Here is a 114,837-nt window from a genome sequence, read left to right as displayed (position 1 = left end):
AAGGGGAGAAAGAGCTTTAAAATACCGGGTGGTATTTTTGCCAGCAGAATCTGAGCACGCTACGGTAAACTGATATGGGGTTACAAATATTTCATAGACTGGAATCATACACTGAAAAAATCCTTACAGGTTTCTTCAAGTACTTGTTTCTTCAAGTACACCCCCACACACCAGGGGTGGGTTCTACTTACCTTTACTACTGGTTCGCAACAGGATCGTGCGCGCGCCGAGCTTCTGCGCATGCGCAGAAGTTCTGAGCATGCGCAGATCGCCTATGATGACATCCGGAGCGGTAGGCAGAGCCTCCCGCCAGTTTTACTACCGGTTCTTGTGAACCGGTCCGAACCGGGGGCAACCCACCACTGCCACACACCCAAGTTTATTTACCAGCAGTTTAAAATTCATGTTTGCAATTTACAGTGTCAGGGTCAGACCATGTTTACAACTGTGGGCGGTTCTGGGAATTTCAAGAACATTTTCTAGGTTGATAACAAGTCAATTTTAAAGGGAGAAAGAGTGGAATTTGCAAATCTTTCCCAAGAGTTGATGCGTTCCCCTCTCTATTGTCAATATTGATGAGGTAAGCGTGTGCATGATTCAGGGAGTAAAAAGGTGATGCAAATGCTGAGCCAACAGGGCTAGCAGTCTGCTTGGAAACCTGCCCAATATTATTTACCTTTGTCAGCCTGTGTTAAGGATATTGTTGTGTTAACCAACCAGCAGAGTAAGTGCACAGAGAAATGGTACTGAGAGCAATGAATACAATACATACAAACTGGTTTAACAAAGCTTTTACTTTGTAGTGAAAAACAGTTGCATAGTCTTTTTAATCAATCCAAGTCTTTAGCCATTCAAATCAGTCTGAAGTTACAGATATCTTCTTACCAGACAAACAGCAGTAGGTAATAAACAGCAATTCAACGCTGGTAACAAATCACGATGGTAGCATATCCATCCATGTCTTCACACATGACAGTAACAGTTCCAACCAACAAGTCAAGCAGCAAGTCAAGCAATGATGAGAGCAGGTCCAACAATGACTATAGCTCGGCTTCCTTCTTATATACAGTTTATACTAGTAATTATCCACTTAAGATAAGTGAAATCAGCAGTGCAATGACTCAACAGTACAATTATGATAATTGCAGTCAGCATTCAGTCAGCAGTCATTAGTTATTACAATGACTCAGCAGTACAATTACTCAGCATTACATTTAAAGTTACAGAATACATTTAAAGTTATAGAACACATATATTGCCTGGACAACTTGTTAGACTTACACCATATCCTAACAGCCTGGAAAAAGCAGTTTTCCAGAGCCACACAGAACATCCTTCGCTTAGCACTTTTGTAGGACAGACATATTAAAATCTGACCGACAGAATAAATTCGTCCTGTAGATCCAAGGATTGAAAACGGTTCTCAAAGTGCTATTATATTTGGAATAGATATACCTAGATCAGGAGTGGGGAACAATGGCCCCCTTTATGACTTGTGGACTTCAAATCCCAGAATTCCTGAGCCAGGAATTCTGGGAGTTGAAGTCCACAAGTCATAAAGGGAGCCATCGTTCTCCACCCCTGACTTAGATGTTGAATTTACAGTAGGGGAAAAAAAAACAATTTAATGCTGAGTAAGATGCAAATGGATGAATTTTTAGATTGTTTATTTTTTACAAGGCTAAGCATAATCATGTGTAAACTGCAGTTGAGGCCTACTCTATATTCCATTTTGTATTCAGGCCTATCAAGGGTGAAATGCTCCCGGATTGTACCGAATCGCCCGGTCTGGTAGCGATCTTGGCTGTTGGTTCAGCAATCCGGTAGCAACGGTGGAGTGAAGCTCCGCCCACCCGCCCGGGTGTCATTACTTCCTGGTTTTAACCAGGAAGTAATGTGTTTTTACCTTCTGCGCATGTGCAGAATGTTTTGTACATGCGCAGAAGGTCTGCGCACGTATGTGACGCACACAGGCGGTGCATGCACTTTTGAACCGATAAGCAAGGTAAGTAGATTTCACCCCTGAGGCCTATGTGCAATTATCTGAGAAATCATTGTTTTATAATTTTATGAGCAATGGCCCATGATGTTGTCGGTTGTCTCGGTTTGCGTTAAAATCACCCCTTGTGTTTTGTTTTTTTAATTTGATTTATATGCCGCCCTTCTCCGGAGATTCAGGATGGCTTACAATGCGTTAAGCAATAGCCTTCATACTTTTGTATATTTTTACAAAGTCAGCTTATTGCCCCCACAAACTGGGTCCTCAATTTACCTACCTTAGAAAGGATGGAAGGCTGAGTCAACCTTGAGCCTGGCGAGATTCGAACTTACTAATTGCAGACAACTGGAGTTAAATTACAATGCATTAGTCTGCTGAGCTATCCAGGCTCAGCATAAATTTATTAATTTCAAATCAATAACAGAAAGACAAGATCAAGATAGATTGCATTTAAGCATTACAGGAACAGTTGTCACTTCTTTCTGAATGACATACAGGTACAGATCGTTTTCGCTCACTTATTGTCAGGCGCAAAAACAGGAACACTCACTGAGTTCAAAGCACAGAAAAATGTATTATAATTTCCTCCACACAAGAATCTAATCAACTAATGGTGAAAGTTAAATTGGCGCTAGATAAGGGTCCACGGAATTCATGGGGGTGGTGGTGGACATAGGTCTTTTGTGGCTGTGCAATGATTCCAAACTTATGACGTGTTTAATCCCATCTTCCAGCTCAGCCTGCTCATCTTTCACATCTATAGCTCCTATCAGGACTTGTGCTATTGATTTCAAAGTCCTTCTGCCAATTTTGAAAACCCTTAAAATACATTTGCAGGCTACTCATTAAACAATAAGCTAACCAAGTCAGTTGTACCTGCATAATATGCTACTCAAGGCTGACACTAATTCAATATCTAATGCATATGCCACTGAGTAAATGTGTTATGGAAATACGGTCTCTGTTGACCATTTTTACTGATAGAATAGAATAGAATAGAATAGAATAGAATAGAATAGAATAGAATAGAATAGAATAGAATAGAATTCTTTATTGGCCAAGTGTGATTGGACACACAAGGAATTTGTCTTGGTGCATAGGCTCTCAGTGTACATAAAAAGAAAAGATACATTCGTCAAGAATTATAAGGTAACAACACTTAACGATAGTCATAGGATACAAATAAGCAATCCGGAAACAATCAATATCAATATAAATCGTAAGGATACAAGCAACAAAGTTTACAGTCACGCAGTCATAGTGGAAGGAGATGGGTGATAGGAACGGTGAGAAGAGTAATAGTAATACTAATGTAGCCTTAGCAAATAATTTGATAGTGTTGAGGGAGGACTTATTTTAGCACATGCACTCAAAAGCCTGATTGGGCTTATTATCCAGGGAGGTCTTATTTTCGGGGAAACAGGGTATGTTTTTCAAATGATTTCCAGACCATGCATCACTCTAAGATTATATATAAACTATGCTCTCCATATAAGAATATTTATACAATATTCTTGGTTACAATTTATGGGGAACTTAAACTAAAATCAACACATAAATGCAGATATTAATTATTTTTTCCATGAAAAGCTTTTTAACGTGCTTTTTAATGTGCTGATGGTGTAGGAAACAAAGACAAAAAGCTTGGCAAGAGGTCATATTTGGGCTTCCCTGGGCATGACTTTGATCCTGAGGAAACCTCCGGGAAATGTTGTATTATGAGTTTTCCATGTCTTCCTTGGTCAGGCAAGGGATGGTCACGAAAGTTGGCACCAGGAGCTTGGAGGACATCGTGCTCACTCAGAATCGGAACGCGATGGACAAAGTCCACCCTGCTACGATGGAAAGAATGATGGGTGGTGAATGAATCTTGGTCTTCTGAGGATCCGCTTTCTTCCCTTTTACACGCAGTGTCATTAGACCTGTGATGATGGTGGCGGCAGCGACGATCAAATTTAGGAAACCTCCTATGGGGCCGTCGGTGGTAATCATCTGGTCTATGAGGAAAAGGTCCGGGAAATGGAGGCCAAGGAGGCGGTTGTGGATATTTACTAGGAGGAAAATGATGGGGACCCCCAGGAGGAGGAGAAGGGTACTGAGGTCCTGGAGGAGGGGGAATGCCAGGATGTTCCTCTTGGGTCTGTTCAGACTTATGGTTGCCCCTGGGACTTGCAGGACTTACTTGATAATGGCCAAGAATTTGTGTGTCTCTATATTCGTGGGGGTGTCCATGATGGTGAGAATGATTGTGGTGATGATGATGATGACGATGAGGGCGATGATGATGGTGGTGGTGGGAATGAGGATGTTTATGATGTCTGCATTCCTGCCCGGTGACATTGCAATGATGACGGCCTTCTCCTGAATCATGGTGGAAGTGGTGATGGGGATGGTGGTGATGATGATGGAAGCGGCTGAGATTCTTTGCAAAGGAAGTTAAAAGGACAAGTCACCATTTATGAATGTATGGAACACAGATGAGAAAGAAGAAACCAAGTTAGTTTAGAACTCTTATTTGCTGTGTATTTGTGAAGGTATGTAACACGTATTGCAAGGAAAATGCAAAATATATAAATAAAAATACTATATAAATAAAAAAACCCTCCAATTTTAGTACCCTGTAATCCCTTAATTCAGGGTAGAGTCTGGGCAACTGATTAGAGCTGAACGTTTACTAGCTGGATGCCCTTCCTGATGCCTAAATGGAGTTCGCAGCATTATATTTAATAATACACATAAATATAAGTCTATGTGTTTTTTCTCCTAGCAGTTAAATCATTTGCACTCTTACCTGAGTATCATAGATTGCACAGGAGTCTACTACAACCACATCTGGGGCTCCTGACTCTTTAACTATTCGTCCTACGCAAAATCCCAGATTCTACAGAGAAAAAGGAAATGATAACAGTTGAGATGAATTTTGTAAATTTGACATCTCTCTCTCTTTCTCTCTCCCTATCTCTCTGCTTCCCTCAGTCGTCCTCCTTGACTTATGACCACAACTGAGTCCAGCATTTCTGTTGTTAAGCAAGATGGTTGTTAAGCGAGTCATGACCAATTTTATAACCATTTTTTTTACAATAGAACGCATTGCAGTTGTTAATTGCATCATGTGGTCTTTAAACAAATCCAGCTTTCCCCATTGACTTTGCTTCTCAGAAGCTGGCTAAGAAGGTCATAAATGATGATCACGTGATTCAGGGATGCTATAACCATTGGACATACATGCCAGATACCAAGCAACCAAATGTGGGGATGCTGTGTTGGTTGTAAGTGTGAGGACTGGTTGTAAGTCACATTTTTCAGTGCTGTTGTAACTTTGAATGGTCACTAAATGAATGGTTGTAAGTTGAGGACTCTCTCTCTCTCTCTCTCTCTCTCTTTGTCTGTCTATTCATCCATCCATCCATCCATCCATTCATCTCTCTACTCATCCATCCATCCACCACCCATCCATCTCTCCATCCATCCATCCATCCATCCATCCATCATCCATCCATCCATCTCTCTACTCATCCATCCATCCACCACCCATCCATCTCTCCATCCATCCATCCATCCATCCATCCATCCATCCATCTCTCCATCTCTCCATCCATCTCTCCATCCATTTCTCCATCCATCCATCCATCTATCTCTCCATCCATCTCTCCATTCATTCATCTCTTCATCCATCCATCTATCTCTCCATCCATCTCTCCATCCATTCATCTCTCCATCCATCCCTCCATCCCTCCATCTCTCCATCCCTCCATCCCTCCATTCATCCCTCCCTCCCTCTCTCCCTCCAGATCTCCATCCATCTATCCACACACGTGTACAAACACACACGTTACAGTTTTATAATGTTTAAATCTGTTACACCATGAAGAAATAAAAAATGTCAACAGTTTAATAATAAAATTAGGCATTTCCTCTCCTTCCTCTCTGTGCAACTGATGTCTTCCTAGTCTTTCCTCTCTCCTCCCTTCCCCTTTCCTTCTTCCCCAAGGACCCACCTTCCCACCCCAATCTTTTCCTACAAACAAGAGAAACTTAATCTGAGGAAGGAATAAGCATGGGAATTTATAAGATTCCTTTCAAGAGTATTTAATTACACCTTGTAACTTATCACACCATATTGTATATGTTATATCTTCTTATACGTAGAACACTGTTTCTCAATCTTAGCCTTTTCAAGATTTGATCGGGGAATTTTGGGAGTTGAAGTCCACGCATTTTAACATTGCTAAGGTTTTTGAGAATCACTGCTGCAGGAAATGCTGTGCTACCTTTCAGTTTAGCTCACAATTTAAAACTGAGATAACAAAACTGTGATGGAATAAAAAGGTCAATGGGGCCAGAACAAAAGTGTAATCTAATGTCACTGATAAAAAAAATATGCATTGAATTAATTAAATAAATACAGTTAAGATGATAGAAAAGGGAAAGTCACCCTCAAGTTAAGGTTGATCCCTGGGGACTAAACAAACATAACCCTGCAGTTTTCTTGACAACATGACAATAGTGGGTGTGACATTTTCTTCTACTAGATTATTTTTCAGTTTCCCAATTCAGCTTGGGAATTAAGGTCTCCCATCACAATACTAACCAGATTTGATTACGCTTAGCTTCTGAGCCTGAGAAAGCTAGGCAATATTTTTCCTTTATGCTGGTAAAAAAATCTGATAAAATGGCAATTTTTCTAGGCGTTTTGGAAACCACACACACACAAAGCCTCTTGGTATGCCCAAGATTGTGCAGGAATGGGGAAATTGCAGTTCTCCTCAAATTGCTGAATTACAATTCCCATCACACCAGCCTTTTTTCGTTTATAAAACGTATTTATAAGGCTTGACTGCAACAATTTTAACGGGTGAACAACAATAAAAACATGGGGCTCCTTATTAAATCAGTATCTAGATCTGCTATTCTTCCCTTTAGCAGCTATAGTTTAAGTAAAGTTTAAAGGCTTTTCTCTCCAAGGCATACGTATCAATCCACTGATCCTTGTTACTGAGATACATTTGAGGATCTATAATAGATCCTGAAAACCTCTATATCGCAACTGCCTATTTACTTCCTACAATTTGTTAGCCAAACTACTTTTGCATATATTATCTCCACTCACAGCTTTTCCATCAGGCAGGAATTCACATTGGGAAACACTTGTTGTGTCGGTGTTTCTTGGGCATCTTGTCTCTTTTATGGTGAATTCAACAATGAATCCCGTACGGTCGGCCACCTGCATAAAATAAACAAAACAGGGATCAAATTATATCCAACTTTTCCAATATTGTAGTTCACTTTGGCGTTCGCATCTAAGGATGACTGCAGGACAGATGTAATTTTTTTGATTAAAATTTTCACCTAGGAAAGTTTTAGAAAAATCAGGCTATTCCACCGGGGTCTGTTCAGAATTAAATCAGAATAATCCTAGGCATAAGATAATGGAGGAGGAAAGAGGACTAAAGATGCCCATTCTCGACACTGCTAGTACAATAATGATGTCCGCTTTGGAAGCCATATTAGGCCGGAAGCTTCCATGCTGCCACCTTCTCATGTGTGGGAAAGTAGGAGGGGGGATTTAGTAGAGGGGTTGTCTGTAAACATAATAGCATTCTTCCTGTCAGTCAAGGTCAGGGAGATCCTGCATCTGGAGAAGGAGTGGTCAGAGCGATGTCTCAAGATAGGACGGCGGTTGATTGGAGCATGTGATTGACTGAGGACTGAGGGGATGGTTTGGAGTTTTTTGATTTACTGAGGAAAAACCTGGACCTCTCAGATTCGGGTTTTCCCAGATGTGCCAGTTTACCTATTCTAGTAAATAGAACTTTGAAAATGCTTGCTTCAGAGTCTTTACTTGGAGCTGGGTTTTTTTCTGGAGCGCTGACAAATGACACTACGAAAGGGCTTTAATACAGTTAAAGGTAAAGGTTCCCCTCGCACATATGTGCTAGTCGTTTCTGACTCTAGGGGGCGGTGCTCATCTCCGTTTCAAAGCCAAAGAGCCAGCGCTGTCTGAAGACGTCTCCGTGGCTGGCATGACTCAACGCCAAAGGCGCATGGAACGCTGCTACCTTCCCACCAAAGGTGGTCCCTATTTTTCTACTTGCATTTTTTACGTGCTTTAGAATTGCTAGGCTGGCAGAAGCCGGGACAAGTAACGAGAGCTCACCCCATTACGCGGCACTAGGGATTCGAACCGCTGAACTGCTGACCTTTCGATCGACAAGATCAACGTCTTAGCCACTGAGCCACCGCATCCCCTTTAATACAGTTAAGAGATGGGTTAAATTTGATATGCGTTCCATTCATAAAAATAGCAATTATAAGAATAACACTTTAAGAAGGAAGGAAGGAAGGAAGGAAGGAAGGAAGGAAGGAAGGAAGGAAGGAAGGAAGGAAGGAAGGAAAGAGAATAGTGAAAGGTGCTTAAGTAGAATGGATTTAAACCATTTTCCACTGCTGGTCCTTTCCTTCCTGATATCTTGGGAAATAATTTTTTACATAAGCCTACAGATCCAAGAGGAGAACACGGATACATACTGCGCTGAAAACCTTCTGGACTTTCTCCACCTTGAAATAATTTGACTCATTGCTCTCCAGCCTGTATTTCTCTAAAATCTTGTTGGCTTCTTCGGTGTGCTTCTCAGTGTCCTCTAGAACTGTTACTCTTACAGGGCAACGCTTGCATTCATATATTTTTGGTGGAACTGTAAAAAAAAAAAAAAGCACTGTTATCAACACTGCATTGATCTGAGTTGACTTCACACATTAAAGCTGGAGCAAATTAGTAAAAAGTAATCTTCCCATGTAATCTTTAAATGCTAAAGTTCTCAAAAAATTTCCCTGTTAAATTTTTGATGTCAGCTAAGTGATAATATCTATTACCACACTGTTCCTGCCACCAAAAATTAAAAATTCAAAAGTCTCATGTTCGGCAGCCAAAACATTTTCCTCCTCTACGATAAGATGGGATATTAAGTTTTCTAGTAGAATTTCTATTTATTTATTTTATTTAAGTATTTATAACATTTATTGGCCGCCAATCTTACTATAGGGTATCTCTGGACGGTTTATAGATGTATAAAATCTAAAACATAAAAACACTAAAAGACAAAACGTTAAAACCAAAGGCACATGAGGAGGGCAGGAGGGGAGCTGGGACCTATTAGTACTCAATCAACCACCTCTAATGCGCTGTTCCCCCATTGCAGTGGTGGGTTTCAAAATTTTTTACTACCGGTTCTGTGGGTGTGGCTTGGTTGGCGTGGCATGGCTTGGTGGGAGTGCCTTGGTGGGTGTGGCAGAGGACGGATACTGTAAAATCTCCATTCCCACCCCACTCCAGGGGAAGGATACTGTAAAATCTCCATTCCCACCCTACTTCAGGGGAAGGATACTGCAAAATCCCCATTTCCTCCCGATCAGCTGGGACTCTGGAGGCAGAGAATAGATGGGGCTGGGGCCAGTCAGAATTTTTACTACCGGTTCTCTGAACTATCCAAAATTTCCGCTACCGGTTCTCCAGAACTGGTCAGAACCTGCTGAAACCCACCTCTGCCCCACTGGGACCCCCAAGCTGACTGGCAAAGCCATGTCTTTAGGCCCTTACAAAAAGATAGGAGGGTTGGGTCCAACCTCACATTGGGGGTGGGGGTGGGGGACACAAGATGTTCCAGAGGGCAGGAACCATAGCAGAAAAGGCCCTTCTCCTAGACCCATGATGGCGAACCTATGGCACACGTGCCACAGGTGGCATGTGGAGCCATATCGGAGGGCACGCCAGCGTTGTCCTAGCTGAGCTCCAGCACGCATGTGTGCCGGTTAGCTAATTTTCAGGCCTTCCAGGCCCACTGGAAGTCAGGAAACAGGCTATTTCCGGCGTCCGGAGGGCCTCCAGGGGTGTGTGGAAGGCTGTTTTCACTCTCCCCAGGCTCCAAGAAAGCCTCTGGAGCCTGGGGAGGGCGAAAAACGGGCCTACCGGGCCCACCGTGCCATCACGTGCCAAAAGCGTGGGGGCATGGGGGGGGCTGTAGTGCATTGAATTATGGGTGTGGGCATGCGGATGTGCGACCCCCCCATGCTCCCCATGCTTTTGGCACATGACGGCAAAAAGGTTAGCCATTGCTGTCCTAGACCCTGCCAGCTGGAATACTTGGGCTGACGGGACCCGCAGCATGCCTCCTCTGCCAGCATGAGTGGGACGGGTTAGTCCCAGTGGGTGAAACGGTCCCTCAAGTAACCTGGATTATCTATTAGTTAATATGACTGCAATTTCTGAGGTTGTGCAGATGAACTGGTGAAGTATTGAGAGAAGCACATAAAAGCTGTCCTCCATGTTTATCTGTGTCCAGGGGTATCCATGGAAAAGGGTCTGATAAATATGACTATAAAAAAAATATGGTTTTGAACAGGCAGTTTCAGCCACCATCTTGATTTTTTTGAACCTCCTGTTACCTCTTTCTATAACCTCAAATCCTGACTCACTCTTATCTCTGCCTTTCCCCAAACTGCAGTTGGATGCCTTGCCTTGTTTCATGCATCTATACATTTAGACGATAATTCCTGTCTGTCTGCCTAGCTCTTCCTTCCTTCCTTCCTTCCTTCCTTCCTTCCTTCCTTCCTTCCTTCCTTCCTTTTCTCTCTCTCCCTCCCCCTCCCTCCCTCTTCCTTCCTTCCTTCCTTTTTTCTCTCTCTCTCCCCCTTCCTTTCTTCCCTTGCTGCCTCCCTCCCTCCCTCCCTCCCTCCCTTTCTTTCTTTCTTTCTTTCTTTCTTTCTTTCTTTCCTCTATCTATCTATCTATCTATCTATCTATCTATCTATCTATCTATCAATCTAATTTAAAATTGAAAAAAAAGTTTAAGGGCAGTGGCATTTGTTATGGACGTGCAGACTTATCATCATCCTCTGCAAAATCGGAAGCACCAGACTTTTACCCCAAACTTTTTCTAGCAGACAAGATTGTACATTTTCCAAAAGTGCATAGCCTACATAGCTATCTAGGTCACTGAGATGCTTCTTTATCTGATTCCGACTTGTAATTTAGAAGAACGTGAATACCTGGACTGACAGTGCAGTTGTACGCATACAGCAGTTTTCTTTGAGAAAGTTCATTTATATACAGAACAGCCTTACATTGTCCCAAATCCTGGAAAAAGACACAAGAAAAGGCATCAGTTCCAAGTTGTATTTTAGGGAAAGTCAAAAGGTCTTGAGTAGAAGTTGACTCCTAGCAATGTCTTGGCCACGACCCTGGAAAGTTCTTGTCTGAAAGAAACATGAAGAAAATAGGAAGTGTGCACCTCATGAGCCAAGGCAACACAATGCCAATTCATTAGCTTCCAAATGATTAGATAATGTAATTGAGACACTGAGCAGGGAGGCCTGGTGTGCTGTGGTCTATAGGGCCATGAAGAGTTGTACTTGATTTAGCGACTGAACAACAAACAATAAAAAATACTTCTAAAACATGCAGATGATATTAGAATTAGAATTTTTTTTATTGGCCAAGTGTGATTGGACACACAAGGAATTTGTCTTTGGTGCATAGGCTCTCAGTGTACATAAAAGAAAAGATACATTCATCAAGAATCATAAAGTACAACACATAATGATAGTCATAGGTACAAATAAGCAATCCGGAAACAATATCAATGTAAATCATAAGAATACAAGCAAACAAAATTACAGTCATACAGTCATCAGTGAGAGGAGATGGGTTGTAGGAACGACAAGAAGATTAATAGTAGTGCAGACTTAGTGAATAGTTTGACAGTGTTGAGGGAATTATTTGTTTAGCAGAGTGATGGCGTTCGGGGAAAAACTGTCCTTGTGTCTAGTTGTTCTGGTGTGCAGTGTTCTATAGCGTCGTTTTGAGGGTAGGAGTTGAAACAGTTTATGTCCAGGATGTGAGGGGTCTCCGCTGGGGAGTATAAATGTGGAGCACTTTGGGGCCTCACCCAAGAAAATCCCTTTTCTAAACCTTAGTATTTGTGGGTGGGATTATGTGGCAGTACAAATAATGTGCTAACGTCACATTTCTGTTGGTTTGTGGTTACACAAGCAGGACTTTTCACAGAAGTATACCTCAAATAGTTAATGTTTAGAAAGAATAGAGATGGACATTACTTGCCGTTATACTTAAGAATGGTCGCTGCTCACAGGATGACCAATGTTGTCTGGATATTACAGGACATGGCGTTTCCAAGACATCCAAAGTTAGGTATGCTATGGATGTGTTTTCCTGAAGTGGGGAAAAAAAAGAGCAAGATGGAAGAAAAATCAGGCATGTTCTGCTGAAGATGTTCATTAAAAAAAAAGAGAGATAAATTTTCATTTTCAAAAACTGGCTCACCATCTACACACCATCTACACATTATAATGTGGATCTTGAACCACAGCAGTGAAAATCAGTATTGCTCATTTCCAGCAATAAACCAGATAAATCTAAGTGCTAAGAGCAATAGCACTTAGATTTATATACCACTTCATATTGGTTTACATCTCTCTCTAAGTGGCTTACAGAATCAGCATATTTCCCCCAACCATCTGGGTCCTCATTTTACGGATCTCAGAAGCAGAGGTGGTATTCAGCCGGTTTGTACCAGTTCGGACGAACTGGTAGCGGCGAATGCGGGTGGGGTGGGCCCGCCCCCGCCCGCCGACCTGGACTTAATGCCGTCCTATTTAGCCATGTTTTCGAGGCCGGGTGCATGCGTGGAAGGCATGCATGCATGCAAAGCACATGCGTGAAAGGCTGGGTGCATGTGTGGATGGTGCAGGCAGCGAACCGGTGGTAAGAATATTGGAAACCCACTGCTGCTCGGAAGGATGGAAGGCTGAGTGAAACCTGAGACATTCAGAATCGAACTTCTGAAGTGAGCAGTAAGTTAGTAAATTGCCTGGCCTGTCGGACCTGTAAACATAGTGATTGGACCATGGTCCATTGCCCAAAGACAATGCCCAATTAAGTCCCACCGGACACGAGAAACTCCTTGAGCAAAATCCCTTTATTGATGCACAACAACAGGGTCGCCTCCAAGCAAAGAAGAGGAGCCCCCAACAGCGTCATACATAGCTTTTTTTCATTTTTCACAGGAAACGAGCAAAGTGTTGCAATTGGTTACTTGCTAATGCGCAGGCGGACTTGAGTAATGACATCCCACAATGTTTGTGGTGTGTATTTTAGGATGCTAATGAGACTTTCTGGGGCAAAAGGGCTGCTCTTGAGGCTTTCCCCGAATCTTGCAGAACTTGACACCTGATGCTGCTTTGGCTATTTCGAGTTAACACCTTACTGTGTTCCTTCGTTTTGGGACCTCATCTTCCTGAAATGGTGACCATAGTGGCTGGGACAACATCAGTGGTGGGATTCTACCGGTTCAGACCGGTTTGGCCGAACCAGTAGTTCCCACTTCCTGCCGAGAACAAACCGGTTCTCTGTTGCTGTAAAAGTGGTCCCTCCTGCCCGACCCGGGTTATATCGACCTTTATTTCTGCTTTGAAGCGCAGCTGATCAGGGGCGGCAGATTGAATTTTATTTATTTATTTATTTATTTATTAGATTTTTATACCGCCCCCTCTCCCGAAGGACTCGGGGTGGTGAATTGGCCCTCCTCAGCTGTTTTCCTTGCTCCTTTCCTTGTTTGCAATGTGGAAGCTCAATTTTATGGAAACTGTGCACGCACGCGCTCAGGGAACCGGTTGTTCAACCGGTAGGATCCCACCCCTGGACAACATCCTCTTGAAACTGCAACCAAACTTGCTCTTAATTTTCTCTTCCTTCAGGCCGATGCAATGCAAAGCTCAGCTTTCCAACAGAGGCTGTCTCATGGCAACCAGGTGCTATTCTGTAAGCAGGGACTCTTTTCGCGATCCTGTAAGTGGCACTCTGGTTTTTAAGGAAGTGCCACAGACTCCACGAACTGATGGAGCAGGCCGAGTCCTGCAAATCTTTGGGCTGGCTGAGCGGGAAGCAGGCCTCGGCCTACCACCTGCAACAGCCCCCAATGGACCAATAGCTTCTCATGCCCGGCTTTGGTTTCCCTTGGGTGGCTGAGTGGCTGGATTGGGAGCAGGTGAAGGCACGCAGGGACTCAGAAGACTGGATGGGGGAGATGGGGCGGGTATCGCTGCAGTGTACCTGTGGTTGGTTGTAAAGGTAAACAACTGCAGAGGCACTGCAGAGGCCTTAACTTTGAAACCTGGTTATAAGTAGATTTTGTGAGGGGGGGGAGGGTTGTAACTTTGATGTAACTTTGACCGGCCGCTAAGCAACCGGTCGTAAGTCAAAGACTACCTGTATTGTAGTGTAACTGTGATTTTAAATGTGAAAAATGTTAAATAAAAATTATTTAAAAAACAACAACAAAGACTACCTGTATTGTTTGTCCCCCCCCCCAATAGATGGATGGAAAATAAGAGATTCTAGGTTCCTCCGCATTCACTGTGGCATATGTTTATATTTGTACTTCAAAATGAAGCACATTTTAAAATTAAGCCCAAGTAAGTTTATGAGTGCCACCAGTTTTTTTAAAAAAAACATTTAAAAAAAAGTTTTTTAAAAGTGCCATTTCAAAAAAACAAAAACAAAGCCCATAACAACTCCTAAGTGACACAAAGAAGTACTTCCAAAATGATCACACGATGCAGTCAAATAATGATTCACCTGTTTGCGTTAAATCAGAGAATTATGACAGGCATGGACTCCACGCTGGAACAACTAGTGCAGTGGTGGGTTCTAACTGGCTTTACTACCAGTTCTCTTTGTGCATGCGCTTCGCGTGTGATTGCCATTGGGAATCTGCCCAGCTGAGGTGCGGCAATCCACTCAGCTGCCGCACCTATCAGCTGGGCTAAAAAAGAAGAAATAAAAGGTAAGAATAATGCACGGGCGGGCAGGAGGGCCCAGCTCCCGGACAAAGAGAACTGGTTCAGTGATGTCATATCATCACCGCTACCGGCTTGGCCGAACCAGGCCGAACCGGAAGGAACCCACCACTGAACCAGTGAGGAGCCACCCACAGCTGCGGTACTTACCAAGTGTTGGTAATGAGCATCAGCAACCCGGAACAGGGCAAAAACGTAGCCTTCTTTGCGATATTGATTGATTAAATTCAGGGCCACCTCTGCATCATTCTCTATTCTTGTATCATTGCAGTCTTCAGGGACTATCAGGGCACGGCAGGATGTGGTCCATGCCACAATAAATAGAGCACAGGCTAGCAATTTCATTTGGGCTGTGAGATGGATTGATCCGCTTAAGCCACCGGACTGGAGCTCTTTTGAGCTGATATTAAAAATTCAATTCCATAAACGCGAAGGGATGTTTATTTTTTGGTAGATCTGGTCTCAAGGTTCTTGAACCAGTTGCCTTGATCCCTGGCTAAGCAAAATAAATAGAAAATGAATGATTGATGGAGTAAATAAGGAGGGAAAGGGGATCCAAAATGAGGAAGTAATATTTGAAGCAATGGATAAAATAATGTGAAATTCTGACATTGCATAGGGCCGTGATGGCGAAGCTATGGTATGCGTGCCACACGTAGCATGCAACGGCCACTCTGTGGGCACGTGAGCCGTTGCCCAAGTTCAGCTCCACCACGCATGCGTGTGCCTCTCGCCGGCCAGCTAGTTGTCGGGCAGTGGTGAAATCCACTGAAATATTTTTTACTACTGGTTCTGTGGGCATGGCTTGGTGGGCATGGCAGGGGAAGGATACTGCATCTCCATTCCCACCTCACTCTGGGGGCAGCCAGAGGTGGTATTTGCCGGTTCTCTGAACTGCTCAAAATTTCCGCTACTGATTCCCCAGAACCTGTCAGAACCTGCTGGATTTTACCCCTGTTGTCAGGTCTCTTCCGCGCATGCACGGGGGTGGGGTGCATGTGTGGGGGCACGTGTGCATGCGCAGAGGCGGGGCGTGTGCAGGGGCACATGGGTACACATGGTACACATGAACAGGGTGCATGTGCATTGCATTTTGGGGGTTCAGGCACACACGCATGCATTTGTGCATGCATGTGCACACTTTGGACAAGGTTAGCCATCACTGGCATAGGGCAATGATTGTGGGCTACAGGAAGTTAGAGGTAGCTTGCATTGATTCGAAGCTCTCAGTACAGGTAGGCCTCAACATGCAACCACAATTGAGCCCAAAATGTAGGTCGTTAAGTGAGAAATTCATTGAGTGAGTTTTGCCCCATTTTACAACTTTTTTTCCACATTTGTGAACATAAGTGAACCACTGCAGTTGTTAAATTAGTAACACGGTTATTAAGTGAATCTGGCTCCCCCGTTGACTTTGATTGTCAGAAGGCCATAAAAGGGGATCACATGACCCTGGGACACTGCAACCGTCATAAGTGTGAGTCAGTTGTCAAGCATCCGATTGCAAATCATGTGACCAGGGGGATGCTACAACTGTCATAAGTGTGAAACTTTAATTTAATTTAATTAATTCAATTTATATGCCGCCCCTCTCCGAAGACTCAGGGCGGCCATAAAAACGGTCATAAGTTGCTTTTTTCAGTGCTGTTATAACTTTGAATGGTCACTAAGTGAACTGTAAGTCCAGGACTACCTGTATACAGAATTCTGTGCTAGTTGAACAAACAATGAGACAGTCCAAAGTATGAACTATGGTACTTTTATGCGACTGTTTTTTTCCATGTAAAATTGAAGTTGTCTTGCCAATAATTGACAAAGTCACCACCTTCTCTTAGAATTAAAGACTCACAATTGAGCTTGATGGTGGGACATTAGAGCAGAGGTGTCAAACTCGATTTCATTGAGGGCCGCATCAGGGTTGTGCTTGACCTTGGGGTTCCAGGGTGGGCGTGGTCAGGGTGGGTGTGGCCAGCTCGACGTCACTCGTGTCACGGGTGCCTGTGGTGGCCCAAGCGCTCTGCCAGCGAAAACGGGCTCCCGAACTCCATTTTTAATGGCAGAAGCACTGGGGGCCGATCCTTCGCTGTTTCCAAGGTAGCCTCGTGGGCCAGATCTAAGCACCCCATGGACTGGATCTGGCCTGCGGGCCTTGAGTTTGACACCCCTGCATTAGAGGCAGAATCTGTACAATGAGTTGCGCCGTAACAATATTTCTTAGTCTTTAACTACTTGGGTTTTTGAGCCATGATTTATGAAGTAGCCTGCTGTGTGCATGCAGCCAATTGCTTATTCAGTACCTCATGATTAAATAATCGATCACTTCCCACAGTATATGAATCCAGACAGTATTTTATTGATGAAAATTCTAACAACAATCTGCAATTCTCCTCATGTATGGATCTAGACTAACTATGTGCAACTGTTTATCGCTATGTTATATGGTCACCGGTGTGAGAGAAATGAGGTTGGCTGCAGAAACATAATGTACATTGAGTTTCCTTAAAAAAAAATTATGTTCCAATGCATTTTTAAAATTTATTTCATTTTTGCATGTCATAGATGTCGTCCATTGATTAACCCAGGGGTGAAATCCAAAATTTTTCTCTACTGGTTCTGTGGGCGTGGTTTAGTGGGCATGGCAGGGGAAGGATACTGCAAAATCTCCTTTCCCACCCAACTCCAGGGGAAGGATACTGCAAAATCCCCATTCCCTCCCCACCCTGTAACCAGCCAGAGGTGGTATTTGCCGGTTCTCCTAACTGCTCAAATTTTCCGCTACCAATTCTCCAGATCCTGTTAGAACCTGCTGGATTTCGCCCCTGGATTAACCCATTTCACATGATGTAGCTCATATATCCATTTGAGTTTGAAATCTCCGATACACAAAGTAGAGAAAAGAAAAAGAATATTTTTTATCTGTATCCAACCTTTATTATTTTTTTACAAATAACTCAAGGCGATGAACCTATCCTAGTTTTCCCCAACAACAATCTTGTGGGAAGATTGTTGGGCTGAGAGAGAGAGAGAGAAAGAGAAAGAGAGAGAGAAGAGAGAGAGAGAGAGAGAGAGAGAGAATGACTGACTGACTCAAAGTTGCCCAGCTGGCTTTCATGGCTAAGGTAGAACTAGAATTCACAATTTCCTGGAATGAGACAAATATTTGGGAATAATAACTAGTGTAAAATAAGGGAAGGAGTGGGAGGGAGGTTACTTAGTGCAGGGGTCTCCAACCTTGGCAACTTTAAGACTTGTGGACTTCAACTCCCAGAATTCCTCAGCCAGCTGGCTGAGGAATTCTGGGAGTTGAAGTCCACAAGTCTTAAAGTTGCCAAGGTTGGAGACCCCTGACTTAGTGGAAAGATCTATGCAATTAAGTCAAAACTCCTTTGTATTTTCAAGTTAATTAAAACTTTTTGTTAGTATGTTACGAAACATTGCAAACATGGAAACCAAGAAGGTCCTGCCTGTATGGGAAGATTTGATGAGTTCCTACTCGGTTTCAGTATTGTACAGTACATCATTCAGTTTTAGTGAAGTTTTGGCCTATGAAGGTGAAGGCAGTTGAAGGCCATAGATCTCTATTGCAAGGTCTCCTGGGCACGATGGTGATTCTGAAAACTTACTGGGGAAGGGAGGAATGGCTGGCTTGGTTGACTGTATTGACCGAGGACTGGCCTCCAGTTCTGAAGAAGTCAAACTGGATTTAGAGGTTGGTTTGGGCTCCTGGACTTCTGGTAAGGAATGTAGCGAGACATGCTTGCTTGAAGGAGGATAAATGACCACCCGCCCGAATATTTCCTTCTGGCCTGGTAGTATCTTAGTGATGTTAGCTGAGCGGTGAGGGTAGCGTGGCTCCTGATCTTCATGCTTATGTCCATGATGTTTATGGTGGTGGGGATGGGAGTGGCGATGATGGTGTCTGCCCTCTTCGTGGTGATTTCTGTGTCTTTTTCCGTCATCTTCATGATGTTCCTCCTGCCCAGGTTTAGAACCAGACTGTGGAGTTTGTTCATCTGTAACTGGTGGCTAATAAGACAAAAGATACAGAAAGTGGCTTAGGGAGATGTACTGCTAACTAGAGCATACGAAACATTTGCTAGACCAATTCTCGAATACAGCTCATCAGTCTGGAACCTGCACTGCATATTGGACATTAATACAATTGAGAGAGTCCAGAGATTTTTTATGAGAAGAGTCCTCCACTCCTCTGCACACAACAGAATACCTTATGCCACCAGACTTGAAATTTTGGCCTTAGACAACTTAGAACTACGCCGCATTTGGTCAGACCTAAGTGTAGTACATAAAATTATCTGCTACAATGTCCTACCTGTCAATGTCCTACTTCAGCTTCAATCACAACAATACACAAGCACACAATAGATACAAACTTAAAGTAAATCCCTCCAAACTTGATTGCAGAAAATACGACTTCAGCAACAGAGTGATCAATGCCTGGAATACACTACCTGACTCTGTGGTTTCTTCCCCAAACCCCCAAAACTTTAACCATATCTGGGCCTATACATTGTGCTTACTTATTTTGTGAAATATTCAAGACAGTTGGTATTAGTAACTTCTCGGGACTCAGCAAAGGTGAGATCTTTCCAATTGTATGCTCTCGTGGTACCCTTAATTACCTATGAACTTATTGATGCATTTTTTTAAAAAAAAAATGGGGGATGGTGTTCAGTTGTATCTATTTATATTTGTTCATTTCATTTCATTATTTTATTATTGTATCTCATTTGAGGAGTTATGAAACTACCTCACTTCAGAGGCTTTAGGTAGGAATCCAAAATTGAACTATAATGAAAAGCATTACAATAAAAACAACTAATAGTAAAGTTGTTACGCAGATCTTTTTCTGTCTGCTTAATCAAGCGAGGTCTTAACTAATGATTTTTAAAGCTATTATTTAACTGAGAAATCGATTGGGTAAAGTGTTGGGTAAAGTTCAGTCAATGATTTAAAAAAGTAAATCATGTTTGACAAACTGAGAGAGGGAATATTTTCTGCAGATGATAGCTGTCTGAGCAGGGGTGAAATCCAGCAGGTTCTGACAGGTTCTGAAGAACCGTTAGAGGAAAATTTGAGCAGTTCAGAGAACTGGCAGCGGAAATTTTGAGTAGTTCGGAGAACCGGCAAATACCACCTCTGGCTGGCCCTAGAGTGGGGTGGGAATGGGGATTTTGCAGTATCCTTCCCTGGAGTAGGGAGGGTATGGGGATTTTGCAGTATCCTTCCCCTGGAGTGGGGAGGGAATGGAGATTTTACAGTATCTTTCCCCTGCGAAGCCCACCAAGCCATGCCATGCCATGCCACGCCCACCAAGCCATGCCCACAGAACCGATAGTAAAGAAATTTGGATTTCACCATGTGTCTGAGGAACTTACCAGGTGTGGGAAGAAATGGCATTTTACAGTGACAAATTTCCGATTTTCAATCCTACTATTCACCACAGAGCCTTTGCATAGGCCTGCCTCCTAGAGCAAAAGAGAAATTTTTCATCAAAAAACGAACAAACCCAAAAGGTTTAAGTTGGCCAGATGTTTTGAATATGCAGTGGGACAGCAATACATATTGTTCTTCAGATGTTCTGTATCGAAGGGCCTTCTCTGTTGGCATGCCATTTCTCCTCCTCAAAATAACTGTTTCTGTGCTCCAGGATGGACCTCGCATGGCAAACCCGAATTTTGTGTGCTATGCTTGTTAGAAACAGAAATTCTTTCTTTTTCTCATTTCTTTGGCCTGTAGAACCTGAGCTACATGTGGAATAAAACTGATTCTTAAATGTGAAGTGAAGATACATTTTGTTGGTACTCTTGTACTGCAGGTTATTCCAATGTACATTTCCTGTTCTGTGAGGCTATTCATCGGTTCCTCTCTATTTGTGAACATAACACAATATTTTGGGAATGCCAAAGAATTCTGTTTCCTTTCAAACTGCACTGATCCAACGGTTCTAGGAGTAGCTGAATAGTTTTCTGGAAGACGGAAATATTTTCAGGTGTTACAGAAGTGAAATCATTTTTTTAAATTACTGTATTCCTATTGATATGTAATTTTGGTTCTTGAAGAATTGCCCTGGTAAATTATAATGAACGTTATGATTTATACATTGGCTTAAAGAATACCAAATGATACTGTATAGATTGAACAGCCTGCTTCCTTGAGTTATGGGTGCTGCATCTCTAGAGGTTATCAAGCAAAGCTTGGACAGACAGTTTTCTAGGGATGGAATGGAACAATCCGTGCGGTCAACTCGTCGTGGCAATCTTGCCATGGTCATCTTTCCGGGACCAGCTCAGCACAGTCATTTCATTACAGCCAACCCCCTATGGCCATCTTGTCATGTGACAACTCACCACGGTCAACTTACTACGAGACAACTCGCGGTGGACAACTCCGTGCGGGATAACTCAACGGGATAAATATCAATGGAAATAATGCCAAAGAAACAGTGGCGGATAACTGGTATCATATTGAGCTATCCCATGTGGAATTGTCTGCGGAGCGTTGTCTTGCAGTGAGTTGGCCATGTGAGTTGGCCACAGCGAGTTGTTCTAGATCAGGGCTGTCAAACTCCTGCCCCATGGGCTGGATGCATGATGTGCTGGCCACGTCAACACCCGGTTTAGCAAAAGGGAAAAAAATCCTGATACATCACATGACACTGCCATGACGACGTGAGTTTGACACCCCTGTTCTAGACCCTTGAAGGGACGATATGAGAATTCCTGTGCAATATATACATATTTTTTTCTAATGAAAATAATAAAAGTAAGACATTTTAATTACATTTGAGGTTGCTCTTCTACCCTCTCTTTTCCTTCTTTTCACAACAAACCTTCTTCTCCTTCTTCTTTGTTTCCCCTCCTCTCCTCTTCTACTTTCTTCCTCCTTCTCTCCTCTCCTCCCCTACTTCCCCTTTCTCTCCCCCCACTCCTCCCCTCTTTCCCCCCTTTCTCACCTTCTCTCCTGCTCTTGTCCCCTATCCTTTCTTCCTCTCCTTCCCCTTTCTTCCATTCCTCTCTCTCCCTCTCCTCCTTTCTCCCTCTCCTCCTCTCCTTTCTTTCTCCTTTATGATCAATTATGGATAAGAGAATGTACATTTACAATATGTGTATAAGAAATAAAAATAAAAAAAACTTTTTTAATTAAAAAAAAGAGAGAATTCCTGCGGAAGAGGTTCTAACATTATCATTGTCTGGTTCCTGTCCGTCTCTACAAAATCTAACTTTAGATTTAACTTCTTCTGCTTATTCGTTGTGGAATTATTACCGTTTCTTCCATTTCTTTTCAAATAAATTTATTACAGTTATATTAATATCTACCTAACAGTTGTCCTTCATGTAGAATGGTTGGGTTCATACAACATGTTAAATCCTAAACCTAGGCTAACTAAAACTGATTCCTTACTCACACAAGAGGTTATTTCAAATTAATATACTTTAGCATGGCATAAGATGATTACTTGGCTCATGCAACCTATAAGATTAGAGGTGGCTTCCCCCCCCCCCATTATTCAATTCCATTTTTTGTTAGATCTGGAAAAAAAATTGTACTGACAATTTTTTTAAAAAAAATTGATTTATATGCCGCCCTTCTCCGGAGACTCAGGGCGGCTTACAATGCGTTAAGCAAATTTTGTGCAAGATGTCTGAATACTCACTGCAGTATTGGGTGGGAGCAGAGGACACTTAGTGACGACCGACACCGGCTGGCTTTTGGGACAAGAGGTCTCATGGATGGTGTACTCCACAAAGTTGGAAGGACCAATAACCCACTGTGAAAAAGTCACAGACATAAGTTAGAACAGGTTCCACGAGAGTTATGGAAATCAAAGTCTAAGAATTATGGGAATGAAAGTCCTACTGATCCATAGAGCATCAAATTGCAGAATGTCGTGCTCCAAAAAACCAAGAAAGACATGCTAAATAATTTTGAAGATGTTTCCTTTATCATTCCTCACCTAGAGACAGAAATGTTGCCAAACTAAAGCAATTAAGGGTCTGAAGCAGGGGTGAAATGCTCCCGGTTTGGACCGGATCGCCTGATCTGGTAGCGATGGCGGTGGGTGGTTCGGAGAACTGGTAGCAAAAATCCCTGCTCCGCCCCCCATGCCCAGCTGAGCCGCATGCCTAGCTGAGCCTCACGATCATCAGAGGCTTTTTTTTTTAACTTTTAAAAGCATTTTTTCTACAACCTCTTCGGCTGAAAAAATGCTTTTAAAAGTTAAAAAAAAAGCTTCTGATGATCGTGCGGCTCAGCCTGGATCATCAGAGGCTTTTCAAAGCATTTTTTTTCTGCAACCTCTTCGGACGAAGAGGTGGTAAAAAAAATACTTTTAAAAGCCTCTGACGATCCCAGCTGAATTGACTGATCGTCACAGGCTTTTCAAAGCATTTTTTTTACCACCTCTTCAGCTGAAGAGGTTGCAGAAAAAAATGCTTTGAAAAGGTAAAAAAAAAAAAAAAGTTGGCCACGCCCACCCAGTCACATTACCCCCCCACCCCCACCAAGCCATGCTCACAGAACCGGTAGTAACAAATTTTTCATTTCACCTCTGGTCTGAAGACCTGTTTGGCCTAAGGACTCAATAGGGGAATACAGGTAATCCTTGATGTATGACAATTGAGTCCAGCAAGTGAGGCAATTGTTAAGCGAATTCTGCCTCTTTTTATGACTTTTTTTTTGCCACAGTTGTTAAGTGAATCACTGCCAGCGTTAAGTTAGAAACACGGTTCTTCAGTGAATCTGGCTTGCCCATAGAGTTTGCTTTTCAGAAGGTCACAAAAGGGGAATCACATGACCTTGGGACCAGTGGTGGGTTGCTACTGGTTCGCCCCGGTTCTGGCGAACTGGTAGCGGCAGCGGGCGGGAGACTCTGCCCACCTGCCCAGACATCATCAAATACACTCTGTGGATGTGCAGAAGCTTCTGTACATGCACAGAAGTGGCGTGTGCACGAGTGAACTAGTAGCAAAGGTAAGTAAAATCCACCCATACTGCAACAATCATAAATATGAGTCAGTTGCCAAGTGTCTGATTTTGATCATCTGACCATGGGGATGTTGCAATGGTCATAAGTGTGAAAAATGGTCCTAAGTCACTTTTTTTCAGTGCTGTCGTAACTTTGAACGGTCACTAAATGAACTGTTGAAAGTTGAGGACTACCTGTGCCACAGAGTAAGGGGCTACTTGACTAATCAGCTGACCCCATCTCCTCCCTGTGTTCCTGCTCTCCCTACCCATCTTTTAATTCATATTATTGCCCATTCCGTGTTTATTTTTATTGTTTCATTGCTAGGCTATTGTTATGTTTACAATTTTTATTATTTTTTCTGTTTGACTGTTGTAACTTGGTCAGAGTAGCCTCACAGCAAGATGGGTGGCAAATAAATTTAACAAACAAACAAGAAAATAAATGATTTACATCACTAAATATATTTTTTGAGAAGTCAGAACTCTTTTAACAGTCTCCCATCCAAATATCAACCCAGCCTAACCCTTCTTAGCTAGGTCGGTAGTTTCCTGACCAATAAATAGCATTGAAGAATACTTGTCCTTAGAACTGGGAATTATGATTGGTGGCTAGACAAACTTGTTTACCAATAAAGCAACTTTTCCTAATTTGATTTTCTACGAAGTTTAGGAACTGTTATTTCCACAATTCTTTGAGTTTTATCCCCAACACATCTGAAGGATGCCAGATTGTGAATTGCTAGGAGAATTAATCTGTTCCATCCAAACCAAGGATACAGCATTGAAGTTTCGGTGTTACCTGTGATCTAGCTTTGGTGACATTGAGGATAGTGAAATAATGAACATGGTTGCTTTCAGCATTGAATTTGGCCAGGCTCTCGGCTGCTGTTTCCCAAAATGTGGCTTCAGAAGGATCTCCAGGAGTTGGACAATCAGGGCAGATTTTTGCCATAGCCGCTGAAGAAACTATAGAGAACGATATAGCAAATATTTAGAATAGTGTTTCTCAACCTTGACAACTTTAAAGAGGGTGGATTTCGACTCCCACTCAGCACTGATGTCTAGGAAATTGTGAGAGTTGAAGTTCACCTATCTGAAAGTTGCCAAGGTTTAGAAACCCTGAATTAGAAGATTAGTCTAATATAGAATTGGATTTCAGCTCATATATTTAAATGAAAGCACAAACTGAAGTGCAGAGAACTTGGATTTGATTGAAAATTGAGCATCTTTGTCTCTTGACCATGTTACCGTATGAGTTTATTGTCTAAATCAGAGGTGGGGAGTGATGGCTTCTTTATGACTTGTGGACTTCAATTCCCAGAATTCCTGAACTGGCTGGCTCAGGAATTCTGGGAGTTGAAGTCCACAAGTCATTAAAGGAAGGGCCATAGTTCCCCAATCCTGGTCTAAATGGATGATCCAGTCTACAGGTGCTTATCAATTATTTCTTATGTTTTTGAAATCTGTGCTTCTTCCTCAAACTTAGGTACATATAATTGAAAAAAAATAAATAATGCAAAGCCATCTTGAGGAAGTTATAATATGATATAAGAGCCACGGTGGCGCAGTGGTTAGAGTGCAGTACTGCAGGCTACTTCTGCTGACTGCCGGCTGCCTGCAATTTGGCAGATCGAATCTCACCAGGCTCAAGGTTGACTCAGCCTTCCATCCTTCAGAGGTGGGTAAAATGAAGACCCAGATTGTTGGGGGCAATATGCTGACTCTGTAAACTGCTTAGAGAGGACTGTAAAAGCACTGTGAAGCTGTATATAAGTTTAAGTGCTATTGCTATATGTGAAAGCAGGATAATGAACTACATGTTATAGTCAATCTGACTCTGTTTGATTATACACAATAGGCCTTACTGGGCTTCCAAGTCACACAGTGCTTCTTGAATTGAACCTAAAATGTAATTTTGGCTCGAATAGAAGATTTTTAAAAATCTGAATTCCATTCTTGGATTAATTACAAATATTTGTTTCATTGTTTGAATTTGAGGGAGATTTTCAGTTGCTATTCCCCCCTCGTAGTTTAATTCAGGCATTAGAATTAGATGCAAAGAGACAACACATTTGTTCTGTCAGGATTTTTTTCTGTACATGTACAACAAATTTGCACTTTCTAAAATTACTTCAATACCACAACAACATGCAGATCATCACATTTTTGAGACTGATGGTCAATTTTTCAAACCCAAAATTCTGTACAGAAATATATCTGTATCTAAGTGCAAAGTGTACAAAATAAAAATGGACAATAATTCATTAGAATAATAAAAAAAAAGTTGTGAGAAACTACACATGCAAAATGCATGCGAGCCACTTGAAAATTTATAGAAAATGAAATTGAGCCAAATAGCACCTTTGGTTGAGAAATAGAGCAAATGGAAATTCCAGATGTAGCTAAGATATCCTGAAGACAGAAACAAAGTCTTAAAAAATTAATGTCGGGGGGCCTTTGCATCTACTTTTTAAATTTCTGTGGGGAAATCTGTAAAACCGCAATTGGCAAGTTATATGTGCTTGGATAGATTTTTCTTGCAAAAGTATTGTAGGAAAATATGAAAAATACATACGTGGGCGTAAAACACAGTCATAACTGTACAATCGTGAATGATTTGAATTCTCGTTGAAATGAATTATTACTTTGCATTGGCCATAGACCTGGAACAAAAGAAGATAGTCTGGGTTAGTGCCACCCATGTTTTTTTACCAACGATTCCATGACACATGATCAAAAACTTATCTTTTTCACACATTAGACTCCAGTTTACATTCCTTCCAAAATGAGGAGAGTCAATTCTTCTATCTTTCTTGTTCTCCACATCTTTACAGTCCCTACATTTCTTCCTGCAATTTTGTACAACCCAGGGGTGGGTTCTACCTACCTTTACAACTGGTTCGCATTGTATCCGCACGCCCTCTTCTGCGCATGTGCAGAAGCTTCTGCATATGCGCAGATCACTTCTGATGATATCCGGGTTAGTGGGCGGAGCCTCCTGCTGGTTTTACTACCGGTTCTTGCAAACTGGTCTGAACTGGGGGCAACCGACCACTGGTACAACCCCATTTATACTATGGATCAGAAGTGGCAGCTCACTGCAAGGAATGATCGTGTATGTGCACACATGCTAAGGGGAACCAATGGAAAGAGCAGAGAAGTGGTGAAGGATATTCCAAAGAGACATGTTTGTTGTGATACGACAAGTGGGTAGAGTGACAGCCTCAACCTCCTTTGCAAACCAGTTCAAAACCCAGATCTGACTTCCTTCCAATCCCAGTTGGTAGTTTTTTTAAAAACTTAAGTAGATCTGTTACTTACTGTCTCATGTGCATCTCTAATTTTGCATTCTTTCCATAATTTTCTGCTCTGGACATGGCATTCAGTTTCTAATACATCCAAGGTGATGTAGAAAAGCGAACCACCCATCCACTATGGACAAACAAAAGGAAAACTTTTGAAAAGGCAAAGCAATGTGTCAATCACCATAAGTACATTAAGTAAAAGTAAAGGTTCCCCTCGCACATATGTGCTAGTCGTTCCCGACTCTAGGGGGCTGTGCTCATCTCCGTTTCAAAGCCAAAGAGCCAGCGCTGTCCAAAGACGTCTCCGTGATCATGTGGCTGGCATGACTAAACACCAAAGGTGCATGGAACGCTGGTACCTTCCCACCAAAAGTGGTCTCTATTTTTCTACTTGCATTTTTTAAGTGCTTTCTAACTGCTAGGTTGGCAGAAGCTGGGACAAGTAACGGGAGCTCATCCCATTACGCGGCACTAGGGATTCAAACCGCTGAAATGCTGACCTTTTGACCAACAAGCTCAGCATCTTAGCCACTGAGTCACCATGTCCCTTATAAGTATGACTGTAACTTTGTTGCTTGTATCCTTACGATTTATATTGATATTGTTTCCTGATTGCTTATTTGTACCCTATGACTATCATTAAGTATTGTACCTTGTGATTCTTGATGAACGTATCTTTTTTTATGTACACCGAGAGCAGAGCATATGCACCAAGACAAATTCCTTGTGTATCCAATCACACTTGGCCAATAAAAAATTCTATTCTATTTTATTCTATAAGTACATTACATGGAATTAAATTAATCTTCAAAACCTCATTTAGAAAAAGATGAGAATTCAGCTCACTTTCACTCAGTGTCAGGAAACCAACTACTCTTCTGTTGGAACCCAGCAATGTCTGGTTAGAAGATGAGCAAGGATGGTCCATGGGATATGGAGTCACTCATCTGGATCTGATTGTAATGGAGATTGATTTTTTTCTTCTTCTTTAACTCCCATGTGGAAGAGATGGGATCATAAACTAAGTTCCTGAAGGGAAAATTTTAATCCTGTACAACCTGCACACGATCATCCAAGTCCAAAATATACATTATGTAACACCAAAAGAGTTGGTTGGATGCCACAGAAATGCCATTACCTTACTGGATGACTAGCAGATAAAGCAAAGAATTGGGTGGCAATGAATAGCTGTCTGTTTTTTTTCTTTTTTTACCAGTCCAGATAGACCTAGTTTAACAGGACATCTTTAAAGATGGATGCTATCAAATTGAAGGATAGAAAAAAGTCAATAGAAGAGGGAGATCTTACCTGGAGTATTTCATGGACATCAAAAATCCGCTGGAGGCCAAGAACGTAGCCTTCTTTCCGATGTGCATTGAGTTTGTTTAGAGCCACTTCTGTAGCCACCTTTACCTCCGAAGAATTGCATGTTGGGGGAAGAAAGTGAAAAGGTGGAGAAGTAACTACCAAGTGAAGCATCTGAATGCCGATGAAGAAGGAAATCAGAAGAGACATTTTGGAAACGTTTGAAGAATCAGAGAAGACAGCAATTGGAGCCAAGCTGGGAGGACAAGGCTAAGAAAGATCTTCACCTTTCTTTATATACTTTAAATCAATAGCTAATATTTGTTTTTTCTATCTCACAGTGACCATCAACTTTGAACCTCAACATATACATTATAAACACTGAGTCAATGATTAGAAGTCTATAAGTTTGCAGAGTGGCTCTCACTAAGCAACAGCCAAGTGGTTGGATTTAAATCACTGCATCGAAAAACTATGTCTGCCTTCAATTAAAAATGAGATGTAGGACCCAGTAAAGTTGACTCACCACTAGAATAAAAATACAGGTAGTCCTCAACATACGTCCACCATTGAGCCTAAAATTCCTGTTGCTAAGCGAGACAGTGGTTAAATGAGTTTTGCCCCATTTTTATGACTTTTCTTGTCACAGTTGTTCAGTGAATTACTGCAGTTGTTAAGTTAGTAAGACAGTTGTTAAATGAATCTGGTTTCCCCATTGTCTTTGCTTGCCAGAAGGTCACAAAAGGTGATCACATGACTCTGGGACACTGCAACTGTCATAAATATGAGTCAGTGGCCAAGCATCTGAATTTTGTTCACATGTCCACAAGGATGCTACAATGGTCCTAACTCTGAAAAATGGTCATAAGTCACCTTTTTCAGCGCTGGTGTAATTTCGAACTGCCACTACATGAACTGTTGTATGGCGAGGACTACCTGTAGTCTTTCTGGTTATCATAATTTATTTTTATTTTATATTTATATATCCAACATCTTAACCATAAGGTGACCAATCGTCCTCCTTTAAGGGAGGACAGTCCTTCTTTTCTAAATTCTGTCCTCTCTCGAAAAGTGTCCTCCTACATGTCCTCCTTTTTGATATTTGAAGACTAATCTGTAAATCTCCATATTCGATCGATGCTGAGCCGATCTGTTGCGTGTAATGTGACATATTTGTATTTGACATGACGATTCGTCAAGGCTCGGTACAGTGCAGCGAGACGCAATTATGAGACGTATGCGCTCCGCACAGGATAATTGTTTTGAGAGAATGCGCTGTGCGCAACAGTGCGCCGCACTCTTTGTTTACTTCTGAATGTATTTTTAAATTCTGAAAAATTAATACAATGGGAAAATAAACACATTGAAATTGATAAAAGATGGGTGGAAATATTCAGCCTTTTCAAAAATGAGCGTATTCCATTTGAAAATTTATTTGTTCTTGTTCAATTTACGTTGTGCTGTCCTGGAACTAATGTAGCAGTTGAAAGGGTTTTTTCAATTGCTAATGATTTTTGGAAAAGTGAGAAATCGAGATTGGATGTTGAAGAGCCTTGGTGGCGCAGCAGACTAAAGTGCTATTAAGTAGCACCAACTGCCTGCAATTACTGCAAGTTCAAATCTCACCAGGCTCAAGGTTGACTCAGCCTTCCATCCTTTTGAGGTAAGTAAAATGAGGACCTGGATTGTGGAGTCAATAAGCTGACTTTGTATAAAAAAGAACACTGCTTGGAGGGGGTGGGGGTGAAAGCCCTACTAAGCAGGTATATACAAAAGTATGAAGGCTATTGCTTAACGCATTATAAACCACCCTGAGTCTCCAGAGAAGGGCGGCATATAAATCGAACCAATAAATAAATAAATAAATAAATACTCTAGCTCAGCACTTGCCGTAAAATTCAATATGAAGGATATTTCTTGTTCAGATATTTCCAATATATTGTTAGAAGATGATACATTGACAAAAAATATTCATTCAATGGAAAAGTATTCACTTAAATAATAACTAATAGGCATGTAAGCATAATTATAATACAAAATGTTATTGTTAGAAATGTTTTTTATTATGCATTTATCATATTATAGTGTATTCTGTATTATTGTTGCAATGAATAAAATGTTTCTTTTATTTATGATATTTTTTTCTTCAATTTATTTGTGTCCTTCTTCTCATTGTAAAAAAGTTGGTCACCTTATTAACCACCCATTTCCTTCATAGAGGAAAATCATGTTAGAACTGTGATCTTTCCCAGAGTCCAGGTGATTTAAAAAGAAATGAAGGTTTCTCATCGCTGCTGCAAATAGGCAGAGACCAGACTAAATTCCACTCAGTTGCAGAGGAGTGGCCCATTGCATTTCTCCCGACTGCTTTGATTGAGGTGGGAGAACATTCTCGGTAGGACAGGTGGACTGAAGTCCAGAGACCTTGTTTTTCGGTCATTGGGATAGCCCTACAAAATGGCCTCCCACGAGAAGTTCAGTGGGTTCAAAATGGCTTCCTAGGACAAGTTCATTGAGTTCAGCGGAGGAGTGTACAGGATACTGTTTTGGATTGCAAGTATATTTTTCTTTTCTTATATATTCTTACATCATTATTCTCTGAGATCCTGAGAATGTCATATATTCAATGAATGATTGGTGCAGAAGCTTCCAAATATCCAGAATTAACCCTTCATGAAGGGCGCTTGTGACAATATTAGGTAACCAATGGTCAAGAGAGATCATGGGTCTTCTTCACTGCATATATTCAAGAAAAATGTAGAGGATTTTTTTTCCTGGGATGCCGTAAATGGGATTCTTGCACTAAGCCATGAGTTGGACCAGTGGTCTCAATCAGTGTGTTTTTCAACCTTAGTTGGATGTGTGGACTTCAATGCCTTGATAGTACAGTGGTTTAGTGCACCCTGTTATTAACACAGCTGCCTGCAATTTCTGCTGGTTCGAATCTCTCCAAGGCTCAAGGTTGACTCAGCCTTCCATCCTTTCTAAGGTAGGTGAAATGAGGACCCAGTTTGTGGGGGCAATAAGCTGACTTTGTATAAAATATATAAAAGAATGAAGGCTATTGCTTAACGCATTGTAAGCCGTCCTGAGTCTCCGGAGAAGGGCGGCATATAAATCAAATTAAAAAAAAAATGCTCAGAATTCCCCAGCCAACATGCAAACCCTGTGATCTGTCCCCGTACCCACACACACACCAACACAGCCAGTCGAGGGTTAAGGAAACACTTTGGAACGCACCCAGGTCTTATCTCCCACTTGGCAGCGATAGACACACCGTCTGCCAAGTGACTTTATTTTCAAAGTAAAACAGAAAGATAAATACTCAAGAGTCCAAATGTCCGACACTTTAAATCTTTCTCTCAGCAGTTCCGGACGAGGCTTTAGTGACTATCTAAGGTTTGCTTTGTTCGTCACAAGGATCCTTGACCACCACCCTCTATTATATAGTCTCTGGGGTGTGGTCCAGTGACTCAGTTCTAATCCCTAGCACGCCTCCTAAGCTGCTGCAAACTTTTATCACGCCTTCGGAGGCGTGCGTCCAGGAATGATGTTTCTTCATCACTCTGATCCGAACCAGCTGTCTCCTCTCCCTCGGCCGGCACTTGAGACAATGCCAGAGGGGAGGGGCCTGGAGAGGGAGGCCTGGCTGACTCCTCTTCCTCATGCTCGGAGCTTTCTTCCTCCGATGGGACAGGCTCAGAGGGCGGGGCCACAATACCCTGGTCTCCTCTTAACACTTTGTAATATTGTCTACTTTGCTGTATTTTAGGCATCTTATGAGAAGTATCTCCATTCTCCATTCTTTTCGCCGTGCCCTTAAAACTTTTTTATTTCATCCAGCTGGGCTGGCTTGAACCCCCCCCCCCTTAGACATTTTTAATTATTAATTGATTTTAGTTGGGTGTTTTAAATTTTATATTGGGCCAAAACTTGTTTAATTCTTTTAAAATTAATCTTAAATTTTGTATGTGATGTTTTTATTCTTGGCTGTTCACCGTCCTGAGTCCAGTAGGAGAAGGGCGGTATAAAAATCTAATAAAATTAAATAAATAAATAAGTAAAGAAATGTTTTGGATTTCTATACATCAAATAACTTCTACTAGCCAAATTCAAAAAGCATTTACTCCGAGCTCTGAAACATCCACGGAAAAATCAGGTGTCCATAACTACTATAAATATATTTATGAGAATGTTGAAAACTACTAGTGATCTTAATTTTTCTGCTCCTTGTAACAGGAAAAATGCCTGGCATTCTCCCAGGGTCTTCTGCATAGGAAGTGTTATTTGTTTCAAAAGAATAAATGAAAAAAATAATCTGAGTTTTGAAATAATCACTACCAAGTCTTGTAGCATGGTTTCTTTTATTGAATGTTTTTAATATTTCCTTGAACAGAGAAGCAGTTGCTATTCTTGTGATAGGAAGGGAGGGGGGGGAAGGAGGACAGATTCCTGAATAAAGTTTTCAGTGCTGTACATCACTCTCTGTTGGGGAAATTTCAGCGTGTAGTGGTGAAGGTAGTTGAAGACCAGGGATCTCTATTGCAACCTCACCTGGGCATGAAGCTGATTGTGACAACCTTTTGGGGAAGGGAGGAATGGTTGACTTGGTTTCCTCTGGTAGAAAAGTGGAGCTAACTTCTGGAACATAGGTGCTCCAAGGATAATCAGTCACTTCTGTCAATGGTGGTTCTTCTGTGGCATTAACATGAAGATGGTGTAGCTCTTGGTGTTCAGACCCAGACCCAGACTGTGATTAGACAAAAGATACCAAAAAGTGGTTCAGGCAATTGACCATTATCAACATTATAGATTTTGTTAACTTATTTTGTGAAATGTTCAAGACAGTTGAGGTTCATAAATTCTGTTCTCTAGCTGCAGCAAAGGGAGACCTTTCCAGCTGTACTTCCTCACAGGTAGACCTTAATTATTGTCAGTCTTTGCTAGGAGGATGGACAAGAAACACACCCAGATGAGCCAATTCTGCTTTGTTGTGTGGATACATTAAGAAAATCTTGCAAATCTGAAGGTACAATAGCCCCACCTCCTTTACACCCCAAGAAACTAGTGAGGGTACCTTCTGAGCTTCTTTCTCCATCCATTATGGAGCTGCTGGCTATCTGTCCTAGTGGCGCAGGTTAAAGTGCAGAATTGCAGGCAAATTCTGCCCACAGTCTGGAGTTTGATGCTGGCAGGGCTCAAGGTTGATTCAGCCTTCAATCTTTCAGAAGTCGGTTCATCTGATATGCCAATTGCGCCCCTTTCTAGATCGGGACTCCCTACGCACAGTCACTTAGGCACTCGTCACTTCCCGCCTGGACTACTGCAACGCTCTCTACATGGGGCTCCCCCTGGGGTGCACCCAGAGGCTCCAGCTAGTCCAGAATGTGACCGCGCGGGGGATTATGGGGGCGACGAGGCGCTCCCATGTGACACCTCTCCTGCGCGAGCTGCACTGGCTCCCGGTGGTCTTCCGGGTGCGCTTCAAGGTGTTGGTGACCACCTTTAAAGCGCTCCATGGCTTAGGGCCGGGGTACTTACGAGACCGCCTTCTGCCACCAATAGCCTCCCACCAGCCAGTACGCTCGCACAGAGTGGGCCTCCTCAGGGTGCCGTCCGCCAGACAATGTCGGCTGGCGACCCCCAGGGGGAGAGCCTTCTCTGTGGCAGCACCTGCCCTCTGGAACAACCTCCCCCCAGAGATACGTACAATAACAGACCTCTGGATTTTTCGTCGGGCCCTGAAAACCTATTTATTTCAACTAGCTGGGCTGGCTTGAGTTAAATTTTAAATTGATTTTAAATTGGGTTGTTTTAATTTACGGCCAAAATATTTAATTATTTTAAACTGTTTTTAAATTTGGTATGTTCTGTTTTTTACTTTGGCTGTTCACCGCCCTGAGTCCTGTTTGGAGAAGGGCGGTATAGAAATGGAAACAAATAAAATAAATAAATAAATAAATAAATAAATAAATAAATAAATAAATAAATAAATAAAATGAGATTGTTGGGGGCAATATGCAAATAATGTTTACATTATAAACCGCTAAGAGAGTGCTGTAAAGAACTATGGGACGATATATAAGCCTAAATGCTATTGCTATTGCTCTCTTTGTACCACATACATTTACAATTACCTATGTACTTCTTTCTCTACTTATTTAATTGTGAGAGGGATGTCATCCGACTGTTGCTAATCATTTCATTGCATTACTGTATTTTAGGTGTTATAAACTTCCTCACTCCAGAGGCTTTAGGCAGAATTTAAGATCGAAATATAATAAAGATCATTATTAAAATAATGGCATCACACAAAAATCTTATTAAGCAGATTTTCATCTGCCCGCTTAATCAAGTCAGGTCTTAAGAAGTGATTTATTGAGTTATTATTTAACTGAGAAATCTGTTGGTTTGCTGGGTTGAAGTCCAGTCAATGTGTTTTAAAAAATAAATGATGCTTAACAACCCAGGAATAAATATTTTCTTCAGATGATAGCTGTCCGAGGAACTTACCGGATGTGGAAATAATTCGCAAGTTGCAGTGACAATTTTGGGAGTTTCATCCCTTCTGCCTATCACAGAGCCTTTGCACAGGCCTCTCTCCTAGAACAAAGGAGAAAGTTTCCATCAACAAAATTCAAGAAATTTAATCTGCCACGATTTGTAATATACAGTGAGATAGCACTGGATATGGTTGATCAGATGTTCTGTATCAAAGGGCTTTCTCCATTTCTCCCTGTGGTTGACATGCCATTTCTCATCAGAATGACCATTTCTGTTGTCCCAATAGAGGAGATGGAGCCTCCATGGGAAAACTGAATTCTTCTGCTATGCTTTTTAGAATTTTAAAATCTTTCTTAGCATGGTCATCAAGCCATTCTATGGATTTCTTGAAGTCGGTTTTCCAGAATAAGAAATGCGTTTTGGTGTTCCGGATATTAATTTTGCTTTTTTAATAATTATATTGCTATAATTATCCCTAGTCCCTAGTCCCCTGCGAGTCCTTTGGACTGCAAGGTGATCAAACCGGTCAATCCTAGAGGAGATCAACCCTGACTGCTCTTTAGAAGGCCAGACCCTGAAGATGAAACTCAAATATTTTGGCCACCTAATGAGAACGAAGGACTCACTGGAGAAGAGCCTAATGCTTGGAAAGATGGAGGGCAAAAGAAGAAGGGGACGACAGAGAATGAGGTGGCTGGATGGAGTCACTGAAGCAGTAGGTGTGAGCTTAAATGGACTATGGGGGATGGTAGAAGACAGGAAGGCCTGGAGGAACATTGTCTATGGCGTCACGATGAGTCGAACATGACTTCACAACTAACAACAACAATAATTATATACTCTTTGATCGTTGTAGAATTCTCCTACAAAATTTTACAAATTGATAACTAACTTTATGGTTCATGGGTTGGCTTGGAAAATAATGAATTACTATGTCTGAATTCAGATGCAAACTAACTGGAACAGACCTCTTCCTTCATTTGTTAAAGGCTTATTTAAGGTTGGAAAGCCAATTTTTTGGGGGATGATAAAATTATTCCAGCTAGGAATAGAGTTTGTTTGGACCAGAATACCACCAATGTCCATTCCAACATGACTCTAATTCCTGCTCACCATTTCTAGAAAGGGGACATGTAGAATATGTCCTTAGGTTGAATGGTGAAAGCAATGGTCTGAGAGTAGGTTTAGATATTAGCCTCTTCTGATGCTTCAATGTGGTTCATTATTTACTTGTTTATTAAATTTATATGCTGCTCATCTCAGTGTCCTGAGTGACTGTGGTGGCTTACAATAGAATAAAAACATAGGAATAAACACATTAAAATCAAGATCAGTGACAATGAAATAAGAGTTAAAACCAAGAGCACCAATGGTACAGGGGTGGACTTTTGTCTCTCATTCAATCAACCTCCATTGTCCCCACATTTATTCTTTGTATGTTTAGATAGATTTATTATAGCTAATATGAGCGTCTGCCTCCCAGTTGTTCTTCATTTGCTAACCTGCTAAACACATTGATGAATAAAAGAACTAAAGAAGAAATTGCTCAAGGAGAGAAGCAACCTAGAACGAAGGAGAAATTCCCTGACAATTAGAACAATTAATCAGTAGAACCACTTTTCCCAGAAATTATGGGTGCTCCACCACAGGAGGTTTTTAAGAAGAGACTGGACAACCATTTGTCTGAAATGGTATAGGGTTTTCTCCCTGAGCAATGGATTGGATTAGAAGGCATCTTCAAACTCTGTTGTTCTGTTCTGTTCTGTTCTGAGTAGTGTAAAATTTGGTTCTTTAGAAGGCATGTTTTGAATCGTGATGCCAAGCTAGGTTTTATGCAAGATTGTGAATACTTACTGCAGTTTCAGTTGAGAGGAGAGAGCATTGAGTGATGTCAGACACTGGTGTACTTTTATGACAGGAAGTCTCGTGGATGGTGAATTCTATAGCGTCCAAAATACCATGAACCACCTATAGAAAGTCATAAACATTTAGAGTATAGGTCACATTGTCTGCAGGAAATGTTCCTCATAATCTTGGGTGCCCTATCAATCTTTATTAACCTGAAGCCTTACAGAGACCCCCCCCCCATAATTCTTGGCACTAGGACAGGGATCAGGAACCCGCAGCTCTGGAGCCGCATGTGGCTCTTTTATCCCTCTGCTGCGGCTCCCTGTCGCCGGTCAGCTCCACAATTGATAGGGCTTTTGGTTAGGACAGGTAGAGGAAAAAGGACGCCATGCTAGGAGGAGACTCTATGGTGGGGGAACCGGACTTCCGGTCAGTTCCAGAATTGATGGGGGGCTTCCGGTTAGGACCTTTGTGGCTCTTTGAGTGTTTAAGGTTGCCGACCCTTGCACTAGGAGAACTGGTAGGATGTCAAATGTTGTTATCAAGAAGAGGACACAGACACATTCAGTAATCAAGTGGAACATTGTAGAAAGATCAGAGTCCCATCCACGTGGGAAATCGGACGTTCCTGGGAAGGCCTCTGGCAGATTAGCATTTTCTTTAAGTCAGATTTCTGCAGACTTTGCGAATCTGTCTATTCACTTCCTTTGGCAATAATGTAGAAGTCCACTGCCCTCTGCTGGAATTATTTCTATTATTTTTCATTCCTACATTTCGCAGAAACCCTGGGTTCTGTAGCAGTCTCTATACAAATCAAGGATACAGCATCAACTTTCTTGCTCAAAAATATTCCACCTCAACTTTACCTGTGAAGTTGCTTTGGTGACTTTAACAATGGCAAAATAACGATCGTGGCCATTTTCAGCATTGAATTTGGCCAGGCTTTTTCTTGCTATTTCCAGATATATGTCTTCAGAAGGATTTTGGCGAATTGGACAGCCAGGGCAAGCAGGAGACGAATCTTTAGGGGGGGGAAAGTATCATTTAAAAAATTGAGACAAGGCATTTGAAATATGAGCTTGTATGTTTAAATGACCTGAAATCTGAAAGTTTCTATCAGCTTGAAAATTAAACATCTCTCTCCATGCTGCATTTAGTCAGGGCCATAGAACTGCAGAAAAAACAATTGCTACCAACCTGCCTTCCATTGAGGACCTGTATACTGCATGAGTCAAAAAGAGGGCTGTGAAAATATTTACAGACCCGTCGCATGCTGGACATAAACTGTTTCAACTCCTACCCTCAAAATGACCCTATAGACCACTGCACAACAGAACAATTAGACACAAGGACAGTTTTTCCCCGAACGCCATCACTCTGCTAAACAAATAATTCCCTCAACACTGTCAAACTATTCACTAAGTCTGCACTACTATTACTATTAATCTTCTCATCGTTCCGATCACCCATCACCTCCCACTCATGACTGCATGACTGTAACTTTGTTGCTTGTATCCTTACGATTTATATTGATCGTTTCCTAGTATGATTTGGCTGCTTATCTGTACCCTATGACTATCATTAAGTGTTGTACCTTATGATTCTTGATGAATGTATCTTGTCTTTTTATGTACGCTGAGAGCATATGCACCAAAGACAAATTCCTTGTGTGTCCAATCACACTCGGCCAATAAAGAATTCTAATCTAATCTAATCTAATCTAATCTAATCTAATCTAATCTAATCTAATCTAATCTAATCTAATCTAGTTGTTTTGCAACCTGACACAACGGTACAGAATCAGTGAGGCCTGTCTTTGGGAAGGGTACAATTCTGAAGGCAGGAACCAACAGAAGAGAATATCTGTAGCTCAGGATTGGACTGTGGAGTTCTTGGTGCTCTCTCAACTTGGTGGCTTTGCTTGTAAATGGTTTGTTACCTAAGACCATCTCTGCCTCCTTGTGCCAATCAGCATCTGACCGGAACCTCCAAAAGCAAACTCAGTTCAGATTTCCCCCCCTTCTGTTTAATTGTGTCTGATTCTGGAGACTTCCTGGATAGGACCCTACAATTTTCTTGTCAAAGGTTTTTCAGAAGTGGCTTCCCATTATCTCCTTCCTACAGCTGAGAGAAAATGACTAATCCAAGGCCACTGCTGGCTTCATGGGCAAGGTGGGACTAGAATTCCCATTCTCCCAGTTTCTAGCTGGATGCCATAACCACTACAGTAAACTGGCCGTCAATCTGGAATACTTTTTTCTCTTATGATATAATGAGATTCTAGAACCGTGATGGCGAACCTATGGCACGCGTGCCACAGGTGGCACGCAGAGCCATATCACCTGGCACGCCAGCTCAGCTCCAGCATGTGCCTTCTGGGCCCATCAGAAATAGGGAAACAGGCTGTTTCTTGCCTCCGGAGGGCCTGGGGGGTGGGGTGGGGAAGGCCCGTTTTTCTTTCTCACTTGGCTCCAGATCCTCTCTATGCATCTGGGAGGGCGAAAACAGCCTTCCCCATCCCCTTGGAGGCTTGAAACGGTCCATTTTCCAACTTTCGGTTGGACAGGAAGTGACTTTTTTGCTGTTCCCAGCCTCCAGAGAGTCCTAGAGCAGCTCTGGAGGCTGGGGACAGCAAAAAAGTCACTTTCTGTCCAACTGAAAGTTGGAAAACAAGCCGTTTCTGGCCTCTGGAGGGCCTCTGAGGGGGCGGGGAAGGCTGTTTTTGCCCTCCCCAGATGCATAGAGAGGATCTGGAGCCAGGTGTTCTGTCCCCGTCCCCACACACACACAAACAGCCAGCCAGGGGTTAAAGAAATACTTGGCACACACAAGATTCGTTATCAGGAACTTGGCAGCAATACGATAACCGTCTGCCAAGTGCTTTACTACAAGAAGAGGGAGTGTTCTTCCACCAGATAACACCAACGAATACACACCGTTTTCAAAACAGTCCAGCTCAAACATGAAACCTTCAGCAGATTTGGCGTTGTACAAAGTGACTAGCCAGAAGTTAGCTTTGTCCATCACAGAGTCTAAATGGCCACCACACTCTCTTATATAGCCTGTGGGGTGTGGTCCAGTGACTCAGCTTAATCCCTGGCACGCCTCCTCATCTGCTGCAAACGTTTATCTCGCCTTGTTGGCGTGGATCCAGGAACGACTTATCACCCTCATCGCTGTCATCGGAGACACCTGGCTCTGGTCAATCTCCTCTCCCTCAGCAGACACCTGAGGCATTGCCAGAGAGGAGGGGCCTGGAGAGGGAGGCCTGGCCGGCTCCTCTCCTTCATGTTCGGAGCCTTCTTCCTCCGATAAGATAGGCTTGGAGGACGGAGCCACAACACTAGGTGAGAAAGAAAAATGGGCGTACTGGGCCATCACCTGCCAGGAGCGGGGGGGAGAGGAAGGGGGGTCACTCGCGCATGCATGGGGTGGGGCGCATAGAATTATGGGTGTGGGCACGAGCGCACACGAACCTCCCCCGCCCCCCTTCCTGGCACGTAACGGCAAAAAGGTTAGCCATCACTGTTCTAGAAGATAATACCATTTGATAATGAATATGCCAAAACTGAAGTAACTGTTATTCCATGATCAATTAACACCTGATGAAGGAGATGCCTCTTTATCTAAAATTCAGAAATCATTTGCAACAACTTCTAGTTCACACAATTCACTTTCTTGCTGACAAAGCCATGTTGGTAAAACTTGAATCATGCATTAATTGCCAAGGTTCAATCTCATGTATTGAATTGTGTATGAATCAAAGCAGGTTGTTTTGCAAAACAGACTGAGACATAATCAAGTAAAAGAGCCTTGATAGTACAGTGGTTTTAAAAACCTAAGTAAGAAACAAGAGTATATAGTAGTTGCTTAGCAATTTTTGCTCATTTCTCAAAGTTCACGCTTCTTCTAAACATTTGTACTCATAAATTTATTATGAAAGGTCAGCTTTGGAAAGTTACAATATGACACAATAAGTAAAATAATCTATAGTGAGAAATAACTTGTCAAAGTTAATATACCTTTCAACAACAGCCCTTGTTAGAAAATAATATCTTATACTAAGAAAAAAATGCTGGTAGAAAGTGCACACAGAAAAAAGTGTGTGAAAAATGCATAATTTTGCAATAAAAATACAAAAGGAAATTGGGCCAAACTCTATCTGTGGTTCAGAAATGGAATAAAATGAAATTACAGATTTAGCCTAAGATACCCGCATGAATGAAACTCTAAAATTTAATTTTGGGGCTTCTGAATCTACTTTTTAAACTTAGTTAAAAAGGGGATATTTGTAAAATTGCAATTGCAAGATATATATGCTTGGATAGATATTTTTGGCAAATTTACATGCAGCAAACATGGAAAATACATACGAGGGCGTAAAATGCAGTCATTTTTGTACAGGAACGAATCATTTGTATTCCTGTTGAATTTAATTATTGCGTTGCATTGGCCAAAGACCTAAAACAAGAGAAAGTAGTTTGCATTAGTGCCACCCTTTTCTTTTACCAATGATTCCATTTACACGTAATCAAAAGTTGTATCATATCCACATCTTAGATTTGGAATGTCATTATCCTTCCATAATGTTTTCTACACCTCTACAGCACCTACATTTCTTCCTGTGATTTTGTACAACCTCACTGTCTGTTTTATTGCACTGCAGAATGTATTTGGGGTTACAAGGAAACGCTCATTCGTGCAGCACCGATGATCAATCCAGCAGACATGTTCTCAATACCACCTGATCTACTTCCTGCTTTAGACCAAACTTGAAAGGCCAAAGGCTAAAAGTATTCTCTCTGAAAATTCGTATACTTTTAGGGGGATTCAGAGAGATGGCAAAGTGTCAGAAAAGGAGAAGAAAAATGCCCAACCTTAAACGTGATGTGAATGCTTTGTTTGACAAAGGACTGGGAGGGGAAGCGGGGAGAAGATGGGGCCACCTGTGGTACCAAAAAGGGGGTCATTAAGAAGTAGTCCAAAAACTGCTTCCTCTCCTTTCAGGGTGCAGACATGGAAGAACCAGTTTAAGTTGCAGAATAAAGTATTCGGAGAACCTTTCTCAAGTGTAAGAACTGTGGGACAGCAGGACTGGCCTGCCAAGAGAAATTATGAGCTACCTGTATTTTTCGGAGTATAAGATGCACTCCCCCCATAAAAGAGGATGAAAATTTGGGTGCGTCTTATACTCTGAATGTAGCTTTTTTGAAGTATTTTTTCCAGCCCTAATGAGGCGCTAGCGAGGGAAGCGATCTTCTGGGCTTTGTCTGCTTTTCTCATTGTTTCTCTCTCCGAAGATCAGCTGTGCTTTAGAAGCTGTTTTTTTATCCTTAACGAGGTGCTAGTGAGTGAAGTGATCTTCCGTGCTTCACCTGCTTTTCTCATTGCTTCTCTCTCTGAAGATCAGCTGTGCTTTAGAAGCTGTTTTTTATCCCCAACCCAGTGTGCGCGTGCTGAAAACCAGCAAACTAATGTGCTAAAGCTGACCAGACTAAGGACGCTAGCCAGATGAATATCTGGTAGGCAGATTCTCCCCCCCCACCCTATTTTCCTCCCCAAAAACTAAGGTGCATCTTATACTCCAGTGTCTTATACTCCAAAAAATATGGTATTTTTTGAGTTCCTGTAGTGAGTTGAGGTTGGACCCAGTGGTGAAATCCAAATTTTTTTACTACTGGTTCTGTGGGAGTGGATTTGTGGGCATGGCAGGGGAAGGATACTGCAAAATCTCCATTCCCACCCCACTCCAGGGGAAGGATACTGTAAAATCTTCATTCCCACCCCACTCCAGGGGAAGGATACTGCAAAATCTCCATTCCCTCCCCACTCTGGGACCAGCCAGAGGTGGTATTTGCCAGTTCTCCGAACTGCTCAAAATTTTCACTACCAGTTCTCCAGAACCTGCCAGAACCTGCTGAATTTCACCCCGGTTGGACCCTTCATCTCCCTCTCTTCCAATGCTGTTATTCTCAAGTACAATGCCATTGATTTAAAATGGCAACTAAGTGCAGGGAACTATCATGTACACAAAGATGCCAAGAGAGAAGTAGTGAAAGTGTTCTGAAAAGAGAACTTGGTTACCGCATGGCAAGTGGGTGGAGTGACTCCTTCAGCCTTCTTTGCAAACAAGTTTCAAAACCCAGATTTTACTTCTTTCCAAACCTTGCTGATAGTTCTTTAAAGAAGGAGATTGATTACTTACTGTCTCGTATGGATGTCTAAACTCGCACTCTTTCCACAATTTCTTACTCAAGACATGGCATTTGGTTTCTAGCACATCCAACTTGAGGTATAAAATAGGATCACCATCCTTCTATGGAGAAAAGAAACTCTTGAAAAGGCAAGGCTTAAAGTTAATCTCTTTCAGCACATTAGATGAAAATAAAGTAACCTTCAAATAAAGACAGGAGTTCCTTACTCCAGATGGTTTGTTATGTGCGGCAAAACATTTAATTTTAATCCTAGCAAGGGTGAATATCTATTATCATGAAACCTGATCTCAAATGATTTTCTTAGAATGTTTTGGACCAATATTACGCTGTCCCATTTAAAAAAAGGGGATGGGAATGATCAGTGATAACAAGATCTGCCATTAAATAGGTTACTTTTACTTTTAATTACTTTTAAAGGTAAAGGTAAAAGTTCCCCTTGCACATATGTGCTAGTCATTCCCGGCTCTAGGGGCTCATCTCCGTTTCAAAGCCGAAGAGCCAGCACTCTCCAAAGATGTCTCCGTGATCATGTGGCCAGCATGACTAAACGGCAAAGGCGCACGGAACACTGTTACCTTCCCACCAAAGGTGGTCCCTATTTTTCTTCTTGCATTTTTTACATGCTTTCGAACTCTAGGTTGGCAAAAGCTGGGACAAGTAACGGGAGCTCACCCCATTACACGGCACTAGGGATTCGAATTGCTGAACTGCCGACCTTTCAATCGACAAGCTCAGCATCTTAGCCACTGAAACACCGTGTCCCCGTGCCACTAAATACATACAGGTATTAGTTGTTTGACTTAGTCTAATGGTAAAGCTGGACCTACTTTGAGTATGTCTTTTAATTAGGGCTACCAAGTCTAGACTATGTCTCTTGGGTGCCATCAAGTGATTTTGTAGATTTTGTTCCCTGCTCAAATATATTAATGACTGGACACCAGAATGGCTGGTGTTAAATGCAAGGAAAGAAAAAAGGCAATAGAAGGAGGAGATCTTACCTCAGTTATTTGGTGGGCATCAAAAATGCGTTGCAGGCCAAGAACGTAACCTTCTGTCTGATATTTATTGTGGTTGTTGAGGGCCAGTTCTGCAGCAGTCTTTATGTCCGAAGAGTTGCAAGATAGGTGATGAAAATGAGGATGTGGAACGGAAGCCACTGCGTGAAACAGCTGTATCCCAATTAAGAATGAAATTAAAAGGGCCATTTTAGAAATTTTTGCAGAATCAGAGAAGACAGCAATACAGCTACACTTAGAGAGCAAGGCTCTGACAGAGCTTTGTCTTTCTATATATACTTTGAAATCAATAGCTAATATTTGTTCTTCTACTTGCATGGTGTCTCTCACTTTTAAACTTCAACCTGTGAGGCAATGATTGCATAATATATAGCTTGGCAGGGGAATGTTCATCTAAGTTTCATCTAGGTTTTGGATTTATATAAGTTTCACTGCAGAAAATGACCTCCCTCTCGCCCTCGGTTCTTCCCTCCCTTCCTTCTATAAAAGTAGACATTATACTTAAATGGATGCACTTTGATTTAATCAATATATTTTTTTCATTTAAATGTATTGGCTGCCTTACTCAAGTGGTCTCTGGATGATGTTCCTAGGCTGACCATAGATATTAGCAAAACATTGAAAGAGCTGAAGTATGCTTACTTGACCGTATGACCAGAACATATTTTTTGATACTGTGCATATTATTAGCAATAAAATGACACTGTGGTTGTGATTTAGGGATGAAATCCAGCAGGTTCTGACAGAATCTGGAGAACTGGTAGCGGAAATTTTGAGTAGTTCGGAGAACTGGCAAATACCACCTCTGGCTGGCCCCAGAGTGGGGTGGGAATAGGGATTTTGCCATATCCTTCCCCTGCAGTGGGGTGGGAATGGAGATTTTGCAGTCTCCTTCCCCTGCCACGCCCACCAAGCCACGCCCACCAAGCCATACCATGCCTACCAAGCCACGCCCACAGAACCGATAGTAAAAAAAAATTGGATTTCACCACTGTTGTGACTGATCAGAAAATGGTTGATATGTTCATTGCAAAAGCATTTTTTCTACAACCTCTTCAGCCAAAGAGGTTGTAGAAAAAATGCTTTTAAAAGTTTTTTAAAAAAGCCTTTGATGATCGCGTGGCTCAGCTGGGCATGGGGGCGGGGGGGCAGGGATTTTTGCTACCGGTTCTCCGAACCACCCCCTGCCCTCACTACTGGATCAGGCGATCCAGTCCGAACCGGGAGCATTTCACCCCTGCTAGGTAGTATTCAGAGTGGCTTCTGGGTTTTTTTTTTTTTTTTTTTTTTTGCACTTTAAAATTATGATAAGCACATTTCAAAACAAATTATCTCAGGTATTGTTATGAGCTTGCTAAATTAATTAGTAAAATTTTGAAAATATTATTAATTTTGAAAATGATTTTTACCCTAAAACGTACGTTTCAAAAAAACCAAAACAGCTCACCAATGATGCAAACAGATACATCCAAAATGATCACACAATATAGTCAAATACTAACTAAATTCCAGTATTTGAGGGGCTGCCACAAAGAAGAGGGGGGTCAAATTATTCTTCAAAGTACCAGAGGGCAGGACAAGAAACAATGGATGGAAACAAATCAAGGAGAGAAGCAACCTGGAATTAAGGAGAAGCTTCTTAACAGTGAGGACAATTAACCAGTGGAACAGCTGGCCTCAGGAATTATGGGTGTCCATCACTGAAGGTTTTTAAGAAGTGTCTAGAGTCAGTCGCTTATTTAAAATGGTATAAATTCTCCTGCTTGAGCAAGGGAATGGACTAGAAGACTTCCAACTCATTCTATTCTAAACTATCTGGGGATTGCATTAAATCAGAGTACAGGTAGTCCTCGACTTACGACCACAACTGAGGCCAAACTTTTTGTTGAGACATTTGTTAAGTGAGTTTTGCCTCATTTTACGACCTTTATTGCCACACTGGTTAAGTGAACTATGGCAGTTCTTAAGTTAGGAACATGGTTGTTGAGTGAATCTGGCTCCTCCGTTGACTTTGCTCATGAGAAGGTCACAAAAGGTGATCACAGGACCCCAGCACACTGCCACCGTCATTAATATGAGTCGGTGGCCAAGCATCTGAGTTTTGATTACGTGACCATGGGGATGCTGCAATAATCTTGTGAAAAACGGTCATAAGTCACTTTTTTCCCCCAGTGCCGTTGTAAGTTTGAACAGTCACTAAACGAACAGCGGTTGCACCTGAGAATCAGCAACACGAAACATGGCAAAACATAGCATCCTTTGCAAAGTTTATTGATTAGATTGAGTGCCACCCCCTTATCCTCCTCTCTTCCAATTTTCAGGGACTATCATACCTTGGCTTGGTCCATGCTACAATAAACAGAGTGCTGACATGGCCTGTGCAACAGTTTCTCTGAGATTAGAAAGTAAAGATATTACGTAGTTAGCTGCAGAGTGCGCACATGCACACATGCATACTCTCTCACACACGCCTCTTTCCATTTCTCTATTTTCCTACTTTATTAGCACATCTTCAGTCAGTATAGTGCAGTTAGTGGTGCTGGATCTGAACTGGAGAGAGTCACTGGATGAATTTGGACCTGACATCCTTTCTTAACACAGCCTCCATCGCAAGGCAGTGGTCGTGAGAAAATGCTTTGGACTTGGCACTGGGTGAGCTGCAGAGTGCATTTTGCCCAACCACTTTGCTTGAGATGGGAGAACATTCTCAGGAGGAGAGATGGACTGAAACCTGGAGGCTATGTTTTTCAGTCATTGGGCTGGCCCTATTCTTTTCCCCAGGCATCTGGCTCTACTGAGAACAGGCAGATAAACTCTAGCAAACAGGTTTTCATGCAGATTATATTTATTTCGGGTATCCTCAAACATAGACTTACAATCATGGTGAGTCAAGGTGAGATTCATCCAAGTATTTCATAATCTATCCCATTTCCTAGTATAATTTCCTAGTTCCGTCCCCCTGTTCAGAAAGCATGCTTCTCTCTTCTGTGGTAGTTCATAATGGCCAGGTCTTTGTTCTGCACCTAGGCAGAGAGCCTCAGTGGCCAATCTGACACAAAGATGTGGTCACATGTCATGGACTACATTTCCCATAATGCAATCTCTCTCTTCATCTCCCACAATGCAATCTCTTAAGGAGACAGCTCTTAATTCTTAAGGTAATTAATTCACTATAACTCACTATCTGAAACAGCACAGGCCCTGAAAAACGGCCTCCCACAGGAAGTTCAGTGGATTCAAAATGACCTCCTATCAGAGGTGGGTTGTACTTACCTTTACTACCGGTTCGCAATGGGGCCACATGTGCGCGCTTCTGCGCATGGGCAGAAGCTTCCTGATGACGTTGGGATCGGTGGGCGGAGCCTCCCGCTGGTTTTACTACCGGTTCTTGCGAACCGTTCCAAACCGGGGAAAACCCACCACTGCCTCCTATGACAAGTTCATTGGGTTCAGTGGAGGTGTATATAGGATACTGTTTGGGATTACAGGTATGTTTTTATTTTTATTTTATTTTCTGAGGTCCTGAGAATGTCTTTGGTGGAGGGATATATATTCAATGAATTAATGTATTAATGACATTGCCTTGATGCATAAGATTCCAAGGTTCAAAGTTGCAAATTAACCCTTTATGGAGTATGCTTGTGGTTGCATAGTTAGGGAACCAATGGTCCTGCAAGATCTTGGGGTCTCCTTCAATACATATATTCAAGAAGAATTTAGAGGATTTTTTTTTTTCCTGGAATGCCTTAAAATGGGATTCCTGCACCAAGCCATGACATGGACCAGTGGTCTCAGTCAATGTTTTTCAACCTTAGCTGGATGTGTGGACTTCAATGCTCAGAATTCCCCAGCCAATGTGCAAACCCTGGTCTAAATATCCTCTTAACATTTTGTAGTATTGTTTACTTTGCTGGTTTTATTAGGCATCTTATGAGAAGTAAAGGAATGTTTGGATTTCTAGACATCAAATAACTTCTACTACTACCCAATTTCAAAGAGCCTTTTCTCCAAGCTCTGAAACATCCAGGGAAAAATCAGGTGCTGCTCCTTACAAGAGGGAAAATACCTGGCATTCTCAAGGGTCCTCTGCGAAGCCTGTGCGTTTGTTTCAAAAGAATAAATGGGTTTTTTTTTTTTTTGAAATAACCACTACAAAAACTGTCATGGTACATGGGTTCTTTTATTGAATGTTTTTAATATTTCTTTTTTTTTTTAATATACTTTATTAAATTTTTCCATTACAAAAAAAAATATAAAATCTTTTTTTTATTGAAAAGTTTTAAAAAGTTTACATATATATCCCCCCCTTCCCTCCACCCTCCCCAACCCTCCCCCTCCCACCCACCCCCCTCCCTACTTCCCAGAGCAAAATACAGGGTATAACATTCAACAATCATAATCTAACATAGTCTAATTAATTATAACCTCTTACATCTCTCTAATACTTTAACTCCCCATTTACCAAACTAAAAATGAATACATAATAACATCTCTCTATCTATTCGTAAGCTATTTGAAATTTTTTAGTCCGGTATTTATTTTGAATATAATCTATCCATCTTCTCCATTCTATCATATATTTCTCATTTGAATAGTCCTTCAAATACGCTGAGATCTTTGCCATCTCTGCTAAATTTGCTACTTTTAATATCCATTCTTGAGTAGTAGGCAAATCTTCCTTCTTCCAATACTGCACCACCAACAATCTTGCTGCAGTTATTAAATTCAGGATCAAATTAGTCTCTATAACCGTACAATCCATGATTATGCCCAACAAAAATAACTGTGGAGTAAACTTTATCCTCTTTTAAAGAATATTTTGAATAATCCACCAAATTTTTATCCAGAATGCTTTAACCTTTTTACAAGTCCACCATAAATGAAAATAAGTAGCGTCATCACAATCACATCTCCAACATTTAGATTGTAAATTCGGATACATACAAGCTAACTTTTTGGGATCTAAATGCCATCTATAAAACATTTTGTAAAAGTTTTCTCTCCAATTTTGCGCTTGTGTAAATTTTACATTTCTTACCCATATCTTTTCCCATGTTTCCATCATTATTGGTTGTTCAAAGTTTTGTGCCCATTTTATCATACAATCCTTAACTAACTCTGTTTCCGAGTCTGTTTCTATCAATATATTATACAAACTTTTTATATGCATTTGACTCTGGTCTCTAATTTGTTTTACCAAATTTTCTTCACTTTGTATGATACCAATATTTAATATTTCCTTGAGCGGAAAAATAGTTGCTGTTCTTGTGATAAGTAAGCGAGTGAGTGAATGAGTGAGTGAGTGAGTGAGTGAATGACAGAAGAAGGGAGGGAGGCTTCCTCTGAATTAATCTTTCAGTGTTGTACATCACTCTTTGTTTGGGAAGTTTCAGCCTGTTGCCGTGAAGGCAGATGAAGGCCAAATATCTCGTTTAAAACCTTTCCTGGGCATTCAGCTGATTCGGAAAGCCCTTTAGGATAAGGAGGAACTTCTGGCACGTCATGGTTGCTCGAAAGATGATACTCGATCACCTGTACCACTGCTTCCTTCTGTTGTGGTGGCGTTTCTGTGACAGTAACATGAGGGTGGTGTAGCTCCTGTGTTTCAGACTGTGTTTGTGAAGTCTGTCCATCTTTAACTGATTGCTAATAAGAGAAAAGATAGATAAAGCGACTTAGAGAATTGTCCATATGTGGCAGGGGTGAAATCTACTTATCTTTCTTACCGATTCGGAAGTGCATGCATCACATGTGCGCACAGAACCTCTGCGCATGCGCAGAGGATAAAAAACACATTACTTCCTGGTTAAAACCAGGAAGTAACGACACTCTGGCGGGTGGGCGGAGCCTCGCGCTGCCATCGCTACTGGTTCTCCAAACCATCTGCCACAATCGCTACCAGATTGCCTGATCCGGTCCGAACCGGGAAGATTTTACCCCTGATACGTGGCCTATCAATTGTGCTTAGTTATTTTGGGAATAGTTCAAGACAGTTGATGTTCATACATTCTGCTCTCTGGATGCAACAAGGAGAGATCTTTCCAACTGTACATCCTCAGGGGTCGATCTTAATCACTGTCAGTCTTGCTAAATGGATGGACTGGAAGCATGTCCAGATGAGAGAATTTTAATTTCTTTATGGATACTTTAAGAGAATCTTGCAAATCTGAAGGTACAATAGCCCCACTCCTTTACATCCCCAAAACTAGGGAGGGTCTCTTCTGAGCCTCTTTCTCCATCCATTATGCAGCTAAGAAGTAGCTCTTCTTCCCTAAGAAGCCATCCTGGTAGCACAGTGGTTAAAGTGCAGAATTGTAAGCAAATTCTGCCCCCATCCTGAAGATCGACCCTGACGGGGTTCAAGGTTGACTCATCCTTTCTCTACTTATTTAATTGTGGGAGGGATGTCATTCGATGGTTGCTAATCCTTTCACTACATTACTGTATTTTAAAAGTTACAAAGTGCCTTACTCCAAAGACTTTAGGCAGAATTTAAAATTGAAATTTAATAAAGATCATTCTTAAAGTAATATTAACTCATAAAAACATTATTAAGCAGATCTTCATCTGCCTGCTTAATCAAGCCAAGTCTTAACTTGTGATAATTATTGAATTATTATTTAACAGAAAAATTTGTTGGTTTGCTGGGTGAAATACAGTCAATGTGTTTTAAAAAGTAAATTAAACTGAACAACCCAGAAATAAATATTTTCTGCAGTTGATAGCTGTCTGAGAAACTTACCGGATGTGGGAAGAAATCGCATTGTACAGTGACAGTTTTTTCAAATTTTATTGGTTTGTTGATTACGGAGCCTTTGCATAGACCTGCCTCCTAGAGCAAAAGAGAAAGGTTGATTAAACCAAAAAGTTTAATCTGCTCAGAATTTTGAATATGGAGGGGGATAGCAGTGGATGTGGTTGATCAGAAGTTCTATATCAAAGGGCCTTCTTCATTGCTCCACTGAATGACAGTTTCTGTGGTCCCATTAAAGATGATGGAGCCTCCATCGGAAAGCTGAATTCTTGTGCTGTGCTTCTTAGAATTTTTAATTCTTCCTTTTCACAGTCATCCAAACAGTGGTGAAATGTAAAATTTGTTACTACCGGTTCTGTGGGCGTGGCTTGGTGGTGGTAGGGTAATGTGACTGGGTGGGCGTGGCCAACTTTTTTTTTTTTTACTTTTAAAAGCATTTTTTCTACAACCTCTTTGCCTGAAGAGGTTGTTAAAAAAATGCTTTTAAAAGCTTCTGACGATCCCAGCTGAGTTGCCTGATTGTCAGAGGCTTTTGTTTTCTTTTAAAAGCATTTTTTTTTGCTTTTAAAAGAAAAAAAAAGCCTCTGACGATCAGGCAACTCAGCTGGGATTGTCAGAGCCTTTTAAAAGCATTTTTTTCTACAACCTCTTCCACCCAAAAAATGCTTTTAAAAGTAAAAAAAAAAAGCCTCTGATTATCGCGCGGCTCAGCTGGGCATGGGGGGAGGGCGCAGGGATTTTTGCTACCGGTTCTCCAAACCACCCACCGTCATTGCTACCGGATCGGGCGATCCGGTCCGAACCGGGAGCATTTCATCCCTGCATCCAACCAGTCTATGGATTTCTTGAAGCAAATTTTCCAAATTAGGAAATGTGTTTTGGTGTTCCAGGTATTATTTTTGGTATCTTAATGACTATATTCCTATAATTATATACTATAGTTATATACATATAATTTATGAAACAAACTAAGAGAAGGTCTGGATTCCCACAGATTTTAGGCCAGGCTAAATGTTCTATAAATGCAGCCATTGAGTCTGGCAGACGTAGATGAATAAAGAACACGATATGAGCAGTGAAAAATTTGATTCTTCAGAAGAAATGAGCTAGGTTTTAGGCAACGTTGTATTGAGCCATGATGTCGGATTAGGTTTTATGTAATGTTGTGAATACTTACTGCAGTTTCAGTTGGGAGGAGAGGGCATTGAGTGATGTCAGACACAGGTGTACTTTTGTGACAGGAAGTCTCCTGGATCGTGTATTCTACGTAGTAAGAAGGACCAAAAACCCACTGTAGAAAGTAATGAACTAGAGTGAGTCACATTCTCTGTGGGAAATGTTCCCCATAATCTTTAATAACTTGAAGCTCTCCAGAGAGTCTCCATGATTCTTAGTACCAGGAGAACTGGTAGAACATTGTCAAATGTTATCAATAAGAGGACACTAAAATATTCAGTAAGCAAATTGAAAGTAACATTGTAGAAAGATTAGAGTCAAACCCATGTGGGAAACTAGATTTCTGGGAAGATCACTGGCAATTAAAAATTAAAATATACTTTAAGTCAGATTCCTGCAGACTTTGACCATCAGTCCCTATACTTCCTTTGGCAATAAGGTAGAAAGCAGCTGCCCTCTTCTGGAATTATTTCTGTTATTATTTTCAATTTCTACATTTCCCATAAACCCTGGTCTTTGCAGTACTTTCTATATAAATCAAGCATACAGCATCAACTCTCTTGCTCAAAAATACTCTGTTTCAGCTTTACCTGTGAACTTGCTTTGGTGACCTCAAGAACAGCAAAATAATGATTGTGGTTACTTTCAACATTGAATTTAGCCAGGCTCTCTCTTGCTGTTTGTTGAAAAATGTCTTCAGAAGTGTTTCCGCGTCGTGGACAGTCAGGACAACCAGATACAGAATCTTTAGGGGAAAAAAAATCATTTGAAAAGGTCAGGCAAGGCGTTTGAATATCAGCTTGTACATTTAAATCAAAAAGCTTCGATCAGCTCGAAAATTAAGCTTCTCTGTCAAACCTGTATCTCATCAGGGTCATAGTTGTTTAGCAACCTGACACAACCCTCAACAGCACAGAACCAGTGAAGCCTGTCATTGTGAGCGGGAACAAATCTGAAGGCAGGAACCAATAGAAAAGAATAATGTCAGGGGTTCCAAGTAACACCCCCAACGAAAGAAGACTCCGAAGCTTGAAGTTCCTCAAAACTAACTTTTATTAGAGATGTCATATTGGCACATCTGGGAAAACCCAAATCTGAAAGCTTCCGGGTTTTCCTCACCCACAAGAGAGTTCAAGACCTTGCCCACATCTCCCACATGTCCACACAGCTCCAATCAGTACTTTCCCGAACAGAAGACATCCTCCAATTTCTTCTTTGCACAGCTGCCGGATACCATGGCCTTGAACTTCTCTTAGAGAAGTTTGTTATGGCTATCTGTACTCCACTCATACAATCCTTCCCTCCCAACTTCCCATGGTATGATTGTGGCAGGCCTGGATCCTCAAGGCACACAGACAATATGGCTTCTAGGCATGACAAATATCTTATAGCTCAGGGTTGGATTGTGGCCAGGGATGGGATTGAAAAATTTTAGCAACTGGTTCTCTACCCCGTTGCTGGGTGGGCATGGCCATGGAAGCGTGGCCTACTTGGCCTCCTACACCATGGCAGGAGGGGGGGGGCATTTTCACCCTCCCCAGGCTCCAGAGGCTTTTGTTGAGCCTCCGGGAGGGCAAAAAGGGCCTCCCCTGGCCTCTGGAGGCTCTCCGGGTGCCAGAAATGGGCCCATTTCCAGACTTCCGGCACCTCCAGTAGGCCCGTTTTTTGCCATCCCCAGGCTCCGGAGGCTTTCCTAGAGCCTCCAGGAGGGTGAAAATGGCCTCCCCTGGGCTCTGGAAGCTCTCTGGAGGCCAGAAATAGGCCCATTTCTGGACTTGCAGGAGGCCCGTTTTTCCCCCTCCCAGAGCCTCCGCATATGCCCTGCACTTACCTCACATCCAAAACGGGCTGCACAGATACTCCTGAGAGGGGCGGGGTGGGGTGGGTGGGGTCAGTCAGTCCTTGCAACTACCGGTTCGGTGAACTGGATGTAAAATTAACATCTGGTTCGCCCGAACCAGTCAGAACCGGCTGAATCCCACCCTTGATTGTGGTGCTCTCTCAGCTTGTTGGTTTTGCTTGTAGATGTTTCATTAGGTATGTAGCAGGTTCCTAGCAATTTTTCCTCATTTCCCAAGGTTTATACTGTATTTCTTTCAAACATTCATACTCATAACTTTATCATGGAGGGTCAGTTTTAGGAAGTTACCATATGGTGCAAGGCAGCAAAGTAATCATTAGTGAGAAACAACTTGTCAAAGTTAATATACCTTTCAACCACAGCTTTTACTATATTTTTGATGTTAGCAGAGGCTGCACCTCTTCTATGCTGACAATCACACAATGCATCATGAATTGACTGGAAAATGGGATTTGGGTCTGAGTAGGAGTTGTTTTTATTTTAATTTGATAGTGCAATTCAAAAACCAGCATGGAAATGCAGGCGTAGTTAGTAGAAGATAATATCTTATAGTAGTAAAAATGCTGGTGGAAAAAAGTGTGTGAAAAATGTATAAATTTGTAACAAAAATTTACAGAAAAGGAAATTGGGCCAAGCTGCACCTGTGGTTGAGAAACAGAGCAAACTGAAATTACAGGTGTAGCTCAGTGGTGAAATCCCCCCCGGTTCTGTCCTGCTCACCGAACTGGTAGTGCCCACCTGCCGGGACGTCATTATGTCCCGTTTTTTACCATTTGCACATGTGGTAAAATGCGCACTCCCATTCCTGAACCGGTAGTGAAGGTAAGTGGATTTCACCGCTGGTGTAGCCTAAGATACCTGGAACAATGGAACAAGTCTTTAAAATTTAATTTTGGGGCTTCAGAATCTATTTTTAAAACTTCATTGGGGATCTGTGTAAAACTACAATTGCAAGATGCATGTGCTCGGATATATATTTTTGGCAAGCCTCCATGCAGCAAATATGGAAAATACATACGAGGGCGTAAAATGCAGTCACTTTTGTATAACAACGATTCATTTGTTTTCCTGTTCAATTTAATTATTATTTCGCAATGGCCAAAGACCTGGAATGAAAGAAAATAGTGTGTTAGTGCTACCCATTTCTTTTACCAATAATTCCATGACACATAATCAAAAGCTGGATCTTTCCCATACCTGAAACTCAGGTTTACTTTCCTTTCATAATGTTTTCCACATCTCTACAGCACCTGCATTTCTTCCTGTGATTTTGTATGACTTCCTGTGGTCCGCTAGCAGCCTGCGGAGCTGGCAGCGGAGTTGGACAGCGATGAGGCTGAGGAAGAACATGGGCCAGTCCTGGAGGCTGGGGAAGGCCCGGATGAGGGCTCTGCATCGGAGGCAGAGATGGGGCCAGGGCCATCGGGGAGTGATGTGCAGACTTCAGAGCCTCCAGAGGCTGACAGTAGAGAGGCAGAGGAACAAGAGGAGCCTGTTCTTAGTGCATGTATGAGAAGAGCTACCAGAAGGCAGGAGCAGCTAAAGCAGAGAGGACGACTCTGGAGTAAGGCCAAGAGATGATTGGCCCCTCCCATAAGGCTTAAAAGACCAGCAACGGCTCTTGGCCTCTTTGCCGGAAAACAAAGAGATTTGTTGAGAGATTTGCTTCGTGTTTGGATGTATTTCTTTCTTGTCAGCGTCTTCTGTTCCTGAACTGTTGCCAAGAAAAGCCTTTGGCAGTTTGCCTAATTATCCCAAGGTCAGAGATAAACTGAAGAATGGTGTTTTGAGGACTTTGCTTTCATTTAATTTGGAATACACTGAGAATAAGTTAATTCTCAGCTGTTTTAATAAAATCTGTTTTTTTGGAACTGTTTTGCATTTAATATTAACTATGTGGGCCTGGGTCACAACAATGACCCCACTGTCTGTTTTATTCCACTGCAGAATATATTAGGAGTTACTAAGAGTTACTCATTCATGCAGCACAGATGATTGATCCAGCAGACATGATCTTAATTCCACCTGATCTACTTCCTGCTTTTAGAGCAAACTTGAAAGGCCAAAGGCCAAAAGTATTCGTTCAGAAAATTAATATACTTAGTATATCTAATTAGTATACTTAGTATATCTAATTATACTTCTATAATTAGAAGGATTCCGAGAGAGAGATAGAGAGATGGAGAAGTGTCAGAAAAGGACAATGAGAATGCTCACAAGTCCTAAATTAAGAGATTGAAGGTGACGTGAATGTTTTGTTTGACGAAGGACTGGAGGGGAGGAGGGGGCAAGGATCACTTTGGTACCCAAAAGGGGGACATTTAGAAGAAGGCCAAGAATTGGATCCTTTCCTGCCATAGTGTAGACATGGAAGAACCCGTTTAGGTTGCAGGAGCGGATTTTGGATTGAATATTAGGAAATCTTTCCCAAGTGTAAGAGCTATGGAACAGTGGGACTGGCCGGCCAAGAGAAAGTATGAGCCATTTCTTGAGTTCCTGCACTCAGTTTGATTCATGTGTACAATCCCATTGACTTGAAATGCCACCTCAGTGCAGGGAATTATGATGAACACAAGAGATGTGAAGGAACCAGTAGTAAGATGGGAGAAGTGGTGAAGGCTATTGTGAAGAGAAGGTTTGTTATCACATGGCAAGCAGGTGGAGTAACTCCCTCAGCCACCTTTGCAAACCAGTTCAAAACCCAGTTTTTACTTCTTTCTAAACCCCTTTGGGCGTTTTTTTTTAAAAAATAAGTAAATTGATTACTTACTGTCTCAGGCAGATGTCTAAACTCACACTCTTTCCAGGATTTCCTGCTCCGGACATGGCATTTGGTTTCGAGCACATCCAAAATAAGGTTGAAAACAGACTCATCACCCTGTTATGGACAAAGGCAAACTCTTGAAAAGGCAAGACGGGTTGTTAATCAACTTGAACACATCAGATGAAAATGAATTAACCTTCAAATCAAAACTCAGAAAAAGACAGGAAATCATCTGATTTTCACTTGAGGTCAAGAAATGGAACTCCATTCTTAGATAAATCCAGAAACTTCCTTGAACTGGGCAAGGATGTCCAATTAATTTAAATTATATGCCACCCATCTTGCTTTTGAAGTAATGCAGGCATAGTTGTGTTTGTCTTGTGATGCAAGACTAATATCTTTTTTACCTGCTTGATGATATTGCGCGCATGCCAAAATGATTTGCAGCTCTGGTGGGATACTGCAATGCTGCTCCTTAGTCTCCGATGAATGGGGGGCGAGAACCAGGGGTGGGTTCTAATTTTTTTTACTATCGGTTCTGTGGGCGTGGCTTATTTTGTGGGCGTGGCTTGGGGGTAATGTGACTGGATGGGTGTGGCCAACTTTTTTTTTTTTACTTTTAAAAGCATTTTTTCTACAACCTTAAGAGGTTGCAGAAAAAAATGCTTTTAGAAGCTTCTGACGATCAGGCAACTCAGCTGGGGTCGCCAGAGGCTTTTAAAGGGATTTTTTTCCCTACAACCTCTTTGGCTGAAGAGGTTGCAGGAAAAAATGCTTTTAGAAGCTTCTGACGATCAGGCAAATCTGCTGGGATCGCCAGAGGCTTTTAAAGGGATTTTTTTCCCTACAACCTCTTTGGCTGAAGAGGTTGCAGGAAAAAATGCTTTTAGAAGCTTCTGACGATCAGGCAAATCTGCTGGGATCGCCAGAGGCTTTTAAAGGGATTTTTTTCCCTACAACCTCTTTGGCTGAAGAGGTTGCAGGAAAAAATGCTTTTAGAAGCTTCTGACGATCAGGCAAATCTGCTGGGATCGCCAGAGGCTTTTAAAGGGATGTTTTTTTCCTACAAAGAGGTTGTAGGGAAAAAAATACCTTTAAAAGTCTCTGGCGATCCCAGCAGATTTGCCTGATCATCAGAAGTTTCTAAGAGCATATTTTTCTGCAACCTCTTCAAGCTTCTGCTGATCAGGCAACTCAGCTTGGATAGTCAGAGGCATTTAAAAGAAAAAAAAGCCTCTGCTGATCAGGCAACTCAGCTTGGATCGTCAGAGGCTCTTAAAAGCATTCTTTCTACAACCTCTGAAGAGGTTGCAGAAAAAATACTTTCAGAAGCCTCTGACAATCCCAGCTGAGCCGCGCGATCATCAGAGGCTTTTTAAAAAAAACTTTTAAAAGCATTTTTTCAGCCAAAGAGGTTGTAGAAAAATGCTTTTAAAAGTAAAAAAAACCCCCAAAGCCACTGATGAGGTGGGCGGGGTAAGCGAGCGGCGACTGGGCCAGTTCGGGGGCATGACCAGCCAATCTTATTACCAGTTCTCCGAACTACTAAATTTTTTTACTACCGGTTCTTGCGAACCAGTGTGAACCAGGAGCAACCCACCACTGGCGAGAACCTGCAGATACTGGATGAATCACTCAATATTTTAATGTTCTATGGATCACTGCATCTTCAATGCATCTTGGGAAACTAGTTAAACTCTTTTCTTCATTGTTTAAATTTCCTTCCCTGCATTTGGTACAGCAGTCACCTACTTCTTTGAGAAGCTTAAATGACACGGGACCAGTTCTGTTGGGGACTTAGGCAGCAAAAGACTGTAGCATACTGGAACTTTGTATGCCAAGAAATTTAGAGGGAACCTGTCATGCCTCTGTCGGAGTCTGAATCTGTGGGGGAAGGTGAGCTGGAACAAGAGCCGACAGAGATTGAGAAGGCATCTCTGTTGGCTTTGGAGGAAACTGGGGAAGGGCATAGTCAGTCTGGGCAAGGCTTTTCAGGAGTATACAAAAGGCTTGCAGACAGGGAGGAGCAGGAGAGACAGAGCTCAGGCGAAGAGCAAGGACCACCCCCTCCTGATCCTAGAGCAAGAAGAGAAGAGAGAAGGCGAAAACAACGCAGACTGAGCCAGCTACGAGGGAGGAGAGTGCCCCGCCTCCCTTCACAAGGCACACCTGGAGACTAAGATGTAAAGGGGTGCTGGCAGGAGGGGAATTTGTTGGGAACAAGCGTTGAATCTGTGGAGCCTCGTGTGCACTTGCCAACGCCTGGAGATTACTGTGCTCTGTCTTGTGGGGCTTGCCCGATTTGCCTGCTTTGCTGAACTTCTTGCTCTGGTTACTGTTTAGCTAACCTGGGTTACTGGACTGCTGGCCCTGGTTACTGTTCGGCTAACCTGGCTTACTGGACTGCTGGCCCTGGTTACTATTTGGCTAACTTTGCTTCCTGGACTACTTGCAGCCAGAGGCTGCTGAAGGTGCATGTGAGAGCTTTGCTCCAGGACTTGTAGTAAATGTGGGGACATTTGGGGGGAAAGTTGGAGCAATAAAGGGGAGTCAGACCTGTTCTGTGTTGCTTTCATGTCATGCCGCAGTTCATCACAGAACCAGTGTCCACAGAATCACGGTTTACTCCAGATGGTTTGTTACATGCAGCAAAAGATTTATTTTTAATCCTAGCAATGGTGAATATATTATATTGAAACCTGATCTCAAATCATTAATTTAGAATGCCTTGGACAGATAGTACACTGTCCCATTTAAAAAAAAGAGGATGGGATTCACCTGTGATAATAAGATCTGCCAGAAAATATATATTAGTTGCTTGACTCATTCTAATGGTAAAGCTGTCCCTACTTTGAGTATGTCTTTTATTAGGGCTACCAAATCTAGGCTACATCTCTTGGGTACCATCAAATGATTTTGTAGATTCATTCCTGCTCAGATACATTAATGCTACCATGATTGGACACCAGGTGCTGAGTGGAAAGAAAAGAAAAAAAAATCAGTAGAAGGAGATCTTACCTCAGTAACTTCTTGGGCATCAAAAATGCGCTGGAGACCAAGAACGTAGCCTTCTCTCCGATTTGCATTGAGTTTGTTGAGGGCCACTTCTGCAGCAGTCGTTACCTCCAAAGAGTTGCATGATGGGGAAAGGAAGAGAGGAAGTGGAACAGAAGTCACTGCATGAAACAGCTGTATCCCAATTAAGAATGAAATTAAAAGGGCCATTTTGGAAATTTTTGCAGCATCAAAGAAGACAGCAAATAGAGTTGTACTGAGAGAGCAAGGTTCTGACAGAGCTTAGTCTATATATACTTTAAAATCAATAGCTAATATTTATTCTACTGTATAGTGTCCCTCACCTTTAAGCTTCAACCTATGAGGCAATGTTTAGATGTGCATACCTTTGCAAGTTAATTCTTACCAATGGTCATATTCTTGAATTTAAGCCAGTTTCGCTGTACCTTCCTTTCTTCTTTCTTTCTTTCCTCCCTTTCTCTGTTTAATTTTGAGAGACATAGGACCAGAGGTGGGTTTCAGCAGGTTCTGACCAGTTCTGGAGAACCAGTAGTGGAAATTTTGAGTAGTTCGGAGAACCGGTAGTAAAAATTCTGACTGGCCTCTCCCCCATCTATTCTCTGCCTCCCGAGTCCTAGCTGATCAGGAGGAAATGGAGATTTTGCAGTAACCTTCCCCTGGATTGGGGAGGGAATGGAGATTTTACAGTATCCTTCCCCTGGAGTGGGGTGGGAATGGAGATTTTACAGTATCCTTCCCCTGCCATGCCCACCAAGCCACGCCCACCAAGCCACACCCACAGAACCGGTAGTAAAAATTTTTGAAACCCACCACTGCATAGGACCTGGTAGAGTTGACTATACTTTCTGTTGCTAAGTGAGGCATTTGTGAAGTGAGCTTTCCCTCATTTTACGACCTTTATGGCCACGTTTGTTAAGTGAACCATGGCAGTTGTTAAGTTAGGAACATGGTTGTTAAGTGAATCTGGCATCTCCACTGACTTTGCCTGTGAGAAGGTCACAAAAGGTGATCCCAGGATCCCAAGAGACTGCAACCGTTATAAATATGGACCAAGCATCCAAATTTTATTCATGTGATCATGGGGATGCTTCAATAACCTTGTGAAAAATGCTCATAAGTTACTTTTTTTTCCCATTCCTGAACAATTACTAAACAAACAGCTGTTGCACGTGAGAATCAGCAACAAGGACAGGGAAAAACGTAGCCTGCTTTGCAATGTTTATTGATTAGATCGAGTGCCACCCCCTCATCCTCCTCTATTCTTGCATTGTTGCAATCTTCAGGGAACTATCATGCCTTGGCTTGGTCCATGGTACAATAAACAGAGTGCTGACATTGTGCAACTACAGATCCTTTGACATAAAAAGTAAATTCCAGAAGTTCAAAGGAATATTTGTTTTATTGTAGGTCTGGCATTTTGAACCCGTTGTCTTGATTTCTGGTACAGAAAAAATAAATAGAAAATGAATGATTAATGGAGAAAATAGGTGAGAAAGATGATCCAAAATGAGGAACTCAAATCTAAATCAAGGGGTAAAATAGGGTGCAACTCCAGCATCACAAAGGGTAATGATAAAGACAGGTAGAAAGGGACACCTCTCAATACATTGAATTCTGAATGTTTTAAAAAGAAATGAAGGCTCCTCATCCCTGCTACAATTAGGCAGAGACCAGGCTAAATTCCTTTCAGTTGCAGAGAAGCGGCCCAGGACACTTGCACACCAGTGAATTCACACATGAGACCACCAAGGGAATGACTGAGTTCACATACTGACCTAAGCCACATTGTGACTCTCTGGCTTAATACATTGAATTTTGAGACCACATTTCATGCTTTAGTGTGCTGTGGGAGCCCCCTCACTTGTGAGCAGTAGTGGGTTCCTCCCGGTTCGGCCCGGTTCCACCGAGCCGATAGCGGTGACGATATGATGTCACCGAATTGGTTCTTCCCCTCTGCGCCATGCCCCCCGCGTTATTCTTACCTTTTATTTGGCCCCACCCCCAATCTATTGCTGCCTCCTGAGTCCCAGCTGATCGGCTAGAAGGGAAAAAACTGTTTAAACTCTTGCCACGGGGCTTCAAAGGGCCGCCCTACAGCTGATCAGTGTTAAAAGGCAGTGTGGTGGTGGACTGGTGCCTCCAAAAACAAATGAGTAGACCGGTGCCTGCAAAAATAAATGGGTAGACCGGTACAGCTCTGCAAGCAGTTAAAAGCCTGGTAGACCAGTACCTCTGCTAAATCCTAAAGAATTGTCACATGACCATCAAACCACACCCACAAAATAAGCCATGCCCACAGAACCGGTAGTAAAAATTTTTAGAACCCACCCCTGCTCATGGGGTATTGCCATCAGGATCTCTGGGGAAGATCAAAGCCTGTAGGATGGATTTTGGCCTTCTCCCCAGATGCTGCTGGTTTATTCCAACAACCATTTGTCCGAAATGGTATAAGGTTTCCTGCCTGAGCACGGAGTTGGACTAGAAGACCTTCAAGGCCCCTTCCAGCTCTGTTATTCTGGAGTTAATTCAATGTGTTAGTTATTACCTACAGGCATAGGGCCAGGCTACCTACAGGACTGGCTTTTATTTATTAATTAATTTATTATTTATTTATTTATAAGATTTGTATGCCGCCCTATCTCCAAGGACTCAGGGCGACTCACACAACAATTGACCAACAACTGTTAAAATCAACAAATATACACAAAAAATATAAAAAGTTTTAAAAATTTTTAAAAAATTAAAATATGCTACCCCATCAGTCCAGGCTAGGGGACATAAATAGCCAGGTTTTCAATTCACGGCAGAAGGTGCGAAGGTCAGGGGCCAACCGGAGCCCCAAGGGAAGTTGATTCCAAAGGTTGGGGGCGCTCACAGAGAAAGCTCTACTCCTGGGGGTCGCCAGCCGACATTGTCTGGCCAACGGCACCCTGAGTAGGCCCTCTCTGTGAGAACGCACCTGGCGATGGGAAGTTGACGCTGGGTGCAGGTGGTCCGACAAATAGCGTGGGCCTAAGCCATGAAGGGCTTTATAGGTTAACACCAGCACCTTGAATCTCACCCGGAGGGCAACTGGCAACCAATGCAAGCCGCACAGGAGAGGTGTAATATGGGAGTATCGGGTCCCTCCCGCAACAACCCGCACGGCCGCATTCTGTACCGGCTTTGCCCCATCACATCAACCTGTCCCACTCGTTCAGGAAGGGCAAGTGTATTACAGACTCCATCGGTCAAAGAATTTCAACTGGTGGGACATCAGAGGTAGGTTCTATATAATGGGTTCAGCCATAATGACCAATGTTTTTTTTTATGAGGTTACCTCATAAAATTCTTTATTCAATACCTCACAATTAAATAATCCATCATTTCCCATAGTACATGAATCCAGACAGTACTGTTATTCATGAAAATACTATCTGCAATATTTTCTTGATGTATGGTTTTACACTAATGATGTGTACCTGTTGGGATTACTAATGGAAGTGGCGATTTGAAGGTGGGCAGTCATTCCTTCAGAGATGTCAGAGATTCTCCAGGGGTTCAGGAAAGCTCTTCTTTATTGAAGGAGACTCTGGAGCTGGCAGCACCCTCTCCAGTTCTGGCAGCTGCCCGGACTTCTCGTCATCCTTCCACTCGGGGTCCCCAAGAACTTCTCCCTGTTCCTGAGCTTGAGGCAAAAACTCGGATGTCTGATCTGAGTTGCTCTGGCCCCATCTCAGTGCCCGATGCAGGGGAGGCTGTCCCAATGAACTCCCATGACCACAAACAGTTTCATACAGCCCTTCAGGTCATAGTTCTCTTTTTTCTCTGTTGTCAGGCCCCTAAATGACTTGAGCCTTCTCATATGCCATCTTCAGGTCTCAACTGATTCATGTAGCTTCGGTATGGAGTGAGTGGGACCGCCTACTACCATCAATAGCCTCCCACCGGCCGGTACGCTCTCATAGAGAGGGGCTCCTCCGGGTGCCGTCGGCCAAACAATGTTGACTGGCGGCCCCTAGGGGGAGAGCCTTCTCTGTGGGGGCATCTACTATCTGGAACAAGCTCCCCCCGGAGATACGGAGGATCCCAGATCTGCACACCTTCCGCCGCGCTCTAAAGACCTTTTTATTTCACCAGGTGGGTCTGGCCTAACTTTCTCCCTCTTTTTAAACATTTTAAATATTTTTTAGTATTTTTAATATTCAAAGTTTAAATTTGTTTTAAATTGATTGGGGTTTTAAATCTGTCTGGGCCAAACTATTTAATTCGATTTTATCTCTGCTTTTTAAATTTTGTATGTATGTATTTTATTGTTGGCTGTTCACCGCCCTGAGTCCTTCAGGAGTAGGGCGGTATATAAATCAAATAAAAGTAAAGTAAAGTAAAAAGTGAGGTCTCGTCCATGGAGAAGACAAACACTATATCTACCAACAGTTGAGTGTTCCTGTCAAACATCAATTGGTATGGAGAGTACCCTGTAGCATTTCTTGGGCTATGGGTCTCCTTGTGTAGGGTAGGGAGTGGTGTGTGACTTCTGAATGTCCAGTATGTCTAGCAGTTGTTTGATGAGCCTGCTCTTGAAACCTCTGCCTTGATCGGAATGTATGCGCTGAGGTAGCCCATAATCCACAAAGAACTTTTCTACAAGTACCTTGGATGCCGTGGTCATGCACTGAAGTGATCGGTCACAACCAATATATTCCCTGTCCACTGGTATTTGGTTCCAGACACAGGAAGTCAACGCAAACTAAATCAATGGGCCCACGACTTTGCAGGAAAAAAAATGAATTTCAACAACTGTAGAATCAGGCTGCAGGATAACAAAACTGATAAAAGTGAAGGGGGTGGGTGGGGTCTGAATACTTTCTGAATGCACTGTATATTTAGTGACTGAATGTATGAATTATTGCATTGATGAAGAAGCTTCCAAAGTTCCAATTTTCAGATTAACCCTTCATGGAGGGTGGTTGTGGCATAGTTAGGGAACCAACGGTCTAACAAGATCTTGGGTCTCTTTCAATACATATATTCAAGAAGAATTTAGAGGATTTTTTTTCTGGAATGCCTTAAACGGAATTTCTGCACCAACACATGAATTGGACCAGGGGTCTCAATCAGTATTTTTCAAACTGGGTTAGATATATGGGCGTCAATGCTCAGAATTCCCCAGCCAACATGCAAACCCTGGTCTAAATAACCTCTTAGCACTTTGTAATATTGTTTACTTTGCTATTTTTAGGCATCCTATGAGAAGTAAATGAATGTTTTGGATTTCTATATATCAAATAACTTCTACTACTCAATTTCAAAGAGCATTTCCCCCAAGCTCTAAATTTGAAACATCCAGAGAAAAATCAGGTATCCATAACCACACAATATATATAGGTGCATGTTTATTTTATGAAAATGTTCAAAACTATTGGTGAACTTAATTTGTCTGCTCCTTGCAATTGGAAAAAAAGCCTGACATTCTCTCGGGGTCTTCTGCATAGGGTGCATGTTTGTTTCAAAAGAAAAAAAAAGTGGAACCCCCCCCCCAAACCTGGTTTTTGAAATAACCACTACAAAATCCAAGATGGTAAATCCAAGATGGCGCCGCCGAAGGCTGCCTCTAATGGTTTATTTATTTTTAATTATTCTCTGTGACTCACTACGGATTTCTTACTCACGAGACCATCTGCTAAAAATTAAGCAACATGTTATATCCCTGTTAGGGACGAACGGACTGAGGCAAGACAGGTTGAGGTAAAAGCTAAGAGGATTTATTTCACTAATATTGTTCTAACGGGTTTGCTAGCATTGCGACCAGCAAGGCTGCTCGGCTAACAGGAGCAGTAACTGTCAGCCTTTGACAGCTCCTTATATAGTCATGCCTGAATTGAAACAGCCAATCAGAGCACGGCTACATCTGTAGACTGGAGGGGAGCCTGGATACAGCATCCCTCCATCACTATTTATTGGTTCGATTTATATGCTGCCCTTTTCCGGAGACTCAGGGCGGCTTACAATGTGTTAAGCAATAGCCTTCATACTTTTGTATATACCTGCTTAGTAGGGCTTTCGCCCCCCCCAAGCGGTATTCTTTTTTTTTTTAATACAACGTCAGCTTATTGCCCCCATAAACCAGATCCTCATTTTACCTACCTCGGAAGGATGGAAGGCTGAGTCAACCTTGAGCCTGGTGAGATTTGAACTTGCAGTAATTGCAGGCAGCTGGTGTTACTTAACAGCACTTTAGTCTGCTGCGCCACCAAGGCTCTTATAGAGGGCCTCGAGGTAGGCCGGCCTTCTCCTAACACATCGTGACCTCCGAAGGCCTTCTGGTTTGTGTGGATTAGGTGGAAGCTCCGAAGAAGTCCCTGAAGTGGTGTCAGTAGGTTCTTTTTCGGCTTGGAGAGGTGCCGTCACTGGAACAAAGTCCTCAGGTCCCGGTAAGTTGTCCTCGACTTCTGACTCTGGCTTGCTGGGCTCATCTGTAAGAAACCTTTTATCTGGTGGTTGTGCTTTATTATTTGAATCATTTAAGTCAATGTGTCACCCCCTTAATTGGTCTATGTGTCTTCTCCACATTCTTCCATCCCCTAGGGCCGTGATGACGAACCTATGGCACGGATGCCACAGGTGGCACGTGGAGCCACATCAGTGGGCACACGAGCTCAGCTCCGGCACACATGCATGCGCCAGCCAGCTGATTTTTGGCCCTTCTGGGCCCACCAAAAGTCAGGAAACACACTGTTTCCGGCCTCCGGAGGGCCTCTGAGGGGGTGGGGAAGGCTGTTTTTGCCCTCCCCAGGCTTCTAGAAAGGCTCTGGAGCCTGGGGAGAGCAAAAAATGGGCCTACCGGGCCCACCGTGCCATCGCATGCCAAAAGCGGGGAGAGCACAGGGGGGCATAGAATTATGGACGTGGGCACGCGTGTGTTTGACCCCACCACGCTCCCCCTGCTTTTGGCACGCAATAGCAAAAAGGTTAGCCATCAGTGCCCTAGGGTTATTACATACGACCTGGGGCCTGTAACTTGTGTCACTATCCCAGGGGGCCATAGTGGAGGGCCTGAGTAATTCCTTGCATAGACAGAGTCCCCTGATTTGAAACTTCTGAGGCCTGGATGGGTTACCCTGGTTGTGTCTGGTGCGTATGTTGGGTGTAGTTTGTCCAATTTTGTCTTTATGCGTCTTCCCATCAGGAGTTCAGCTGGGCTTGGATTAGTGTCTGGGCAAGTGGTGGCATGTTGCATTAAGAGGTATTTAGAAATTTTAGAGTTCCAGTCTCCCGACCCCATCCTTGCCAGAGCCTCCTTTACAGAACGCACAGCTCTTTCAGCTCGGCCATTTGTAGCTGGAAAAAAAGGGGCTGTGAGTGAATGCTTGATGCCCAGCCCTGCAAGGAAAAGTTCGAAAGGTGCCGATACTAGTTGGGGACCGTTATCTGAAACCAAGCAATCTGGTATGCCATGTGTTGCAAAGAGGTTCATTTTCCATGATCTCTATTGATCTCCTATTGAGCAAGGTACCACATATACGGTACCTGTGCATTTTGTTTTTCTTGCCTAAATGTAGAACCTTGCTTTTTTTCACCGTTGAATTTCATTTTGTTAGATATCGTCCAATGTTCATGGCTGTCAAGATCCTTCTGTATCTTAAGCCTCTTAAGATCTGTATCTTAAAATCCTTCTGTATCTTCTGTATCTTATATGTTTGCTATAAAATGGTGAGTGTGGCTAGTCACGAAAGGATCTTATTGGTGTCATTAGTCAACAAATGCCTGATATTATGGGTATTGTTAGCTACAAAGTGTCTGGGATTGTGGGGGGGTCATTAGTCAGAAAATGGCTGATTCTGTGGGTGTCATTTGTTATAAAATGGCTGCCATTGGAGGTGTGGCTGATTGCTAAGCATTTATTAATGACAAGCAAATTGGGAAAGTGTCAATCCTTCTGAAGAACCAATGTTCAAATCTGCAACATAATACTTAATGGAGAGTGTTTGTGGCATAGTTAGGATCTCCTTCACGGCATGTTTTCAGGTAGAATTTAGAAGACTCTTTTTCTGGGATGCATTAAATGGGATTTCCACACCAATACTAAGTTAGACTCGTGGCCTAATTCAGTATTTTACAACCTTGGTAACACCACAATGTAGGGACCTCAATGTTAGAATCCCCCAGCCATTATGCAAATTCTGGTCTAAATAACCACTTACAATTTTGTAATATTGTTTACGCTTGCTGTATTTTTGTTTTTTGGACAAATAAAGAGATGGTGCAATGTGGAGCTAGAAAATAGCGCTATGTATCATATGAGGAGTATAGAAATGTTTGGATTTCTATATATCAACTTCTACTGGTCTATTTGAAAGAGCATTTTTCCAAGCTTTAAGTCTGAAACATCCAGGGAAAACCATGTGTTCATAACCACCTTATATATTCTTATTTATTTATTTTTTTTAAATGTTCAAAACTACCGGTGATCTTAATTTTCCTGCTCCTTACAACAGTAAAAATGTCTGTCATTGCCACATGGACAGTGGTGGGTTGCCCCCGGTTCAGACCGGTTTGCAAGAACTGGTAGTAAAACCAGCGGGAGGCCCCACCCATCGCCCCAGATGTTGTTATCAGTGATCTGCACATGCGCAGAAGCAAGGTGCATGCGCAGAAGCAAGACGCATGTGCAGAAGCAAGGCGCACACGCTCATTTCACTCTCACATGCGCGCGATCTCGTTGTGAACCAGTGGTAAAGGTAAGTAGAGCCCACCCCTGCACAGGAAGGATACTGTGCCTGGGCTGTGCCTCTAATGTAAATGAAGCGAGCTCTGATAGATGACCACTGGATAACTTTTTATTCACTCTATTCTAAAAAGCAATGCATCCGGTTGGAAAAAGTACAAACTCAGCCAAAATCCTTTTGGTTCCTCTAGGAGGCCTCTAAGTTGTCAGAAGAAAGGAACATTCTAATGACATACAGCTTAAAGGTTGGTTAGGTCAAGGTGATCCACATGAGTTAAAAGTTGTCTATTGTCAGAGGATGATTTGAGTCTATGCTTCAGTAATCTACAAAAAGAATTATAACTGTTTTGCAAAGAAACTCAGTAATTAGGAAATGTCAATTAAAAATGACAAATGTATATGACCATATGAATTGCTGAGTTAACAGAATCCTTTGTCTAGAAGGGTATAAAACCATTGTACCTAATTTCTGTCTTTGTTCAACGCTTCATGTACAGAGCTTTGAACCTATTGCGCAATATATAAAATTTGTCTCTGATTAATCTAAAAGTTGTGTTTGTCTTATTAAATCCACAATACCTCTGCTTCAAAAGTGAAAATGGAAAAAGAAAAACTTGTGATTTCTGACATAACCAGGGGTGGGCTTCAAAAATTTTAGCAAGGGGTTCTCTGCCCGGTTGATGGGTGGGCGTAGCCATGGTGGGCATGGCCTAATCGGCCTCCTGCATCATGGCAGCGGTGGGGGTGTGTGGAGTTTTGCCCTCCCCAGGTTTCGGAGGCTTTCCTTGAGCCTCTGGGAGGGCGAAAATGGCTTCCCCAGGTTCTGAAGCCCCTCTGGAGTTCTGGAACCTCCGGTAGGCCCATTTTTCACCCTCCCTGAGCCTCTGTGCGCACCCTGCACTTGCCTGCATCCAAAACGGGCTGCATGGGGACTCCTGGGAGGGGCGGGAAGGGCAGGGCCACCAAGGAGTGGGATTTTGGGGTTCTCCAAACTGCACAGAATCTTAGCTAGAGGTTCTCCCAAACCCCTGTGAATCCCCAGCAGCCCACCCCTGGAAATAATCACTGCAAAGATAGTTTCTTTTATTGAATATTTTTAATATTTCCTTGAGCAGAAAAGTAGTTGCTGTTCTTTGTAATTTCTGATGAAGGAGGGAAAGAAGGGAGGGAGGAAGGGAGGGGAAGGTTTCCTCTGAATTAAGATTTCAGTGTTATACATCACTCTTTGTTCAAGGGCTTTTATCCCTTGGTGGGGAGTTGAAGGCCTTGGACATCTATTGCGACGTCTCCTGGGCATTTAGATGATCTTGAAAATCCTTTGGGGAAAGGAGGGATGGTTTGCACGATTTGCCTGAATGAGTAAGGAGATTGGGGTTTCTAATAAGACAAAAGATACAGAAAAGTTGCTTAGGCGGTTGACCATAACTGGATTATAGATTATGCTTACTTATTTCATGAAATGTTGAAGGAAGCTGGTGTTCATAACTTCTGCTCTCCGGATGCGACAATGGTAGACCTTTCCAACTATACTTCCTCATAGGTAGGATCTTAGTTATTGTCAGTCTTACAAGGTGGATGGACAGGAAACCCGTCCAGATGAGCTAATTCTACTTTGCTCTAAGGCTACGTTAAGATAAATGTGCTAATCTGAAAATACGTATCTGCCAAACCTCCCGTATCCTTTACAGTTCAAGAAACTAGGGAGAGTCCCTACTAAACCTCTTTCTCCATCCATTATGCAGCTGCTGGCTATCTGTTCTTTAAGAAGCATCTCTTTGCGCCATCTCCCAAGGTCTTTCTCATATAACATTACAATTTTCTCTGAATGTATTTCTCTATCTATTTAATTGGGCGGGGGGATGTTGTTCAATTCCATGTCATTTCATTACTGTATTTTAAGAGTTATAAGTTGCCTCACTCCAGAGGCTTTAGACAGAATCTAAAATTGTAATATAATAAAGATTATTAATAACAGTTTTTCCCCGAACGCCATCACTCTGCTAAACAAATAATTCCCTCAACACTGTTAAACTATTCACTAAGTCTGCATTACTACTGTATTACTATTAATATTCTCATTTTTCCTATCACCCTTCTCCTCCCACTTATGACTGTATGACTGTAAATTGTTGCTGTATCCTTACGATTTATATTGATTGTTTCCTAGTATGATTTGATTGCTTATTTGTACTCTATGACTATCATTAAGTGTTGTACCTTATGATTCTCAACGAACATATCTTTTCTTTTTATGTACACTGAGAGCATATGCATCAAAGACAAATTCCTTGAGGAATGGACATTAAAAGTTGTGCATTTGGCGGAAATGGCAAAAATTTCATCGTATCTTAAAGACCATTCAAATGAGAGATATATATCGAAATGGAGAAGATGGATTGATTATATTCAGAAGAAATATCCGAATAAGAATATTCATATAGCTTATGAATGAAATAATTTTAAGTAGTTTATGTTTGTTTGTTTTTTTGAGTTATAAGGAGTTAAGGACCTAGGGAGAATATGAAATGTAATAATTTGTTAGCATATTTTAGTTTTTGATTTGTGAATGCTATACCCTGTGCTTGTTCTGGGAAGTCTAGGGAGGGGGGTGGGGGGGGAGAGGGAGGGGAAGGAAGGGTGGGGTGGTGGTGAAAATGTTTGTATTTCTTATAAAACTTTTCAATTAAAAAAAAAAGACAAATTCCTTGTGTGTCCAATCACACTTGGCTAATAAAGAATTCCTATTCTATTCCTAACTCACAACAAACTTATTCAGCACAACTTTGCCTCATTAATCAAACCACATCTTAACCAATGATGTAATGGGTTATTATTTGACTGAAAAATCTGTTGGTTTGTTGGACAAAGCCTGGTCAATGCATTTTAGAATGTAAACTATGCTCAACAACCCAGGAATGAATATTTTCTGCAGATCATAGCTGTTTGAGGAACTTACCGGACGTGGGAATAAATTGCATTTTACTTCGACAATTTCCTGAAATTGCTTCCCTTTGTTTATCACAGAGCCTTTGCATAGACCTCTCTCCTAGAGCAAAAGAGAAAGTTTTCATCAACAAAAACCAAGAAATTTAATCTGCCAAGATTTGAAATATGCAGTTGGATAGCAGTAGATGTGGTTGTTCAGACATTCTCTATCAAAGGGAATTCTCCATTTTTCCCTATGGTTGGCATGCCAATTCTCCTCCTTAAAATGATGGCTTCTTGTCAGTATGAGAGTTCATGAATTGGGATAGACATGGTACCAGGTCAGCCAATGGGGAATTTCTGGATTCTGAGTTCTGGTTCTGGCTTCTGCTGTATGGTATTGTATATACAGAAGTTTCTTATATAAATGAATCCTGCTGAATTATTTACTTGTGTGCTGATTGAATTGCTGCAAACTCTAATACTTCTGTGGTCCCATTAGAGTGGATGGAGCCTCCATTGGGAAAGCTGAATTCCTGAGCTATGCTTCTTAGAATTTTAAATTCTTTCTTTTCAACCATTCTATGGATTTCCTGAAGCAGATTTTCCAGAACAGGAAATGCGTTTTGGTGTTCCAGATATGAATGTTGTTAATTTAAGGATTATATTCCTATAGTTATATACTCCATGATCATTGGAGAATTCTCCTGCAAAATTTTGGAAATTGATAACTAACCTTTATGGTTCATAAGTTGGTTTGGAAAATAATAAATGACTAAGCTTGAATTCAGATACAAACTAACTGGAACAACCTTTTTCTTTCAGTTGTTAAGTGAGGTCCATCATTTAAGGTTGGAGAGCCAGTTTTCTGAGATGATAAGAAGATTCCAGGCAGGAATGTTTGGTTTAGATTAGAAGACTACCAAACTCCATTCCAACCTAATTCTATGCCTCCTTTCCATTTCTAGAAGGTGGACCAGAGGTGGGTTTCAGCAGGTTCTGACCAGTTCTGGAGAACCGGTAGTGGAAATTTTGAGTAGTTCGGAGAACTGGTAAATACCACCTCTGACTGGCCCTGTCCCCATCTATTCTCTGCCTCCCAAGTCCCAGCTGATTGGGAGGAAATGGGGATTTTGCAGTAACCTTCCCCTGGAGTGAGGAGGGAATGGAGATTTTACAGGATCCTTCCCCTGCCATGCCCACCAAGCCACACCCATCAAGCCATGCCACGCCCACCAAGCCACACCCACAGAACCGGTAGTAAAAAATTTTGAAACCCACCACTGAGGTGGACATTTTAGATTATGTCCTCAGGTTGAATGATAAAAGTGTGACCTGGAAGTAGATTTTCATATTAACCTTTTCTGCTGCTTTGAAGTGGGATGATTACTATGCATTCATTTATTTATTAAATTTATATTCTGCCCATCTCAGTGACCTGAGAAAATCTGGCATCTTAAAACAGGATAAAAACATAAGTATACAACTTTGAAAACTGTAAATTCAAAATCAGCAGCAATGAAATAAAAGTTAAACGGTAATAGTAAGTGGTGGAATTTCACCTCTCTCCAGTCAACTACCATTGGGTATTACTTATTACTCTTATTTGTTTCTAGATCTATATAGCTAATATAGCTGATATTAGCATCTGTCTCCCAGTTGTTCTTGATTTATAAAGATAGCTTTATTCAACCGCAACAATACACGAGCACACAATAGATACAAACTCAAGGTAAACTGCTCCAAACTCGATTGCAGAAAATACAACTTCAGCAACGGAGTGGTCAATGCCTGGAATGTACTACCTGACTCTGTAGTTTCTTCCCCAAACCCCCAAAACTTTAAGCTTAGACTTTCTACTGTTAACCTCACCCCATTCCCTAAGAGGTGTGTAAGGGGCGTGCATAAGCATACCAACCACCTACTGTCCTTGTCCTACTGTCCCCCATTTATTCATACCCATTTCCTGTATTCATAATCATGTTTATACTTATATCTGTTACCTTAAACATGCTTGACAAATAAATAAAATAAAAATAAATAAATAGAATTCTAAACAGGCGAGCAAAACCCAACTCCTGTATTCACTCAAGAATTTATGTCCAAACTAATGAGCTTTTGTGTGAGTTTTCCTTTTTTATCCTTTTGCGTCCCCTGGGACTTTGAGATCATAGAGACAACATGGCGGTGCAGAGAGAGAAAAAGAGAAATGATGAAGGTGCAGAAGATGAATGTTGGGAGAAAGAGGGAGGGAGAGAGAGAAAGACAGAAAGAGAGCGAGAGAGAGCGAGAGAGAGAGAGCTGTGTTATCTTTACTGCTAAGGAAGGTGGGTGGTTAAGAACAATGGAAAAGGGAAATTTGCAACCTTGTTGAGTACTGTAAATAGTATGTCATTTGTTAATATAATATAATATTAATAGGTATATGAATTTGCATAGAATGCACTTAATATATTAGGGATGTATTGTTTGTGTAATAAATCTACCTCTTGTTTATACGAGAAAAGAAAATAAGCATTCAGCCTTCCACAATGCAATGGCCAAACTAATAACCTTATAACATGACATAATGGGATAGCTTGATTTATACAGCAAACTAAGATAATTTCTATGTTCCAACAGACTGTCCAATCCGGCAAATTTAAATGTTGTATAAATGCAGCCATTGAGTCCGGCAGATATGAATGAATAAAGGACATGATTCTGTATGAGCAGTTGAAAATTTGGTTCTTGAGAAGGAATGCATTGAGCCATGATGTCGGATTAGGTTTTATGTAATGTTGTGAATACTTACTGCAGCTTCAGATGAGAGGAGAGGGCACCGAGTGATGTCAGACACAGGTGGACTTTTGCGACAGGAAGTCTCCCGGATGGTGTATTCTACGAAGTAGGAAGGACCTACAACCCACTGTAGAAAGTCATAAACTGTTAGAGTGGGTCACATTCTCTGCAGGAAGTGCCCTCATAATTTAGGTGCCATGCCAATCTTTATCAGCCTGATGCCTTCCAGAATAGTCCCCATAATACTCAGCACTAGGTCCTGGAGAATTGGTAGGACATTGTTAAGTGTCCTCACTAATAAAAGAATATTAATCAAATTGAATGTCACATTGTCCAAAGATCAGAGACCCATCCATATGGGAAACTGGATGCTCCAGAGAAGCCCTCTGGCAGATAAAAATTAAAATCATCTTTACATCAGATTCCCTGCAGACTTTGTGAATCTGTCTATGCACTTTCTTTGGCAATAATGTAGACATAAATTATCCTCTTTTGCAGTGGTGGGATTCAGCCGGTTCGGGCCGGTTCGGGTGAAGCGGTAGTTAAATTGCTGGCTGGCCCCTCCCCTCCCTGCCCCGCCCCTTCCAGGAGTCCCCACATGCCCCATTTTGATTCCTAGGTAAGTGCAAGGAGGCCTCCTAGGCACAAAACAGGGCACGGGAGGGCAGCGCGCCTCCCCCTGCGGCCTGCTTTCACTCCCAGGAGTCTTCAGGGAGGCTTCCTAGGCCCAAAATAGGGTGCGGGGGGAGCACAGCGCATCCCCCCTGTGGCCCATTTTTGCTCCCAGGGGGTTGCAGGAGGTGCTGCCTGTCACACCCCCTGGCCATACCCACCAAGTCACGCCCATGGAACTAGTAGTAAAAATTGTTTGAATCCCACCACTGCTCTTCTGGGATTATTTCTATTATCTTTTTTAATTTCTATATTTGGCATGTAGCAATTCTCATACAAATCAAAGCTACAGGATTAAGGTTTTGCTCAAAAATACTCCACTTCAACCTTACCTGTGACTTTCCTTTGGTGACATCGACAAGGCCAAAATAATAATTGCGGCCACTTTCAGCATTGAATTTGGCCAGGGTCTTTTTTGCTACCTCCTGAAAACTGTCTTCGGAAGGATTTCCGGGTCGTGGACAGTCGGGGCAAAGGCGTGTAATAACAGAACTAGAAACTTTAGACAAGCAAAGAAGTATTATTTAAAATGGTGAGGCGATACATTTGAATTTGAGCTTGTACATTTAAATGAAGCGAAATACAGAAACCTTGGATCAGCCTGAAAATAAGCCATCTCTCTCAAACTTGTATCTAGTGAGGATCACAGCATTACTACTGTAATGCTCTCTACATGGGGCTCCCCTTGAGGAGCACCCGGAGGCTCCAACTGGTGCAGAGTGCAGCCGTGCGGGTGGTTATGGGAGCAATGGGGCGTTCCCATGTAATACCTCTCCTGCGTGAGCTGCACTGGCTCCCGGTGGTCTTCCGGGTCTTCCGGGTGCGCTTCAAGGTTTTGGTTACCACCTTTAGAGCGCTCCATGGCTTAGGACCTGGGTACTTATGGGACCGCCTGCTGCCACCAGTAGCCTCTCACCGGCCAGTACGCTCTCATAGAGGGTGCCATCGGCCAAAGAGTGTCGACTGGCAGCCCCCAGGGGGAGAGCCTTCTCTGTGGGGGCACCTGCTATCTGGAATGAGCTCCCCCCGGAGATATGGAGGATCCCGGATTTACCACCTTCCGCCGTGCCCTCAAAACCTTTTTATTTCAACAGGCTGGCCTGGCCTAACTTCCCTTTTTAATTGTAAATTTTTAAATTTGTCTTAAAATATTGGGGGTGTTTTAATTTGTCTTGGGCCAAATTATTTAATGGGTTTTTATATTGTCTTTTAAATTTTGTAGTCTGTGTGTTTTATCTCTTTGGCTGTTCACCGCCCTGAGTCCTTCGGGAGTAGGGCGGTATATAAATCTAATAAAGTGAAATGAAAATGAAATAGTTGTTTAGCAACCTGACACAACAGTCAACAGCGGGGAACCAGTGAAGTCTGTCATTGTGAGAGGGAACAAATCTGAAGGTGGGAACCAATAGAAGAGGATATCTATAGCTCAGGGTGGGACTGTGAAGTCCTTGGTGCTCTCTAAGCTTGGTGGTTTTGCTTGAAGAGGATTCATTACCCAAAACCTCTTCTGCCTCCAGCATGAGACTGGAATCCCCAACTATAAATTCAATTTGGATTTCCCCCCCACTTCCATTTATTCATGCCTGATTCTTGGAGGCAGCCTGGACCACTCAAAATTTCCGCTACCGGTTCTCCAGAACTGGTCAGAACCTGCTGAAACCCACCTCTGGTTTGCTCAGAAATGTAGGCATTAAGATTGTGTAAGAGATCAATATAGAAGTGGTTTTAACCGTTCAGTGGTGTCGAACTCTTGGCGACTTTATAGGCTCTCAATGCTATACTGTCAAACGAAGATCAATATAAATGCACTCAGAAAAAACTGGGTAAAAATGAATAAACTTGCAACAAAAATATATACAGTAGAAAAGGAAACGGGATCAAATAGCACCTGTGGTTGAGAAACAGACCAAAATGAAACTACAGATGTAGTCTTAAGATACCCTGAAGAATGAAGCAAGGCTTTAAAATACAATTTTGGGACTTTTGCATCTATTTGATTTCTGTAGGGAAATCTGTTAAACTGTGACTGAGAGATATATGTGCCCGGATCGATATGTCTTGTAAACCTACATGCAACAAACATGGAAGATACATACACGAGCGTAAAGTGCAGCCATGACTGTAAACGAACGAACTCTTTGACTTCCCGTTGTACTGAATTACTGCTTTGCATTGGCCATACATCTGGAGCAAGAGAAAATAGTTAGTGTTAAGGCCACCCAATTATTTTCCCAATGGTGAAAATAATGAAACTGAGACCTTGAAGGAAATGTGAATGTTTTGTTTGACAATGGACTGAGGGGGGAGGGGGAAGGGGGAAGGGCCACCTTCAATACCAAAAACGGGGTCACTTAGAACTGTGATGGCAAACCTATGGCACACGTGCCAGAGATGGCATGCAGCGCCCTCTCTGATAGCATACAAGCTATTGCCCCAGTTCAGCTCTGCTGCACATGCGTGCGTGCCTCCCACCGGCCAGTTGATCTTCGGGTCTCTGCCACGCATATGCGGGGGCTGTGTGCACATGTGGGGGTGCGTGCGGGGGCTGCGCATGTATGCGGGGCCCCAGGATGCATGCGTGGGGGCGGGGCACATGCGGAAGTTGCACGCGCATGCATGGGAGCCACGTGTGATGGCATGTTATGTGTGGAGGCTGTCCGTGTATGCATGGGGCGGAGCACATGTACAGGGGATGGGGCACATGTGCAGGCGGTGTGGCACATGCATGGTGACCGCCCATACATGTGTGGGGGGTGGGGCACATGCGCGGGGTGCATGCACATTGCATTTTGTGGGTTTGGGTGCATGCACATGCTTTGGGCACTCGGTCCAGAAAAGGTTAGCCATCACTAACTTAAAAGATAGCCGAGAACTGCTTCCTCTTCTTCCAGGATACAGACATGGAAGAACGAGTTTACGTTGGAGGAAGGAAATTCAGATTGATTATTCAGAGAACCTTCCCATATGTAAGAGCCAGTGGGACAGCAGGACAGGCAAGAGAAATTATGAGATCTCTCTGTCCCTAAATAGCTTTACCTTACCACCAGGTGCTCTGAGAGCCCTCGGTCAGGAAGGCTGTCCCTTGAGTTCGTGCTGTGAGTGGAGGTTGGATCCCTTCGTCTCCCTCCCTTCCAATGCCATTCCAACTTCATGAGTACAATGCCATTGAACTGAAATAGCATTTCAGTGCAGGGAATTATCCTCAGCACAGACATGCCAAGGAACCGGTGGCAAGATGGGAGAAGTGGTGAGGGCTATTGTGACGAGAGAGATTTGTTGCAACAGGGCAAGTGAGTAGAGTGACTCCTTCCACCTCTTTTGTAAACCAGTTCAAAACCCAGATTCGACTTCCTTCCAAACCCCGTTGGTAGTTCTTTGAGTAAATACATCGATTACTTACTGTTCCCTGTTCACTTCTAAATTTGCATTCTTTCCATTTTTTCCCGCTTTGGATATGGCATTCGGTTTCTAAGACGTCCAAGGTGAGGTAGAAAAGAGAATCACCATTTTTCTATGGACAGACAAAGAAAAACTCCTGAAAAGCCGAATCAGGGTATCAATCACCTTAAGCACATTTAGATGGAAATAAATTAACATTCAAATCACCATTAGGAAAAAAAAAGAAAAAAAAGGACAGGAGGTCAGCCGATTTTTCACTTGATGTCAAGAAGCCAGCTGTGCTCTCAGTTGAATCCAGCAGCTTCCTTAAAAAGGACAAGAGGTCCAAGTAATTTTAATTATTTATTTATTCCATCGATATGGCATCCATCTTGCTTTCCAAGTAATGCAAACATTGTGATCCAAGACTAATGACTAAAAAAAAAAAAACCTGTTTAGCCATCTTGTGCACATGCCTAAAATGTTTGCAATTCTGCTGGGATGCTGCAATACCACCTCTTAATCTTTGATTGATTTATTTATTTATTGGTTCGATTTATATGCCGCCCCTCTCCGGAGACTCAAGGCAGCTTACAATGCGTTAAGCAATAGCCTTCATACTTTTGTATATACCTGCTCAGTAGGGCTTTCGGTCCCCCCTAAGCAGTGTTCTTTTTTATACAAAGTCAGCTTATTGCCCCCACAATCCGGGTCCTCATTTTACCTACCTCGGAAGGATGGAAGGCTGAGTCAACCTTGAGCCTGGTGAGATTTGAACTTGCAGCAATTGCAGGCAGCTGGCAGCTAAGTGCTACTTAACAGCACTTTAGTCCGCTGCACCACCAAGGCTCCTTGATGAAGAGGAAGAGAACTTCTAGGCCTCAGGATGAATCTCCCAGTATTTTAATGTTACAATGGATAGCAACTACTACATCGAGAATAAACTGGTTACTTTGGTGTGCAAAGAACAGGTCGTATAATATAGATGCCTTTCAAGCTTTTTCTTTTCATCGTCCCTTGTTTAAATTTCCGCTCTCTGAATTTAGAACACCAATCACATCTTTGAAAATATATAAACCCTAAGCTCTGTTCAGTTGGAGAGTTGGACAGAAAAAGACTATATAGCAGTGATGGATAACCTTTTTGCCATCGTGTGCCAAAAGCAGGGGGAGCGTAGGGGGTTGCACACACCCATAATTCAATTCAGCCTGCCCCTCCATGCATGCGCGTGATACCCCCCCTGGCATGACCCCCGCTTTTGGCACATGACAGTACCTACAACTTCTGGAGGCAAGTCATTCCACTGATTAATTATTTTAAGATCTAGGTTACTTCTCCCCTTGATTAGTTTCCATCCATTGCTACTTGTTCTGCCTTCAGGTGTTTTGGAGAATAGGTTGACCCCCCCCCCTTCTTTGTGGCAGCCCCTTAGATATTGGGACATTGCAATCATGTCACCCCTAGTCCTTCTCTTCATTAGACTAGACATATCCAATATTCCTGCAACCATTCTTCATATATTTTCGCCCCCAGTCTTCTTTATTGCTCTTCTTGCAGTAAAGCTGGCCCTGCATCTAGTATGTAGGACGAACAAAAATTCCCACTTACTCTCATTTTATCAGGGCTACCAAATCTAAGCTATATCTCTTGGGTGCCATCAAGTGATTTTTGCAGAGTTTTTTTCCCCTCTGCCAAGATACATAAGTGCTTCCATAATCTGACAGCAGAATAGCTGGTTTTGAATGGAAGGAAAGGAAAAACTCAGCAGAAGGCGGAGATCTTACCTGGGGTAGTTCATGGACATCGAAAATACGCTGGAGGCCAAGAACATAGCCTTTTTTCCGATTGGAATTGATTTTGTTAAGGGCCACTTCTGCAGCATCCTTTACCACCAAAGAATTGCAAGACGGGTAAACAAAGGAAGCTGTCGAGGCAGCCAACGTATGAACTATCTGTATCCCAATTAAGAATGAAATATAAAGAACCATTTTGGACATTTTTGCATGATCAGGGAAGGCAGAAACTGGAACTATGCTGAGAAGAGCCAGGTTCTGAAAGAGCCTTGTCCATCTCCCTCTATATATACTTTGATATTAATCAATAACTAATGTTTATTCTTCTACTATAAAGATATGGTGGACCACACCTTTAGGCTTCATCCTGTGACTTAAAGAGTGTATCTTGGCAGGGAAATTTTCATCTGCGGTCATATTCTTGGATTCAAACCAGTTTCATTGCAGAAAGAACCCTGCCTTCTTTCCTTGGAAAAGTGTCACTAATGTATAATAATTTATACTGTGAGTATTGTTGATGGTAAAATAACCTTGTGGGTGTGGCTGGTCAGAAAATGGCTCATACATTCACTGCAAAATGTCTGACACTGTGAGTGTGTGTCATGGCTATATATATATGCAAAAAATTAAAATCTCGGGTGTTTTCCCGCGTCATTATAAATAAGTTGGTTAAAATATTTAAAATCGTGGTTAAAATCCCAGTTTAAAATCTTCTAAAAATCCTTACAGCCCTGCACACCCGCAAAAACTTAAGAAGACACACATATATATATATATGTATATATATATATATTTTCTGAGGTTTTCACGGGTGTTTATATGTAGGTCTTTGGTTATTCGGTTTTCTCCCACGTAAAATTGGAAGTGTCTTGGCGACGTTTCGACGAAGTCTCATTCATCATCTTCAGGCTGGTATTTTCAGCTTCTAGGATTGCTCCTAGAAGCACGAAGCCGAAAACACCAGCCTGAAGATGATGAATGAGACTTCGTCAAAACGTCGCCAAGACACTTCCAATTTTACGTGGGAGAAAACCCGAATAACCAAAGACCTACATATATATATATATATATATACTCTCAAACCAAATGCATGCTGGGAAACCAGACTCCATTTTCCTTTAGCATTTGGAGAAGGCAGAAGCACAAAGAAGAATCCATCTTAATCTGTGGCACATGGTCATCCAAGAACAAATCCACATCCCACACACAGAGCATCGCTGGTGAGATTTAAATTGCTTGTATTTATTCATTGTTATGTTTAGCAGTAACTCAATATGGTCTGTCTTATTTTTGGTTCTCGTTGTATGTATCCCTATTTTCCTCAGTTTCACCATATCCTGTTCTTTCAATAAAGTATTCAGATCTACGCACGCAGTCTGTTTTATTGGAGCAGGGGTCTCCAACCTTTTGGACTTCAGGGACCACTAAATTCATAATTTTAAATCCCGTGGACCACTAATATGATCTGCCTAATGACTGGCTGGGTGGGCGTGGCTAGGTGGTCATGTGACTGAGTGGGTGTTGCCAACTTGATGTCACTCACATTGAGGGGCGCCTCGCCGGTCTCTACTCACCCCTCCCCTCCTATCCACTCCTCGCCTGCTCGCCCGGGCTCCTTAGGGCCCCAACAGGAAGCAGTTGTTGGAGCTAAGCAGCCACCACGAGAAAGAGTTGGCAAAACAGCTGGCTCAGTTCAAATCGGATCTGACCGAGAAGGAAGCTCAGCAGAAGCACCTCACTGAGGACTACGAGCCTGGGCTTTCCAAGCAGAGGGAAGACTTAAGGGAGTACAAGGCCAGGTACCGGCGCCTGGAGGCTCAGTGGGCTGAGATGGTCAGCCAGTTCCAGGCCATGATGCAGTCCCACTGGAACGAGGCCCTCCGGCTCTTTGCCACCAGTGACACTTCCCTCCAGCCTTTGCCCAAAGCCAAGTTGGAATTTCTGCCCCCCTCCGACCCACACAAAAAGACCCCAAAGGGGGAAACTTTCTGCAGAAACACAAGCACGTATTTGGCCCAGGGGCCGTAGTTTGAGGACCCCTGATTTGGTGCAATATTAAAAATACAAATAATTTTTCTGCGGACCACCAAAATTTTCTCACGGACCACCAGTGGTTCACGGACCACCAGTTGGTGACCCTTGTATTGGAGGATAGGTGGGTTTAGCTCCATACGGAGCTGCACATAGACTAACATGTAGTCAGGACAGAACTGTGTGGTTAGTCACAAGACATGCATTGATGTGAAGACCAACTGGGAATGTGTCTTTCTCCCTCCCTCTCTCTCTCTCTCCCTCTCCCCCAGTATTGTCTATTTTCCCTGATTACTAGCTCATTATAAATTAGTAGTATGCATTTTGTGGTACTGAACTGCTGAGAGGCAGTGGATGACTCTGGGCCAGCCATTATTTCTCAATTCAATCTATATTACAGGTTGTTGTTTTAATTTAGGGTGAAATTCAGGGGGAGGAGTGTCAGATGTAAATGCCTTATTCTCCAATGTGTAAATAATGTATATATGGAACATCAGAGGTTAACTTATTCTTTGGACTTTAATGTATTCATAACTTACCACTCCCATTCCTAGCTCCACCCCTTGTATATATAAGGAGCCACCCTCACCATTCTCGTCGCTTCTACCTTGAATATTCAGTGAATATAGAATGCCTATCATAATTAAAAAGAAATATATTTAAAGCTTTAACTTCTATTATCTTTATTGAGTCTGATCCTGAAAATATTGCAACAAGCTGGTAGCAGAGGATGGTTAATTGACTCAATAAGTAATTAAAAATGTCCAAGAAAGATAGGCCCAACACCAGGGCCTACAGCAAAGAAATAGAAACTGATCAAGAGATGATCAACGAATCCACCAATGCGATTTCGAGAGAATCCGAAGAATACACCACTGAAGAAGAAGAACTAATGAGTGAAAATAATGACCAGAAAGAAATCGAAATAGAAAATAACGAACTCAGGTCAGAGATATTAAAGATACTAAAAAGCCAAAAGAATGATGAAAGTCTCATCGCGGACCTCCAGGAGATGCTGAAGAACAGCGGAGCAGCGAGAGAGAAAAACGTCATTAAAGAAAAACCCAAAGATCAAAAAATCGTAAGTGAGATGACTACTGAGAAAATAGTTGTTAAAAAGAAAAGATGTGATCCCGCGCGAAATTTTGAATGGCAGCCATCTTGGTTTCAACGAACTTCAAAAGAGAATGGAGCAGAGCCAATCAAAACGCTCAGTTCAAAATTTCTGGCGCGAAAAACACTATCAGACGAAGAAAGTGAGAAAGAAGTCTCAAACTCTTCAGATGATCCAAAATCAGAAAGTGAAGACGATTTAACAAAATCTCAAGTAAAATCAGCAATGAAAACGCTTTTTGCTGCTTTTGGGCCAAGACTGAAAATTACCAAGACATCTACGAAGAAGCAAGAAATCAAACCGGCGACTCAAGACCTGCACGCTCCCATCCTGACTTCGAAAGCGACGACGCCCGAGCCCAGAGAGCCATGCCGATTTCGCCCTACACCACAGACAAAATCGAATACCAACGCACACAAAAAGAAGAAAAGAACCGTCACCACCACCAGAACCCCAAAAACCGAGCCAGAGACCGACTCATCTGAGGAGGAGCGGATCGAGAGAGCTGAAAGGGAGAGAACCTTCCACGACGCCACCAAAGAAGAAATGAACAACGCGCATGTGCGAAACTACGTAGACGACCCAGAAGGACTTGAACTGGCCAGAGAACCGCGCAGACTCATTGCAAGCATCCCAATGCCGTTCTGTAATTTCCTGCACTTGAGAGATCACGGACTGCCCCAGGTTGTAAGTAATGGACAGAATAATGTAGGTAACTTACCCAGTGACTTCCCAAAACTTAGAATTGATGGCATTAATTTACAAGAGTGGTATCAACAGCTTCAGGTTATTTTCATGAAAGAAAATTTACTATTCTTTATAACTAGCCCTCCAAGAAGACCTTGGACTTTAAAAATAGATTGTTTACATCATAGAGCATTTTTCATAATAATATCTAGCGTGTCTCCTGCAATGTATCATAGCATCAAACCAAACCTAACTGTATCAGAAATAATTCAATGCATGTTTAATCTATTTCACAGCGATAGCGTAGCTACAACCACAAGAATGTCTAAGGATTTCTTTTCCTCTAGAGTAAAACCAGGGGTTTCTATAAGTGAGCATTTGATAAATCTAAACAAAATAAGAGCTGAGCTACAATTGAGGGGGGAAGTGATTTCAGATCAAACAATGAAAAGTGTTATTATCAATTCACTTGATCCATCATGGGATAGCTTTATGTCACACTTAGATACCATTAATTTGGGATATTTATCCATAGAAAGTCTATCTAACAAATTGATAGCAGAAGACAATTCAAGAAAAAATCGATCCAGTAACCAAACAGACCACAAACCTTTTAGGAAAGTAGTCTTTCAAGATAAACATAATGAGGCCTTTAGATGCTACAATTGTGGATCCAGGGAACATAGTAGAAGAGACTGCCCCAAAGTCTCAAGAGAGAGACATAGACCAGAATATAGGAGCAAATATAATTACAGACAATCTTCCACAGATAGACACAAATATAGAAGCCCACCAAATTACAAAGAAGGTAGAGGGGGTAGAGAAAATTCAAAAGAGAGGAAATCTGGGTCACTGAATGGGCTAAATAAACAAGACAGCACCAGAACACAGCAGGATGAGAATAACAATTGGCTTATTGATTCTGGTGCAACAAATCACACCACCAACAACAAAAGTATATTATCTTCATTTATAGAAGATAAGTTTGTGATAAAGGTAGCTAATCAAGAAAAGGTTCAAGTACTAGGCAAAGGAAATGTGACCTTGCCTGGTCTAGGGAAAATAGAGGGGGTATTATTAATCCCAGAAATACCTCACAACATACTAAGTGCCATAAAATTAAGCAGAGAATCTGATATCAATATAGTTTTCTCAAAGGGGAAAGCAACTATAGAAAAGAACAAAACAAATGTAGGTACTGTAATGATAAAAGGAGGTCTACCCTATCTGATAACTAAAGAAAGATGTTTACATAACATTGATTCAAATATGGAAGATTGTATTGAAGCAGATGATGAAAATGTCAGTAACAGTGACAATGATGAGTGTAGAATAACTCATGATCACAAAAACACATACAAGGAAAAGAAACCAAAAATAGGTAAACCAATTCATGATGAGTGTGCTCACATCTTACACAGGAAGTTAGGACATGCAAGCTTTCCTGTAGTACAAAAAATGACTGAACACGCAGAAGGTGTCAAAATAAAAAATTGTGAAAATTATTTGGAATGCTCAGTATGTAAGTCCACCAAACTAAAAACCAGTCCCAGACCAAAAAAATCTAACAGATCAACTAACAATATTTTTGATTTGGTACATATGGACTTAGTTGGTCCATTAAGTCCCTCAATTACCTATAGAAAACGTTACTTCCTAACAATAGTGGATGACTACAGCCGATATGGTTTTGTTTACACATTAAAGCACAAGGATGAAACATTTCAGAAATTTAAGGAATTCTACAAACGTATAGAAACACAACATAATATCAGAATAAAGCAAATTATGACAGATAGGGGATGTGAGTTCATGTCTAAAGAATTCTCCCAATGGTTAAAGGATAGAGGAATGTTACATTTCACGTCCAATCCTTTTTCTGCATTTCAAAATGGAGTTGCAGAGAGGAAAAATTCCACACTACAAACCATGATTAGGTGCACATTAGAGGATGCTGGTTTAGGCAAACAATTTTGGTCAGAGGCATTACATTATTCGAATTACACTCAAAATAGAACCTGGTCCAGTATTGTGAATAAGACACCATATGAGGTAATGTACAATAGAAAACCCAAATTATCACACATGCACATATTTGGAGTCACTGCAGACGTACACATACCTAAACAATTGAGGAGAAAGGGAGAAAACGTATCCAGGAGATTAAGATTCATGGGATACGAAACTGGAACCAAAGGGTACAGATTTATTGATAGTAATAACAAATTTATAGTATCCAGAACAGCTGTGTTCCATGAACAGGCCAATTGGTCAAAATTGCACCTTAATGAAATATTTCCTAATAAATGTAAAGATACGATATCTTGCGAGGAAGGAACAACAGAAAATCAAAATATTAACAAAAGTAAGAACAAAACCAAAACTTGGACTAATAGTCAGCATAAAATAAAGACAGACACATTAACAAAAAAGGAAGCTAGATATTTGCATGATAACCATAGCAAGCCTGAAAGAACTATTAGAAACAATAGAAACCAAATACCAAATAAATACAAAGATTACATAATGCATATGAATGGAGAACAAATAACACCTAATACATATGAAGAAGTATTGAAACTTCCACATGAAGAAAGAGAAAAATGGGAACTAGCTATGGAAAAAGAGATGGAAAGTTTACAAGGATTAAATGTATTCACACCTGCGATCGCACCTAAGGATAAAACAATTATAGGTACCAGGTGGATTTATAAAATTAAGAACTTAGAAGGAGGCAATACCTTATACAAGGCTAGACTAGTTGCACAAGGCTATGCACAAAAATATCCAGAAGACTATACTGATACATATTCACCCACAGTGAGAACAGAGAGTGTCAAAACAGCCCTTGTAGTAGCATCTGCACTCAATCTGGACGTATTCCAATATGACATACAGACCGCATACTTACATGCAAAATTAGATAAGGAAATATATGTAAGAGCACCACACAGTCAATACACTAATAAGAACGAAATTTGGTTATTAAATAAGAGTCTGTACGGATTAAAGCAATCCGGCAAAAGATGGTACGATTGCTTGGTAAAAGTACTTAAGACCATGGATTTCAACGCCACCACTGCTGATAACTGTTTCTTTGTAAAAAAGAGTAATGATCATATTGAATTTGTATTAATTTACGTGGACGATATTTTATACATTGGAAAGCATAAAGAGAGCAGGGAAATCTTTGTAAATAAGTTAAATGAACACTTCTCACTGAAATCTCTGGGTAAAGTGAATAAATACCTTGGTGTGCAAATTAACAAAACTAAAAGGGGATTCAAACTTACACAGAAAGATAAAATCATCGAACTCCTAAACAAATGTAACTTAAATAATGCTAAAACCTGTGACACCCCTATGCAAACTGATTTTCTTAGAAACACTGATGAATCTTCCCCTGAGTTTAAAGACAACACATTTTACAGATCAGTTATAGGTTCACTCCTTTATATATCTAATTGGACTAGGCCAGATATTGCATTACCTCTCAATCTATTGTCAAGATATGTTAGTAAACCAACCTTGTATCATTGGGAAGCTGTCAAAAGAATTCTAAGATATCTGAAGGGTACATTAGATTTTTGTTTAATGTTGGAACCCAATAATGACAGAGAACCAAAAATTACTTGTTATGCTGATGCAGATTGGGCTGGTGATACATCATGCAGAAAGAGTACTTCTGGTTATGTTTTTCTATTGAATGATTGTCCAGTTTACTGGCATACTGGTAAACAAGAACTAGTAGCCACTTCTACCACAGAAGCGGAATATGTTTGTTTGTCCAAAGCTGCAAATAACCTTGTATGGTTCAATGATCTGATCACTGATGTTTGGAAGAAACCCACCTTACCATTTATTATGCATGAAGACAATAAAGCGGCCATTGAAATATCCAGATCCGATGCAATTGGACAAAGGTCCAGGCATATTGATATAAAGTTTAAGCATGTGAGACAACTGTCTCAAGACGGATTCATTAAAGCAATACATTGCGATACTTCTGAACAATTAGCTGACATATTAACAAAACCCTTACCTTCTAAACAACATAAATATTTAACTTCTAAATTATATGTATTATATTGTCCTGAATCAGAATGTAATTGGTGTTGTGTAACGAACCGGCATTTAGAGGGGGATTTGTCAGATGTAAATGCCTTATTCTCCAATGTGTAAATAATGTATATATGGAACATCAGAGGTTAACTTATTCTTTGGACTTTAATGTATTCATAACTTACCACTCCCATTCCTAGCTCCACCCCTTGTATATATAAGGAGCCACCCTCACCATTCTCGTCGCTTCTACCTTGAATATTCAGTGAATATAGAATGCCTATCATAATTAAAAAGAAATATATTTAAAGCTTTAACTTCTATTATCTTTATTGAGTCTGATCCTGAAAATATTGCAACAAGGAGGTCTTATGGACAGTGATAGGGAAAGGGTGGGATATGAATGTAATATCAAGGTTGCAGAAAAACAATGCTTCCAATGTTAAAGAGCCCTTGACTTATAACCGTAATGGAGCCTGGAATTACTTCCATAAGTTACTGCAGTTATTCAGTGGGACACCATGTGATCAGGCCTGATTTTGCAACCTTTTTGCAACCAGTCATTAAGCAAATGCTGTGGTCTTTAAGTGAAGCCATTATACCTCTTATGCATTTTTTTTTTTTTGCTGGAAACCATCGTAATTTTGAATAGTTACTAAGCTCAACTTCCATCTGGGTAATTCTTGGGTTACTTAATCCTTCTAGGACACCGTGGAAAGTTTTTCTTTATCAGATCTTAAAAATTACCACTTGGAGATAACCACATTGGCATCTACTTAGGGGTGGGCTTCAGATCCTTTAGCAACGGGTTTGTGGCCCTGTTGCTAATGGGCGTGGATCCTCAGATCCTTTAGCAATGGGCGGGGCCACCATGGGCATGGCCTAGTCGGCCACCTGCACCACAGTGGGGGCGGGATTTTTCATCCTCCCCAGGTTCCGGAGGCTTTCCTTGAGCCTCCGGGCGGGTAAAAACTGCTTCCCCTGGGGTCTGGAGGCCCTCTGGAGGCCAGAAACAGACCCATTTCCGGACTTCCAGAACTTCCGGGAGGTCCATTTTTCGCCCTCCCTAGGCTCCAGAGGCTTTCCTTGAGCCTCTGGGAGGGAGAAAACAGCTTCCCCCGAGGTCTGGAGGCCCTCCAGAGGCTGGAAACAGGCCCGTTTTATGCTCTACCAGACCTTTCGTGCGGCCCCAGCACTTACTTGGAATGAAGAACGGGCTGCGTCGAGACTCCTGGGAGGGGAGGGGTGGGATCGGCTTGCCAGCTAGGGGGGGCATTTGGGGGTTTGCCCAACCCCGGCAATCCTTGGCTAGAGAATCACCCGAACCCTGCTGAACCCCCAGGATCCCACCCCTGCAATTACTGTATAAAAAAGAAAGAAATTGATGTTAATTTCTAACAGCTCTCCTTCAGAGCACCAACGATTCTTTTTCTCTTTCAGGCTGCACTGATTCAGCTGTTCTAGAGGTGGCTGAATAGTTTCCTGGAAGAAGGAAGCTATTTTCAGGTGTCCCAAAGGTGAACTTATTATGTTAATTAATGTATTCCTATTGGTATATAGTTTCGGTTCATGAGGAAATGCACTGTGAAATTTTGGAAAATTACAATTAACATTACGATTCATAGGTTGGCCTGGAAAATGCTAAATTATACTGTACAGGTTTTTATTCAACTGGGACAGCCTGAATTCTGGAGTTATGTGTATTGCACCATTGGAGGTTCTTAAGAAAAGATTGGAACACCAGGCTTCTTGGATGATATGAGAATTCCTGTGCAGTGGGTACAGGAACCGTATCTCTGTGTGGTTCCTGTCCACTTCTACAAGATGGAGATATAGACACTATCATCAGGCGCAGTGGTAGTGCAGTATTGCAGACTAATTTTGCTGACTGCCAGCAGTTTGATTCTCACTGTTATGGCCCGTCAGCGGCCTGTGCAGATTGTAGCTGATTCCGACAACGAGGAGGCAGCTAGCGCTTGAGTCAGACAGTGAGGAGGCTGGAGAAGATGTGGTGCCAGACGTGGGGATTCAGCCAGGGCCTTCAGAACCTCCAGAAGCTCCTTTAAGTGAAGAGGACGAAGAGGAGGAGCCTCTTCTCAATGCACGAGCGCGCAGAGCTGCCAAAAGGCAGGAGTGGCTCCTCAGCAGGAGGTCTCCTCAAAAGTAAGGGTTGGGGCTAATTGGCCATTCCCTTAGCCTATTTAAGGAGGAACCCCGATTGCAGCAAACTGTAGGGAACAACTTTAGTTCACTCTCCTTTGCGTTTGGATTCTCCGCAAAATTGCTTCTGGGCTTTCTGCCAACCCTATAAGACTGTGATTACCTTATCTTAGAATTCTTGTAGGCTGTTAAGACAGTTTATTAACAGCCTTTGGTTGAAAAAGACTGAGTTATTTGAGTAAAATAAACTTTGTATAGATTTTGTGTGTGCTGCGTTCTTTGAGGTCCGTAGCTGGGGCAGAACATTCACCAGCTCAAGGTTGACTGAGCCTTCCATCCTTCTGAGGTTGATAGCAATAGCAACTTAGATTTATATACCGCTTTACAGTGCTGATTCATTGTGGAATTATTACTGTTCCTTTAATTTCTTTTCAAAAAGATTTATTACAGCTATAATAGTAATATACAGTAGCTGGCCGTCATTTAGAATAGAATAGAATTTTTTTATTGGCCAAGTGTAATTGGACACACAAGGAATTTGTCTTGGCGCATATGCTCTCAGTGTACATAAAAGAAAAGATACGTTCATCAAGAATCATAAGGTACAACACTTAATGACAGTCATAGGGTACAAATTTAAAATGGCTTGGTTCCTACAATATATTAAGTCCTAAACCTAAGCTAACGAAGACCAATTCCTAGACTTATATAAGAAGTTATGCCAAACTATTGTGCTTTATTGTGGCAAAAAAAGTGATGGCTTGGTTTACATCAGTTAAAAGCTGGCTTTGCCGAAACTATTCAATTCCATTTTAGTTGATTCTGGAGAAAAATGTACTAGACTTCAATGACACACTTGGTATAAGATGCCTGAATACTCAATGCAATATTGGAACAGAGAACACTTAGGGATGGCAGACATCAATCACCTGGATTTTAGAAGAAGGGGTCTCTTTGATAGAGACAAAGTTGAAAAGACCAACAATCTACCATCAAAAAGTCATAGCTGAGTTACGGAAGATCTTATTGCCTGCAGGATGTGACCCTTAGTCAACCCCGTTAAGAGTTCTCGGAAGCAAAGTCCAATCAATCAATACAACACCTTAAGTAATCATCAGGTATTGTAGAGAACCACTTCTAGGGAATACTTTATTGTTAATGTGCACCCAGACTGAAATATCCGTGTTTGCTTTAGGGAGGGTTTTAGTAGAAGAATACAAATGCAAAGCATTTGTTTAAATGATAAACTCCTAACCTTAAGCAACTAAAAAAAAAATTAGACAATAAGTCTTAATATTTACCCACAGGGGCTTAAAGTCTGGGAGGTAAAATATTGATACTTCAGATGGGAGTATTCTTTTTTTCCCCAAAGTTTTTTTTTTATTTTTCAAACAAAAAACAACATAAAAGCATCATCCTTTCAAACAATTACAGACAGTGTTTCGGTCGGTTAAAATCTTTTCGTGCTCACAAACTCTTCAAGATATCAATATATGACACATGTTTCTTTTCCACTAAGAAAAAAACAAATTTTTACACATTTTATTCTTAATTTCATTTCATATATCATATTTCATCTCCATGTTTTATTATCTATCCATTGATAAAATAAACCCCATATTAAATAATATTGTTTATCTTCCTGTTCTCTTATTTCAAATGTCAATTTACTCATTTTAGCACAATCCAACATTTTCTTAATAATTTCTTCATCAGTAGGTATCTTCTCTCCTTTCCAACTTTTGGCAAATACAATTCTAGCTGCTATTAAAACATTCACAATTAAATATTGCAATTCTTTATTAAATGTCTCTGGTAAGATCAGATGGGAGTATTCTTAAAATCAGGGAAGTGTGGCTATGAATCTTATCTTTTTGGAGGCAAATTCAAATTCAACTGTTGGCAATCTCATGGACCCATCCATGTAGTTTCATTGACAAGAAGTTCAGAATAGTTTGCTATTGCCTGTATATAATTTTTAATTTTTTTCCCTCTTAATGCTGGCTTGCAAACATTTTCAAAATGTTTGAGGAATCAGAATCAGGTCACTAAGTGAACCAATGGTACCCTATCAGTGTGGTTTTGCTGAAAACTGGAAGTAAATGTCCTTTTTTGAAGGGCAAAATCATTGTAAAAGATGATCACATGACCACAGTATGCTGGAAATGGCCGTAAAAGTGGCCTGGTTGACAAGTGCCAAAAGTTTGATCACATGACCTGGGGGAGCGGGGAAATGACCATCGGAACTTTGAATCTGGTCATAAATTGCCCCCAGGTAGATCCAGCCTAACTTCAAAAGGTCACAATGACTAGCAGTAGGTTGAGGACTCACTGATTTAATAATGAAGCAGAATTTAACATAATCAAAAGATCTGAATCTCAACCATGAGGAAGGAAGGAAGGAAGGAAGGAAGGAAGGAAGGAAGGAAGGAAGGAGACATAGAGCAAGATGTTTTCAACTGTTTTATTGTTTTCTGAGAGAAGGCATTCTGTGCAGTTGCTCAACAATCTGCTTGAGGATTCCATAATATATGGATCCTGGCCAATATGCTCTCACAGAGAGGGCCTCCTCAGGGTGCCTTCGGTCAAGCAATGTCGGCTGGCGGCCCCCAGGGGGAGAGCCTTCTCTGTGGGGGCACCCACCATGTGGAATGAGCTACCTCCTGGAATACGACTGATCCCGGACCTCCGGACCTTCCGTAAGGCCCTGAAGACTTATTTATTCCAGCAAGCCGGCCTAGCCTAAATGGTTTTTTAATGGGATTTTTAAATTTTATAGACTTGGGGGTTTTAAATTGGGAGGCCGATTGATTTAATCTCTTTTAATTATCTTAACTTTTGTATTGTATGTATTTTAATTTTGGCTGTTCACCGCCCTGAGTCCCTTTTGGGAGAAGGGCGGTATACAAATAAAATAAAATAAAATAAAATAAAATAAATAAATAAATAAATAAATAAATAAATAAATAAATATATATCCTGAAAGACTGCAGCAAGGGGCGAGGTTCTGAGGAAAATGCACGCTTTTTTGAAAAACATACCCGGGACGCCAAAATTTTGGAGTGAATTCATTTGAGCCTTACATGCCATTGTGAAAGTAATGGGACTTTGAAGCATGGCAGAGCTGAGAAGAAGTCCTTATGCAGTAGGAAGCAGAGATCTGAAACTGCAAACAGCAAGAAATAGTGAGACTGAAATCTGCAAGGTTATATAAAGACCAAACCTGGGCCTTTTTTTAAAAAAGAGCTATTATTTGTAGCTCTGGATTCAACTATGGAGTTCTTGGTGCTCTCTGAACTTCTTCTTATATTTTTTTTAATAACAGAGTTGGAAGGGACCTTGGAGGTCTTCTAGTCCAACCCCCTGCTTACGCAGGAAACCCTACACCACTTCAGACAAATGGTTATCCAACATCTTCTTAAAAACTTCCAGTGTTGGAGCATTCACAAATCCTGCAGACAAGTTGTTCCACTGATTAATTGTTCCAACTGTCAGGAAGTTTCTCCTTAGTTCTAGGTTGCTTCTCTCCTTGATTATTTCCACCCATTGCTTCTTGTCCTGCCCTCAGGTGCTTTGGAGAATAGCTTGACTCCCTCTCCTTTCTTGCAGCTTGACTTGTTTTCTTACAGATGTTTCATTACCCAGCTTGGTTACATCTTAGGGTTTCAGTGAACAACCATTGAAAGAAGGTCATAAAAATCAGGCACAGTCATGTGATGATTATCATGTATGTCAGCTGTAATTGCAGGTTCAATTACAGTCATAAAACCGATGACTTCCTGTAATCAGGACAGCACCATTGGTTAAGATAACATCAGTAAACTAAAAAGACAATCACATATGGTGCAGCAGCTACCTATGGAATCATTTAGTTAAAAACTAAATTTGATAAAAAAATAAGATATCTGATCCTACATATACTAACAGCAGCAAGAATTGCGTTCACGCAATATTGGAAGGAACATAACTTACCACCAGAGGGATTGGTTATTCAGAAAATGTTTGAATGTGCTGAAATGAATAAACTAACTTTAGAATTAAAAGAAAAAGACAATTCGGAATATTATGCGGTTTGGGAAAAACAAAAATAGGTAATATTCATAAGGAAGTTGAGAATGTGTGTATATATATATGTGTGTGTGTGTGTGTGTGTGTGTGTGTGTGTGTGTTTTCTCAGGTTTTCGCGGGTGTTTGTATGTAGGTCTTTGGTTATTCGGGTCTTCTCCCACGTAAAATTGGAAGTGTCTTGGCGATGTTTCGACGAAGTCTCATTCGTCATCTTCAGGCTGGTGTTCTCAGCTTCGTGCTTCCAGGAGCAATGTGAGATCGCAGCTGTCTCTTCCTTTTAACTGCTAGTGGGGGTGTGAGCTGATTGGGTGGGAACTTGGCTGTGTTCTGATTGGGTGGAGGTGTGTTCTGATTGGTTAGGGGCTTGGCTGTGCTCTGTAACCCCCCATCCAATCAGAGCACAGCCAAGCCCCAATCTTCTGCATTGGTGCAGAAGATCCAAAGTTTAAATCAATGCAATTTCCTTCCTTCCTCCCTCGCTTCCTTGCTCCCTCCCTCCTTCCGTCTATGAGGGAGGAAAGAGGGGAGGAAAGAAGGAAGGAAGGAAGGAGGGAGGGAGGGAAGGTGAAAACTCTTATGATAGTCTTTAGGCACAGGAGAAGATTGTCTTCTGTTGGGAATAAAGCAGTAGTGGGTTTCAAATCCACTACTAGTTCACTCGTGCGCATGCGCAGAGACATCCAGGCGGGTGGGCAGAGCCTCCCACCACTGCCGCTACCGGTTCACCTGATCCGGGCTGAACCGGTAGCAACCCATCACTGGAATAAAGATCTATAAATGCAACAGAATTTGTTGAACTTTACACGTGATCCTTTTTAAATACACAAGATGTCACAAAAGGGCTTTGAATGTTTTGCAGGAATGTTTGAAAAGCCTTTCAGTTATGCCAATTGCAGTGTTTGCTGCCACTCAATCCCTTACATCACGCCACTTCTTTCATGGAAAAATGAAAAACTTTGCTCTGGAAAAGCGCAACAGGGTAGTAGGTTTTCAGGAACAATTCCAGTTTTAATGTGAGTTCTGTTTCAAAAAGAAATACTGATTCTGAATATTCTCTCTCTCTCTCTCTCTGTCTTTCTCTCTATGTCTCTTTCTCTTTCTCTCTCTCCCTTTCTCTTTCTCTCTCTTTCTCTTTCTCTCTGTCTTTCTCTCTGTGTCTCTGTGTCTCTCTCTCTGTCCCTTTCTCTCTCTCCCCCTCCCTCCCCCTCTTTTTCTCTCTCTGTCTTTTCTCTGTCCCTTTCTCTCTCCCCCCTCCCTTTCTCTCTCTCCGTTTCTCTTTCTCTCTGTCTCTGTCTCTCTCTGTCTTTCTCTCTCTGTCTCTTTCTCTCTCTCTCTCTCTCTGTCCTTCTCTCTCTGTCCCCCCACCCCTCTTGTCCAATTCCATAATTACAGAAATATAGGAGAATGAATGAATAATAATCTGACTGTCATTTATGCGTCTAACTTAAACCAAAGATCACAGGAATTAAGGAAGCTTAATTACCAAGATTTATTTACTTCCATATCAGAAGGATGCTCTAATATGCTCACATATATCAGTTCTGTCTACATCCACATTTTCCAGATACTTTTTGATAATGAAAGAGCTCTAGAATGTTTTCCCTTCCTTTGGTTTCCTGCTCATCCAGAGGGTTTTTGCTCTGTTTCCTCTGAATTAAAGCTATCAGTGTCGTACATCACTCTTCGTTTAGGAGGTTTCAGCCTGTGGCCGTGAAGGCAGTTGAAGGCCAGGGATTTCTACTGCAGTGTCTCCTGGACATTGGGCTGATTTGGAAAACCCTCTGGGGAAGGGAGGAATAGTTGGCTGGGCTGGCTTGGCTGAATGAGGCCCACCTTCTTGTTCTGGAGAAGCAAGTGTGGGGCCAGAGGTTAAATTGGGTTCCTGCATTTCCAGAAATGGATTTTTGCTCGAAGAAGGATGGATGATCACCTCGCCCACTGGTTTCTTTTGCTTTGATGGTGTCTCCTGGATGCCAGCTGTGGGGTGAGGCTGGTGTGGCTTCTGGTCTTCCTGATCCTGTCCATGATGTTTGTGGTGGTGGAGATGAGAGTGGTGATGATGGTGTTGATTCTCATCTCTGTGTCTTTCACCATCATCCTGATGCTCCTCCTGTCCAGGTCTAGACTCGGATTGTGGAGTCTGTTCACCTGTTACTGGTGGCTAATAAGACAAAAGATACGGAAAAGTGGCTGAGGGGGTTGATCGGATTTGGACTATAAATCATTCTTACATATTTGGTCAAATCAGAGGTGGGTTTCAGCAGGTTCTGACCAGTTCTGGAGAACCGGTAGCGGAAACTTTGAGTAGTTCGGAGAACCAGTAGTAAAAATTCTGACTGGCCCCGCCCCCATCTATTCTCTGCCTCCTGAGTCCCAGCTGATCGGGAGGAAATGGGGATTTTGTAGAAACCTTCCCCTGCCACGCCCACCATGCCACACCCACCAAGCCGTGCCACGCCCACCAAGCCACACCCACAGAACCGGTAGTAAAAATTCTGACTGGCCCTGCCCCCATCTATTCTCTGCCTCCCAAGTTCCAGCTGATCGGGAGGAAATGGGGATTTTGCAGTAACCTTCCCCTGGATTGGGGAGGTTATGGAGATTTTACAGTATCCTTCCCCTGCCACGTCCACCAAGCCACACCCACAGAACCGGTTGTAAAAAATTTTGAAACCCACCACTGGGTCAAATGTTCGAGACAATTGGAGTTTGTAACTTCTGCTCTCTGAGATGCAGCATTGGGTAGACAGGGAAGATCTTTTCACCTGTACTTCCTCACAGGTAGATCTTAATTACTGTCAGACTTAATGGGTAAATCCAACCAGGTGAGCTAATTCTATTTTGTTTACTTTCTGGTAAGTTTACTTGACCAGAATTAAAAGAATCCCAACATCTTTAATGGAGAATATTTGTAGCTTAGGGTTGAAATTAGGGGTCCTTGGTGCTCTCTGAGCTTGGATGTTTTCCTGCAGACATTTCATTACCCAACTAGGTAACATAATCACTGCTAGTGATGTACTAGCATTGATGGTTTTACCTAGTTTGGGTAATGAATCGTCTGAAAGAAACCAACTAAATTCAGAGTACTGAAGGCTCCTCAAGATCTTTCCCACATAAAATTACAATTACTTATGAACTGGTTTGTGTACTCATTTAATTGAAGGGGGGGGAACAAATGTTATTCAATTGTTTCCATTCCTTTTCATTTCTTTATTGTATGTTATTTTAAGAGTTATAAACAGACTCGTTCCAGCAGCTTTAGGCATTATTAAAAGTAATTAATTAACAATAAGTTTATTAAATTGATTTTCCTCTATCTGCTTAATCCAGCCAGTCAATGATCTTTAAAAATAAATTGTTCCACCACCCAGGAATGAATATTTTCTACAGATGATAGGTGACTGAGGAACTTACCAGATGTGGGAAGAACTCACATTTTACAGTGACAAATTTATTTTTGTCTACCTCGCTGATCATCACAGAGCCTTTGCATAGACCTCTTTCCTAGAGCAAAAGAGAAAATTTTCATCAACAAAAACAAAACAAAAAAATTAACCTGCTCAGGTATTTCTACTATGGTGTAGTGTAACTGTAGTGTGGAGAGATTAAAAAAAAGAAACTATTTATTTATTTTATTAAATTTCTATACCGCCCTTCTCCTGAAGGACTCAGGGCGGTGAACAGCCAGAAGATAAAACACAGGAAATACAAAATCTAAAATAAATTAAAACAAATTAAATAATTTAGGCTGAATTTTAAAATACTCCATAACCCCATAACTATGAAGGTGCAGGGTATGAATGTTGGTGGAGAGAGAAAGAGTGTTGAGTTGGAAAGCTGAAGGAGAAGGCAATGGTGCATAAAACGGCACATAAATGGTTTGGTGGAGTCTAACAGCTCCACTAATAATATGTAATATGTAATATGTAATAACAGAAGGGATGCGGTGGCTCAGTGGCTAAAATGCTGAGCTTGTCGATTGAAATGTCGGCAGTTCAGTGATTCGAATCCCTAGTGCCACGTAACAGGTTGAGCTCCCAGGGTGAGCTTCCGCCAACCTAGCAGTTCGAAAGCACGTAAAAATGCAAGTAGAAAAATAGAGACCATCTTTGGTGGGAAGGCAACAGCGTTCCGTGCGCCTTTGGCATTTAGTCATGGCGGCCGCATGACCACGGAGACGTCTTTGGACAGCGCTGGCTCTTCAGCTTTGAAACAGAGATGAGCACCCCACCCTAGAGTCAGGAACGACTAGCACATATGTGCTAGGGGAACCTTTACCTTTACCTTTAACAGCTTTACAAGCCTTCCAAAGACACAGACCATCTACAGCTAGTCAGCAGTGAGTAATTGTTCCCCCCTCACCCTTACAAACTGAGAAATCCTGAGAGATTGAGAAGCAAATGAAAATAAGATAGCTATAACACTAGCAATGGCACCTGGGAGTAATACCAGTGGTGGGTTGCTCCCAGTTCTGTCCGGTTCTATAGAATCGGTAGTAAAACCGGCGGTAGGCTCCGCCCATCTGCCATGACATCATCATGGGTCATCTGCGCATGCCCAAAAACGCGTGTGTGCGCTCCCACTGGGAACTGGTAGTAAAGGTAAGCAGAACCCACTCCTGAGTAATACCCTATGCGTATTGGGAGGAGCAGGTTGGGAAAACATAGCATCAAGTGTAGCTTGAACGACAATTTAGCCCTGCGTAAAGAAATAGGATTTGCAGTCCCTAAAGTCAGAGAAAGAACTGTGTTACTACTCCCTTTACTGTTAAGAAACATGGATGATTAGGAACACAGCGGAACACTGAAATTTGTAACCTTGTGGAGTGCTGTAAATGATATCCTTATCACTTATATATAAAAAAGCATAACAGATGGTGTATAAATCTGAATATAATATGCGTAACATATTAGGGATGTGTTATTTGTACAATAAATCTACCTCTTTTTAATCTGTCAGAAGAAGCATTCAGCCTTCCACAATGCAATGGCCAAACTAATAAACTATAGCATGGCATAATGTGATGGATTTATACAACAAACTAAGATCATTTCTATGTTCTCACAGATTATCTAATCCCATTTTAAGATAGTCTAAATGCTGTATAAAAGCAGCCATTGAATGTTGTGGCCCGTCAGCAGCCGGTGTAGCTAGTAGCTGATTCCGACAGCGAGGAGGCTGGTGTGGTGCTGCACCAGCAGCCTGTGCAGCTGGCACTCGAGTCAGACAATGAGGAGGCTGGAGAAGATGTGGTGCCAGAGGCGGAGATTCAGCCAGGGCCTTCAGAACTTCCAGAAGCTCCTTTAAGTGAAGAGGATGAAGAGGAGGAGCCTCTTCTCGATGCACGGGTGCACAGAGCTGCCAAAAGGCAGGAGTGGCCCCTCAGGAGGAGGTCTCCTCGAGAACAAGGCTTGGGGTTAATTGGCCACTCCCTTAGCCTATTTAAGGAGGAACGCCGACTGAAGCAATTTGCAGGGAACAACTCCGTTCACATACCTTCATGTCTTGTCTTGCTTATCTTATCAGCTTTCTGCAAATTGCTTCTGGGCATTCTGCCAACTACAGTAAGCTTTCAGTATTATTCTTTGAATTCTTGGCGGCTGTTAATGCAGTTAATTAACAGCCGTTGTTGTAAAAAACTGGTTTATTTAGTAAATTAAGGTTTGAACGGACTTTGTGTGTGCTGCGTCCTTTGGGGTCCATAGCTGGGGCAGAACATTGAGTCCAGCCATCACTGATGAATAAAGAACGTGATGTCAGCAGTTGGAAATGTGGTTCTTGAGAAAGAATGCATTGAGCCATAACGGCAAGTTAGGTGTTATGCAAGATGAGTGAATACTTACTGCAGTTTCAACTGGGAGGAGAGGGCACCGAGTGATGTCAGACACAGGTGGACTTTTGCGACAGGAAGTCTCCCAGATGGTGTATTCCACAAAGTAGGAAGAACCAATGACCCACTGTAAAAAAATCACACACAAGGAGTTAGAGTGGGCCACATTGTCTGCAGGAAGTGCCCCACCTAATCTTAGGTGCCCTGCCAATCTTTATTGACCTGATGCCCTCTAGTATTGTCCCCATAATTCTCAGCACTAGGTCCTGGAGAATTGGTAGGACATTGTCAAGTGTCTTTATTAATAAAAGAATATTTATATTCCGTAATCAGATTGAAAGTCACATTGTCCAAAGACCAGGGTGACCAGTGGTGAAATGTAAAATTTGTTACTATAGGTTCTGTGGGTGTGGCTTGGTGGTGGTGGTGGGTAATATGACTAAGTGGGCGTGGCCAACTTTTTTTTTTTTTACTTTTAAAACCATTTTTTCTACAACCTCTTCAGCTGAAGAGGTTGTAAAAAAAAATGCTTTTAAAAGCCTCTGACGATCCCAGCTGACTTGCCTGATCGGCAAAGGCTTTCCTTTTTTTTTTTTAAAGCCTCTGACGATCCCAGCTGCCTTACCTGATCAGCAGCTTTTTAAAAAAAAGCCTCTGACTTGCCTGATCGGCAGAGGCTTTTTTTCCTTTTAAAAACATTTTTTCTATAAGAGGTTGTAGAAAAAATGCTTTTAAAAGCCTCCGATGATCCCAGTTGAGCTGTGCGATCATCAGAGCTTTTTTTTTTACTTTTAAAAGCATTTTTTTCGGCCAAAGAGGTTGAAGAAATGATGCTTTTAAAAATAATTTTAAAAAAGCCTCTGATGATTGCGCGGGTCAGCTGGGCAATGGAGGGGGGGCAGGGATTTTTGCTACCAGTTCTCCGAACCACCTGCCTCCATCACTTCCGGATCGGGCAATTCGGTCCGAACCGGGAGCATTTCACCCCGGCAGGGTCCCATCCATGTGGGAAACCCTCTGGCAGATAAAAACTAAAATCAACTTTACATCAGATTCCTGCAGACCTTGTGAATCTGGCTCTGCACTTTCTTTGGCAATAATGCAGAAGTCAATCACCCTCTCGTGGGGTTATTTCCATTTATTATTTTTAATTTCCGAGTTTAGCCTATACCCTGCAGCACTCTTCATATCAATGAAAGATACAGCATCAACTTTCTGGCTGAAAAATGCTCCATTTCAACTTTACCTGTGAACTGGCTTTGGTGACATTAACAAGGACAAAATAATGATTATGCTCATTTTCAGCATTGAATTTGGCCAGCGTCTCCAGTGCTGTCTGCTGATACTTGGCGTCAGTAAGATTTCCAGGCGTTGGGCAGTCGGGACAAAGACCCAGAATAACCAAACTACAAACTTTAGAAAAGCAAAGAAGTGTTATTTAATAAGGTGAGACAAGACATTTGAATTTGAGCTTGTACATTTAAATGAACTGAAATACGGAAAGCTTGGATCAGCTTGAAAATTAAGCCTCCTTCTACCAATCAGCATCAGACTTGAATCCCCCAGAACAGTCAATTTGGATTCCCCCTCCTCCCCACCTCTGTTTAACCATATCTGATTCCTTGAGACTGCCTGGATGAGTCTCTGTAATTTTCTTGGCATGGTTTTTCAGTAGTGGCTTGCTATTACCGTCTTCCTAGGGCTGAGAGTAAGTGGCTGGTCCAAGGTCACTGCTGGCTTCGTGCCCAAGGTGGGACTAGAATTCACGGTCACCCAGTTTTTAGCCTGATGCCTTAACGCAGGGATGTAAAACTGAAGGCGCGTGGACCGGATCAGGCCTCTGAGTCTTAGATCTGACCCACGGGGCCGACCTGGAAACAGCAAAGGACTTGCCTGCAGTGCCTCTGCCAGTGAAAACAGAGCTTGCAGAGGGTTGCAAGAGGTCGTTGTGGCCGAAAATGGGGCGCGGGGAGGGGGGGCACACACAGACCCCCCCGACCTCTGTTTTCACTGGCAGAGGGCTATCAAAACAAACTAAAAGCAAAACAAAAGGAGAACTGTTTCCCCTTTTGCATTTGAGCATGCAAGAAGGGACAGGAAAAGGAGAAAGAGAAAGAGGAAGACAAAGAAAAAAGAAGAAAAGATGGGAAGAGAGCAAGGAAGGAAAAATAAGGAAAGGGGAAGGAAGAAGAAGGAAGAATGAAGAGGGAAAGAAAAAGAAGGAAGGAAGGAGGAAGGGAGGGAGGGAGGGAGGGAGGGAAGGAAGGAAGGAAGGAAGGAAGGAAGGAAGGAAGGAAGGAAGGAAGGAAGGAAGGAGATTATAATGAGAGTGAGGAAGGGTCTCAGGAAAGTCCTGCCTTAGCACTTGGCCACCACAGGTGCTCCCCAACACGAGTGACGTCAATCTGGCCAGCCCCACCATTGCCATCCCCACCAACCCCCAGCCATGGTCACCTCCAGCCCTCCAAGGTCAAACACAACCCTGATGTGGCCCTCAATGAAATAGAGTTTGACACCCCTTCCTTAACCACTACACTAAACTGGCTCCCAATATGGAGTTCTTTTTCTTTTATGGTAGAATCGGATTAGACAATGTAGTAATATCTACTGAATGATTCTACCAAGACCGAATAACTTTTATTTAAACCGTGTTTGCAGCAACTTCTACTTTACCCAATTCACACTCTAGCTGGCCTAGTCCGCTATGTTGATAAGCTAATTATTAACTAATTGCCTCCCTAGTACAAGCAGGCAATTACTTGACTCAATGACCAGTCACTTAGCGATTGTTCAAAATTATGACGTATCCTCCTCCCCCACAAAAACGACCTACTTACAATCACTCCTTGTAGCCATGTGACCACATTTTGGGTGCTTGGGGCCTGGTTCACTCTTAAAGCCATTTGCAGTATTTTGTGGCCAGACGACTACAATTTTTGAAGGGTTTTTTTTTGCAAGTGTCTGACATTTACTTCTGGTTTTTGGCAAAAAAAAAACACCCACTAGGCAAAATGGCTATGGCATTCAAAAGCAAGTTAATGGCCTCCTCAAAAAAAGAAATGTCATAAAATGAGGGGGCATGTGGAGACCCAATTAATGGCTGCAATAACTTATGACCACATTCAATTACGGTCATAAATTGAAGACTACTTATAATTAGAAGAGCCTTGGTGGCGCAGCAGACTAAAGTGCTGTTAAGTAGCACCAGCTGCCTGCAATTACTGCAAGTTCGAATCTCCCCAGGCTCAAGGTTGACTCAGCCTTCCATCCTTTCGAGGTAGGTAAAATGAGGACCCGGATTGTGGGGGCAATAAGGTGACTTTGTATAAAAAAAGAACACAGCTTAGGAGGGGCCGAAAGCCCTACTAAGCAGGTATATACAAAAGTATGAAGGCTATTGCTTAACGCATTGTAAGCCACCCTGAGTCTCCAGAGAAGGGCGGCATATAAATCGAACCAATAAATAAAATAAATAAATAATAAACTATGTTTTGATCTAACTAAACATAACAGTCCTCCACTCCTCTGCTCACAACAGAATACCTTATGCCCCAGGCTTGAAATTTTGGGATTAAACAATTTAGAACTATGCCGCCTTCGGTCTGACCTAAGCGTAGTACAGAAAATTATCTGCTACAACATCCTATCTGTCAGTGACTACTTCAGCTTCAACCGCAAAAATATTTGAGCAAACAATAGATACAAACTCAAGGTAAACTGCTCCAAACTCGACTGCAGGAAATACGACTTCAGCAACAGAGTGGTCAGTGCCTGGAATGCACTACCTGACTCTGTGGTTTCTTCCCCAAACCCCCAAAACTTTAACCTTAAACTGTCTACTGTTGACCTCAACCCATTCCTAAGAGGTCTGTAAGGGGCATGCATAAGTACACCAGCGTGCCTACCGTCCCTGTCCTAATATTCCTTTTTACTTACTCTTTTCATGTATTCAACTTATGTTTATACTTTTACCTGTTATCTTATATATGCTTGACAAAATAAACATGATTATGATTATAAGGCGTCATTTTGGGGCTTCTGTGTTTACTTTTTAAGTTTCTGTGAGGAAATCTGCAAAATGGCAATTGGGAGGTGTCTGTGCTGGAGATATTTTTCTTGCAAAGCTACATGCAGGCAAACATGGAAAATACTTACGTGGGCGTAAGTCACAGTGATAACTGTACAAGTGTGAACGATCAGAATTCCTGTTGAAGTGAATTATTACTTTACATTGGCCATAGATCTGGAACAAGAGAAGATAGTGTTAGACTCCAGTTTACTTTCCTTCCAAAATGAAAAAAAAAAAAAGTGAAAATGTCTACATTTCTTGTTTTCTATTATAGGAAGTTAACACCCACTCCTCTCTTGGAAGAATGAAATATTTTAGGAAATATTAAAAAGGCAGAATATTATATTTCCCTGGTTGAGTAATGGAGAAGCATATTTTAAAGACGAAGCAGCTCCCACCTTCCTGCCCCCCCACCCTTTGTCAATGGACCATCATCTGCAACACAATAGGATCCATCTAGCAACAGAAACTCACCACATGGCACCTGGGAAGATTACATCAGCCAGCAAGACTAGCTAAGACCCCCACCCCCTGGGAGTCTGACAACCAATCAGGATACTCTTTCTGGGCTCCAGGAAGTTCAAAGCCAGAGAGGGCATAAAACCTGGGGACTCACTGCGTCTCGTCCTTTTCTGTTCAGGAACTCAAACCATGTGATCCTGTCTACCATTAAACCATCTTTCCAAGCAGTCTCCATGTTTCCAGTGTCTTTTTTCCCACTTGGAGCTGAACCCAGGAGGATATTTCTTCCTACACTATATCTCTACACTTCCTACATTTCTTCTTGTGGTTTACAACCCCACTGACTTTTTTTGAACTGCAGAATGTATTATTACAAATGCTCATTCGTGCAGCATTGGTGATCGATCCACCAGCCATGATATAAATTCCATATGATCTACTTCCAGTCTAAGAGTTCTAGAGTTCTCCAAACTGCTCAAAATTTCCACTACCGGTTTTCCAGAACCTGTCAGAACCTGCTGGATTTCAGCCCTGATATTTAGTGCAATGTTAGTACCACTTTATAATGCCTTAGTAAGACCACACCTTAGACTAGTGCATCCAGTTTTGGTCACCGTGATATAAAAAAGATGTTGAGACTCTAGAAAGATGCAGAGAAGTCTAACAAAGATGATTAGGGGACTGGAGGCTAAAACAAACAAAAAACGGTTGCAGGAATTGGCTATGTCTAGTTTACCGAAAAGAAGGCGACATGATAGCAGCCTTCCAATATTTGAGGGGCTGCCACAAAGAAAAGGGGGTTTCCAAAACACCTGAGGGCATGACAAACAGCAATGGGTGGAAGCTCATTAAAGAGGGAGCCAATCTAAAACTAATTTCCTGTCGTTGAGAACCATTAACCAGTGGAATGGCTTGTCTGGAGGAGTTATGGGTGCTCCATCACTGGAGGTTTTTAAAAAGAGATTGGACAGCCATTGGTTCAGAATGGTATAGGGCAAGGATGGCGAACCGTTTGCTCCCGGTTTAGTCCAGTTCTATAGAACCAGTAGTAAAATTGGGAGGAGGCTCTGCCCACTTGCCCGGATGTCATAAATGACGATCTGCGCATGCACAGAAGCCCACGTAGCCCCATTGCGAACAGGTAGTAAAGGTAAGTAGAACCCACCCCTGGAGTGTGCGTGTGTGTGCACGCGCTTGTTGGGGACACAGCCCGGAAGAGAAGCTGCCAAGTGGGCATGCACACATGGGGAAGTGAACTTCCGGTTTCTGGCATGTGCATGTGGACCAGCCAGCCAGCATGTCTTTCGGTTACTGGCATGCATGCACATGCACCAATCGGCTGGTGCACATGCGCACAACTCTTCCGGTTGTGCGCATGCACGCACCAACTCTTCCGGTTTCCGGCAGGGCCAGATGTGCAAAAAGACAGCTGATCATCATGCATGCATGCGCGCCAGAAACTCGGAAGAGGAACGGGCCACGCCATGTGTGCCAGCCGACATGCCTCCACTTCAGGCACGCGTGCCATAGGTTCGCCATCACGGATATAGGCTCTCCTGCTTGAGCAGGGGATTGGACTAGAAGACCTCCAAGGTCCCTTCTATGCAGTTATTCCATTATTAGGAAACCTTTCCCAAGTGTAAGAGCTACGGGATGAACTATTCAAAACTCTGATGTGGCTTCCTGTTAATCCTCATTGGTGGTTCTTTTAACTGAAGTAGATCAGTTACTTACTGTCTCGTGCATATTTCTAATCTTGCATTCTTTCCACTGTTTCCCAGTCAGGACATAGCATTCCGTTTCTAATACATCCAGGGTGAGGTAGAAAAGAGAACCGCCATTCCGCTATGGACAAACAAAGAAAAACCCTTGAAATGGCAAGGCAGGGTGTCCATCATCTTAAAGCTGGGGTCTCCAACCTTGGGAACTTTAAGACTTGCGGACTTCAACTCCCAGAATTCCTCAGCCGGCAAAGCTGGATGAGGAATTCTGGGAGTTGAAGTCCACAAGTCTTAAAGTTCCCAAGGTTGGAGACCCCTGCCTTAAAACACATTGCAAGGAAATAAATGCACCTTCAAATCAACCTTCAGAAAAAGTTAAGGGGTCAACCTGGTTACATGATGTCAATGGAAGCGCAGCGGTGGTGGCGTTGCGATGCTAGACTGATGTCTTTTCTTTTTGGCAATATAGTTAGTCCTCGACTTATAACCACCACTGGGACCAGAATTTCCATTGCTAAGCAAGGTGGTTATTAAGTGAGTCAATGCTCAGTTTTATGACCCTTTTTTCCCCATGGTTGTTCAGTGAATCACTGCCGTTGTTAAGGGAATCAGGTGGTCAATAAGTGAATCCAGCTTCCCCCATTGACTTCCTCCAGGGAAGCCAGATTCACTTATTGACCGCCTGATTCCCTTAACAACCGTGGCAAAAAAAAGGTCATAAACATAGAATAACTTTATTGGCACTTTGAATGTACACTAATTGGCATACATTCAAATGAAAACTGATTCGCTTAGCACACGTGGCAAGAAAGGTCGTAAAATGGGATAAAGTTCACTTACCAATGTCTCACTTAGCAACAGAAATGTGGGGGCTTGTTTGTGGTCATAAATCAAAGACCATCTGTATGCCAAGACATTGAGAGGGCGCACGGTGCAAAATATGTATTTTAATCCTAGTAAAAGGTGAGCATCCGTTATCACCAAATTTGACCTCCAAAGATTAACAGACAGTCTGGGACAGGCATTATTCTGTCCCCTGACATTCGCTGTCAGCAAATAAGAATTGACTCAAAGGTGCTTTTTCAAAGGGGGATCTGGATTTTGTTTTTCTTTGAAGATGTTTCACTTCTCATGCAAGAAGCTTCTTCAGTTTCGGACAAAGTTCAGTTGTCTTTTGAAAAATCACCTTTGGGATAACCATGACTTTTGTGACTGAGAATCTCCATAGATATTTAGCAAAGAGTTGCTTTACTCTGCCTCATGGCTCTTAGTATGCAGGAGAAACAGTGGCTTCCCCTACTTTCCTTACTTTTAATTTATTAGGATTAAGGAAAAGGTAAAGGTTCCCCTCACACATATGTGCTAGTTGTTCCTGACTCTAGGGGGCGGTGCTCATCTCCGTTTCAAAGCCAAAGAGCTAGCACTGTCCAAAGACATCTCCGTGGTCATGTGGCCGGCATGACTAAATGCCAAAGGCGCATGGAACGCTGTTACCTTCCCACCAAAGGTGGTCCCTATTTTTCTACTTGAATTTTTTACATGCTTTCGAACTGCTAGGTTGTCAGAAGCTGGGACAAGTAACGGGAGCTCACCCCTTTACGCGGCACCAGGGATTCGAACCTCTGAACTGCCGACCTTTCAGTCGACAAGCTCAGCGTCTTAGAACCCTGACCAGTAGATTCAAGGATAGCATGGCGGCTTCCTCTATCTTCTGGGAGCTATCAAATGATTTTGTAGATTCCTTTCCTGCCCAGATACATTAGTGCTGCCGTGTCCCAAAGGTGCTTTTTTCAAGAGGCAACTGGACTTTCTGGTTTTTCTTTGAAGACGTTTCGCTTCTCATCCAAGAAGCTTCCACAACTTGGATGACTGAGAATCTCCATAGACACAGTGCTACCCTGATTCAACAACAGAATGGCTGGTGCTGAGGGGAAGGAAAAGAAGAAGAAGAAGAAGGAGAAGGAGAAGGAGAAGGAGAAGGAGAAGGAGAAGGAGAAGGAGAAGAAGAAGAAGAAGAAGAAGAAGAAGAAGAAGAAGAAGAAGAAGAAGAAGAAGAAGAAGAAGAAGAAGAAGAAGAAGAAGAAGAAGAAGAAGAAGAAGAAGAAGGAGTAGACCTTACCTGGGGTATTTCACGGGCATCATAAATGCGCTGGAGGGCAAGAATGTAGCCTTCTGACCGATCGGCGTTGAGTTTGTCAAGGGCCACTTCTGCAGCGGCCTTTACCACCAAAGAATTGCATGATGGGTAAAGAAAGGGAAAAGGGGACGAGGCAGCTACCAAGTGGAGCATCTGTATCCCAATCAAGAAGGAAATTAAAAGAGACATTTTGGAAGCTTTTGCGGAATCAGAGAAGACAGCAACTGGAGCTACGCTAAGAGAGCAAGGCTCTGACAGTGCTTTGTCTTTCTATATATACTTTGAAACCAAGAGCTAATATTTGTTCTTCTACTCCATGGTCACCCTCACCTATGAAATTCAACCCGTGATTCAATTATTGGAAGTTTGGCAGGGTAATTCTGACCTAGAATTATTGTCATGTCATCTAAACCAAGTTCATTGCAGAAAGAACTACTGTATGTCTTTCTCCCTTCCTTCCTTCCTTCCTTCCTTCTTTCCTTCCTTCCTCCCTCCCTCCCTTTCTCCCTTCCTTCCCCCTCCCTCCCTCCTTCCTTTCTCCCTTCCTTCCTTCCTCCCTCCCTCCCTCTTTCCCTTCCCTCCTCCCTCCCTTCCTTCCCTCCTCCCTCCCTTCTTCCTTTCTCCCTTCCTTCCTTCCTCCCTCCCTCCCTCCCTCCCTCCCTCTTTCCCTTCCCTCCTCCCTCCCTCCCTTCCTTTCTCCCTCCCTCCCTCCTTTTCTCCCTTCCTTCCACCCTCCCTCCCTTCCTTCCTTTCTCCCTCCCTCCCTTCCTTTCTCTCTCCCTCCCTCCCTTCCTCCCTCCCTTCCTTCCTTCCTTTCTCCCTCCCTCCCTTCCTTCCTCCCTCCCTTCCTTCCTTTCTCCCTTCCTTCCTTCCTTTCTCCCTCCCTCCCTCCCTTCCTCCCTCCCTCCCTTCCTTCCTTTCTCCCTCCCTCCCTTTCTCCCTTCCTTCCTTCCTTTCTCCCTCCCTCCCTTTCTCCCTTCCTTCCTCCCTCCCTCCCTCCATCCCTTCCTGTCTCCCTCCATCCCTTCCTGTCTCCCTCCCTCCCTCCCAACCTCCCTCCCTGGACATAAGACCCAGTGGAGTTGACTCACCATTAAAATGAGGCTGGCTGTATGTAGTAGTACAATACTGAAAGAACTGAAATTTTAAAAATTATGGGTATGACCCAGTGGTGAAATCCAAATTTTTTTACTACTGGTTCTGTGAGTGTGGCTTGGTGGGCGTGGTGTGGCTTGGCGGGCGTGGCTTGGTGGGCGTGGCAGGAGAAGGATACTGCAAAATCTCCATTCCAGGGGTGGGTTCTACTTACCTTTACCTCTGGTTCGCAATGGGATCGCTTGTGCATGTGCCTTGCTTCTGCACATGTGCAGTAGCTTCTGCACATGCGCAGTTCACTGATGGTAACATCTGGGGTGGTGGACGGGGCCTCCCACTGGTTTTACTATCGGTTCTTGTGAACCGGTCTGAACCGGGGGCAACCCATCACTGCTCCATTCCCATCCCACTCCAGGGGGAAGGATATTGCAAAATCTCCATTCCCACCCCACTCTGGGGCCAGCCAGAGGTGGTATTTGCCGGTTTTCTGGAACTACTCAAAGTTTCCACTACCGTTTCTTTGAACTGCTCAAAATTTCCGCTATCGGTTCTCCAGAACCTGTCAGAACCTGCTGGATTTCACCCCTGGTATGATCAGAATCTAATCTAATCTGTGGGTATTGTGAATGACAACGACATTGTGGTTGTGGCTGGACAGCAAATGGCTTGTATGTTCACTGCAAAATGGTTGAGATTGTGAGGGTTGCTAAGTGTTGAAATGATACTATGAGTATATTGTTTGGATTATGTGTGCGTCATTAGCTGCACAGTGGCTGACCCTGGGGATGTGATTAATCACGAGGAATCCATTGATGAGAAGGCAAATTGGGAATGTATCTTTATTTCCCTGAGTTCTTTATTGTCCCAGATTACTAGCTCATCATTAACTAGTAGAATGCAGCAGGCATTGAACTGCGGAGAGCCAAAGGATAACTGCCTTTTTGTTGTTTTTCAAATCAGCCTGCATCACAGGGTTGTTGTTTAAATTTAGGGTAAAATTCAGGAGGGGCCTTAAAGACAGTCATGAATTCTTAGAAGAAAAGCGTAGACTATAAATGCATCATCAAGCTTGATGACAAGCAATGCCTCCAAAGTTGTTTTATGTAGTCCTCAGCTTACAAATATAACTGAGTCTAGAATTATGTCTTTGCAGTTATTAAGCAGCTCACCATGTGACCAGATCTGATTTTATGTCCTTTTTTGCAGTAGTCGTTAAGCGAATGCTGCAGTCATTAAGCAAATCCACTATACCCAAAGGTTATTTTTTGCCACAAACCAGAAGTAAAACAGAAATTGGTAAAAAAAACCCAAAACCTTCAAAAATTGCAGGCCCATGACTGCAAACAACCATAAAGTTTGAAATTGGGTCGTAGGCAGTGGTGAAATCCAATTTTTTTACTGCCGATGATGTGGGTGTGGTTTGGTGGGCATGGTGTTGCTTGGTGGGCATGGCAGGGGAAGGATACTGCAAAATCTCCATCCCCACCCCATTCCAGGGGAAGGATATTACAAAATCTCCATTCCCACCCCACTCTGGGGCCAGCCAGAGGTAGCATTTGTCGGTTCTCCGAACTACTGAAAATTTCCACTACTGGTTCTCCAGAACCTGTCAGAACCTGCTGGATTTCACCCCTGGTCGTAGGTACTGTCAACCCTGAAGCTGGCCTGCCTGAGCTCTGAAGCTCTGAAGTCTCAAAATGGCCTCATTCAGGCCAGCTTCAGGGTTGACAGGTACTTTTTGTGGACAGGCAGTGTAATTTCAAACAGTTGCTAAGCAACTGATCACAAATTGAGGATTACCTGTAGTCACCAATAGATGGCAGCAGTGAGATGTAAGATGCTGTGACCTGTTCTTCAGCAGCTGTTCTGTCACTTCAGTTGTGAGAAGTTTCTGTAAGAAAATATTTATTGCTAAATCCCAAAGGCAACTGGACCTTCTTGGTTTTTTGCCTTCAAAACGCTTCCCTTCTTATCCAAGAAACTTCTTAAATTATCTCAGAAGCTTCTTGAATGAGAAGAGAAATGTTTTCAAGAAAAAAAAAACCCAAGAAAGTCCAGCTGTCTTTTGAACAGCACCTTTAGGACAAGCGTAACCTGGATTATTGATGATCTCCATAGACATTTTGTTGATAAGACTTGTGGAGCCTGCAATGAGTTCTTATCAGTACGCAGACAACTGACGAAACATGGGCTCCATGGAATAGCATCACAAAGCTTCAGTTGGGAAGAAAAAAAATTCTAGGCCTTGGCAGAACTTATTGGTACAGCCGTTTGGGACACACCTGGAAATGCTGATAGGGATTTCCTGGAATCTGGCACCACTGTCAGGTCACAGTGCTATGCTGCAACTTTCAAAACTTTGAAACAAAAAAAAAAAATCAGCAAAATTTGTCAGCCCAGGGAGAAAGTTGTGCAACAACACATTAATGCCATTGTGAAAGTGGGTCTCTCCATCTCACCCCATCTGCTGTATAGGCCAGGTGGGACCAGGTCACTTCCACCTTTCCCCTCAAAAATGTGAGCATCTGTTGGTCTCTGATGGAGAAATGGAAGAGATGGAAAGGCCCATCAGGAAGTTGGTGGAAGAGATAAAACTTTCATGCTAGCTTTAAGACGTTTGTCCATCAGTGGAGAAGTAGTACAGCAAGTGTACATAGTAAATGCAGTCCCAAAGGTGCTTTTTCAAGAGGCAAATGTTAGCTTTGGAAGCCATATTAGGCCGGAAGCTTCCATGCTGCCACCTTCTCATGTGTGGAAAAGTAGGAGGGGGGATTTAGGAGAGGGGTTGTTGGTAGATATAATAGCATTCTTCCTATTGGTCAAGGTCAGGGCGATCCAGCATCTGGAGAAGGAGTTGTCGGAGTGCTGAGTCAAGATGGGACGGACGTTGATTGGAGCATGTGATCAACTGAGGAGTTGAGGGGATGGTTTGGGGTTTTTTGATTGACTGAGGGAAAAGGATTTTGATTTACTGAGGGATTTACTTTCAGATTCGGGTTTTCCCAGATGTGCCAGTTTACCTATTCTAGTAAAGAGAACTTTGGAAAATGCTTGCTTCCGCGTCTTTACCCAGAGTTGGGGTTTTCTGGAACTCTGACAACTGGACTTTCTGGTTTTTCTTTGAAGATGTTTCGCTTCTCATCCAAGAAACCTCTTCAGCTCTCAAACCAGAAAGTCCAGTTGTCTCTTGAAAAATAACCTTTCGGATAACCGTGACCTGAATGACTGAGAATCTCCATAGACTTTTAGCGATAGTAAATGCAGGGAACCAAACACCTCAGTTCAAGGATTATTTTCCTGTTTTCTTTATTAAATCATTCCTAATTAAACTACAATTATGGGACTGGAGAAATTACTTTGCATTCAACCCTCCTTAAATTGGGTTTCGCAGCATGTGAACCCCAATGGATTCTGTCCCTCATCAGAATCCTGGACAGCACCAACTTCTCTCTGACTTTTTCCTCAGATCTAGGAAAAACTGACTGGCTCAATGTTGACTCAGCCTTCCACCCTTCCAAGGTCGGTAAAATGCTGACTCTATAAAACCGCTTAGAGAGGCCTGTATAGAAAGCACTATACAGGTAGTCCTCAACTTACAACCTCAATTGAGCCCAATATTTATTTATTTATTTATTTATTTATTTATTTATTTATTTATTTATTTATTTATTTATTTATTTATTTATCTATCAAATTTCTATACCGCCCTACTCCCGGGGGACTCAGGGTGGTGAACAGCCAAAATAAAATACAGATAATACAAACATTAAAAGTTCATTAAAATTATTAAATATTTTGGCCGAAAACAAATTTAAAACACCCAATTTGTAAAACAGATTAAACGATTTAAAAATTTAAAAGGGAGAGTTAGGCCAGGCCAGCCTGCTGAAATAAAAATGTTTTGAGAGCACAACGAAACATGCGCAGATCCGGGATCCTCCGTATCTCCGGGAGGAGCTCGTTCCAGATGGTAGGTGCCCCCACAGAGAAGGCTCTCCCCCTGGGGGCCGCCAGTCGACACTGTTTGGCCGACGGCACCCTGAGAAGCCCCTCTCTATGGGAGCGTACTGGTCGGTGAGAGGCTATTGGTAGCAGAAGACGGTCCCGTAAATACCCCGGTCTGATGCCATAGAGCGCTCTAAAGGTGGTAACCAAAACCTTGAAGCTTGTTAAGTGAAACATTTATTAAGTGATTTTTGCTCCATTTTACAGCCGTTCTTGGAAGAGTTGTTAGCCGAATCACTGCAGTGTTAAGTTAGGGACATAGTTGTGAAGTGACTCTGGCTTCCCCATTGACTTTGCTTGTCAGAAGGTCACAGAAGGTGATTCCAGGACACTGCGACTGTCATAAGTATGAGTCAGTTGCCAAGTGCTTGAATTTTGATCATGTGACCATGAGAATGATGGTCACCATAGGTCCCTTTTTTTTTTTTTTTAATTTGATTTATATGCCGCCCTTCTCCAGAGACTCAGGGCGGCTTACAATGCGTTAAGCAATAGCCTTCATACTTTTGTATATTTTTTATACAAAATCAGCTTATTGCCCCCACAAACTTAGAAAGGATGGAAGGCTGAGTCAACCTTGAGCCTCTCAGTGGCCTTTCAGTGCCATTGTAACTTCGAATGGTCACTAAAGTAAGGTAAAGGTAAATTACCCCCTTAACTTTAGATCATGGGACTTCCAGTTATAATAAAAATCCTTCCCTCCAACATTTTGTTTCCTCCATTTTCCTACTTCTCTTTTCTAAGAAGGAAAAAATATAGCTACAAGCTTTGGCCTGATTCTAATGGATGGCTTATATTAATGGTGAATGTGTTAAGGGCCCCATTTCAGAGGTGGGTTTCAGCAGGTTCTGACCAGTTCTGGAAAACCGGTAGCAGAAATTTTGAGTAGTTCGGAGAACCGGTAGTAAAAATTCTGACTGACCCCGCCCCCATCTATTCTCTGCCTCCCGAGTCCCAGCTGATCGGGAGGAAATGGGGATTTTGCAGTATCCTTCCCCTGGAGTGGGGTGGGAATGGAGATTTTACAGTATCCTTCCCCTGCCACACCCACCAAGCCACGCCCACCAAGCCATGCCACGCCCACCAAGCCACACCCACAGAACCGGTAGTAAAAAATTTTGAAACCCACCACTGCCCCATTTCCTGACTGTATTGTTAATGTCCACGTATCTTGCTCCCATCTGTATTAAATCTGGATGTTTTTAACGTTTTTATTGCTTTAAAATCTATTTAGTATTTTAATTGTAATTTTTTAAAAAATTGTAAGCTGCCCGGAGTCATTGACTGAGATGCGCGGCTATAGAAATTGAACAAATAAATTTAAAAAAAATGTTCCCAGCTCAGAAAATTATATTACTGATTCGTGTTAAGCTCAAACAAATCACCTGATGACTTGTAATTATATACACTGCTTAGGACATATCCATGCAATCACTATCAGCATAGGTCATCTAGCTCTTCTGAAGTTCAGGAACAGATAATATCATACCCATGTC

At 42.2% G+C, this 114,837-nt stretch overlaps 5 protein-coding genes across 5 annotated transcripts; all 5 read right to left on the bottom strand.

Annotated features, from left to right (window-relative positions):
- Window positions 1-776: 776 nt before the first annotated feature.
- On the bottom strand, window positions 777-15,304 carry HRG (histidine rich glycoprotein). Its single transcript, XM_034440295.3, has 7 exons — window positions 15,023-15,304; window positions 12,117-12,227; window positions 11,045-11,132; window positions 8,528-8,694; window positions 7,110-7,223; window positions 4,791-4,880; window positions 777-4,421 (listed from the first exon to the last, which is right to left on the bottom strand). The coding sequence occupies exons 1-7, from the start codon at window positions 15,215-15,217 to the stop codon at window positions 3,606-3,608; spliced, it is 1,581 nt and encodes a 526-aa protein (XP_034296186.2). The 5' UTR covers window positions 15,218-15,304; the 3' UTR covers window positions 777-3,605.
- A 3,096-nt stretch (window positions 15,305-18,400) lies between these two features.
- LOC117678772 (uncharacterized) lies at window positions 18,401-44,309 on the bottom strand. The gene is made up of 14 exons (XM_087872185.1): window positions 44,036-44,309; window positions 43,028-43,138; window positions 41,196-41,283; window positions 37,689-37,843; window positions 36,829-36,942; window positions 34,984-35,073; window positions 32,948-33,220; window positions 28,474-28,740; window positions 27,182-27,292; window positions 26,436-26,523; window positions 24,660-24,826; window positions 22,548-22,661; window positions 20,269-20,358; window positions 18,401-18,898 (listed from the first exon to the last, which is right to left on the bottom strand). The coding sequence occupies exons 1-14, from the start codon at window positions 44,240-44,242 to the stop codon at window positions 18,416-18,418; spliced, it is 2,358 nt and encodes a 785-aa protein (XP_087728311.1). The 5' UTR covers window positions 44,243-44,309; the 3' UTR covers window positions 18,401-18,415.
- A 4,096-nt stretch (window positions 44,310-48,405) lies between these two features.
- On the bottom strand, window positions 48,406-59,890 carry LOC117678138 (fetuin-B-like). The gene is made up of 7 exons (XM_034438885.3): window positions 59,627-59,890; window positions 56,615-56,722; window positions 54,863-54,950; window positions 52,574-52,728; window positions 51,985-52,098; window positions 50,796-50,885; window positions 48,406-49,699 (listed from the first exon to the last, which is right to left on the bottom strand). The coding sequence occupies exons 1-7, from the start codon at window positions 59,831-59,833 to the stop codon at window positions 49,409-49,411; spliced, it is 1,053 nt and encodes a 350-aa protein (XP_034294776.2). The 5' UTR covers window positions 59,834-59,890; the 3' UTR covers window positions 48,406-49,408.
- Window positions 59,891-69,428: 9,538 nt separating this feature from the next.
- On the bottom strand, window positions 69,429-80,159 carry LOC117678790 (fetuin-B-like). Its single transcript, XM_034440294.2, has 7 exons — window positions 79,892-80,159; window positions 78,130-78,240; window positions 76,826-76,913; window positions 75,062-75,228; window positions 74,071-74,184; window positions 71,308-71,397; window positions 69,429-69,728 (listed from the first exon to the last, which is right to left on the bottom strand). Exons 1-7 carry the CDS (start codon window positions 80,102-80,104, stop codon window positions 69,591-69,593), a joined length of 921 nt encoding a protein of 306 aa, XP_034296185.2. The 5' UTR covers window positions 80,105-80,159; the 3' UTR covers window positions 69,429-69,590.
- A 15,338-nt stretch (window positions 80,160-95,497) lies between these two features.
- On the bottom strand, window positions 95,498-108,465 carry LOC117678771 (fetuin-B-like). The gene is made up of 7 exons (XM_060683010.2): window positions 108,224-108,465; window positions 106,118-106,228; window positions 104,008-104,095; window positions 101,099-101,265; window positions 99,866-99,979; window positions 97,437-97,526; window positions 95,498-96,183 (listed from the first exon to the last, which is right to left on the bottom strand). The coding sequence occupies exons 1-7, from the start codon at window positions 108,428-108,430 to the stop codon at window positions 95,710-95,712; spliced, it is 1,251 nt and encodes a 416-aa protein (XP_060538993.1). The 5' UTR covers window positions 108,431-108,465; the 3' UTR covers window positions 95,498-95,709.
- Between the last annotated feature and the right edge of the window lie 6,372 nt (window positions 108,466-114,837).

The sequence above is a fragment of the Pantherophis guttatus genome, chromosome 6 (assembly GCF_059756535.1).
Source record: "Pantherophis guttatus breed Tessera chromosome 6, ASM5975653v1, whole genome shotgun sequence".
Lineage (NCBI taxonomy): Eukaryota > Metazoa > Chordata > Lepidosauria > Squamata > Colubridae > Pantherophis > Pantherophis guttatus.
The sequence above is the reverse complement of the archived record's forward strand: the minus strand, read 5'-3'. Positions and strand labels throughout refer to the sequence as shown.

Coding starts and splice junctions, on each gene's coding strand:
- HRG (XM_034440295.3), bottom strand. CDS start 15,217: ATGAAATTGCTAGCCTGTGCTCTATTTATTGTGGCATGGACCACATCC. Junction 11,133..12,116: donor GACCATTCTTAAGTATAACG/GCAAGTAATGTC, acceptor GTCTTTTTCCAG/GATTTGGGACAATGTAAGGC. Junction 7,224..8,527: donor TCCAGAAGGTTTTCAGCGCA/GTATGTATCCGT, acceptor TATTTTATGCAG/GTGGCCGACCGTACGGGATT.
- LOC117678772 (XM_087872185.1), bottom strand. CDS start 44,242: ATGGCCCTTTTAATTTCATTCTTAATTGGGATACAGCTGTTTCACGCA. Junction 41,284..43,027: donor TTAGACATCCATACGAGACA/GTAAGTAATCAA, acceptor CTCTTGTTTTAG/GTCTTTGGCCAATGCAACGC. Junction 33,221..34,983: donor GCGAATTATTTCCACATCCG/GTAAGTTCCTCG, acceptor GTCTAATCACAG/TCTGGGTCTGGGTCTGAACA.
- LOC117678138 (XM_034438885.3), bottom strand. CDS start 59,833: ATGGCCCTTTTAATTTCATTCTTAATTGGGATACAGCTGTTTCATGCA. Junction 56,723..59,626: donor ATGCCCAAGAAGTTACTGAG/GTAAGATCTCCT, acceptor TGTCCATAACAG/GGTGATGAGTCTGTTTTCAA. Junction 50,886..51,984: donor TCCTCCCAACTGAAACTGCA/GTAAGTATTCAC, acceptor CTTTTGCTCTAG/GAGGCAGGTCTATGCAAAGG.
- LOC117678790 (XM_034440294.2), bottom strand. CDS start 80,104: ATGTCCAAAATGGTTCTTTATATTTCATTCTTAATTGGGATACAGATA. Junction 75,229..76,825: donor TGGCTGCACTTTACGCTCGT/GTATGTATCTTC, acceptor GCTTGTCTAAAG/TTTCTAGTTCTGTTATTACA. Junction 74,185..75,061: donor TCACCAAAGGAAAGTCACAG/GTAAGGTTGAAG, acceptor GACTTTCTACAG/TGGGTTGTAGGTCCTTCCTA.
- LOC117678771 (XM_060683010.2), bottom strand. CDS start 108,430: ATGTCTCTTTTAATTTCCTTCTTGATTGGGATACAGATGCTCCACTTG. Junction 99,980..101,098: donor TCACCAAAGCCAGTTCACAG/GTAAAGTTGAAA, acceptor ATTTTTTTACAG/TGGGTCATTGGTTCTTCCTA. Junction 96,184..97,436: donor GTGAGTTCTTCCCACATCTG/GTAAGTTCCTCA, acceptor TTGTCTTATTAG/CCACCAGTAACAGGTGAACA.